The following is a 144,179-nucleotide window of genomic DNA, read 5'->3' as shown; positions in this document are numbered from 1 at the left end:
CTATTTTTGGTCACCATCTAAGCACTGTCCTCTGGCAGTTTAGTGACCACAATCACAAGCTGTGCTAGTGAGATCTTCTGCTCACCCTGACTTTTCCTGCTGCTGAAACAAGAAAAATCCATGGCTTAGGTTACCCTGGAAAGGATACAGTGCTACCCATTGAATGGGAGACTATATAGTAGTACAGCAATTGGTGCTGTTCTGGAACATCCCAGCACCCAAATCTCAGAGCACACAGTACAGTGTCATATGGCAACCTAGAAATTGTTGAAGCACTAACAAATAAAGGTACTTGATGAACTAGTAAAGAGTGGGGATGCTTCTAGAATCAAAGGCACACTGCTCATGCTTTTGTGAAGAACCATTTACCAAGCTAGATAGAATCATCATGAAGACTGCCAAGTCTGAAATCTTCCGAACAGATCAACCACCTGGAAACAGCTAAGAGTTGAAGTTGCAAGGTCAAATAGGAAATCTGTAGAGGAGCCAGAAGGGTGGGATTTTCAGGCAGAACATTCTATGTTATAATCTTAAACTAAGGCAGAATTCTTTCTTTCTCTCAAATATTTTGAAAAGCATTAAGATTTTCAAGAAAGAATAAAGTATGCAAACTACAACAAGCAAGGCAGAGTAAATCAGAAAAAAAAGAGGGTGCATCCCATTTTCAGTGATTAGCAAGCGATTTACAAGTTAGAGGTACCATCCAAATCTAATTCTGGATGATGAAAAGGAAAAAAAATCAGTCCTCCTTCTTGATCTCACTGAGAAAGTAAGATTTAGGTAAAGTTGAACTTGTAGCCTGTCCAAAGGCCACATAGCATCCCTATACTGCACAATTCTGTTTCAGGAAGGAAAGAAACAACCAAAATATGCCATCCTTAAATCTCCTTCAGGGTCAAGAAATGAAGCTTGCCATCCTTCTCATTTGGGAAGTAGCTACTCTCCTGCAGAGTATCTTTAAGTCTTTGAGCCGTCAGTAGAAATCTCTCAGCATAGCATACTTGCCACAAAACATTCCCTCTGATGGGGGACAGACTGGTCTACTGCTACACATACTGGCAAATCAGGGTAGGGGGTGGGCCTGGTGGGGGTTATTGTGGGTCGCCCCGACTAGGCTGCAGCTCCCACTGGTTATGTGAGGGCCGAGTATGTGCTGGGCCGAACCAGACTGGACTGCAACACCCATTGGTTCCAGTGCAACTCGAGACTGAAAACAGAACCAACCCAGCAACTGCAACCACCAGCTGATCGGGATGATGGATTGTGCCGGGCCCTGTGCTTGCTAGAACATACAAGAATCTGGTCTGGGAGTACATCAAGGTTTCTTTGGAGATCTCCCCAATCGAACTGCTGGGCTCAGAACTCTAACCAAGAAAAGACAGAAGACAGAACAAGTCAATCATTCATCTCAGCTATATGTTGGCAATGAAATATGGGGCAAATGGAGACTTTATGATGGACTATATCAATCAGTGAATGACCTCATCGAGCGAAACTGGCAGCGATTCATAACTGGAGAACTATTAAAACCACTTGAGCAAATATCTCAGAGCATGCCCCACATCCAGGACTTGGGGTAGGCGGGAAACCAGGTGGGGCTTCTCCCTCAATATCCCCCTTTACCTCAGATACATGATGGAAACAATATGGACATAATAGTATTACCTATTTCCCTATACCCCCTGAACCTTTTTTTTAACCACAATTAACTATGTAAAGATTGTCAACAACAACACAATAAAAAAAAAGTTAATCTTCAAAAAAAGAAAAATTCCCTCTGGTGCAGGTGCAGGTGCTGCTGACCCAATTAGCCCCAAGGCCAACTTTGAGCAGATTTCCTGCAAGGAATTGGGTCAAAGAAAGTTTTTCACCAATATGTAATTTACTTCATATTATCGAATCGCACTCCTCCTTCTCTGGGAGTGTCTTAGCTAGCAGTCTACTGCTTAGCACTGGGTGAACTTTACAGTGCAAACGTGAGAACATTCTTGGTTGCTTTGTGTAGAACAGGTTTGTCTCTGAAGGGTGTTTTGTTATTTCAGCAGCCTTCAAACGTGTAATGAATACATTTCCATTGGGGTGGCACTTCCTCTCATTTCCTGAAGGAGGGGCTGATTGTTCTGACAGCTCCCCAGAGATATTGCAGGCTCTCTCGAAATGACTTAAGTCAGTGGAATAGAAAACCCACGAAAGGTCATTTGTAATATTAGCGTTGAGGCTGGGAGGGCCTGTAATGGAATTTCTCTGAAACCAAGCAAAACATCATGTGGACTTTTCACAAAATGGTAGATGAGGCTTCACTCTGTTGAGATGCTCTTTTAGACTTTTTGCCTTGCATTATGCCACATATAGAAAAATTAAAATGCTTGATTATCTTTGAAGAGAATAATAGCACAGTGACTTCTACCACAAAATGCAAGGAGTACCGCCTGGCACAAGGACAAAAATGATAAACCAGATAAATCTTGCAAAAGATAATGGGAGATTACTGAAAGATGATTACTTCTTTTCAGTGTTATGCATTACAATTAGATTTGAGTGCATATGAAAAAGAAACAAACGGAGATACGAAAGTTGTATTGCTGCGCACTCAAAATGATTGAATGATTATGTAAAAGAAAATTCCTCAGAAGTGTGGGATACATGTAACTTGATTGTTTCCCATACTGAAATAGGAAATGCAATTTGAGAATCACTTAAATTGATATTTGTTTCAGTAATAAGGCACTGCTCATCTTGTAAATGAACCTAAAATTGCCAGTCCTAGTAATTCACCAAACTTTTCTGACATCCTAGTTTCAGGGATTTAATCTCATAATTAAGAAGTGATAAAATAGAAGCCAGAAGAAATCAAATGTAAATTATCTTGAAGGTTCAGTGGGCCTATCTAAATGGCAATATTATTGGAATTATTATTAATATGAGCTCATAAAACATTTATTTTCAGAAGTGTTCCAAATCCATGTGCTCTTTTAAATTTTCTCTGGGCAGAGAGCAGCAACAAAAGAAAAGGGCTAGAAAATGAAGAGTTTTTGTTATTCTTTTTCTGTCCCAAATCTTAAATGTTTTGGATTCAAATATTTATTACTGGTGAAACTTGTGTTTTCTTTGAAGAAATTAGTGTTATTTTATTCTTGTTGTTTTGACAATTATTTAAAGGATATTCTAGAATATTTAGAAAATCTAGAAAGATTTAAGTAAATAGTGCCTTGAAATTCTAAATACATATATCTCAAACATTAGTCTTAAAATAAGTCTTAATGATAACAACATTAAATTCTATATCAATTTATTGTATAACAGCATTGGTTCATTCTTTGCTCATTAAGCATGTTTATTTGAGTCGACTACAAAACCCCTAAAAATTAGTATTTAGTTTATTTGAATAATTCAATAAAGATTGGTTATGTAGATAGTGACAATAACAGCAGTATGCAAAAAGACACCAAGCTAAATACCTCAATGCACAAAATCTTTCATTTTTGCCTTCAGTCAGTACATGGCAGGATAAGATAAAGGAATGCATGATGGATATGAGAGGATGAGAGGAAAATGCTAAAGAGCCTGATCTTGCATCAAGTTTAATTAATCACTAACTTTACAATTTGGTAAGCTTGTACACGATAATTAATTAATGCACACTATTTCATTGCAATTCACCTCAGCAAAAATAATTAGGCAAAAGCAATGCAAGTAAGGAAATATTTCTCATGTGTCAGGCTGAAAAAAAAGGAGTTAGAATCTTACATATATTTTAAATGTCCTTTTAGATTAGTACGAAATATTATTCAGGGTAAACAAAAGTGAAAAAAAACTTAACAATATCACTCATAATTTCAGAAAACCATGATCATGAAGTATACGCAATGTATCCACTTTCATTAGCATAGAAAATTGTAGTTGATTTTTCACTCATCTTATTTGATAAGTTTAATAATAATTAGGTATGAGGTAATGGAAACTGCTTGTACAATTCCACAATTTTTGATTTGTAAACTTAAAGCTCTTTTGAAACGAGAAGTTGTTTTAAAACTTGAAAAGTCCCTTTTGAAAGTTATTTTTCTGAAGAAGTTACACCCGTTCAGCAACTTTTGCTATAGTAATGCAAACGTCATATTCAGCTTCCCTGTTTCAGTTCTGATCCATTCTCCATAACCATCTCACTCTAGAACCCTTCATCGACTTTCTAAAACCTGTTTCAGCACTGTGTCATGTTTTAACTTGTCTTTCTGCCAAGTTGTTTCATTCATTATTCCTCAGTATTGCACTCAACAGCCAAATAAGCTTCCCAGAAACAAATTTCTATTCTATAGTCTGTTGCAGAAAAAGCCAACTTAATTTAATGCCAAAAGTCAGTTGAACAGGACAATGGTAAATGCTTGAGAACTAGCTCTTTGGGAAAAAATATTTATGATTTGTAGGAATTGCAAATTTCCATGGTGCATATACTGTCATGTGGGAAAAGCATAGCCTACTGACTCTATGTTAGGAAATGCAAAGTAGGAGGAGAAATAATGCAATCCTCTCTCTTGAAGCAAGAAGAGGCAAACACAGCACCCTAGAAAAAAGAAGCTCCAGAAAGATCTAGTCAATGGCATATCATGTAGGATTTTGCCAGCCATGCTAGGAAATTTGATTTTGATCCTAAATCGATAGAAGAGTAAATACAAATATTAGAATATGGGTAAGGCATTCGTTTTGTGTAATTCTACAGCTTGGTTTTCTGCTAGAGGATAATGGAAATGTGTATCTAAAGTTTGGACTTTGGCCAGAAAGATAAAATGAGAGAAAAATAAACCTGTGTTGTCACCTGAGGTTTACTTGGATTTCTCTAAATTTTCAAGGAGCTGTTCCTTGTCCTTTGAAATTTTGCTGATGGCTCATCAGCTCTTCATTGCCCATCATCACAGAGGACTGCCTTTGCCTCTTGGTTTCCAGCTATCTAGTCGCTTTTCCACCACGGAAAATTCATATAGACTTGCTTCTGTCTAGAATCTTTATCCTTTCTGTTCATATATATGCCAGTTTACAGCTCTGAAATGTCAAATTTTATTGCTTCATAGATTTCACTTTCTTCATACCACTTTCAGAAAGTCTCCTTACATAAAATACATTATGTGCTGGTTTCTCAAATAAATAGATACGTTTCTGGATCTCTTTTGAAATCCAGAAACTGTCTTGGGATATTACACATTGCTAAATGTTAAAACAAATTCTAGATAAAAATTAAAGACTTTATTTTTTATTGCTTTCTTTCAACTTCTTGCCAAGATAGTTTATTCTTTTATATGATTCATAAGATATATATATATATATATATATATATATATATATATTACACATTGAATGAAAGTGCCATTTAGTAGGTATGCAGCATAGCATAATACAGACTGAACCACACTTAGAAAATTTACACTAACATGTATTTGATGAACCTCTCTAACACAAGGAATGTTTTCAGACATATTGAATAGCTCATATAATTTTTTTTAATGTTATACTGAAAGGAGAAAACTTAAAAAAGGATGGTTGTATGGGTACAGGAGACATGGATGGGAAATTTACAGACATGATAAAATAGAACACAATATTTTAAAACATGTTCACAACACAGTTCACTGAAGAGCACCAGCTGTTTATTCTGGTAGTAGCTGACACGGATGGGAGTTTCTTTGCTGTTGTTGCCCAGCATCACTGAAAAGGGTCCTACTACATGGGAAAAGACCAAAATTCAAAAATTCAGAGTATACTTTCTGCTGAATGCACACAGCTTTTGTATTTCTGGGGAGGTGAAAAACCATTAAGTCGAACTATTGAAAGTGAACGACCATCTAAATACGTGACGTGAGAGCATACAGGACAGAACAACCAGCTTTACTAGGAAATACTTCACACAGGAAGTAGTGTTGGTTATGACTAAAATGTCATAGTCATTGAACAACATTTGGGAAAAGAATTCACACTGTGTTATTACTAAAGGAAACTGGGTATTGCTTTCATTAAACTAATGGAGTCATTAGGTGGGAGAATTTGTAAATAAGTTGATATACAAAATCTAAAAGACTGTTTAATTCATTTGATTTTGTTGCTCTCAAAAAAACAGCATTTCTTCTTTGCGACTAGGAAGAAAAAAACATACATCTTGCTTAAATTATCCTTTTCAGTGATGCTGAAAAGTCAAAGTGCTACACACACACACACACACACACACACACACACACACACAAAGACTAGCATCAACAGTATGCAATGCCAGAAATGGAATTTTTCTCACGATTAGATTTGTGTCTGAGAATAGATAGTGAAAAAACATGTGAACTACTCTGTTACTGAAAGTACATATTCCAAAGCATATACAATTGTCACCTAGAGCTACATGTTAAGATACACTTTTAGAAAGTATGCACATTCCCTTAATATTACTCTTCCCATTTCCACTCTCAGCTTCTTCTTTAAAGTGTCAGTACATAATTACTTATGTTGTTTTATTTTTAGTTATTACATACCAAGATTGATGTTGAACTGAAGATATTACTCATACAAAGAAAAAATGGATATAACTAGAATAAAAAACTACATATTGATCACTTAGTTTTTGTTAGTTATCTTGGTCTCAAGTACATATAGCACCAAAATTTGCCTATATGAAGAGTATGACTTTTCAGGTTTCTTATACTAAATACTGAATCCCGTTACAAGGCACTGCTGTCACTATCCAAACATTTTATTTCCTGGGATCGATGTTCATTTAGTTTACAGCAGTTGTCTGTATGATGTAATAATATCCTGAGAGAGTTGCTTATGTTAAAATTATTTTCTCATCACAAATAGGAATAGTAACTGGAAGTTAAATGTGGTCAAAGTTTTGGACATGTTCATCATTCTCAGTGCACTGCTCAACATCTTTATTCTCCCAGGAGAGTTTTCTGAAGGATTTTTACCTTGATAATTGAAGTTACATAGATGATAATGATAATCACAAACTGAATCAACCATGGGAAAATTCACTTAGTTCAAGCTGATGATACAAAGGCATTCTTCATATCTTGTTTTTTTTCCTTTCCTTTCCCACAGAAAAGATGAGAAACAATGACTGCTCTGGAGTATTTGGACAAAAATGTTCTCATCTTTACATGAACTTTAGATAATTAGAATTTTATGAATAAATGCGATGGTTATACATATACAAACATATAACATAATATACATAACAGTTTATACACATGTGTCATATCTTATATACACAATTATAGAATTATATTTAATCATTTAATATATTAACGTGATAATGTATACCAACATAATGACATATATTAAATGTAACAATATACAAACATGCTTTTAATAATAATGTTATTAAAACTATATTTTACATTGAGAATTCCAAGGTAAATTCTTCTTTGAAAGATTTATGGATTGATATATTTAAAAGGCATAGTCACAGAAAGAGACAGAGTGAGAATTCTTCCACTCTCAGCTTCATTCCACAGATGGCAGCAATGGCCAGAACTGGCCCAGATCAAAACCAGGAGCCAGAAGATTGACTCAGGTCGTCCACATGGGAGCTCCCAAGTAATCCAGGCCATCTTCCACTGCTTTCCCAAGCACATTAGTAGGAAACTGGAACAGAAATGAAATTGGCAGGGCTCAAACTGGCAGTCATATGGAATGTTCCAAAATAATTTCTCATAAAGATTCTCTAACAGTGGTTTTGACCTGGGGCTAATGGTGTTTTGTAGAATCACTAATAGCGTGAATATTTCCACTTATGCCCTTGACAAAATGCCACTTAAAAATTCCAACCTTAGTACTTTAATTCAGAAAACATTCTGAAAATGACAAAATAATAAAACTCAAGAACAGGTAAGTGGTGCTTGGAGTTTCTCTGGATACAGCTAGAGGTATCAGTAGAACTGAAGAGAAGTGGATTGCAGGGTCTCCCCCACAGATTCCTCCAGCACCCCATTGCCTGCCACCCAGCCTCCTGGTGCAGGAGAGATACATAGATTTGGCAGGGGCTCTGTCTAAGCAGTTCCGGTTTATTTGGGAAATACAAACTTTTATATAGGAACAACGGAGCCTCAGGTGGAAAATTCCATGAGTTCCAGAGGAGGAGTACCAAGGGCCAATGGTAACCAAGGTCAGGAATGTCTACCTCCCATAGATGGGGGGAGGGGCAGTCTTTCTTTGAACAACTTGATCCCCGCCCTGGTTCATGCCCAGAGCTCTGCCCTTGGCTTCTATCTTGCTTGCCACATGTAACACAGTGACCTTGACTGCTAGTCATCATCTTGTTGAATCAGTAACCTATTTGCCCCTGAACCCTACAGTGGATGAGGCTGTAAATGGTAAACATGAGAGATCCTCTGGTGATGGAAATGTTCTGTATCTTGATTGTATCAGTGTTGCCATCCTAGGTGTGATACTGAAAGCAACTTTGGGAAATTTTGGTAAGGAAACGTAGGATCTCTGTGTTTTACTTCTTAGAATTGCCTGTGAATCTGTATTTGTCTGAAAAGTTTTAAATTTCATTCTAGAAAACAAATCATAATCAGTCACTACAGTTCTATTTGACTACTCTGCTAATTAAGGGATACCATTCTCTGGGTTCTGTTTACCCAAAACAGGAAGTTACTTTCTCATTTCTTTCTTTTTGTTGTTGTTGTTGTTCTTTTAAATTCTAGCTGAATCATAGGCATTAGATGTGCTTGAATGGGACTTTAAGTAGAGCCTAGATAACTTGAAAAACTCTTGCACAATCTGTTCTCAGGGATGCAAAAGAGGATTAGGACAATGGCATTTGGATTTCAGAAACAACATTAAATACGAACTCAGGTCTCTGACACCGATGTGGCATTGACGCATTTGTGAATGGCATGAAAACGCGGTACAGAGTCCATGTGAAGACAAACACATGACTTTGAAAATTGGTAACAATAATAAGCACTATGGGATATCACATGACTGGACACTTACCTTTAGGCACAGAGTGTGTATCCTTCCAGCAGTTTTGTGAGCTGCTTAGTCAGTGGTGGCCTAGAGCAGGCTCAGGTCTTCACAAGAAAGTAAGAAAAACAAAAGTACATGTTCAATTCTCCCTAAGTTTGCCATCACACATCAAATATACAGTCATCTATGGTAGGCATGGAATCTGATTCCTTTACCCAAAATGGAGTACAATTCGCAGGTAACCTGTGCAATCCTCCCTTACATTTTGAGCATCTCTGTAAGACTTCTATCATTCATTACAATGTACATGCCATGTCAGAATGTATTGTTTTGGGAATAGTGACAAGCAAAATTACATGTATGTTAAGTGCAGACATGAGTTTTCAAATATAGTTTTCAATCTATACTTGATTGACTCTGTGAATGTGGAATTCACAGATGTGGAAAGTTAATTGTATTTGGCAAATTTAAAGAAAAAAAATTTCAATCTTATTTATATTTTAGATATCTTTGAAATAAAGTAAAATCACAGAAGAATTTATATTGCATAAAGGCCACACTAGATGAACACAATGGCTTTTCCTGCTTAACAAAATCCATCTCCTCCTAAATAATCAACATGTTTCTAAAGCTTACTTAATATGTTCCATAAAAGGTTTCCATGATAAAATTCAGTTCTGTGGCTTTTCAACCGTTTATGGGACATCTGATATATGTGATACATTGCTTCCTCAAGACTCAAGACAAGAATTTCTCACGAATGTTAACAATATATCAACCACCGTAGGCCTTGTATTATTAGGTAATTTCCATGCAATTATAGATAAGATAATTATTTTGCATTTGTGTGTCTGGAGAGGTCTTATAATAAGCTGTAATTCTAACTAGAGTATAATATAAGAGAAAATTTGGTTTCTTAAATAAAATTTTCTCTTTTTTAGAATAAGAACTTATTCTAATAACAAAAAAATGAGTTTGTATTTTTTTTAAATCTTCATCACTGAATTAATTTTCCACAGCTCTAATCACTGACATTTTTGTCCTTTTTTATAAAAATGAATTGTACTATCAAATGTATCATACTGGCCAAGTTTCTGGGAAGCAAAGAGCTTAACATTTTTGCTATCTACTCTGCCGAAAAGAACTGAATAATCCTTCATGATCTAAAAATAGCATTATGAGTCAGGGTAGTATGAGTCTTAATGTTAATTATGTTTTTCTAGGGCACATTAAAATTACGCAAGAAAATTTCACTGAGAAATCAAAGTGTATAACGGTTGAGCTCACTACTTTGCCTGATAAAAAACCTTCCATGCCACCATTTAGTACTTCATTCTTTATCCTCGAAGTTTACACGTGATGATTCTTTACCAATATTTTTTTCCCATTTCTACACTTAGCAAGCCTAAGTCACTCTGAATCCCTATTTTCTTGCACATGTATATATATAGAAATATGCACAAAATACTTGCAAAATGGTGACAAAATATGACTTTTCTGCTCTATACATAAAAGCCAACAGTTACAAGTCCATCATTTTGCTATTTAAGGGTATCTTGACATTGTAGGTATAGACAACGGTACAAAGTCCAGCATCCTATTGTCAAGATACATTTAATAGTTTTATTGGGTGTCCTTTTATTCAGAAGTAGAGACACATACTGTAATGTATCTTCACTTTTTGGTGTGCCAGATGAACTTGTGACTGTTGCTGAAGGAGTTTACTTATTGTAATAATATGGGGGAAACTGAGGAGAAGGAAAAATGGGGAGTGTTGAAAGGGGAAGTCCTGAAATGTATCATGAAAAATAAAACTTAAAAAATAATTTTAAAACATTAAGATTGATCTTATCCTAGAGGAATAACAAAAATAAACATAACTGACATCCAGTTTTAAAGATTATGTAAAAAAAAGTCAACAGCTTCATGCTCCTGTGCATTCATTGGATATGCATATTGTAAAGTGGAATAATTATTTTTCAAATTAACATGGTGTTATTCAAAGGATTATAACTTGGAAAACCTCTTGAAAGTGTTATCTTTGCTTAGACCTGTTCAATTAGTATTTAAAAGAAAGAACTATGTTTTTCACTTGTAGCTTTTCTAGCTCCTACTCTGCTTTCCCCACCCACTTCTCAAATTCAGAGAACAGAAGAGGCAGGATAATCTATATTTGCTGCCCTCAGAGCAGAATTGTTAGTAGTGACACAAGGAATCTGATTAGTTTTTGTTGTTTTAGAACAGACATTTGGACCTGAAGATGGAGTCCATGCCATTTAGCAAAAAATCTTTTTCGAGTTTTAACATGTATGTGAGCACTTCAATTAATTGTGGGAAATGTGTATTCTGAAATGTACAGATTTTTTAAAAATATGAACCAAAATAAACATCATTTAATTCCATTTTTCCCTGAATTGTTTTCAATTTCCTTGTATTTGTTGAATAGTGAGAGCTGTGATTCCCTCAATGAAACAATACATAGAGAACGCATAGTAAGGGCTGTATTTCCGCTCCTCCCCACCCACCAAGCACCTATCACATTTTAGGTCCCACAGGCTGGGAAGAGAAGGCAAAGTTGGAGAGGGAAGAACAGCATCATGTTCCCTATATAAGGACTATGACTGTCCCTGGTGTAGGATGCACATTAGCTTCTAGTTAGATTACCTTTCAGCTAAAATAATGTGAAATGGAAATGGGCATTATGTTTCTTAGGGACAATCAATATGTGGGACATGGGAAAGAATGGAACGAGCATGTGCCAGCCTATTATGGTAACACAAGTACAGAGACTGCAGCCTGATTTATTGGGACAGCCTTGATTGAATTTGGTGACTCTTAAAAATCAGAATTTTTTGTATTTCATTGAGTTTTACGTTTGTGGTAACTAAGAGCTTTCATAGCTGGCCATTTTTGTTTGTTCAGCAAATACCTATGACCTCAAAATAAAGTATAGATTGGAATTACTGAATAAATGGCAAAAACGCATGCTGATTTAATTGCTTCCTTGAAGTCCCTGTACCCAAAGAACAGTCACATTTTGATGTGCGGAGCATTAGGTCTTCCACATATGAATTCTGGAGAACTAAGTTCCATAACACGAATTAAAGGAAAATAGTTGTGAATCATATCTATGATAAGGAATTAATACCCAGAGTAAATGAGTAATCCGGCAGTCAACAGCAACTGCAACCTGATGAAAATAGAGGCAAAAGATTTGAGTGGTCATTTCTTTAAGAAGACATACAAGTGGCCTACAAGATCTCACGGTCAGTATTGTTGGTTAGTGGCTTGAGCCATCACTTGTCACATCAACACCCAATAGAAGTAAGCTAATTTAATCTCATCTGCTTCATTTCCACTCCAACTTCTAGAGAATGCAACTTCTGGAGAAGGCAACTTCCAGAATGCCTTCTGGAGAAGGCAGTGGGAACATACCCCAAAATGTCCCTTCCACCTACCCGGGAGATGGGGATTGAGTTCCTGATTTCTGGTTTTATTCTGGCTCAGACATGGCTATTGTAGCCATTTGGAAAGTGAACCGGTGAGCAGAGCTCTTTCCCTCTCTCTCCCTCTCTCTCTCTCTCTCTCTCTCTCACTTCCTCTCTCTCCCTCTCTCTCTTCTCCCAAAAAAATTTTTGAAGGAGAAAAATGTGACATATGATACAATGTCAAAGAACCTTGAGGACCTGATACTGACTTAAATAAGCAATTTTACTTACATATTTTTATATCATTTAACTTACAGAGCAGGGGCTGGGGGAGGAGGAAATAGGGACTTTATTGCTTGATGCAGGTAATTTCAGTTTTGTAAGATGAAAATATTCTGAAGATACAACTTCTAACAATGTGAATATACTTAACACTATCAAACTGTACACTAACATGATAGATTTTGTGTTTTGTCTATCTTACCATCAGTTGTTGTTTTTTAAATATTTATCTAACTATTTGAAAGGCAGGACAGAGAAAAAAGGGAAGGGAGATTAATCTCCTGATGGTTTACTCCCCAAATTTCATTGTTTTTCTGAAAACTCATTCTACAACTTTTATCTATTTTTGAAGAGATTTATTCATTTTTGGGCCCAGCATGATAGCGCAGCAGTTAAAATCATCACATTGAATGCCCCAGGATCGATATGGGTGTCGGTTCTAACCACGGCAGCCCTGCTTCCCATTCAGCTCCCTGCCTGTGGCCTGGGAATATAGTCGAGGACAGCCCAAAGCTTTGGGACCCTGAACTCACATGGGAGACCCGGAAGAGGCTCCTGGCTCCTGGTTTTGGATTGGCTCAGCTCCAGCCCGTTGCGACTGCTTGGGGAGTGAGACATAAGACAGAAGATCTTCCTCTATCTCTTCTCCTCTCTGTATATCAGCCTTTCCAATAAAAATCTTCTAAAAAAGATGTATTTATATTTATTGGAAAAGCAGATTTATAGAGAAAAGGAGAGACAGAAAGATCTTGCATCCAGTGATTCAGTTCTCAAATGGTCACAACAGCCGAAGCTGAGCTGTTCTGGAGCCAGGAGCCAGTAGCGTCTTCAGGACCCCCCACACAAGTACAGCAAGTGACACCACAACTACTTAGGGCCCTGCAACATGCAGGGGAAAGCTGAAATGAGTCCAGACTCCTGGATTCAGCCTGGTCTAACCCAGGCAATCATAGCTATTTGTAGAGTGAATCAACAGATGGAAGATAGTTTTTTCTTGTCCCTTCTCTCACTCTGATATTCTGCCTTTCAAATAAATAATTATGTACATACGCATGTAAACAGTTTCAGCATATGTTATATAACTACTATGATTATGATGCCATAACAATAATTTCATTATGTTTGCTGTATATGTATATACTACGCTTCAAATTTTTAATATTATCTGCTACTATTAATATGGAATGATTAGAAAGACAAAAAAGTTGAGTTGAGGTTCACAGAACTCTTAAAATACTTGTCTGACAATTTCTTGGATGAATCTTTACCCTATCCTTTTTTATTTTAACTAAAAGTCATTGTGTTTTTGAGAGATTGAAATAAAAAGTATCAGCGTCTGAGATTGGGGAAGGATTTACATTAGGGGAGTTGGTGATCATGGGTAGAAGAGTAAAGAAAGCAAAGCAGGCCTCTGTTGTCCTCATGCACAGTGAAGGCATCAGATGGATCCGTGTGCACATCCAGCCCAGGATCGGTAGTGGTATACTCTGGGCCATCCTGTGAACAACTATGTGATGTATTACATGATTCCCCGGAAGAGGAAGTATTATTCCTATTCCCTAGTTGAGCCAGAAGTAATACTGTTTTGTGGTGCTAAAATGTATGCTAAAACTAAAAGAACTCAAATTTGCATGTGTGGAAGTGTTCTATAAGAAGTTTGTGACAGCAGCACACCAAAATCCTTGGATTAGTTCTCATGTTGTTTTTTTAAAAAAAAAATCAGAATCAGTTTCTCAAAGCATGACTCAGAAACCATGACCACAGAGGAAGCTGTATGTCTAAAATGTTCCTAAGCCTTTTTTTTTAATGTGGGTACATTCATGATTCAAATTTGAGACACGCTCTTGGATGCTCATGTTGAAAACTTCCCATTTAGTTAATCATGCCTTTGATGTCTCCCTACCCATCTGCTTCTGTCACATGGACAATTTTGAAGATGTTATCAAAAGTTGTTTTGGAAAACCTTATTTCTCTCTTGAACTGCTTCAATTTTAGAGTCTTTTCCGATTAGATTTACTCTAATAAATGCTTGAGTGTCCATTTTATGAGAATGGGAATGGAATTAATTGTAATATTTCACTTTTATTTTGACAAGTGCTTCTGTTTTACTTATGTGAAACAGAATGCTTTGTAAAATATAACTGTAAGTCTAAAGAAAGTGCTTTTTTTCTGGTAGTTACACCCATAAATTGACAAAAGGTGCAAAGCTGTAATCAGTTGCTGATTGCCCTATGTGATTTCATCTCATACTCTGTACTAGGTAGTATAATGTACACAAATATAAGAATTTCAGCTTAGAGAACTAACCAAGGGATGACATGTGAAAATACATGTCAGATTTATTTGTGTGCCTTTAAGACAGCACCTAAAGTATAGTTTATGAGATATTTCATGAGTGCTATAGCATTTTAAAGTGAATACAAAATTAAAAAGTTGAAAATATGTTACTCCAAATCTTTACAATGTTTGTCTTGTGGTGATGAAATTAAAGCGAACTGACAATTGTGTATCTGTGTTCATTATGTTTTATAATGAAGCTGTATTGTCTTTATAATCTAGTGTGAAATGAGAATAGTTTTTGACAAAATACAGCACATCAATAAATTAAGAAGGAATGAGATCTTTTATTCTAAATCGGAAAGGAGACTAGTGAAGTATAACATTGGGAAAAGTGGCAAATAGAGTTCAGAAGTCAGCAGTGGGAAATATAATACTTTTGTGGAGCATTATGAAAGCTAAGAGGATCTTGCTGTCATCTGGAAGGAAATGTTGTGAATGTTTAGATAGGCTATATGTTCAGAAATGAAGATGATTGGGTTCATAGAATCGGAAAGGTAGTGAAAAGTGGGGAAGAGAAGAATTGGTGAAGTAATTCACAGTAGGTTGCTCCCTGTAAATATTAAAAATGGGGTAACTGTCATGGTGCATCAGACTTAGCAGTCACTTGTGACTCTGGCATCCTATGTTAGGGTATCAGTTCAATTCCCGGCAGTTCTGCATTCAATCTAGAGCTGGGAGGGCAGAGGAAGATAACCTAAATGCTTGGGCCCCAACCATGCATGAGAGAGACATAAACAGAATCCATTAGACTTCCACCTAGTCCAACCCTGGTATTCTGGCCATGTGCAGAGTGAACCACTAGATAAAAAAACTTTCTCTATCTTTCCACCTTTCAAATAAAAAATACATCTTTAAAAAAAGAATCAAAGATAATGTAAGATAATGTACACAAACTGACCCAAGGCAACTTTATTAAAAGTAAAGGGAAAATTACAAAGATAAATTTGATTATACTGTATTCCAGCAAAACATTTTTTCCTGTAGACTACAGAAATAATCTCATTTACCAAGGAGTAAATATGAATAAATCAGAGCTTCCAGAACATAATATTTTCATCATTTAAACTAGTTTTAAGTAAAACCTTCACACTTTTTAAATGAAAAGTATTTTTGTGACTGGCACTTTTTAATTATAGTAATTTCACAGATGAAATGATCAAAATAACTTTCATTTACCTCTTGAGAACAACTTCAACATTTTTCTTGTATGACTTTGAAATCTAAAAAGTTATGACTTAATCTTGGAAAAATGTGAATCTAGTTTCTGAATTCACCTACATTTTCCAAGTGTTTGGAAAATTTTTCATTTATTAGGGGATAAAACTGTAAAGTTCTTTGTATTTCCAAAACACTTTCAGCTGTTTTATGCTCCCTTTCCAAAATTACATGACAGAAGCCAACTTTGTGCTTCAATGTTTCTGGAATATTTGCGGATGATTACAATTGCAAACTTTCTGGCTTGGTCTTGTTTCATTATTTTGGTAGTAGTTTTTGATTCTTGATGCATTTGAATTCATTCAAAGAAAAAAAATGCAACCTTCTCTCTCTCTCTCTCTCTCTCTCTCTCTCTCTCTCTTTGTCTTGTATGAAGAAATGTGCTAAAATGTATCATGTTTTCCTAAAGTTTTTTTTGTTTTCAATATCAGAGGAGAAAAAAACATCTGTTTTTCTTCAAGTCTCTGACTTTCCATAATCATTCCCCAGTTAAAAGAGCAACTGATCCTTAAGTGGCTGTTTTTATAGGATGCTGTCTGAAGAACAGGGATAAACTTGGGAGTATGATATTTCTAAACATAGATGATACATGTTTCCTGTTAGCAAACGGTTCTCAGCTCTGAAGAGATCATACTGCAACCCAGGCTAACTTGCTCGTTGAATTTGGTTTGTACTTATCTCACTCCCTGAAGCTGTTCCCTGAAGTCAATGGTACAAACCCTTGCATAATGTAGACTGACTCCGAAAGTAGTATTATGGTTCCATGGATTCATGTAAGACTTAGGACTTGTTTTGCCACAAGAGATAATTTTTTCTGATAATTCTTTCTGCATCTTCCTCATCCTGTCATTGATTTATTTAAAGGATCCTGGGAGAGCTACTTAGCAAAATGGAAATAAGTAAGCATTAATGAAGTCTACCTCATTTTGACTTTTCAAAAACACAGACATGTAAATATTAATAATTTGCTTTATAAGCCAATAAGAAACATGATTAAATATGATTAATAGCAGAGCTTGTGGGGTCAACATGATGACACAGCATGCTCATCTTTCTCACTGTGATGCCGGCATCCCATATAGGATCAGGTTCATGTTCTAGCTGCTCCACTTCCCATTCAGCTTCCTGCATGTGGCCCGGGAAAGCAGTGGAGGACGGCCCAAAGCCCTGCACCCACATGGGAAATAGGGAAGACGCTCCTGGCTTATGATAGGCTCAGTTCTGGGAGTTGCTGTTTTTTGAGGAGTGAACCAGTAGATGGAAGATCGATTTCTCTCTCACTATTTCTCTCCATCCCTCTGTAAATCTACCTTCCAGATTAATACAAAAAGTATATTTTTTAAAAGTAGAGTTTATTCTGAAAATGAATTGTACTAAAATTAACAGAACATTTCTAGAATTACTTACATTTGAAATAGATATTCAAGATTTATTAAAATTTTTTCTAACCCTTATCACAATTTCCCACTAAATATACATTGACTGAAATAGTCCAATTTCACAAAAAATGGTATATCCAAAATCAAGTGTAATTATTCATGTACTGATGGTTTATTTTTCCACCTCTATTTGAGTGTTAATGAAAACACATGCAGACACTTGGTATATGTTAAATAAAAGTATACTAACTAAATCCACTGAGTACCTGAAGTGATATGGGTTGAAGCAAAACACCATGCTAAAAACCCAAATGACTTTTAAATAGGGCCATTAGATTTGGGAATTCCTTTTCAATGCCTGCTGCCAATGATGTATAGTGCTTTGACATTTTTATATGTGGTAGGTTATTTAATTCTCCCATGAACTAATGTAATGTTAATTATTTCTGCCCTTTCTCTTTAAATGTAGAAGTTTACATCCAGTATGGTAAGTTGGTAGGCTCCTCAGGCCTGAAATTGTCCATGTAAATAGAAAGGAATGGAAGGAAGCTAGCAGATTTTATTCTTAGCTTTTTGTTTGTTTGTTTGTTTGTTTGCTTGCTTTTTAAGATTTATTTTTATTACAAAGTCAGATATACAGAGGAGGAGAGACAGAGAGGAAGATCTTCCTTCCGATGATTCACTCCCCAAGTGAACCGCGACGGCCGGTGCGCGCCGATCCAAAGCCAGGAACCAGGAACCTCTTCCAGGTCTCCCACGCGGGTGCAGGGTCCCAATGCTTTGGGCCGTTCTCGACTGCTTTCCCAGGCCACAAGCAGGGAGCTGGATGGAAGTGGAGCTCCTGGGACTAGAACCGGTGCCCATATGGGATCCCGGGGCTTTCAAGGCGAGGACTTTAGCCGCTAGGCCACGCCTCCAGTCCCTTATTCTTAGCTTTAATGTTGTAATTCTATTAATGATAATAACTCTGTTAGGCAGGATTCTTTCACCCTCCCATGACCAGGTATTAATATCTCTCCATTGACTAGATTATCTTACAGAGCCAAAGGGATGAGTGGGTATGAGGACTAGACATGTCACATTAAAATATGAAGTTCATATGGATAGGCCTAACCTAACCGTATGAGCCTTTTAAAATTTTCTTCAGCTTATGCCAGAAAACTGAATCAGTGAGACTCTAAACATGAGAAGTTCTATGTGAGGGAAGTAAATGGTTGCTCACCCTGATACAAAGCCAGAAACAGCAAAGTTAGTCAGACCCACAAAAGCAAGGAACTGAAACTCCCAAACAGTGTGGCACAGGTTCCTCTTTCTGCCTCCATACTGAGTCCAGGCCAGTCATCATCATGCATCCTGCCTTGTGAAACTTTGAAGAGTGTCAATCCTCAGGCCTCATAACCTGCAAGAATATAAATTCATAACATGAGCATTGTTTCAACCTGCCTCATCTCTGAAATTTTTATGCAGCAATAGAGAACCGATACATTGAGTTGATGGCCAAATGCACACTACATTTAGCTACATGTACTAGTATGATTATTGTACTTGACACAATACTTAACCATGACCTTGGTTGCCTATTGGGATAACTGGATTGATTTGTGTTGTTTAGTAGGAGAAAATCTTCTCACCTAGAATTTCTGTTCTTTATTTGAGCAGACCACATCCGAATAACAAATTGTGTTATTTTTTAGTTTTTAATCAATAGTTTCTTTTTTAAAAGGATAGAATTTGGTCTAAACTATGCCATTTTCTGTGTGTATAAGTGGATCCAGTTTTTAACGGAGATACTAAGACTGTGTAGGAGCAAGATGCTATCTGTAAATTCTTGAATCTGTGTTTGTGAACGAATAAGACAGAGAAAGTGTCTTGTGTGTTTTTAAGAATTAAAAATGCTTTGAAGCCTCTGGAATATCTGGCAACTTTGCTATAAAGTCTTGTTTTCATTAAGATGGTTTGAGCTGAACCTTTCTTTGATAATTTCAAATTCCTTTCCATTCTTCCTCCTCCTTTCTGCCTCCAACCCCCAAGCTTAAAACATCACTGGTATTTTGGCAAGTGAGGCAAACTTCAAAACAAACTACTTGATTACATTTTCTTGAGACTCTAACAACCACATAGAAACGTGTTGATGGGGTTGTTTTCTCTACACTGCTATTGTGCACATGTTTGATTTTGCCTTTGTTACTGATGAGCTGCTTACAATGCAAGTAGCTCTAAAGAATCTCATTATCCCTCATCAGGAGTTGATACCACACAGAAAGTCCAATTTGCTGAAATGGTCTAGGCACACAAACAAGAGCATTTATAGTATTGGTGCCTCTTCAACAACGTTTCTTTACCCATTTCTTTACTTTCATTTTCTTTATCTGTACTTCTTTGATTGCTAGCATTCTGTGAGAAACCACACATCCTTAATACTGTAACCATGCAACAATTCTGTTACAAACACTGAATCTCTGGGTCAGAAATTGGGAGACAATGCAACCCAGAACTGCTATGCTTGCCTTACGATGTCTGGGACCTCATCTGAGGGCTGGGATAATCCTGAGGAGCCTTCAATCAAACATTTTATATCTGGGTCACATGACTCAAAGTTTGCCAGGCTTGTTGACAAAAGCCCTTGCCTATGTTCTCCCCATATGAATTAAAAAGCTTAAAGCACAGCAACCCGATTCTTTGATGGAACATAGCAAGAGGGTGTGTTCAAAGTATGAGTGGCTCAAGCAACCCAGACTTTAATAATAGTGTGATGTGGTTGACATGCCTTGAAGCCCATCCACTATATTTTATTGGTTGAAAGAAATCCAGTCACATATAAGGAGGGTAGGCTTCTTGCTAGGGAAGAAATAGACATTTTATTTATTTATTTATTTATTTATTTATTTATTTATTTAAGGTTTATTTTTTGATCGTCACAGTTAAAAAGAGGAAAGAAGAGAAAGATAGGAGGGAGATGGATCTTCCATCTGTTGAGTTCTTCCCCAATGCTCACAGCAGTCAGGACTAGGCCAAACCCAATCCAAGAGCCTGGGTCTTGTGCATGCTGGTGGGTGCTTCAATCCGGCCTGGCATGGTCTCCAATGGCAGCTGTTGCTGGTGCTGGTAGGTTTACAGCCTAGCCCACTTGGGTGCAGCCCATACCAAGTCATTGCTCTCGTGAGCGCCAGCAGGTACTGAAGCCTTTCCTGGCCTGATCTGTCTCCAACTCTGGATCCCTTGCTCCCCAGAGGAGCTTCAGACTACTAGGGGAGTTCCCCAAAGTTCCCCGACCAGGCCTGCTCCCAGTCATGGATCTCACACATTCCAGCAGGGGCAATGTCCCTGCTTGGCAAGGTATGCCCTCAGTCCCAGCCCTTGCATGCACTTGCAACTGCTGTAGCCTGACCTTACCCAGCTTTCTCCCACTCCCAGACCCCACAAATGTCAGGCAGGTTCCTGTCAGGTGAGTTACACAGTGCAACCTGACTCAGCCAGCCATTGCTCCCAGCCCTCCACATAAGCTATTTGGTGCTACAGTCCCAGAAATGAGCCCACAATTACCCCACTGAGTCTGCCTCTAGATCCTATTCTCTCATGCTATGGCAGGTGCTATGGCCCAGGCTGATGTGGCTTACCCTAGCTCCAATGCTCATGGGTTGGTACTGTGTTCTAGTGCAGGCAGGCCCGGCCCCAGGCCCAGCTTTTGTGAGTACCAGCAGGCCTCAAGTGATGCTATCTAGCACAGCCCAGGTGTCCCATGTGGGCGGGTGCCTTGGTCTGACCCAAAAATGCTCTCAGAATGCCCCATCCAAATCACTCTCTTAGAATCATTAATGTAGGACCGAATTTTTAATACACAAGAATATGTGGGATATTTGGTATCCAAACCGATATCCAAATAATAGCACTAGGCTTTTTCAGTTATCATTGCAAACCTGATTCAGTTCTATTTTCATGTTCTCAAACTAGAGGTAGAAAATTACTTAAACATGGGGGCCAACATGGTTGCGCAGAACACTCCACTTGTATTACCAGCCTCTCATATGGGTGCCAGCTTTAGTCACTTCGATTTCTACTCTCTGTTAATTACCTGGGAAAACAGTGGAGGAAGGCTCAAATGCTTGAGGCCCTGTACTTGTGGAATACCCAGAAGAAGCTCCTGTATTCTGGATTCAGATTAGCTCAGCTTTGGCCATTGCAGTCATTTGGGGAATATACCAGCAGATGGAAGACCTTTCTCTTTCTCTGTCTCTCTTCCTTGCTGTAAATCTGTTTTTCAAATAGCAATGAATAAAATATTTTAAATAGCTTAAATCTTGAAAATTTAGAGTAAATATTATTATGCCGGAACATTATATTAATTTGGGGAAATAGATCAGGGTGGGAAATGCCAGAAAAGGCAAGCTCAGAAATTTTAAATGCGTGTGCTTACCCTAAGTTCTCAGATTAAATTTTCCATTCATAGAGAATTGTCCTCAAAGTTTTCTGGGAATAACTTTGGACCGACAAGCTTGTGATGAATAATTCTGAATTTTTTCATGTCTTTGGACATGAAGCAGCATGAGTTTATCTAGGCTCCAGCACCTTAAAGATGGCATACCAATGCCATGTTCTTTCACAGAGAAATGATTTTCCTCCCTCAACTTCCTCTGCCATTGGCTTTAATATATTAGCATTCTACTGTTTGGAAATCTTCCAATTTTTCCACTTGACACATTTGTAAAGGCATGGCTGTCACCCTTAAGGTAACATAGTTGAGGGGTTTGTGGCCAGAGACAGCTTTAAATTTTGTTGTTATTATTATTGTTGCTACTACTACTAATACTAATACTACTGCTACTACTACTGCTGCCATTATTATCATTATGGCCAATTGCAGAATGACAGGAGTTTCATGGCAGCCATAGGCCACCTGCATGTCAGCTGGGTGATTTGCTCATGCACCATATTTCCAGAAATCACCTGTAAATGTTCTTGATCCATAGGACGTCTCTCAGCAGGCATCTTGGTCTATCTTGTTTGGCATGAACAAGCTCTGCTGTAGCCATAATTTCATTTACTGGTATGTGACCCTTGAAATGCTCTTTGTGTTCTTTGCAATCAGAATTTTGTGGGCCTGAAACTGAACATTGTTTTCTGTGATTTATAACAGCATGTGAGGAAGATTAGATCTCTCACATAATTATTCAGTTTTTGGCAGATTCTTGAGCTGGATTTTAAGTGATTAAAAGGAAAAAAAGATTTTTTGAGCAAAATATTGCTTCACATACTAATTTTTAAGCATGTTTGCACTCAGGATGATTAAAATGTGTGTGAATATAGCAAAGTTGTCATTATGTCTAAGGTATTGGGAAACTTCCAAGTTTATTTGTTTGCCTTTTGAAGGAGACGTTTCCAACAGTTTGTAATTTGTTTCCTTGCCACATAAAGTGAACCCTAATACCAAATCTAAGTGCTTTCTAGTATGATTACTTTACTACTAAAAATCAATTCATGCCTTTTAGTGCTTGAAAATCTGCCTTCCTCAGAATGGCTATTAGTTCTTTTGGGAACTCCAAAAAATGTTCTTTTTTTTTTTTTAAAGATTTATTCATTTTTATTACAGCCAGATATACACAGAGGAGGAGAGACAGAGAGGAAGATCTTCCATCCGATGTTTCACTCCCCAAGTGAGCCGCAACGGGCCGATACGCGCCGATTCGAAGCCGGGAACCTGGAACCTCTTCTGGGTCTCCCATGCAGGTGCAGGGTCCCAATGCATTGGGCCGTCCTCAACTGCTTTTCCAGGCCACAAGCAGGGAGCCGGATGGGAAGTGGAGCTGTTGGGATTAGAACCGGCGCCCATATGGGATCCCGGGGCTTTCAAGGCGAGGACTTCAGCTGCTAGGCCACGCCGCAGGGCCCCCCAAAATGTTCTTAATGTAAGGAGATCACAAGTAACTTTTATTTTCCTGGTTTCCACACTGAATTTTTAGCATAACCCTTGAGGTAAGTTTAATTGGTATCTTCATGAAAGTGATTAGAACAGTCACAAAGATGAAATCATCAGCATTTTAACTTCAGAATAACTGCCTCTAGCCATTGACTTCCCATTCTCTATATTCCAAACTGGGAACAAATTTATTCAAAACTCCGTAGCATGAGCAGTCATAGCAAATTGTGTAAGGCACCTAGTAGGATGCCTACTGTATAGTAGCACTTGATTTTTTTTTAGGAGTAGTTATAAATTATCTAGTCGAGATAAAAGTTACTGAATTTGGCATTTTTCCATATTGCTTAAAATGCAAGAGCTGGTTGAATTTCTAACATATTAGACCTTGCAAAGCCAACAAAACTCTGACTCTAGAAACCCTTTAACTCAGAGTGAATACCAGCAGTATAATACCTTATTTTTCTTTATCTAATGAGTGTATGATGTCAACATGGTTGTATCTTTTTTTGAATAATCTTCAGTAATTTGCATGTCATCCTTGTGCAGGGACATGCTAATCTTCTCTGTATTGTTCCAATTTTAGTATAAGTGCTGCCGAAGCGAGCACTGTATCTTTTTTTGAGTAATCTTTTGCATAGGGTATAACTTTGTTTCCAAGAACGAAGGTTTGGTAGTCAAGAATACTTTTCCTCTGAAATTGGCTGTGAACATGATGATCTAAGCCATGTCTATTCTTTCCATTTCTTATCTTAGAGCATTTTGTCTCTAGTGTGCTAAAAAGTACTGTACGGTGTATGTAATTGAGGCTAAGAAACACTTTGGTTCTTTGAAAATTCTGACAGACAGAAGTGTTGAGACGTTCTTTCCTGTTTGCTTCTCAAGAGACGGGCAATAGCAACTCAGGTTGGGGGAGAGCAGTAAAACATGTTGGTCAAGAATAGTTTGACTTTCTGAGATCTGTGGACACCTGTAGAGAAGATCTGTATAAATCTCATATTATTGATTTGGCTCTCAAAATCTCAAAAACGGAGATGGACTCACAGGCTCAGTTTTCCTATCATAGTGCCTAGGGAAGGAAGAATTCCTCCAGGTATCTCTGTGGAAGACAGCTTCTTCCCTAACAACAATGCACTGTGGAATTTTTGTAAAGCCTGACTCTCCAATCAATCAGATTCAGTAGGCAATCTGAAAGGCAATCTGAAAGAGAGAGCAATCATTTGGAAGCTTGAATTATTTGGCTGCAAGGTCAAAGACAAAAATTGCTCAAGGTCCATAACAAAATTACTAAAAGTGAAAATTTTTTGAAAAAAGAAAACACATGAAGAATAGATTTTAGAAGTTATATGTGCAACTTATAGAAATTATAGACAAAAATTAAGCAAAGGTCAGAGACAACGAATATGAAGTAATGGTGTATTAAACATCTATTGCTGTAAAACGAATTATTCAAAAAGTAAGACGCTTAATACATTATATCATTTTGTAGTTTTTGTTTTAATGGTGATGCATCCTGTAAGACTTAGGATGTCTTATGAGAATGCAGCCAAACTATTGGCCAAGGCTGAAGTTTCTGAATTTGACTGTCATGGAATAGTCTAGTTTCAAGCTACCTCGAGTGACAGTTGCTATAAAGCTTCAAGCTTTTACCCTATGGGTTTCTTTAAGAACAACTCTCAGAATGACTTTTCCCAGAGCAAGTGATATAAGAGGTAATGAATTAAACTGAGTAAGCAAGAGTGCTCAAGACAGAGGCCAAAGTCTCCTAACCTCTTCCCAGGTGTGCCATACAATCACTGATGCAGTGTGTTGCAATGCACCAACATGGCAACAATGTTGGAGACTCTAAAAAGTGTGAGTAGCAGCAGCTGGATATCACCAGGAGCCACAGTAGAGAATGGCTAAAATGGTATTACTGAAGATGTATCTCTAGATTTGAAGTATGACATACATTTGATATATGAAGAGGCTCAAGCATTCCAGTTTAGACGCCTCAGTGGCAGCATGATGGACTTCTGAAAATTCATGAAAGACACTCATTGTTAGACTGGAGGGAGGAATGGAGGTGAGGGGAGAGAGTTTTTGGGAGTGGGAAGGGAGACCCCCAGTGCCTATTAAACTATATCATAAATTAATTTTTAAAAATAAATATTCTACGTAAAAGTCTTACAGGCTAAATATTAAAACCAAATAAGCTTTAAATTTCCTTGTCACTACAAAGTAGAATATTTATTTTATTTTAAAGATTTATTTATTTTTATTTGAAAGGCAGATTTACGGAGAGAAGGAGAGACAAAGAAAAATCTTCCATCTGCTGGCTTACTCCCCAAATGGCTACAATAGCCAGAACTGAGCTGATCTGAAGCCTGGAGCCAGAAGCTTCCTTTAGTTCTTCAACATGTGTTTTTAACCCCAAGGCTTTGGGCCATCTTCCACTGCTTTCCCAGTCCATAAGCAGGAAGCTGGATTCAAAGTGGAGCAGCTGTGCATGAGCTGGCACCCATGTGGGATGCTTGCATTAGCAGGCAGATCAGCCAGTTGAGCCATTGCTCCAGTCCCAGCAAAGAAAAATATTTCAAACTAGGTATAAAGTTTAGCTTTGTAAGATTGTAAGGCAGTGGTCAGTGGGATGGTATAATGAATCAAAATATGGCAAGTCAAGCATTTAGCAAATGTACCTAAATAAAATATAAATGAGAGTCTAAAACAGATATCATTAATTTACCTCAAGAGAAAAGCAGATATTAATCATAATCAAATCAACTGTTGCATAGAGTTCAAGATACAGAAAGATAAGACAGGGAAGTAAATTAGCATAATCATGTCCCATGCAAATTCATGAGAATAATAAAAACTTCAGAAAGTTTGTGAAAGATAGAATTAAGAGACTTGTATTTTGGTGCAAAAAGCTAAAATCCTTTTATGCTTTTTTTTCAAAATATTTCCACTAACATTTTAAAAATACTTTCTATTAACATTTTGAAAATGCTTCATACAGAATCCAAATAACAAATAGATCTCTTAAAAAGGCAAGAGTTACCGAGCTGCACATGATTAACCTGACAAATAGCCCCCAAATTTCTGTGGCTTTCTGCAACAAAAACTTCTCACTTGTTTGTAGTAATCCTCTTTACTTTGGGCAACTCTCCCAGGCAGCTGACCTTCATGAAGTCTCTCAAATTTCAACCCACTTAAATTTTGTGGTTCTACTATCTGAAGACAAATGCCTCTAGTTGATTTTAAGGGTACGGGGGCAAGCGGGAAAAGAGAAGAAAAGATAGAATTGCACAAAGGCATTTCACTGCTGCCTAGGCCCAAAAGTTACCCTACATGACTTCTTACATTTCAGGCGCCAACATCTGTTACATGGCCTCAGTGGAGTGCAAGCGCGTCAAAAACAGGAAATAAAGGAACCTTCGTATTACTAGGAACTAAGTTGTCTACAGCACTATAACATAATCTTAGCAAGCACAGAGGTAACTGAAAGGTATGTGAATTAGAGAAAGCCTATGCTATCAGTGAGGAAGAAAATGAAAGGTCAGAGAGGACAGAAATGAGGTTAGTGTAAAATTGTCATCTAATTCAACTAGGGAGAATTGTGGCTCTTATTAAAGAAAATGTTCTTTATCATGGCTTTATATAATAGAATCTCTGCATGAGTGAATGCAAAATGAAATTAGCAATGAATGGAATGGACATTTGTTATGAATTTTGTAGATCATATCACAGATTTAGGAGAGAAAAAATAATCTAAAATTAATAACAAATAAAACTCAAAATAAAATCATCATTCTAGAATATTAAAGATGAACAAATTAAACCCCGTAGAAGAAAAAATTTGCATGTTGCTTTTTAAAACATGCTTAAAATAAATATATTAAAAAACAGAGACTATTGCAAACTAAATTAAAAAAAGAGATATCAACACCAAAGAATGTAGACATTAAGATTAAAAGTATTGGTTGCAGGGAAAAGGGAACCCTACTCCACTGCTGGTGGGGCTGCAGGCTGGTACAGCCTCTATGGAAATCAGTATGGAGAACATTCAAACAACTCAAAATCAACATACCGTATGATCCAGCAATAGTACTCCTAGGAATATATCCAGAACACTTGTTTTATGAGAAACCAACATGCACTCCTATGTTCATAGCAGCACAATCAGTAATTGCAAAAACAGGGAAGCAGCCAAAATGCCCATCAGCAGAGGATTGGATAAGAAAGTTATGGTTCATCTACTCCATGGAATACTACTCAGCTATTAAAAAAAACAAAATGCAGTTCTTTGTGGCCAAATGGGCCAAACTGGAAACCATAATGCTAAGGGAAATGAGCCAATCCCAAAAGGTTAAATACCACATATTTGCCTTAATTTAAGATAATATGATATTATGTATAACATGTTATGTTATGTATGTTATATGTTGTGTATAAACTAAAATTGAAATGTCAATGAGGTGGTCACAGAAGGTGGTTAAGAACTCGTATTTACTTTTAACATATTGGTTACTCATTACTATGTCAATTAATTCCATAATGATGTAAATTTTTGCTGATGGTATGTTGGAGCTTTCAATTGACTGGGATGATACTCTGCTGGCTCTGTCTTCAGACCAGAAAGGGTATACCTAAGAAGCCGTTGAATTTGACTGGACAATAAGATGCTGGACTCTATGTTTGGTATATGCTTGCAATGGGGGAATCTCAACTGAACTTGAGCTGTGGTTATGCAACAAGGTAGAGGAATCCACCATGGTGGGAGGGTTTGGGGAGTGTTGGGGAGAATCCAAGTACCTATGAAACTGTGTCACATAATACAATGTAATTAATGAATTAAAAATAATAATAAAAAAAGATTAAAAAGTATTGAATAAAGGAAGAATACTACAAACCATTTTCACTCAAGTTTGTCTTAAAATACAATATTCTAGCGAGCAATGATATACACTTAATAATTAAGCAAGTAGTTAAAATTGTATCAATTCTCTCTGTGTGCTGATCATGTAGCGAGATTAATCTAGTAACACTTTTTAAATTTTAAATGAATTTTGAGAATCTGATAATAAATAGACTGGCATTCTGGTGGCACATTTTTAAGCTTGTGTTTGGATATAGTATTTCCAATATTTCAATGGCAGATTCCTTATGACTAATATTTTAACTTACATAATAATAAAAATATAATGAATTTCTTAGTATTTCTGATTGTGTTGCTTTTGAATTGTGGCTTAAACCAATTCATCAATCCAAAGACAAAGGCCTTATAAATCAACATGAAATAAGACCTTCCTAAGTAAGCATAGCACTGATTGTCTTTTCAGTAGTTCAGTTTTTTCATACTGTTGCTACAGCCTGGGCTGAAATCCCATTGTGACCATTTAGTTTATAATTGAGTCAGACTTTGTGTTACACATAATAGTTCTATCGTGCATGGATTGAAAACAGGAAACATTTAAATGAAACCCATTCCTTTAGTTTGAGGCAGCTAAGATTTTCTTCTCTGATATTATCACAAAAGCTAACTTCTTGAGTTTAATTGGCTATGAAGAAAACATTTCAGAGAATATGAAATTACATGGAAATGTCTCTTTTAATATAAGTACAACTATGTGGTATAAAGGTTCATGAGTTTGTGAAGGACTCAGAGCTATTATGTTTTAAGAAAGACGAGGTCAACAGGCTATAGAAAGGAAAGGCCAAAATTAGGTCAAAATTAAGATTTAGCAATCTGGCAATGGCTGTGAAGGGAAGGATCAGATTCAAAAGGAGAAAGGTGCTGTCTGAAGTACTGAAACTCTGTTTCATTTCTGATAAACTTGTGTCCAGAGTAGTAATCATGTTTCTTTGATGTAAGAGTGTAATTACTGAGCGGATTTAAATAACCTAAATGGGGTGGATAAATGAATCTTGGAATATTTTAGTCTAAGAGACACGAATTAAAATTTTGGTTAGAGATTAGAAATTGTATTTAAAATCAAGCTTGATAGTTGAACACAACTTGAAACAGTTTCCTACTAAATGAGCACACCCTCAGGCATGTATATGTAGAGAAGATTTTTCAAGATACTGCATGAAATTAGAGGGAGATAGGGTAAGAGAGAAAAATAATTTTGTGCTAAAATAACAATTGTGATAAAGTCTTTCCTTTTACATAAGACTTCTGTTCCTATTATTATATGTATGTATGATGCTGCCAGGCATAATACTTTCTTACTTAGGTACCCACAATTCAGTTTACTTCTGTTTAGAAAATGCAGTGACATTGTAATCTTAAAAGCCATTTTATGGTTCAAAGAGATCAGAGGTTACATTCTTATTCCTCTATTTTTTTAAATGCATGAGAAGTGTAAGCTTTTAACAGCCATCAATTAGTCTTCTAGAGCTACAACTTAGGGCTTGAAGGGAAGGGTGTGATTATAAGAAATGGGAAATTCTAGAAAATTATGTTTCTATTTGGTTACATATACTTAGGCAGTGTTTTCCTGCAAAATGAGTACATTTTTGAAATGTATACTTCACAATTTAGAATCTTTTAATAACACATGAGCCTAATAAGAAACCAAATTTTGCTTTTACAAGTATATGTATTAAATAAGCCACAGTTAGTGATCTCAATATATTTTCTTAATTATTTGAAACTGAGAGTTGCACACACATGCAGAGAGAGAAAGAGAGGAAAGGGGAGGGAAAGAGAAAGGGGGAGAAACAGGAAGAGAGAACTTTCATCCACTGATTCACCCTCATTCCCTAGATGGCCTCAGTGGTCTGAATTGGGCCAGGTTGAAGCCAGGAGTTTCATGCAGCCAGGTCTTGGGGCCCAAATACTTTGCTCATGTTCTGTTAATTTTCCAGGCTATTACTAGGGGCTGGTTTGGAAGTGGAGCAGTTAGGACAAAAACTAGTCTGCATACAGGATCCCAGTGTCACCAACAGTGATTTTCCCAGCTATGCCAGTACACCAACTCATCATGTCAATACTGAAATGAAGGAATGCCTATTCCCCAATGTTCTCTTAACATCATTGACTCATTGGAAAGATCCGTAACGTGTGGGAAAATTGCTCTGAAGCGTACAAACTAACACCACCTTGGAAGGACTCAGTGAAGGTATGTCAGTAAAGACTACATTTTAGGTCTAGATGACTCAACCATCAGTGTTTATGGTCAACATCAAAGGCAGCTCTTCTTCCAGGTTGCTTTGTAATCTCATTTTACTTTCAGAATTCAATTTAATTAAATGAAACTTAGAAGTATTTAAAACACTTTAAAATTGTATTTAAAAAAAAAAGCAGAGAAGCCAATATGCAATTACAAAGGCAAGGTCTTGTTCCTTGAAAGACTCATGAGTCAATGTACATCTATGTATAATATTAAATTATGTTTAAAACATGATTACATCATGCTTAATATCCACTTTAACTTTTAAATTAATCTTCCACAAGCAGTGACTTCTTATTATCTGAGACAAGAACTTGAATTTTAATAGACTTTCTTTTTTTTTTATTACATTTGATTTTATAACACAGTTTGATGGGCTCTGGGATTCCCCCAACCACTCCCCACACCCTTCCCCCATGGTGGATTTCTCCATCTTGTTGCAGTATTACAGTTCAAATCCAATCATAGTTCTGTCATTGCAAGCATGCGCTTTACATAGTGTCCAGCATCTTATAGTCCAGATAAATTCAACAGTTTCTTGGGGAGACCATCTCTGGTCTAAAGGCAATTAAAAGTCACAACATAACCTCAACATCTGTTTACAACCTTATGGAGTTAAATGACATGGTATTGAGTGACCAATACATCAGAAAATGCAAGTTCTTAACCACATCCTGTGATTGCTTCAGTGATATTTCAATTTTAGTTTATACACAACTGGCTGCTATACACCTTAAAATGGCTATAGAGTGCTATTCAGCTGTCTCATGTCTATTTTCATTTTTGTATTTAATAGTTTACAATGTTGAAGCATAATTTTTACTGAACTTGGTGGATTTGGGGATAGTCCATGTTGGCTTATAACTCTAACAAGGCATATGTCAACAGTTGAGGTGCAGAACATTTTTAGGAGGGGTGTGAAGAGAAATCTTCAATACCCTTAGTGAGGAATAACTTATGTTCGTGTCTTACGTAGTAAGGTATATGTGAGTCCAGGCTAACCATTTCCTGTTTAGTACTAAGCTTTCCTTGTTGTTCTCTGTCTATCTAATCTAATTTTTTTGGAGGGGGGAGGGCTTCAGAGTGACCCTGATGGTCATTGCAAGAGAGGGTGGGGATCCAAAGTTGGAACTAGGTAAGGACCAGAGAAAGCTCCTCTCCTGATTCCCAAAGGAAGTTTACTGTTCTTATGTTTCTGCGGACCGCTCAGGGCTCCTGGCTGTTGTTCTGATGACATTGGCTTCTGCGGGGTAGGATTTGGGTTTCTTCCATCCCAAGTGGGAGATCCAAATGGGAGTGGATGACCTCGGAGTTCTCGGCCTCTGAAGGCACTCCAATTCCCCAAGGTCTCCTTGGCAGTTGGGATATAGTCCTTGGTGCCCATGCTGATAGTGCTTGGTGGGGATCTGGGAGTCTCAAGGGTTGGGATACAAGACCCCTCATGTCCACCTGCTCCACTCTGCCCCGCCCTCCCGCTCTGTGCACATGACCTCCTATTAAGAGGTTGTCAGGGTTGCTCTTGATTCTCCCTGTACGTCTTTACAGTTTTGCTATTGTTTAATGCTGATTTGAGTCTGTTGTCTACAATTTGCCTGTTATGTTCTTGATAGGTCATACTTCATGTCTTCCTCACACACTCTAAGGAGATGGAAGATTTCTCTGCTCTCCCACCCCATTACCCAGTAGCCTAGGGTCTTCAAAGTATAATAGGTTTTACAATTCTTTGATGTAGATCATAAGCAGTCTGACTTACATTGATTGTTGGTTCATTGATTACATCACAATATCTTATTGCATGTGATAAAGGCTATTTGAGGTTGAAATAATACTATAATTTACAGGTACTATTTTTCAGATTGACATCATTTCATCTTAAATTAAGGCAAACATGTGATATCTAACCTTTTGGGATTGGCTCATTTCCTTTAGCAATAGACTTTCAAATTTAAGCTCCAAAATCAGCAGAACCTAAAAGCACATTTTATTTTTATTTCAAAATGATTGTTAAAGTACCGCATTTAAAAAAAACTTATTTTCACGTCCCCAGTTTAGGCTAGTGGAAACTGAAACACCTCCAATACTCCATACCATGCTCAGCATGTTGCTATTTCAAACGTAATGCACCCTGAAGAGTGAGCAGGATTTTGGGATAGAAGACAGATGCAGAGGTTGTCCAAATGCTGGTGTAATTCCCAAGTGCTTAAAGCAGCTGAAGCTGGGCCAGGCTCAAGCCACACAAGTAACTCAATCTGGGTCTTAGTCTTGGGAGTGAGCACTCAAGAACTCGAACCCAGCATGGGCCTTAGCAGGAAGCTGGATTTGGAGCCAGAGCTAGAACTCCAACACACGGTCTCTGATCTAGGATGCAGACAACCAGAACAAAGCTGGCACCACTGCACTACACATCCATTCCACCCACACTACCTTGGTTAAGGTCCCTCACTCACTCTCCTCACCATGACAGTGAAATTCCTATGAAAAGCACCAAGAACATATTGTTAAACTGATAATTCATTTAAAACAAAAACTGTAGGGTTGAAACAGGCAAATTAAGAAAGGAAGTGTACTTTCTTTGCCTTGAGACATACAGCAGTTGTGACCATTGGAATGAGAGAAAAAGTTGCTGTGTATCCCTTACACAGTGTGACAGTCGCCTTGAGGGATTAGGCAACTCTACTCTCTGTATTAGCAATAACTCTGAAATGACTACGGTGATATCTTCTCCTTTTCCCCCTCATTATACATTATTTGGGGATTCAAATTTCCAGAAAATACCAGACAGGAAAGTTGCAGAGATGAATGACACTCTATCTTGAAAGATGAAATCCCCTTGGCTTTCATAACTTAAGAAAATTGGATAAAAGAAAAAAATGAGAGACATTTGCTATACTTGCTCAAAATGACAAATGGTTAAAACTAAAATATCACAATCCTGATGAAAGAATTAAAACCAGATGAATTTTTTAAAAGTAGATGACCTACGAAGCAACCAATAGTGCATAAAAAATGAGAAATAATGATTCATGAAGCCAGAGCATACCCTCCCCCCACTACACAAGACACACTTCACAACTGGAAATAATCATTCAGAACTAATGATAATAACAATATATTTGGGAAGTGACTTAGGTAAAACTCAAGTTAAGTTTTAAAATAAATACTTATTGGTTTAAAGATTAAATTTGTAAATACTTTAAGGAAGTTCTAAATGTTTTACAAGATTTTTTAAAAATAAAGCAACAATTTATGTTTTGTAGCATAGATTATCTAACACATAAAGGGTTTTTAAAGAGCCACGAAACATGTAATATGGAAAAATGTACACGTTTCATTTGTTTTGCACCCAAACTAGTATTTTAAATCCACTTTCCTTTTTAAACCAATTCTACATGACCAGCACTTTAGCACATCCAATCTGCATCACGTATCAATTAATCAATTTACATTAGACAGCAGATACTATAAAATTTTTGAGTTCACCATGTCCACTGTATCCCTCCCCGTATCCTATTGAAAGGATGACCTCAACCTGCTTAGGGGCAATTATCCTTCATGAGGTTGTTTGAAGTCAAGTTTTGAGTGTGTATAGTCTGATTGTGTTTCAGCAAACGCTGCTTTCCTGCTAACCTTTCTCTACATCTCACAGTTGTATTTTTGTATAGTGGAAGACAAGAACATAGAGTAAATCTAGCTGGGATATCTGTTCAAACCCAAAGCTTTCAGCCCCCATAACCTAACTCAGGAGTCCTTACACTCATAACAATGCTTGCTTCCCAAACATTCCTTACCTGGATTCAAGTAGTCTTGCTCTTCTTCGATCATTCACCCTGATATTGCTAGCCTGGGCCATCCCCATGGACAAGGATGTGAATGCCTGTATTCTCTATTTAGCCATCTGAATCCAGTCTTTCCTCGAATATTTAGAAGTATCCTCCTACTCAAAACATGTAGGTTTGTTTTCTCCCCTGAATCAGTACACTTCTATGGAGTAAGCATCATGCTAATCCAGGAGGTTCCTGTCCTAGGAACCAAAGGGTGCTAAGTGAGATACTATTGATATTCCAATCCATCCACAAATGTCTAACAGTAAGTCAAAAGCCATTCTTGTAGAGCTGCAATAAGAGAATGGGAGATAAATCTGCTATTTAAGTGTATGTTGACAGGGCAGGTATGGACAGTGGTAGACAGTACAGTATCCTATGGTTGAGAGACATCCAACAGTTTCAATGGGATTCCGTTTTTCATTTGGAAAGAGAGATACATACTGCATTGTATCTGCACATCTACATATGACAGTCTCTATTACACAGTTACTATACATCCCCTTAAATGAGAAGCCATAATAAAAACCAACAGGAAAAAAAACCTTGAAGTTTGACAACATGCTACTGAATGACCAATTTGTCACAGCAGAAATGCAAAAGAAAATTTAAAAACCTTCCTGAAGCAAATGATGCTACTGTGTGACCTGTGAAACAGTGAAGACATTAATTTAAAAACTTTTTTGAAGAAATGAAAACAAGAGCAAAAATATTAAAATTCCTGAGATGCAGCTAAAAAAAGTACAGAAAGGGCTGTTGAGCCTGTATTTTCATGAAGGTTGCTTTGTATCAGAGAGAACATAGGATATTTATCCTGTCGGGATTGACTCATTTCACTGAGTATAATGACTCTAGTAGGGACCAATTGGTTGCAATTCATTCATTTTTTTTTAATGGCTGAGTAGTATTTCATGCAGTAGATGTACCACAGGTTTTTTTAATTTTTAAATCCACTCCTCTTTGGATGGCCATCTGGTTGTTTCTGTATCTTTGCTATTATAGATTGTGCTGCTATAAAAGATTACAGATCCCTTTCTCATAGGCAGATTTTATTTCCTTTGGCTATGTTCCCAGCGGTGGGATAGCTAGGCCATATGGCATGTTTCTTTGCGGTTCTCTTACCACTCTGCTTACTGACTTCCATTGTGGTTGCACTAGCCTATACTCCGACCAACAGTGACGGAGAGTACATTTGTCCCCACATCCACACCAGCAGGTGTTGTTAAGGGTTCTGAATGTAGGCCGATCTCATTGGAGTTAGTTGGAACCGCAATTTGGTTTTCATTTGTACCTCCCTGGTGACTAGGGAGCCTGAGCATCTTTTCATATGTCTATTAGCCATTTAAATTTGTTCTTTTGAAAAATGTCTGTTCATTTCCTTTGTCCATTTTCTTCACAGGGTTGCTTATTTTGCTGTCACTGTTTCTGAAGCTCCTTGTAAATCCTGGATGTTAGTTCCCTATTGGTTGTTTATTGTGCAAAGATTTTCTCACATTCTGTTGATTGCTTTTTCAATTTGTTGATTTGCTGTACAGAAACTTTTTAGTTTGATGCAACTCCATTTGTTTATTTTGGCTTTAACGACCTATGATTCGGTGTCTTTTCCAAGAAGTGTTTCCCAATTCCTACATTTCCTGGAGAGTGCTTCCTATGTTTTTCTCTACTAGTTTGATGGTTTCTGGGTGCAGATTTAGGTTCTTGATCCATTAAGAGCTGATTTTTTATAAAGTGATAGACGTTGGTCTTGCTTTTTGCTTCTGCAAGTTGCTGTCCAAGTGTCCCAACAGCATTTATTGAAGAGATAAAGAAACCAGGTTTTTTTTCCCTGGATTGTTTTCAGTTTTCTTGTCAAAGATTAGCTGACTATACAAGTGTGGGTACTGTTTTGGTGTCTCTATTCTGTTCCATTGGTCTTCTTCTCTGTTTCTGTACCAGTACCAGACTATTTTGATGACCCACGCCCTGTAGTATGTCTTGAGGTCCAGAATTGCTATTCCTCCAGCTTGATTTTCACTCTTCATGATAGCTTTGGCTATTCATGGTCTCTTGTGTTTCCAGATGAACTTTTTGTATCTTCTTTTCTATTTCTGACAAGAATATTGTTAGGATTTTGATTTGATCATGTTGAATTTGTCTATTACTTTTGGTAATGTGGAGATTTTGATGATGTTGATCCTGCTGCTCCAGGAACATCGTAAGTTTCTCCATCTTTTAATGTCTAGGTATTTAAGATTGCTCTCCAGTATTTTAAAGAGGGACTGTGCTTGCAATTTCTTTCTCAGCCACGGAGTTATTTGTGTATACTAGTGCCACTGGTTTGTGTTCATTAATTTTGTATCCTGATACCCTGCCGAAGTTTCTTATGAGTTCCTGTAGTCTCTTGACTGAGTCTTTTGATTCTCCTTTGATCATGCCATCTGTAGAGAGGGATAATTTCAATTTCTCATTTCCCATTTGAATTCTTTTAATTTGTCTTTCTTTCCTAATAGTTCTTTCAAGAACTCCCAATACTATATTGAATAGCAGTGGTGAAAGTGGACCTCCTTGTGTACTTCCAGATCTTAGTGGAAACGTTTCCAGTTTTCCCCATTTAGTATGATGCTGGTGTTGGGTTTTTCATATAATGCTTTGATTGTGTTATGGAATATTCATCCTATGCCCATCTTCCTTAAGATTTTCAGCATGAAGTGGTGTTGGATGTTTATCAAATGTTTTTTTCTGCATTTATTGAGACTATCATGTGATTTGTGTTTTTCAATTTGTTGATGTGGTGTATCACATTTACTAATTTGCAGATGTTAAAAAACCCTGCATGAGAGGGATGAATCCCACCTGGTTTGGATGAATGATCTGCCTGATGTACTGTTGGATTCTGTTGGCAAGTATTTTATTTTGTTGAGGACCTTTACTTCCATGTCATCAGGGATGTCAATCTGTAGCTCTCTTTTTCCATTGTATCTCTATCTGGTTTTGTTATTAAGGTGATTTTGTCTTCATAGAAGGAGTTTGGAAAGATTGCCTCCCTTTCTATTGCTTGGAAAAGCTTGTGGAGAGTTGGGGTAAGTTCTTCTTGAAACATTTGGTAGGGTTCAGCAGTGAAGCCATCTGGTTCAGGGCTTTTCTTGGTTGGGCAGACTTTAATTACTGAGTTGATCTCAGTACATGTTATAGCTCTATTTAGATTATTGATCACGTCATGATTCAATTTTGGTGGATTGTATGTGTCTAAAACCTATCCATTTCTTCTAGGTCTTCTGATTTGTTGGCACATGGTTGCTAGTAGCAGTTCCTAATAATTCTGTGTATGTCCAAGCTATCTGTTATAATTCCTTTTCCATCTCTGATGCTATTGATGTGTATTTTCTCCCTTTTTTTTGATTAGTTGGGCTAGTGGGGAATCTATTTTGTTGATTTTCTCAAATAGCCAGCTCTTTGATTCATTGATCTTATGTATTATTCTTTTGGTCTCTATTTGGCTTATTTCCTCCCTTATTTTGGTTCTTTCTTTCTTTTTTTTTCCTGCTAATCTTGGGATTGCTTTGATATTGTTTTGCTAGCTGCTTCAACTATAAGGTTAGCTCATTTACTTAGTGCTTTTCTAATTTCTTAACATAAGCATTGATTGAGATGAAGTTTTTGTCTTAACGTTGCCTTGATCATGTAGAGCAGTAATTTGGGAAAAATATAGGAACCTTTAAAATACAATCACATCCCCACCATCTTCACACAAAGTATGTCAAAGTTGAGCTGCTATGAATGAGGTGTGGAGATACAGTGTATTGCAGGAGCAAAATATTAGACTGCAGATAATTTACCTTATTTTTTAAAGAATTATTTATTCTTATTTGAAAGGCAGATTTTACAGGAAGAGAAGGGAAGACACAGAAAAGATCTCCTATCCATTGGCTTACTCCCCAAATGACCACAACATCTGGAGCTGAACAGAGTTGAAACTGGGAGCCAGGAACTTACTCCATGTCTTCCACTTAGGTGCAGTAACACAAGGTCTTCAGCCATTCTCTGTTGGTTTCCCAGGCCATAAGCAGGAAGCTGGATTGAAAGTGGAGCTACTGGATATGAACCAGTGCCCATATGGGATGCCAGCGATGTATGTGGAGGATTAGCCTGCTGTATCACTGAGCAGGACCCAAGCTGCATCTTTTCATGTCGGATTTGCCACTTGTCATATGTATATTACTAAGTAAACGTTTAACATTTTGGGACTATATAAACATTATTTGCAAAAATGAGAGGTTAACTTCTGCAATGACTAAGGATCCCTCTAGCTCTAACCCAATTCCTGGAATTATCTCAACTGCAGAGAAGAGAGTGTTCAAGTGAATTCTACAACCCCCACTGTCCATTTATATTTTTCAAGTTCTAGATTCCTGAGAGTGACAGGAATGTCAGTACCCATACAACACGAATGAAATAAGATCTCTGTTTCCCCATGCCATTACAAAGTGATGCATGAGTCATTATTTTCCAGCCAGATGCAACAGGGAAAACAAGAGTTTGTAATTTTCTCACACAAAGGACAAAACAGTCAAATAACTTGTTACAAAAAATGAAAATGAAGTACTCATTGCATTTGAAATTTCATGTAAAAACATCTGTTTTAAATCCAGATTTGAGGAAATTCTTCATTGCCGCGAGACATTCTCAAAAGAATTTTACCACTAAATCAATGATTGTGAATTATGTGGCATTTAATGTCCACATACACAAGTAAAAATTGAAATTATTTTATGCCAAATATCTTTCAGCATTTCCTCTTTTTACCATTGAAATTTCCATAAACCATCATGGTCTCAATTAGTTGAGAGAGAGAACAAGAGAGATAGGAAGAGCCAGGGAGTTATAGTTTTGCCTTTTCCATTATTATTCATAAATTATAGAAATGTTTCAATGAAATGCAGGAACTACACCTTTCCTTTCCACATAACAGGTGGATGAAAAGTTCTAAACACATTCAAAAATATATTCTATACTATAACATCAAGACATATACACCTGAAAGCATTTTTTCTTTTTAAAAGTATTTACAAGTTTTATTGTAGAATGAAGTATTTTCATTCAATTTAAAATTGCTTCCTATCCAGATATTCACTATTTAGCAGATTGTAGAGAAGCTTTTAATGGTATTGCAGTCTTTTCTATCAAATTCAACCCACCGTCATTGCTTGCATGGAAAGTCATGTCTGATGAAGTCTTCCATGCAACTAATACTGGTGGGTGAGTTCATGTGCAGCATCTGGCACTTGGACTTTTAGATTCCAGCATTGCAGGCCCAATTGCTAATAACACAATAGATCCGAATGCCTAATACTAACACTGTAAGAAAACTCTTTAAAGGCCTTTCCTAGATTAAATGAACATTGGTTCAGTCTTCATGTGCAATTACCTTTGGCATAGAGTTAACAGGAAGAAAGACACTTTAAAGTATCTAAGTTTGCTATGATTCAGAATTAGAATTGTAAGGGAAATAACTTCATATATGATCTTTATGTAAGACTTTTTAAAAGAAGTGATGAAGTTACAATCAGTTGTCTTATTTTTTTAAAGAGGTAGTATGTACTTTCCATATGGTTATAGAAGATCCCTCATGCTTTCTTTTAGTGGAGTTACCAGTTTCAACAATGAAACTTCCCTGAAACGCTTAAGAATGTTCTGGTTCCGGGCAGATGTTGTGACATGGTGTGTTAGGCTGCCACTTGGGATGCCTGCATTCCCTGTAAGAGTGCTGGGATCAAATCCTGCATCTGCTTCCAACCCAGCTTCCTGCTAATGTGTATTGTCTGTGGGGAGGTAGCAGATCATGGCTCACGTGTTGGCATCCTTGCCAGCCACATGAGAGACCAGATTGAATTCCTGGCGCCCAACGTCAGTCTACTGCACTCCTGGTTATTGCAGGCAAGTAAGAAACCAAACAGCACATGGAAGATATTTGTCTCTTTGTCTCTTTTTCATTCTGTTGCCATGCTTTTCCAATAATAAATACATAAAAATGTTCTGGTTTTCATTTCTTTTTGCGTGCAGTTCTGTGCAACTGTAATTTCAGAGCCAGAAATGCATATATAATTTTAACCCAATTTTTTCTTTTATAAATTGAAACATTCAGACTCATGGGATTTGTTGGTTTGCTCATAGTTTCCACTTAGAAAAATCAGGATTAAAATTTGGCTTATGATTTCTAATCCAGTGTTCATTCTGTTACAGTGTTTCTTTAAGCAAAGAATCATTACGCATGAAAAGGCCATATGAAACTTCGTTTCACATTTCTGTAAATTAGACGATAGTTGATTTTACTTAAAATAATTTCCAATGCACCAAAAATGCAAACAACTCATGAATAAATATACTCCATTGATAGGTAGCCTACCAATAATACAATCATAAGTAATTGTATATGTCACCAACTTTTTAAAATAATTACTTGGGTACATTGTGCTTAATTCATTCATCATATAAAACGCAGGCATCTCAATGCTTGCTCTTCTATCAAAGCAAAAGGCATTATTATTATTATTATTATTATGACTGTGTCAGTCTCAATTCAAAGGAAGAAGTTGTTAATGACTATCCTTTGAAGATTGTTTTGAGAATTCAGATCTTAGGAACAGCATAGAAAATCAGAAAGGCATGGGATAGTGGAATTTTGTTCATCTTTATCCCAGCATTACATAGACATATTTACAGGGGAACTAAGAACATTCTAAATCGACTGTTGCTACAGAAACTCTCTCACCTGTATGTCTTTTGATCACTCACTGAGTTAAATCCTTCAGATGTTCCTGGTCATATGTGGAGGGGATAGAGTTCACTATACTTTCTCCTTCCCTAAATTGCATTACCGGTACATCAGTGAATTCAGTATTACATCCATCTCTCATGTCAATGTGGAAATACAGGATTAAGGTTTATTAAAAAATTCTAACATCAGAATCTATCTTGCACAGTATTTAGTACATGTCAAAAATTTCAAAAAAATGTGGAAGCTAAATCTTATACAATGGTTTACCAAAACTATTCTTTTTTTCTTGAGTCTTTTAAATTGAATATGGCGTTACATTTCTGGACATAGTTCTGTTTACAAACTTCCCAGGATTTGGTTATGTTAACTGCTGCAGGGCTTCTCCAGTGTTTTCTTCTCAGCCTTATCCTTTAAAAGAGCTGTATTGCTATCTTGGGACTCTCAGAATTTATGAAGATGCTTACTATATTTCTTAACTTTTTGCTGACTCACATTTGCTAACATTGTTTATCTTTGTTTCTGGTTTATTTTCTTAGCTGGTTACGAACAATCACATCCATTATGATGTGTTGAAGTGGGAATTTTATGGGTCCTATTTAATTTTTTGGAAATATCTGTTGATGTTTCAGAATAGTCTATGCTACCCTTAATTTTGATAAGGATTATTATATGTCCTGTGAGAAATTAAATGTTACTTTTCTGGCATGCTTCAAGTTTTAACTTTTTGCCTAATGATTTTCTTTTTTAAATGTACTCTTTAGTGTGAAAAGCTAGTGGTCAGCACAGAATTCAGCTGGTCTTTAGTAACAGAAAAGTCACTGTATGGAGTTATCATACGCTTCAGGTGGTTTCAGGGATTCACTAAAATGTATGATATTGCTCTTTTCCTGATTAGATGAAAATATTTATTATTTATTTTAACAATTTTAATTGTGAAGCATAGGCATAATAACAGATTTGAGGGACACACACACAATCAATCTGTTGGTTCACCTTGCAATTGCCTGCAATGGCCAGGTCTGGGCCAGGCCAAAGTCAGCATCTAGGAACTCAATGTAGTCTCCCAGGAAGGTTGCCAGGACCCATCTACTAGAGTCACCATGTGTTGCCTCCCAGAGTTTACATCAGGCAGGAAACTGAAATCAGGAACTGGACCTGACACTAACGAGTATTTCGGTTGCCATCTAAACTGGAGGGAAAACACTTGCTCGATGAAATACACTTTAAAAGTATCAGATATAAAATGTTTGACAAGATTAACAGAGATTTGCTTGTCTGCTTTCATTTTTGGCTCACCCGAATGAAAAATGACTGAACTCAATCTTAGCTGAATTTCAAAAATAATGAACATTTTTATGCCCTATAAATTCTGCCTCCCCAAAAGCTGGGAAGAGGCTATTTGGATTTCAATTTTCCTCTTACAAGAATAAGTATCAGGAAATGTAGCTATTGGCAAATTTTCTTCCTCCCTCTTTTCCTACTTCTCTCTCTTTTTATTGAGTTTGTAAAGTAGCTAGACCTTAGCTAGGTCTAGTACATACAATGTAGATTGTAAATGTCTCCTTAGAGGCTTCAGAATTATCTTAAGATTTCTTAAAGGTTTATCTGTTTTTTATTGGAAAGGCAGATTTAGAGTGAATAAGAAACAGAGAGGGGGAAAAAAAAGTGTCCATAGACTGGCTTACTCCCTAAATGGTCGCAACAGCCTGAGCTGATCCAAAGTCAGGAGCGAGGAGCCTCTTTTGGGTCTTCCCTTGTTGGAGCACGGTCCCAAGCCCTTAGGCCATCCTCTGTAGCTTTCCCATGCCATATGCAGGGAGCTGGATGAGAAATGGAGTATCCGGGACGTGAACTGGTGCCCATACATGATGCTGACACTTGTAGGTGTAGGACACTGGCCCCAGAGCTATCCTTACACAATGTAAGAATATAGTCCTTAACCATCTAATGAGAGAATTTTGCAAGTCATTTTCTTTTCCTGTACATGAAAACAATCTTATTTCATAAACGAGGTGTTAATGTGTAATGGACTTAATTGGGATTCAGTAGACAGTGCCTGTTAAATCTATATTAACTGCCAGTGTTGAAAAGAGATTTTTAGGACATCAAGTCCTTATTATATTTTTTGAAAAATATTTCTTTTACAGCAAAACAAACATAAATACATATTGTGTACTTTACTATTCACCTATAGTACTTACAATGTTTCTGTATATGGCATTTGCTGCCTTCTAGAAAGTTAACGTCATGCAGCTTGTGTAGTAGCTCAGGACTAACTTTTATATGGTGTTTGGGTCACATGTGCAAATAGTTCACATGTGATCCAAGCTGTGTATTTGGTTGTATTTATGCAGGCAAAATATTTGCTTCCAGAGAAAACTGTTTTATGAGGATGCCTTTTTAAACACTGAAATAGGCACTTAAGCTGTGTGACTGAAATGTTCCCTTTTAAATTTATATAACCATTCAGATATTATTTCTAGTTTATTTTAACCTCTGGATACAGGGGCACTTTAGTTCACAAAAAATATTTTAGCTGGCTAGGAAAAAGTTGAATATTTACCAAAGATTCTTGTTGAATCTTTCTGAGAAAGTATTTTAAATTCATTTTTTAATAGACACTATAAGATCTTTATACCAAGAATTTGAAGTTCTAGTGTATGTAATAATTTTCAAATGCTTGGAAATTCTAGAAGACTATTTTACAAGTTGTTCTATGTTGATTCAGATCATTTTTGGTTCAAAAGTTATGAGGTGCTAAACTAACTGTTATAATTAAGTCAGTAGATGAATTTGAACAAAGTTCATAACATACCATTGTCCCTCTAAAAATTACATGAAATTTTATGGCAATCAAAATAAATTACATGAAATTTTATGGCAATCAAAATATGCCATTTAGTGAGGGGGAAAATGGGCGCAGGGAGTTTCTGTGTGTCAAGATACCACTCTTGAAGGTGATGAACTCAATTAACCAACTTACAATATTCATTTTATTTTAAACATATTTTGCATGATATAAAAATATTGATCACAGTGAGCTTTACCAATTGTTATTGCTATAAAAACAAATGCAGAAACAATATTTTTAGTGGAAATAAATTATATAGTCATTATTTTAAAAGGAAATCACTAGAGGGAAAAAATTAAACCTGGGCTGTTTGGTCACTGGCAGAAAACCAGTCTTTGAAAGAAGCCTTCTTTAGATCAGCTCCGGTCCTTCTCTGTAATGATAACCACTTAGGTGGTTCAGGAAACACAGACTTTGTCTTGGTGGTATGGTCCCATAGGGTCTCTATTCATAAACAGTTCTGCTGTAGCAACAACAGTTTTCCACGATAGAAAAATGGAGAACTGGGAAACAGTACAAACTAATTCATATGTGGTCTTTTCCAAAATGAAGGAACACAGCGACACACTTCTTCACTAAATGACAGTCCCTGCTCGCAATGTTTCAGTCGATTTGTACATGGTCGTCTGTAACAACTAGGGAAACACAGAGAAAAACACTTTTGTTAAATACCAAGGAGTGACTTCATCATGCAAAGCAAGTATTTTTGTGTTTTCAACATTTCAAACTGGAAAAATGTTACCAGTTTCATTTATGAGTGTTTAAAGTTTGTACTTTAATTGCAAATTCAAGAAACATGGAAAAGTGAAAAAATGTTTTGCTTGCTGATAGAATAAATGGAAAGAGGGGGTGTTTTAAGCATTATTTCTTTGGAAGTGTTTCGCTTTCTGGAAGATTATACCATAAAGCAGGAATATTTGTGTTGATTTATTGTGATAACATAAGCACAACAAAATACACAAAGGTCTGGGACTTGTTTGGAACTTAGAATTCTTTTTAAATTAATTCATTTTTTAATTTTATGACACAGATCTCTTACGGAGATTAAACCCAGTCATATTGGCAGGACTGTCGTCAGTGAGCAGCTCCAGCCTCCCTCTTGTGTCTCCACTCAGCAGCTAGCTGTGTAAGAGTGGGTACATCTCCCAGCCCCACCTGGACTTCAACTGAGACAGCGATGCCTAGGCCACCTCAAGGGGAGAGGCCATACTGACTGCGCTACATCGTCTCCTCCCCTCTTAGACTTGGTAGTGGTGAAGGGAAAAATTACCAAGCAGTAAATCTGTTGGCAGCTTGGGGGTTTTGAAGAACTGGCATTCTTTTTGAACGACCTTTTGCATGTAAGACACGGAATATGTGGATGTACACGGATGTACGTGGAAAGGTGTGAGATGACCTGAGATGCAAATCAAAAAATGCACTAGAAAAAGCCTTACACATTAGCTTTCAATTTAATTTTTTTTCTGTAGACAAAACAATATCTAGTTAACATTTCTGTACTTCCTAAATACAAATTCAAGGTTATAAGACCACTGAACTTTCCTTTACTACAATGGCACACACTTTCTAACAACTAATGAAACTGAAAGCTGCTAATTAAAACAGTGAATCAAGGAACACTTTGGAGTAGATTTTTTTTTTTTAGCAAATATTCAGACTGGTGTGTGTGTGTGTGTCTGTGTGTGTGTCTATGTGTGTGTGTGTGTGTGTGTGTGTGTGTGTATGCTCTGTAGAAAACCAGCAAACAACTGAATGATGATGTGGAAAAAAGAAGTGAATACAAACGCCCAGCACTGAGCAACTTTGAAGAGGACAGAGCTTTGTTTCCAAAATATGCTCAGCATCACAGAGGCCAATAAAACAGAAGAATTTGAAACTTGTAAATTGAAAGAAGAGTGAACTAGCATTGCAGATGCTGAAGTTACAAAGGTGACAGCATGAATGATGGAACAATGTAGAAATGTGAGATCTGGCTTTAAAAGGTCACTTTATTCTCTAAGGCTAAAGAGGAATTTAATTAGTTAATATTGAATGTTCTTGAGTCCAATACTGTTACTTTTTTTAGTGATAAAAACAAGAACAAAACCAAATTTTGAGAAATAAGTCTTTGGTAATCTTTAACAACATGTTAACTGATTTATCCAATTCCATTAAATACTTGCCATACATATTTCCTAGACATAACTGCAGAGTAAATGGTACAATTCTGTCTTTTGTAAACTTTGCATAAAATTATTTGCCCTTAAAACAGTTGTCCTAAGTTCCACATGAAGATATAAATTTTGGTAGGGGTAAGTAGAAGTATTTTATAAATCCTTCAAAATATTTATGAGTTGTACTGATCATCAGTACATTAGCCTCTCACTTAAGAATTTAGATTTTATTCTGAACTTGGACCTGGTTGGGTCCCTCATACCCTTTTTTTGACTTATCGATCTCATGAAAGTTCATTATTGGTTAGTGAAAAAAATTAGAATTTGTCTTGCAGAACTTATTAGTCACATTCTCATAATTGCTAGTCTGGGATAGGAAATCTGTTTTTCTTTGAGCACATTTTATATCCAGGTCTTGTACTCTTACCTGCATGTTTGATGCTGGAATTTCTTTCCTTTTAAAAAGCACTTTTCCCGACTTTCTGTACATTCACAGACACATTTTCCAGGATTGAGGGGTTGATTTCTTGGGCACGTTCTTTTACATACACACTGGCATGTGTTTTCATCAAATTCTCTGTTGGCTCCACATGAGCTGGGGAAAAGTTTGTTTTTGCAGACACACTGGCACGAGTTTCTGTCTAGTTCTTTGTGGGGTCCACAGCTGGAAGGCCCAAGGCCCCCTTTGCAGACACACTGGCAGGTCTCCTCATCTAGCTCCTTGTTGGGTCCACAGATGTCATGGAATCCATCAGCAGAGTCTAGACAAACACAAGTGAGAACATCTTCACTCTACCTTGCAAAGTCTGGATGTGACATGGGACAATCACAAGCATTTTAAAACAAGCATTTTATTTTTATGTTTTCCATTACATGATTATGTACAAACATGGATTTGTTCCTTAACCAAAAAAATACAAAGATAAAATTTTAAAAATGCTCTACTTTGTAGTCACTCATTTAAAGAATGATGACCTGATTGTTATACACATGGTTTTAATATTAAAGTAAGTGTTCATCAAAATATAGACTTTCAACCTTTAGTTTCAAAAATATCATTCTGCTTACCATCCTCAACGTTTGTAGAAAAAATAAAATCTTGCTGAGCCAGACATCTGCAGAGGTGATTATTCCACATGTGATTTGGGGGACATGTCTTATTTGTTGCTTCACACCTTTGAAGAAACACACTTGGTTAAAGAAGAGTGTAACTATTACATACACAAGGTCACCTCTTTTCTCTCTTATGCATTATGTATTAATGAATGCCTCTGCAAGTGTTTAAAGATGTAAGAATATGTAACATGACATGGGAAGCTGTCAAATCATTCTCTCTCACATTGCACTCAAATTCTTATCTCGTGGTAAACATTTTTCATGGTATAAACCCAAGAGATTGCAGTCTTTTTGCTTTTAGATAAATATACTAATTTTTATAATCACATAGTATTTTATTTTGAAAAAGATGCAACAAAAGCTTTTATATTGGAAATTTCTTTTTCCTCCTACTAAACATTATACTATGGGCACATTTACTATCATTTCATGATGTTTGTGTCTGTATAATTATCCATGAAAGCAAGCATGACTATCTATTATATTAATTTCTAACAACTATTTAATTGCTTCCAATTTTTTGGTTTCTTCAAACAATGATCGGTGAGTATTGTAAAACTGACCGTATGTGAATGAAATGGTCTTTTCATTTGATTTTTGCTTATACTGCTGAACTGTATTTCCATTGAAGCAGTCTTTTTACTTTATACTTGTTGAGTTCTTAGTGGCCTATTAAGCCTTTGACAATAATGTAAATAAAAATATGCTCTCTCAAAAATTGAAAATGAAAGAAAGGAAGAAGGAGGAAAGAAAAAATGAAGGAAGGAATGAATAGAAAAGAGGAAAGAAAAGCAGGAGAAAAGTGAGGAAGCAAAAAGGGATGTTGCCTTATATTAGAATTGTGTCTATCAAAAACACAAAATAATAATAATTTAAATAACTCTTGAACTCTCTGCTGAAAAAGAGAAAAGGAGCATCTATGAAAAAAGATACTGCCAAAGATTCGTGATAATTTTTTTTAAAGTTTAGTTTGGTGTAACATTTTTGAGATTTATGAAGTTTTTCATAATATGTATTTTCTATGATTTTTGTATTGCTTATATACATATCTTTACTTTGTTATGAGACATATCTCCACAGTTATAAATCCCATTTATGCAAATTTCCACTCTGTGACCACCAGACAGTTACCACAAGGCGATTTTTTGTTTTACTAATGTTATGGCTGTCCTTTTTTCTTTCTTCTCACCCATTTTTGTTTGTTAAGCTCCCTTTCACCTTCCTTTCTTACTTATCTGCATGAGCATAAGTATGAACATATGGCACAGGTTTCAATCAAGTGTGCCAAACCTTTTGTTGATGCCATCAGTCCACAACTGCCTAATGGCTAATGGATGTATGTAAGTTGGTATATATAATGGCATCAGACTTTACTTTGACATTCTCTGCTGTCTAGGATGAACAGATGTCATAAAACCAGCTTGTTCATTTTCCTGCCACACCTGGCATCAACAATTTCTTCAAGGATCCATAACTGCTTTAGTTGGAAACTGACACATAGAAGCTATCATTTGGTATCAGATATGTTCACTGCCACACTATTACACTATTTCTAGATCTTCTCAGAGGGCAGAGCTAGCAAATGTAGACTATTTCCCAAGTTTATGTTTACCCAATAAAAGGATCCTTTGGTTTTAATTACCAAATTTACAGAGTATGTCTATCCTTATCATTGCCTCATTTGTAGATTGATGCTGGTGTAAAAATTAGATGGAAATAGTGTGTCTTCGACACTGGCTACAACATCATAAGCAGCATTACTGGCAGCAAATTATCTCTACATTTCAAACTGGTAGACTATACTAGTATGTAGACATCTGGAAAAGTGCACTGAATGCTTCAGATATTCCTAAGAGATTTTTCAGTTACATTCATTCATATATACTTTTATTAAAAACAAAGCCTGACCTCACATTACATGATAGAAATGAATTTCTAAATAGCAGAATAAGCTAATCTGATTTTTTAAAAAAGCTATTTTTTTTTCTATCAGTTTGGAAATCATCCCTGAGGTTTGACTAGAACCTTCCTGTCCAGCAGTCTCTATGTCTGCTTCAAGACGCAGGTAATCTCTACTGCCTCTTTTTAACATGGCAGTTGGTTTAAAACAGTCCCCTTATCCTCCACTCCATCTCCTTCCGAAAGCTGTCAACTCTCCTTTTGTGTCCTTCAGGGGCCATGTCTCCTTCACATTAATGAAGAACAGTCTACTACAGTATTTATTTAGTTTCAATCTCTGAATAACTTCAATTACTGTATGTTATTTGCTATGCTATATGATAAACTAATAGTTTTTTCTATAGCAAACAGTTCACGGAACTATATACAAATTAACAGCTGTGTTATTAGGAGTAATGGCTAGTGAGTAGGAAGTAACATAAAAGCATTTTAGATACCATCAAGTTAAGTACCATTCTGTGAGTACTAAGGTATATAAATTTTATAAGAAATCATCTATATTTGAAAATTATATTGATTTACCATAATTTCTATTTATTTTTATTTCTTTATTTTTCTTTCTTCCTCCAAAATCTTTATTATTATTATTATTATTATTATTATTTTATTTTATGATACAGTTCCACTCCTCCGATTTCTCTTACATTATTACAATAGTATAGTTCTTCATAAACAGTCTATGCCCATCATTATGGGCATGAACAATGACAGACAGTCTAGCATCCTATTGCCAAGATATATTTAACAGTTTCATTGGGAGTCCATCTTTGATTTGGAAGTAGAGATGCATACTGCATTATACCTTCATGTCTGAATATGATAGTCTCCATTATATCCCCTTACATGAAAAGACACAAAATCTACAATGCTGTAGAGTTAAATAATATGCTACTGAATGACTAATGTGTCACTGAAGAAATGAAAAAGAAAATCCAGAACCTTCTTGAAAAAAAAAAGATGCTACTATATGACCTATTATGAATCAGTGAAGAATTTAATATGAGAAAAAAAAACATTTGAAGAAACTAGAAGCAAAACCATCAAAATGCATGAGATACAGTTTCTGTTCATCTTTGTTGGTGAGATGTGTCTCCTGTAGGCAACAAATAAATGAGTCTTGTTTTTTTGATTCAGTCTACTTATCTATGACATTTGGTTCATGTGTTAAACCATTTACTTTCATGGTTAATATGAATAGGCGGTAATTTGGTCCTGTCATTTTAGCAACGGGTTGTTCACTGTTTGATTTAGTCTCCTGTTGTTATTTTCACTGGGATGTTCTTTACATTTGCCTTTGGTTTTGGTGGGTGCTATTTTCTCTGTCAAGAGAACATCTTTAAATATCATTTGTAGGGTAGGTTTGAAAGAAGGATATTCTTTTAGCTTCTTTATTGTGGAATAATTTTATTTCATTTTCAAAGACGAAAGAAAGCTTTGTTGGGTACATTATTCTGGGCTGACAATTTTTTCCCATTAGGATCTGGAACAAGTTGCTCCATTCTCTCCTGGCCTGTAGAGTTTCCTGTGAGAAATCAGCTGTGAGTCTGATTTCCATTCCTCTATATGTCAATCGATTTTTTTCCACATGCACATTTAAGGATCTTTTCCTTATGTTTGATTTAAGAGAGCTTGAGTATCGTGTATCATGGTGAGGATCGCATTTGATCATCCTTGTTAAGAGTTCTGTGCCCTTCCTGGATGTTGTTCCCTAATTCTTTCTCCATATTAGGGAAGTTTTATTTTATTATTTCATTGAATACAACTTTAAGCTCAGTTCCTTTTCTGCACCTTCTGGAACTTCCATAACACATATTTGGCCTTTTAACAGTGTCTTTTAATTTGGCCTTTTAACAGTGTCTATTAATTCTTGAATAGTTTTTTTTTAGTTTGACCCAGCTCTGCCTCCAGCTTTTTGATTTTTTTACCTTTGTGACAAGAAACATCTTATAATTCTGAGATCCTTTCTTCTGCCTCTTTCATTCTGTTATGACTATGCACTGGATTTTTAATTTGCTTTATTGTGTTCATCATTTCCAATAATTGATCTTGTTTTTTTTTTCAGTGTTGCTATTTCCGGTGTGACATCATTCCTTAAATTCCTTGAACTCCTGTATTACATGCTTCTCATTGTTGATAAGCTTTATAACAGGTTTTCTGAATTCTGTATCCCCCATTTTCTTAATATATTCCTCAGTTAACTCTGAGGTCGGCAAAGGCTTTTGCTGCTTTGCGGGGGTGTCTTCAGCAATGTTAATTGTGCCTTTGATTCTTCTTTTGCTCTTCGTCACTGTATTTCTGGTTAGCAGATTCTTCCCCTTGGGGCAGATTTCTAAGCTCTGTCTCCCACAAGTCTACAGTTTGATTTTACTTATTTTGTTTGGCAAATGGTTCTTTGTTTGCAGGCACTTGTGCCACTCCCTCCAGTGAGTTTCATGTCTGAGCTCTTGTGTTAGGCTTCCATCATGGTCTCCGCAGCCCCAGCTCCTGGCTCCTCACAATTCACCTCCTGTGATTCCATGCTAAGGCTGCACCATTGTCTGTATAATCTTTCTCCCACTTCCAGTTCAAGCAGTTCCCAGGATTAGGGAGACACCAGGTGCCCAAAAAGTTAGGTTGTTGGTGGTGCTCATCTTTTTGGACCTGCTGGCTATTACGTCTGAGGGCAACATGAACCTATTTTGACCCATAAGATGACAAAGTCAGTATTATTTGGGACCAGTGCAATACACTGAGCTGGAAGTGAGTTCACTCCCAGCTCAGCACATGTGCACAGCTTTGCCACACTGCACAAAATGGTGCCTGATGTGACAGTAGTGGAGTTCTGGATCTGCTAGCCATTAGGTTTGGGGCTATCTGTACCTATTTTTGGTGGAACCTGTAGTATGCTACATCGGTGAGGTGCACTGAGCCAGAAACAAGGTCACTCCAAGTTCAGCACATGTGTAGTGCTGTCCCACAACCACTGCCTCCCTGCACAAAATGGCACCTGATGAGGTTCTGGTGTGGGTCTAAGCTGTGAAATCCACTCTATTTCTGCACCACCTACTTGAGGTGTACTGTTCTGCCTCTGCTCCTGGTCGAATTCAGTCTCCAGCTGCCCTTCTGCTGTTGGCCTGTCCTCTTCTATTTGTTGGAATATACCCTCTCTACTTCATCCTGGCTAATGATTTTCTGTCTGCTTAAATGTGCCATTAACATAGTTCACCACTTTGATTCTCCTCATCTTTTCCCATTTAAAACAGTAAAATTCTGATTGCTATGTGTTTTTAGGAAATAGAGATTTTATATTATTTCTAAATATAATGAAACATTACTGAGACTTAGTTTATTCTTTTGATTTGAAGGAATTCTATGAAAACCTTGGTTTTTCCCTAACAATCTTAATATAAATATTTATTTACTTTAGCCTGAACATAGTACATGATTGTGTTTTTATTTTTACTTATTGAAAATAAAAAAAAATGTGATTATTTGAATGAGGACTAATAGAAAATTGTGTATCCAAAATAGTTCATTCTGGGTGATATGTCTTGAAGGCTATTCTTCATATTCTCTTATTGGTTTGGGTCTTCAATGTTTTTTTTTTGTGGTGGGGTGGATAACAAGGTTGCATATATTTTTATTTTGCTACAAAGAAAACATCTGTTGTGTGCTCTTTTAAAACTTTTTGTTATTTAAATATTTTTACACTTTCCTTAATATTTTAAAATAACTTCAATGTAAATCTCTCATAACATATTTTGTTATTATTTCCTTGGTTATTCAGGAATGCATATTGCCCAGATAAAATGTAGACAGTATTTATATACTTTCACAAACAGTATTATTGCCTCCAGATAACATTATGTCAAACCAAATCTTACCATCCTTCCATCACATTACACCTGGTGTCTGGTGACATAACAGAATGAATTATTTCTGGTTGCATGCAATCTTCATCATTCCTTTATAAATGATGTTTAAATCATCTTGGCAACATTGCCTCACTGATGTGCTCACTGTTTTAAGTAACACATTGACTTGTTAACCTGGGGAGAATAGTACTGTAGGGCGAGAGTAGAGAGACACCTTTCTCATATATTTTTTATACTGCCAGTGTTTCTAGCAGTTGGCTGTGACCCGTTATTGAATTTTTATGTCAATTCAAATGGCTGGGAAGTGCATTTTCCTACACAGTATAATAGAATGAAATGACTGTTTTCTGAGATCCCATTTCAATTGCATATATGTGAGTGTGTATATGCATATACAAATTTTCACAGCTAATGCCCCTAACACACACACTGTTTGTCTCTTCCACATGTGTGGTTTTGTATGGCTATGTGCTTGCTTTTACCTAACGTATGTGTTTTAACATACAGTCCTACCTTTTGCAAGAAAACAGCTGCAACTAGAAACCATTATGCTTAGTGAAATAAGCCAGTCATTAAAACGGAGAAATATCTCATGTTTTCCTTTATATGTGGCAGTTAATACAGAACATAAAAAAAAATCCAGTGTATGAGGAAGAAGCTGACATCTTATGACTTGATCACTGCTTGTATCTCTTGTCTACATCTCTTGTCTATATTCCTGTAGAACAGAGGTTTATTTTTTACTTTTTGAACATTATGGTTAGTGGTGCACTGAGTTAGTGCTCATAAAATAACTGAAAGCATGCTATTGTAAAAATTAAAGGAAAAAGGGGGTAAGGGTAATGATGGATGGGAGGGAGGCAGAGAGGGAAATGATCTTCTTAGGAATGCATCTAGGGAATTCCTGAGATCTGTTATTTATATTAATATTTTAAAAATTGACAAAATACAGATCCAAGACACTTAAATAGAAAAAATATTACAGGAATCATCTTAATCTCTAGCCTATACAATATTAGTGAATGATGAAACCTTCTCTGCAGGAGTATGTATCAATTTGCCTGTGCTCAAACTTTCAATGCATACATAAAATTGTCCTGTAAATACAAAACCAAAACATATCCCATTTCATGTACCCAGAAAAAAATACATGGCTTCCTTTTCATTACTTCAGTATCTTCAAAATGCAAATTCAAATGTATTACTTGTGTGTGTAGAAATATATGCAACTATCTATTAATGGAAGTACTATATCAAACAGTTTGATTAGTTTTAAATAAGTAACTTGTTTAATCTAGCAAAACTAATTCTTGCTTCTGCAAGTTTACACTGAATAACAGCACAGACCTGAAAACCATACTCCTGTTATACCTGAAGCGTGCTTGCAAATTCAAAGTTGATGTTTCTAGCTAATCATTTTTATCAATGGGAACAACTCATAACTTTTATAATTTGAATATTATTGCAAACTTTTGGATGCATGGTATTTTTGCACCACTTTTATATTCTCCACTTTGGGTATTGAGGCACTTGGGATTTTAGTATATATGGGTATTTCTTAATACCACAATCCTACATCTATAAACTAGGATACACTATCACTTTTCATTTAGTATTTATTAGAACCAAGCTTAAGTATTATGCTTTTTCAGAAAAATTATGATTTTGTGATATGTTTTTATTAGTCACGTTAATATATTTTCCAGCATTATAAAGTATATTTGAGACAAAAATTGTCTTAAGGTGTACAAAGTGATATTTTATACTTAAGTGCATTTCAAAATGATTACACAATCAAGCTAATGAGCATATTTATCACTTCTCCTGATTACACTTATATTTTTGTAATCATTGAGATCTACTCTCTCAGAAAATTTAGCATGCAATACATTACTAGCTACATTACTCTCCAGAGTTCACACACTACTAACTACAAGTCTGTACCCTTTGACCAACACTTCCCCATCTTCCTTTGCCCCCAGCCTCTGATAACTACTCTTCCATTCGGTTTTGATAAGTTCTACTTTTGTAACTAGTTACTTAATTGAGAGGTAGAAGTAGAACGCGTGCGCAAGAGAGAGAGGAGAGAGAGAGAGAAAGAACAGAGAGGTGGAGGAAGAGGACAGAGAGAGAGAGAGAGCTAGTGTGAGCTTCCAACTACAGCTCATTCCTCCAGTGCCCCCTATGTGAGGGTAGTCTAAGCTGAAGCTGGATGAGCAGAGCAGTCCTGGTCACCCATGTACGTGGCACAAGCCCTGTTCTTTACATACAGCTACTGCATCCCATGACCTTCATTAGCAGGAAGCTGGAGTCAATTTCAGGGTCAGAAATAAAATCCAGGTAGCAATGTGGGAGGTAGCCATTTTAACCAGTGACTAAACCGCTAGGCTACACATGCCTGCTCCCAGTTCCATATTTTTGGATTCCACACATCAGTAAGGTCATGTGCAATATTTGTTTTTCTGTGTCTTGCTTATTTCTCTTAGTATAGTGTCCTTCAAGTTCATCCATTACATTGTTAACTTATAATATACCTCCAATGAAAAAAAATGAACTCCACTTTGATTGTCTTTAGTTATTGAACTGCTTTACTAAACCTCTTTAAAATATTTCATTAATCAATCAAGATGGATAACATTTCTTTAACACAGATCTAAACCATAGTATTTAATGATTATAAACTAACAAACTACTTTTATAGGTATCAATTGTGGTATTAATCATTTGCTCCAATTGGCAATTCTTTTAATAAAATGTTTTCACAATGCTACAGTCTGAACTTTCGTTACCATGTGGCACCTATTCCCAGAGAAGTTTCCTGAGTTGAGTAAAATACGGAGTGTGATTCATTAACACTCGTGAAGATTGTACCCAAAAACAAGTAGTAAGGAGCTCAACCCCCTTCAGAGGATCATCGTATCATTCAACAGTGTCCATTAAGAAGTTGTGAATTACATTAAGAAAACAGATAAGGGAAACAATAACCAAATTAATAATTTGATGTATATAAAACCCTTGATTTCCTAAATGCCAACTGATGATATTTTCTGAAGTTCAAATCAGTAATTATGTTATGAAAGGATTTAGATTCAGACCATCTTGCTCAACATTTCTGTCTGAATAACAGTTGGAAGGTCAACGACACTCTTTCACTGGCAGAGTCACAATGCCAGTGGTGAAATATCTCAATGACGTCCAAATTGTGCTCATCTTATGTCAGTTTTGCTTATATTTTTGCAATGGTGATTAACAGTGAATGGACAGCAGTTAAGTAAAATTGACCTTTATTTTACTGTTATAAAGCAACTTCTTCGAATAATATAAATAGCAACCAGAAATACATTAGATTCTTAAGAATCTATATGAATCTTGCTGATAGTATGTTGGAGCTTTTAATTGATCGGGATGATACTCTGCTGGCTCTGTCTTCAGACCAGAGAGGGTATACCTAAGAAGTCTTTGAACTTGACTAGACAATAAGATGCTGGACTCTATGTTTGGTATATGCTTGCAATGGGGGAATCTCAACTGAACTTGAACTGTGGTTATGCAACAAGGTGGAGGAATCCACCATGGTGAGAGGGTTTGGGGAGGGGTGGGGAGAATCCCAGTACCTATGAAACTGTGTCACATAATACAATGTAATTAACGAATTTAAAATAAAATAAAAAAAAAAAGAATCTATATGAATCATTTAAAATGAAAAGGTACATATTTCACAGTAAAATTCCCCCACAGAATACCTATGCCTATCTATATGCATTAGCCTATTACAAAATGAATGATATTTAAAGTATACAAAAGGGAGAGATGGTAGGTAAAAGATATTAATGAGCATACCACTGTTTCAATAAATTTTTCTGAATAAGTAGTGGATTGAAACACCAGACCTTTTTCTTTTTTGTAAGAATGGAAATGATTATATTTTAAAGCAGTAGTTCCGACACTGGCAAAAAAACTCACCCATTGTCTATAGACTGGATGTAACAGAGGAACCACCATGTCATCACCAACTGTCTTGGCACGTGACTAGCAGATTCACGAGCCAGACAGACATCAAAAATAGTGATACGAATAGAGCAAATAGAGTCAGTATTGAAGCTTATGCTTTTGTTTTATTATTTTGTTTATTTCCTGAAACACTGAGGGAAATTTGATAGACTTAAAACAATGAAAATCTAGCAATCACTGTATTTACAGTCTTGCGAGGTTTTATTTTACAAGGTGAAAGATAAAGGAATAGGCTCTTTTTGCTTCAACTTTCTCTCTTAACCTCAGATGGTACACACAGCAGTATCTTCTGACCTCAAACAGTGTATATAGCATTGTAGTTGTATGAATAATGATGAACAAGAGAGTAACACATATGAAGTATACATAGACCAGTAAAAAAATTGCTATTCATCATAGCACACTGCTTATTTCTCAACTTTGGAATATGGTTATCTGATTCATTTGTAAAATAAGGCTAATGATACTGCTGAGCTGATAGATGAATTTTGTGAGAGCTTCATGAGACAAAAATGCTAGGGAGCCTCTTAATATCTCAATAATTTTGAGTGCTATAAACTGGATATTATGGAATATATTAGCCTTTCCCACTCTCACAGTCCAGCTTCACATGCAATGGTTGCAGACTGTGACAACGCCATGCAAGGGCAAAGTATACCCAGTAATTACTGTGGATTTTCAAAAAGCAAAGGTGGCTGTGGCCTTTCACTGAGACAAATGCAGGAGAAAAGACCTTTATTTGAACTCTGACAAATAGATAGGACTTGGGAAAGTCAGAAAAGAAAGGAAACCTATTTCAAGCCAGGGCCAGAATAGAAACAAGATACCAAGCAGGAAATGAGCTCGGTGTTCAGGGAATCAGACCTTGTGATACACGGACTTGGAGAAGATTGCGAGACAAAATGAAAAAGGAAGGCTGGTACCAGCAGAGAATGAGAAATGTGTGCTCAATTCTTTAAACAGATGAAAATCACTGACTTCTTTGTGTTCAGACGAATGAAGAGATGTCTTTTAAAGCTTGCTTTGTGACATTATCCAGAGGTGGGGAAAAAGACTTCATACTGGAAAACTGGTACTGACACTAATGCATTAATCAAACATCTAGACTGAAGTGAGTGAAGGATTAAGGGGTGAAAATGAAATACAAGTTTAGGTTTGAATGTTGAAAGACACAGCCCTCTCCCAATAATTAGTCTTGTTTGCACTGGATTTAAGAAGTACAACTATGTGATTCCAAAGCCTTAAAGGATAAGAAAGGACATTGCTACTAATAATGCAGAAATAAAAGACTTAAATGTCTTTGATTCTGTACTTCTAATATAGCTATGTAAGATTGGTTCAAATACTTGCATTAGAAATCAATGCAATCAACTCAGGCTTTCAAATATCAATTTTGAATAATGAACACAAAGATAATGATTGAAGTTTTCAAAGACACACGGGGTGGAAATGTCAACAGAATTCTTAATGACTACATGAATGGAGGTGAATACAGCCTTTTCATTTACATGACAGTTGCCCTTGTATATATATACACACACACACACACACAAATATATATAAACATATATACACACATATATACATGTTCTGCATACACACACACACATACACATTCTGTCCTTTAAAATGTCCAAGGACAAACAAAGCCTCTATTTTATCTAAAACACTACAACACTATGTGGAACAGTACAAACAAATTCAGTGAGGAAGATCCGACCCGATAACTCAACTGACTAATCCTCCAGCCCCAAGTGCTGGGATCCCATATGGGTGCCAATTCGAGTCCCAGCTGCTCTACTTCCCTTCCAGATCCCTGCTTGTGGCCTGGGAGAGCAGAAGAAGAGGAAATAAAGCCTTGGGACTATGCACTTGCACGGGAGACCTAGGGTTCCTAGATCCTGTCTTCAGATCGGCTCAGTTCTGGCCATCGCTGGGATTTAGGGAGTGAAGCAACAGATGGCAGATCTCTCTCTCTCTCTCTCTCTTGTCTGTCATTCTCCCCCATAATCCTACTTTTCCAATAAAAATAAACCTTTACAAACATTCAGTGACGAAAACCTCTATTAGCATCTTATGTTTATTAGTGAGTGTTCTAAAATACAAGTTTTTTTTTTTGGTAAAATTTTGGTATTTTAAGTGTAGTATGCTTGCACATTAACTTCCTTACATTCTGTAGAAATTGCTGGAACTATTTACTTTTCATTCATATACACTGGTCCTCCTAAAGAACAAACTAGGAACACTGGTCCCTATGATGAAGCAGAGAGCTCCTGCATTGCAGATGGAAATGATCTTAATTATTCACAGGATCGGGATCCCTTCTCAATATGAGCAAATGAAGCATGTACTTTTGCATTTCAAATTTAGATATGGAGAAAATCAGAACAAAATGATTAAAATATTAACTTGTAATAACAGTGAAAGAAAATTACTTCAAATAATTACTATTTGAGTTTTCAATCTTTGTTGAAGTAAGAGAAATAATGGGCTGAAGAAAGGCAACTGAGTGATAATGGATATAAACCTATTTAGACACCAAAAGCACAGATAGTCAAAGCCAAAATAAACAAATGGATTAATTCAAACTAAAAATCTTCTGTACAGCAAAAGAAGCAATCAACAAAGTGAAGAAGAAACCAACAGAATGTGAGAAAATCTTTACGTACTAAACAACCAACAGGGAACCAACATCCAGAATTTACAAAGAGCTTCAGAAACACAGTGACAGCAAAATAAACAACTCTATGAAGAAATTGGGCAAAGAAAATGAGCAGATATTTTTAAAAAGAGCAAATTCAAACCGCTAACAGATACATGAAAAAATTCTCAGGCTCCCTAGTCATCAGGGAGATACAAACGAAAACTACATTGAGATTCCACCTAACTCAAGTGAGACTGGCCTACATTCAGAACTCTACAAACAACACCTGCTGGTATGGAAGTGGGAAGAAAGGTACCCTCCTTCATTGTTGTTGCGAGTGTAGGCTAGCACAACCACTATGGAAGTCAGTTTGGAGAGTGCTTAGAAAACTGCAAATAAACCTGATATGACCCAGCTATCCCACCACTGGAATGTATCCAAAGGAAATGAGATCTGCCTGTGAGTAAGGGATCTGTATTCCTGTATCTACAGCAGGACAATCTACATTAGCAAAAATATTGAAACAACCCAGATGGCCACCAAAAGATTGGTGCATAAAAAAACTGTGGCATGTCTACTCCATGAAATACTACTCAGCCATTAAAAAGAACGAAGCTGCTCATTTTGCAGCCAAATGGTCCCAACTAGAGACCATTATGCTCAGTGAAATAAGTCAATCCCTGTTATGGAGTGCAGCCAATGATTGCTCCTTCACCTCTCCTTGTACACTCTTCCCCCCGCCCAGGTCCTAATTCGGCCGGGATGTTGGATGCAGATGAGTCCAATTAGTCTTTTTAGCTACATGCCCAGTTCCTGTTACTGCCCATCCCACTGAGCGCCAATTAACTCCTTAACTCACAACACTTAGGTATTGGCTCCTGCCCACCTGTGACTCACCTATCAATGAGAGGGGATGGTACTGCATTGTTGTGTAACCACTCCCCTCACAAGCCCCTTTAAAAAGCCCATGAAGCGGGTGCTCACTCTCTCTCTCTCTGGTTAGGTGTTTCCGTAACTCTGGCAGCTTGACTCTTGGCTGATCCAGGACAGGTAATCCCCTGAGCATGGTCCCTGTGTACTGCCTAGATGGGACGATGGATGTAGTAATGTTGTTTCTGGTTTGTGTACTAGCATGTCTCTTAGGATAACATATATTGTTGGGGAAGCTGGGACATAGGTCTTCAGCTTAACAGATGGACTTAAGGGTAATGACCATTTGTTCCCCTTTGGATTATGTTTGGTTGGATTATGATTGGTTGGGTTGCCATATGGACTTGTGATCTGCTATTTCTAGTATGTTCTATTATCACTAAGCTTGGTTAATAAAGACTCCTTAATAAAACCTGAGACATGTCTGGTGTGATCTCGCTCGCACCCTGTAACATCCCAAAAGGACAAATATCCTATGTTCTCTCTGATACAAGGCAAGCTCCTTGCAAAATACAAGATCAATAAGCTCAACAGCCGTTTTAATACTGTTTTGTCACAGTTTATGGGTTTTGCTATTTTAGTTTTCATTTTCATTTCTACAACATACTTTCTTTTCTCTTATTAAATTCTTCACTGATTCATAGATCACATAGTAGCACCATTTTGTCCAAGAAGGTTTTTGATTTTCTTTTGCATTTCTACTGTGACATTGATTATTCAGTAGCACGTATTTAACTTCATGGCATTGTAAATTTTTTTAAACTTTATTCATGTTGTTGATTTGTTTTGTGGCTTTTCATTTAAGGAGATGTATAGGAACTGTGTATTGGAGACTATCTTTTCCAAATGTGAAGGTATAATGCAGTATGCATCCTTATTTCCAAATCAAAGATGGACTCTGAATGAAACTGTTAAATATATCTTGACAATAGGATACTGGAATGTCTGCCATTGTGTGTACCTGCAATGTCAGGATACACTTAAATAACAGAATGATGAACTTATGACTTCTTATGAAGGACTATATTATTATAATAATAATGGGGGAAATCAGTTGGGGAGAGGGTATTTGGGGAGGGTGCAGAAGAAATCCCAGAGTCTGTGGAATTATATCATTAAAAATGTTTTATAAAATTATATTTAGCCACTTTTTTGATTCAAGTATTATCAAGGAATAAATGTTTTGAATTTTAACATCATTTTGTGTGAGCATATCCTCTTTCATAAAGGTAGCAAATTATCCTATTTTCTAATGTTTTTTACATTGATTGGGGCCATGTTATTCAGTGGAAATACTTCTCTTATATTGTGAAGTACACTGCCTATGAAATGGGATTCCCTCTTTCAAATTTTTTTTTTTTAGGAAACGCTATAAAAATTTTTATCTTTGTTTTCAAACGCTTCAAGTGACAATAAAACAAATTTAACAAAAGTTGTTAAAATAATTATGTGTTTACTTGTAAATGATTTTATGCTAGTAGAGGATGCAGAAAAAATAGATTTGATTCATACTCACTGTGACAGTGTTGCTGGCAGGGAACGTCTAATAATTGAATGAACTTGTCTGTAAACATCCAGCTTAGACATGCATCGGCAGGAAGTGTGATTGGCAAAACTGATTGTTACTGGTTTGGGGCCTTGAGAGAGAGGCACTGTAATTTCAAACAACTACAAAGAAGGGACAAAAAAGAAAAAAAATTATGCAGATGCTATAAAGCACTTTTAATGCTGGAGTTCAAAAAACAGTGAGATTACCTCCTTATGTTATCAAACAGATGCAGGGCACTACTGTTTCTCATAACTAACATAAAAATTATTTCTCTTAAGTATATATGTCATTTGAATAATAAGTAGTGCAGAGGCTTATGTCTCCTTCCTAGCTATAAATCACATCAGAATTATGGTAAGCAAGTAATGATTACAGAGCAGAAAGGAAACAAAATAATATATTCAAGGAAATAACTGCTCCAAAATCCCCAGATTTTCTTGTATGAAACTTAAAATATTACAGGGAGTTAAAAAGTGGCAGAGTTGTAAACATAATATGTAATTTAAAAGCAAAGTTATTGGGCGTACAATCTAGAAAACTTTGTTCAAGACCTATGCTAGTTTACTTAATGCACAGACATAAAAGATGTGAAATCAGCTTTCATTTAAAATTAAACTTCTACCTAACATAATTTTATAGTTTTCAAATATTTTTTGAATTTAGCATGTCTGAAAGAAAAATGTAAATATTAATTATGTAATAGGAAAAGTTTTTTCCTGCTATCTTGTCAGATTTTGTGAATAAAAAAAGCTTGAATTAGAGTACTAAAATTTACTTTTAAAGAATCAAATGCCTTACTTATGAAGCACTTCTGTTGTTCTGTTCTTCCTCTGAGAACAACAATTTAAAGTGAATATAAAAATTACTTAATAAAACTAAATTAATTTAAATTTCTAAGGTTCTTAAACTCTACTTTGATAAACACTGTAACAGTAAAATCCTATTCAGTAACTGTTGGATATGGTCAATTTTTGACAATTTCAAAATAGTTGACACACCGGACACTTGACACCCTTGTAGTCATGTCATCTTTTTTAAAAACAAAAAAATGGCATATGTGACAGTCTTCTGACACAGTCACTTAATACAATTTTATGTTATCAGTTGACAATCATTGAGATTATTTGATTATTTAGGAGGAAGAATTAGTTGTCTATAATTGTAATTAAGTTTGAAAAAGTAGATAGTTCAAAGTTATGAAATGCACAACTTTTCCACTCAAAATTTATATATCAATTTGAAATTATCTTATTAGATAGTATAAGGACAATGAACTGTGGGAGAAATGGGTCTGGGATTATACCAAGTCAGAATACTTCTGTTATCTGCTTACTTGGAAGTTGTGTGAATTTGGGAAAGTCATTTAACTTCTCCAGGTAGTACTTTACAATAATAAGTAAAGACTATATGTGCTAATGCATACTGATGTGGCCTATTTGTGCTCATCATAAACATGTGAGTTATTATAATTTTTAGGTTCTCATGATCCTATATATTCTCCAGAGTAAGCCCACATAAATAACCTCAACATTTGACTGCACCGTACACTAACATGATTTAGATGAATTTCATGTACAAATTCACAATTATTTATGGAGAGTGGATGAAACCTGTTGTAATATGGGGTGGAGCAATGATAGACATGTTCTGTATTACATATAAACTGTTTCAAGAGAGAATTCCACAATGTCCACATAGGTTACACTTTTTCTATTTCTTAGGGCCTATATGAATTCTACATCAAGACACAGCATCACACAAGTTAGATAAAGTGGCTTAGAAGATAAACAACTATGAATAAATCTACAAATCACTTGCTTTTTATATTTATACACTTTATAATCTGCTTAAACTCACACAGTTAAGCAAATAAAATAAATTCATGTCTAATAGACAGATGCGCATGTCTAGAGCTGAAAAGAAGTACATGTAAACCACCAATGTTTGAGTTGTAACTGATGACTTGAACTCTAATGAGATATTTGGTGTAAGCCTTTGGAATGAAGAGAAATGTCTAACGTGAAGGTGGAGGGCAGGATGGGATACTGTTAAAGCAGAGGAAGGTAGAGAGGAGCTTCCAAAAGGTGCCAGTTGGTAGGTATTTGGCATGGCGGTTCAGGCACTAGTAGGAATCCTCACATTCCTGTATCAGTGCTTGGGTTTGTATCTTAGCGTGGCTCCTGAATCCAACTTCCTGTAGATGGGCCTGCTGTGATCTCGCAGCAGGTGATTTCTCAAGTGCTTGGGTTTCTGCCATTTACATGAGATACCCACACTGGGTTATAGTTGTCCTGTGCTGGCCTGGTCCAGATATTTTTGCACCAGTCTAGGGAGTTAATCGGTAGATAAGAGTTCTCTTTAGGCCATTCTCTGTTTCACTCTTATTTGCCTGCCTTTCAAGTAAATGGGGGGAGGGGGGAGGGACTTATGGTTACAGGGTTAAATAGCTCTAGGAATCTTCAGGAAGTCAAAAAGTGTAAGAACTGAATGGAAACAATTAGTAGCAGAAGCGTTTGTAGGGTCTTCATCCAAGGGACTACAAAGGAGAAACAGGCGTGGGAACAGAGAAACAAGAAGAAACACCCCTCTCCCCGCTAGATTGGAGGGAAAGGGTTCATGCGGCTTACAATACCAGTAACATTTTGCTCAATGAATACTTCAAATGCTGCAGAATAAGTCATTACCTCAAGTGACACAAACCAAGACACAGCCTGATAGTGAAGGATAAGACACTATCTAATGTAACACATATAGTAGCTGAGGTGATGTTTTCCCATTCTTAAAGCTTTGAAGCATCAGTTCTGTTACCAACTACACCTGCTATCCCACCTCAGCCAACCATTCAAAGAAAGAGGTCACAATGATCAGTATCTGTGATTGTGCAGAGGTATCATCCATCCCTAGATAGATAATCTCCACAAACAGGATCTGTTCACACAAAAAGGGACTTGAAGAATGTTCTAGTGAAATGTAGAACAGTGAAATGCATGTTGAGTTGACAACATCCTAAAAAGATGAGCCTGGCTCTAAGCATTGCAAGGCTGGAGGAAATCTGTGATAGTGCATACAGTGACTAAAAGAATAAGCAGTTTATTTAAGGGTTACTAAAAATAAATCATTTACTTAGATTTATTGCATTTCCTTTAAGTTGTTGAAATTTTATAGCCACTAAAACTACAATAAGTCACTTTATAATAACAAAGAAAAATTATTTGTATTTTGCTACTATGCTAGAATTAACATCAAATAGTTCATAAGAACTATTTAGTGAGGAAGAATTTGCTAACTCCCTTATCAATTTTGCTGTTGCCAGCTTATCAAAATCTGAACTAATACAGCAGCAGTAAATTGCTCTCAAAAAGTCATAATCTTTAAAAACTTGTGCTTAAAAGAAAAATGATTATTTTATACAGTAATGAAATATGAATCCTAATTCTGTTATCTATTTCTAATTTAAAAAGGTGACCAACAGCCTTTTGTTCTGTGTTTACATTCATAAGAGTACAAAATTTGTGTATTATATTTTGCATGAGCAAATAATTCTACATATATTATATTTACTCTGTAAATACTAATCGATGATGCAATTTGACAATGTGATTATCATTAGTTATGTTGAAAATGACTTTCCTAAAATTGTTTCATGATATAAAGTGAATTACTCTTGAATAGATAATGCTAACTTGCATCTAATTTAAGATTTAATTAGTAACAATAAACTTCTGTATTGAGACGGATGTTATATATTTTTGAAATAGGCATATATTGATAGTTGTTTGCATACAATTTTTTCAGTTTTGAAAATGACCAGAAAGACATGAACGAAGGAGATATTAAGTCATGCTGGAAATCTGAAAAGAGCCCGTGTATTCTGAAGAACATAATCAACAAGGGAAAAGGGAAGTCTTTCCAAGTGAGAAGTTTATGATTACTAACAACTGGAATTCTTTAATAAGAATATATAATAGTCAATTCTCATCACAAGAGTGGACCTAAAATAAAGCCACAGTATAAAACAATAGGTTGCTTACTACAGTGTAGCAACCATGGTAAAGCAACAATTAATTCTTACTTATGTCACAGGCCATTTATGCAAGTGGCATAGAATTTCAACATCCTAGCTTATGGCTTAGTTTTAAGTTATAAAGGATAGCTGTGTTCACTTGGATACAAAGATGATCTCAAAGTAAAATTTCTTGACATCTAAAATATACTCAGATTCTTCCCAGATCATAATATCTAATATAATAATTTAGATTTAAGTATTCTAATTTTAAATTCATTAACAAAAGGATTTTGTAGCCCCTAGAGTATACAATTAATGATTGTTAAAATTCAGGTTTAAGCACCATACAATTTAAAAAAATCTTTTGGGTCAGGCTGAAGTCAAGACCCAGGAATTTTTCCCATATGCCCAATTTTAGTTAGCTTTATGTCCGTGTCAGAATCAGAAAAAGAGGAGTTCTTTTTTTTTTTTTTTTTAAAGATTTATTATTATTGGAAAGCCGGATATACAGAGAAAGAGCAGGATCTTCCATCCGATGTTTCACTCCCCAAGTGAACTGCAAAGGGCCGGTGCGCGCCGATCCGATGCCGGGAACCAGGAGCTTCTCCAGGTCTCCCACGCGGGTGCAAGGTCCCAATGCATTGGGCCATCCTCGACTGCTTTCCCAGGCCACAAGCAGGGAGCTGGATGGGAAGTGGAGCTGCCGGGATTAGAACCGGCGCCCATATGGGATCCCGGTGCGTTCAAGGCGAGGACTTTAGCCGCTAGGCCACGCCACCGGGCCCAAGACGAGTTCTTAAAAAGGGCATAAGATACTTGCCTCTGCCCAAGAAGGTGCTTTTAGCAAGACAAAAGTTCCACTTCTTCCTTCTGGTTTGTTGTTCTATCATGAGAATGGGAACAAATTACCCATCATACCCCTCTGATGACTTTTTGTTTTATGAACAGCAAGCAAGACAGGTTTACACTTCTAGCCTTCTGATGGGTTTTGTCCCCTCCTTGTTGTTGATTGTTAACTGTCATTCATCTCACCTGAATTGTGCTGACCCAGCACTGACCATTGAAGCCATCTGGGAAATGAACTAGAAGATGGAGGATTCGTTTCTCCATCTCTCCCTCCCTCTGTAACTAATGTTCAAACAAATAAATATTTTAAAAATATCTCTATTTATACCCAAATACATCTGTAAATACATTCTTACTATACTTAATTTTTGAAATAATTTCAGCTCTAATAATCTTCTAATTCTGTATCTGTACCTATTGTTCCTCACAATTGTCCAAAATAAACGCCTTATAATAAATTTATATGATTAACAGTGTTTTCGAAGCAATTTTTACCTAGGACTTTTAAAAGTATGTAATTAATAATATAATAATTATCACTATCAAAAAATAATCTTTTGAAAATGGCAAAAGATTGGGCAAGTGTCCCAGCACAGCAGGTAAAGTGTTGCAGCACAGAGGTGCAGCTATGACCTGTGACTCTGTACCCTGATGGGTGCCCATTTGTGCCTTTGCTGCTTTACCTCTGGTCCAACTCCCTCTTAATGGCCTAAAAAAGCAGCATAAGATGGCCAAGAGCTGGATTCCTGCCACCCATTTAGGAGAACTGGTTGAAGCTCATGGGTTCAGCCCAACACAGCTCTAAACCTTGTAGCCATCTGGGGAGTGAAGGAGCAGATGAAAGGTTTCTATCTCTCTCTCTCTCTGTAATACTGACTTTCAGATAAAACAAATAAACCTTAGAAAAATTTTTGAAATAGTAGAGAAAGTGTTACTTGGTGTTTTATCAAGTATTTCTACTACATACACTGTCATTAACAGTCTATGTATCTTTCCTTGAATTTGAGAAAAACTGTATAGATAATAATTCTAACAGACTCACAACTGGTACTGAATTCATTTTAACATACTGTTATGAATAAAACTTTCAGAGTGCTATAAAATTATCACAAAATCAAAAGCGTTAGAAACATTGAATAAAATTTGTTAATAATATCAGGACCTTAAGTTGGAAAAAAAGAGATATTTTTCATTGATGACTTAATTATTTTCTCAAGGCAAGTGTTATTCATTAAAACAAACGGTATTGGAGCATTTGGTTGCACATCAGGAAAAAATCTAATTTCAGCAATGTGCTTGCCAAATAATTTGCTAAAGATACAATACAAATCATGAATACATATGAAAGCAATAAAATTACTATGACAGTAATAAATTAATGATTGAGACTGCCACAACATTCTGTTTAATTAATGGAAGAAAGAGTTATGTCTCTGTAAAGAAAAAAATCCTTTAAGTTTCATTATAAAGTTATATATTTACTGAGATACATTTTTCTGTAAAATTTTATGAAACATTCAACTTAAGTCAAATATCATTTGGAATTCCATTGATAATATATATATTTCTTATTTCATTATAAAATAATTAAAAACAGAAATAGTGGCTACTTTTTAAGATGGGCATACACTCTTGGATAATACTGGTATATGGCAGAAATAGCTCATAGGGCCTTAGCTCCCAGACTCCTGGCAGGAACAAATGAAATATGTAAAGACACTCTAATTTCTTCAGTTCTAGCGGTACACTTTCAATTAAGTCCCAAGAAGTTAATAATATTCACTTATTCATTCTTATCATCATTAAAATACTTAAAGTAAATATTGACATCTAAATGCATTTTAATCCACATCTGTGGCTTGAAAGGAGATGACTTTCCCCTCCTTTACTATTTCTATCACATAATTTACCTTCCATAAAATTCACTTTCGACTTTTTAGCTGTGTCTCTTATATATACCGTTTCTCACAAGAAAATACATTCTAAAGCATGTGTTTATGAAAGAGTTCAAAAAGACATTCACTCCCTAACTTTTCAAAGCCACTTAGATATTGGTTGTGGAGGACTTTGAAAGAGTTGTTATTGATTACTTCACTTTGGAATGCCTAAGCGCATATGGTTTTACTTTTCAACGAATGGCTGGCTTCCTCACACATTCTGATAACCTGCCCTCACTGAGTTCCACAAAAATATTTCTAAGAAGTTTCTGTAAAAACCTTACTTACAGTATATTGTTCTTACAATTTATGCAATTCTAATTGATAACTTTGGTTGCTAAGACACGTGTCTTGAACCCTTTCCACTAAATGACATTCTTTCTCTTTATTTAGCTTTAAAAAATTCAAAAACTTCTGTTTATATTCTAATGAAATTATCACCCATTCCCATTTAAATTGCATTGATAACATAATAAATCAAATAAATTCAGGAAAAGGTGCTGTTCAAACATAAGCTTTTGCAAATGTAAACCCAGTATGAATGTAAACAGCACCCTGCTGCCTGCAGAGGAGCAGCATGTCTGTAAGCCTTTTTGTACAAAGGATTACCAAAATCTTTGTACTTCCTCAAAACAGCTCTGCTACTTTTATTCACTTGAAACACATGGAAATCTCCATTAAGGTAGGATTTGTAGAGTGCTGCATACCAGTTACATAGTTTGGAGTACCACACAATAGGTAATCAATAAAAACTTGTTTCATTACATTCAAATTTAAATTACTTTTTTCAATACAAAAGAAAACTCATCATTGGGCAGGATAAATACACAACATTACAAAATCAGAGAAAAAAATGGATTGGAAAATACATGATGACTTTTGGTTTACCCTTGACCTGGCTGTTTCTTTTCTGTTGTAAAAATTCTCTAAAGATTAGCAACCGTTCCAAATTTTATTTTTTTAATATCTATATTTTTTATTAATTACTTTGCATCATGTGACACAGTTTCATAGGCCCTGGGAATCCCCCAACCCCTCCCTGAACCCTCCCACCATGGTGGATTCCTCCACCTTGTTGCAGTATTACAGATCAAATTCAGTCAAGATTCTTTCATTGCAAGAGTATACCAAGCATAGAGTCCAGCATCTTATTGTTCAGGTAAATTCAACAGTTTCTTGGGGAGAACATCTCTGGTCTGAAGGCAGAGCTGGCAGAATATCATCCCGATCAATTAAAAGCCACAACATAACATCAACAACATTTTACAACATTATGGAATTAATTGACATGGTATTGAGTAATCAATATGTTAAAAAAATGCAAGTTCTTAACCACCTCCTGTGACTACTTCACTGACATTTCAATTTTAGTTTATACACAGAACCGGCTGCTATACACCTCCATTCCAAATTTTAAACATTTACTACTATGAATAGGTTCTCAAGTCTGTATCAAAAGACTCATTTAGTTTTCTAAAATTTCAATTATATGTTCAATCTTCTACTAGTATTTCTTCTACTGAAATAGTATTCAGACTCCTCAAAATCAGCACATACAAAACAGTACAGTTAACACAAAAGTGTTTTTCTTTTCAAGTATTCATTCTATTCAGTTCCAAGCACTTGCTATGTACAAACATGCAGCAACCAAATATCATAACCAAATGTCATAACCAAATATCATCTTTGCTTCAGAGGCATTTAGAGCCTAGAGAATAAAACCTTACAAACAAGTGTAGCAATAATGCTCAGAATGGATGCTCTCAGACTATAACGCAGGATGTGACAGACATCTAAGATTTAAGATGAGTAGAAATTCACTCCTTATGTAGGAATATGGGAATCATTTACGAGATGTTTCAAACATAGATTATAGCATTATAATGATCTAGAAGAGGCAAGCATAGTTGATTCAATATTTATAGAAGAAAGTAACCACTGTTAATGCATGCTAAATAGACTGGAGGGTATAAGTGTTTAGGTGTAAGACCAGTTTCTAGGCTACTCCAAGTGTAATAGTCCAGGTAATAAAAAAAATTAATATTAGAAGAATGAAGATGCTAGATTTGGCAGATAAATAGAGAATTAGAACTAGTGACTGGTCTTTCTGAGAAAGGAAGAATAAATGGATGAATGAAGAAAATCCTAGAAAGAGAAAAGGACTCTTATCTCTTTGCTTCATTAAATAAACTGATATTTTTAAAAGACTAAACTAAATGTACAGCATAAATAAAGGATCTCATTGCTTTCTATGGAAAAAGAATTTATCTTCAAGGTAACAGTTTTGCAGCTTATCCCAACAAATACGTGTTAGCAAATGTCAGAGAACCAACTCCCTGAAACGGGGAAAAAACACTGTGAATGTTTCTATGCTGCATTTGCCTTGGGGAGGACAGTTTTGCCTGGAACTAAACAGGCCTTTGCATTAGCTGTGTAGCATGTAGAGGTATAATCTGTGAACAAAACAGATTTTTTTTTTGGCCTTTATGGAGGAGACAGATACACATACCATAATAATTAATATATGATTGTATACTAGGCTCATACGAATCTATGATTATATACTATGAGCTACAAGTGCAAAAGAAGAAAAATATGAGAACTATAAAGAATTAAGTCAAAATATTCTATTTAATCTACAGAGGTTAGAGAAATTTTGCCCAAGGACTTCCTTGAGCAACTTGACTGTTGAGCTAAAACTGAAGAATTGAACCTTAACAAAGAGAATACTTAGGTTACATCAGGTTGACTTAAAGATATGTGTAAACCAATGGAGGCAGAAGGAAATGGTGGTTCCCAAGAATGAAAGATACACTAGAACATCGTATATACAAAACAGAAGTTCCAGAGATGGTTACATTAGATGATGTTGAAGAGGAAATCATTAGCCAAATAATCAAGGATGTGATAAAACATTCAGTTATAAGTTTAAGAGCAATGGGAAATTGCGTACATGTCTATATGATGGGGGCTGACAACATCAGATCTATGCCTTCAAAAAATGCAATCAGAACGAAATCAGAGGAGAGGAAGAATAGGGAAAATGGATGTGGGGAGAGTTGAGAAGATGCTGTTTCGTAAGAAAGAGCATCACAGGCATGCTGAATTGTGATACTGGTATGCACAAACATTCAAGATACTTGAAAGGGTTATTTTATTTGGCAGCAGATTGAATTTCTGAAAACAAAAACACAAACAAAAAACATGAGTAGAGGCGAAGTCACCCAGTGAGAGAGGGAGAAGAATTAGAACCATACGTAGAAGACCACAGTGTTTTTGTAGTGCAGATACTGCTTTTGGGATGAGGTAGTGAAATCTAGCAGAACCTGTTAAATTGGTATAATTTTATTCAAAAATGTACAATATAACCTACACAACTATTTTGTTCTTGTGAACCAAGGTTTGACTATCATTCAGTAAAGATTCAGGGACAGAAATGAACCAAAGATAAGTGCTGTCATGCTTTAACTGTCTATATGTTAGTGTGTTAAAATATTGAAAACTTTTAGGCACTAAAATGTAATTATGTTCTCACAATCATAGATTTTACTAATAGCTTCAAAACACCTCAATATGTTTAGAACCACAATGTTTGTCTTGCTGATACGTGTTAGAATAAGCTCTATATTAGTTGCCTTACTTTTAAGAAACAGAAACTAAATTATGCCCCTACTTAATACGACAACAATAATATAAGCCCAGAAAGTATCATGTTTTAATATATTTTAATCTTTAGGATTGAGACAGAGGGAGAGTGATAGAAAATTCAGCTTCATATATTTTTTTGTTTCTTCCTACAAATATTTATGTCAGTAATAGTTTATTTTTTCATTAAAATTAGGGACTGTGGCTGCCTTTGCGTTTTAGCAGTTAAAGCCATGGCCTGAGATGTTGGCATCCAATTGCAGGTGCTGGTCTGTGTCCTGGCTCCTGTACTTCTCATCCAGCTCCCTGTTAATAGCATAGGAAAGACAGTAGAATACATTTCAAGAGTTTAGGCCACTGTCACCCAAGTGGGAGTTGTGGACGTTGCTCCTGGCTTCTCCCTGGCCCAACAATAGTTGTGGTGACCATTTGAGGAGTGAACCAGGGAATGGAAGATGTCTCCCTCTCCCCCTCTCTGTCTATAACCCTGACTTTCAAAATAAATAAAGTCCTCGAAAGAAACACAAAAACTAACAAATGAAAAACTCAGAGACCAAATAATCTTTATAGGAAACACTTAATAAATCTTCAAAGTATGGGAAAATGCAGTTAAATAATTACACATTCACTTTCATTTTTATTTAAATTTCATTGAGAGTATTTTTGGTTAGTAGCAGTCAAATACATCAGCTAATGCTTATATGAAATTAAAATGTTACATTACTATCATTTCATCCTGAAAAATCAAAGTGAACATCAAACAACTTTCCAAAGGTCAAGAGGATAGCTCTGAATATAACCAGATTGTTTTATTAGTCCAACTCTCAGTCTTTAGGTCTACAGTAACCAAGGTCTTGTCTTTTAGAAAGAAGCAGTGTAACAGCCTACCCACAGTACTGGACTTCTCCAGATGGCATCCAGGATTTTTCAGTACACTCCAACACTCTCATAGTTATCATCAGCAAATATTCATCACCCATAAGAACCAACCTTTCTTTCATGAAAGACCTACAACATTTGTGTGTGCATATCTGCTATGAAAATCTCTGACTGTCACTGAAATTTGAGAACAACTCCTTAGCTCTATGCTACACTTTGTTCAAGGTATCTGATACTTAAGGTTGGGGTTATTTTGCTTTTGAATGCAGCAAAATGCATTTGTTTGGTAGAATGGTTTATTTCAATACTACACACCATTCCACAGAACATGTGCATGTAATTATGTATTCTGAATATGTAATCTATGCTGTACCTCTATCTCCAGAAAACGGAACAATTTAAAAGGTTTTTTTTCTGCCAGAGGAAACACTTATTTTTGAAAAATAACACATGAATGTTGATATATATGTACAGCATATGTGCATATGTGTGTTATTTTCTTCACTAAGCTCTGATCCTATCATATGAACACAGCTAATGAAGCCTCAATTACTCTCTTGTGTCATCAGAAACAAAAAGCGTTGTTTTATGATTCAGGCATGGCTAAAATGAGAAACACCTACCGTTTTGCTGAGGTAGCTTGTGCTGGTGTTCATGCACTGTTGCCCCTCACTGTTGCAGCAGCCCCCACATCTGTAGACGGACACACATGGAGGTTTAAAGAAGGTGTTTGTTGCTGCTCCAAATTCCTTCCCCACATCTATACACACCTCACGTGGCATGCATTGAGTCTTTCTCCACTCATTATCAATACCTGTCGAGTCATAGGAAGTTCGTAAGTCATATAGAAACCACCAGAGGAGAAAAAAGCCCACAGCAACTGGATGCCACTCACATTTGATTTCAGATTTTCAAATTTTCAATTAAGAAGAAATTTAGACAAATACTTGGCAGCATCCTAAATTGCTCTGTGACTGGGTTTATAACAATACTTAACAGAACAACTGAGGCTATTTTAAGAAAATCATTTCTACAGCTATGTAATAAGCTAAATTAGGATTATACTCTTAAAATTACACTAATATTCCATAACACTGGTGTTTGGTTTTTTGTGCTTAAGAAAGTGGGAATTTAGTATATGCATGTTTACAGCTTGTGCAGAAATGGAGCAATGTCATTTGCTAAAGAAGTGTTATATTCATGTGGTCTCAAAGCAAATGTAAAAACTTGATTTCATTTTCACTTCAGTATAAATGAGAATATAGTTATGGCTTTGGACTTCATTCAAAAATCTTTAAGGCAGGCTATTTGACAACATTAGCTCATTTAATGACAATAACTATGTGAAATGTAAGGCTATTTTCCATCAGCCCAGACTTCTATCCTATATTAACCTTCGTCAGGAAAATCAAATAATCAAATTTTCCTGCCCCCTTCATGGTCACTTGGAATTCTTTCTCCAACAAGTGAGTGGCTTACCTATAATACTGTTGACTCTTTACTGCATTACAAATGATGTACTTCCTAAGTGTTCTAGTTTATTTCTCCCATATTTCCCCTAAAATAAAATTTTCGGAAAAAAAAAGGACATAAACTCTTGGTTATTCAACCATGAAGCCATTGTGTTTGCTTGATTTTGTTCTCAAAATATTTTGAAATAGCAAACTTTTACAGTGATTAGTATCTAACAACTGAAGGGATTTGTTCTTTTTTTTTTTTTTTTTTTTTTTTTTTAAAGATTTATTTTATTTTTATTACAAAGTCAGATATACTGAGAGGAGGAGAGATAGAGAGAAAGTGGAGCTGCCGGGATCAGAACCAGCAGCCATATGGGATCAAGGCGAGGACCTTAGCCACCAGGCCATGCTGCCGAGCCCGAAGGGATTTGTTCTTGAAAATTAGCCCACAAATTGCTTACAATGGCACTGTAGGCAATACGGACTAGACACCTCATCCGCCTTACAAAAGTGCAGCACTAAGTAAGATTTCTATGAAGCAGAAAGGCAACAAGTGGAATTTTCATTGGTTTCTGAGCTTGTTTTGAGAGAAACAAAGCATTTCTAAGCATAAATCCAGAGAAAAAAAATTATGCTTAATTATTTTGCAAGACAAGAAAGCTTAAATGATTAAATTAACGTGTGTAGGGAGGATTTATAACTAAATTTCTACCATGGGGTTAACACATGAATGTGTGTTGATACATACATACTTTTCTATCTACATGTGCATTTCAACAAATCATCTTAAACACTCAATTGTGTGATCATTAAATGCTGTATTTTAAAAATGATTGTTTATTTTATTTATTTTCAGCCCTAAATGTAGAAAAATGTTGAAATTAGAGGACAAGGCTGATTTTCATTAATTCGATATCTGAGAATTTTATTAGACATATTGTTTACCATACTTACTTTTTAAGATCTCTGCATTATAATGTGCTGCAGCAAATTTTATCGTCTCTTCTGTCCTTGTCTTGAGGTTGGGCTGTTCTTTATTATGCTGCCAGCCTCCTTTCCTCAGCTGACACTTGTACATTTTCCAGTATTCTGGGTAGAGTACAGTCATGAGCTCATCCACACTGGACACAGATCGCAACTGTTCCTCCAGATCTTTGCCTAAATAAGCCTGTCAAAGAAAAATGCAAGATCACTTAACTTTATTAAGAGTTTTGGAAAGAGGTACACTAAAAAGTCTTTAGACTTAAAGTTGCATAGACTATATTCCCTAATTGATTACTCATGAATCACTTAACTCTTCTTAGCAAAATTATACTCTGATTTATAGTTTTAGGAATTAACATGAGGTTATTTTAAAAAAGCTCACAGAAATGAATTAAAGCATGCTTATTTTGGTGCAAAAATTAAGAAATCCAAGTTAAATTTTGTTCCTTATATGCAATTTCCATGAATTTTGAAAATTCATGCAAAATTTTAAAAAGAATTTAAATCCCCTGTATCAGTGTATTTTGAAACTTTTTAACAGCAAAATAAACTGACCTTTTATACTGAATTACCCATATACTTTTTGAAGTTTAATTCACAGTATTAAAATTTACATTGTTTTAAAGGCAAAATTATAATGATAAATAACTTCAAAAATAATTTTTACAAGTAGCTTTTATTTTATATAACTGATGAATTTGTAAGTTTGAAAATTTGTTTAATTTATAATTACTCTCAGGTAAGTAAAATTAACTGAAAATTTCTCTACTGATTTTCAGTTGTTGGGCTGATGTTTGTAATTTAGAATTGTACTTTCACAGAGATATTTTAGAATAAATTATTACACAATGGTAGAGTTCAGTAACAGCAATAAATTAAGGTATGTATTGTGGCAGAATTGCCCAATAATATTTTAAAAATTAATTATCCAGTTTTTTTATGAAGAAGATATGAAATAGTTCAGAGAACACTAAGCTGATAATTACAAAAGTTAACCATTTCTGTAATTACACCCAGTTGTGTAGAATATTTCAAGATATGTGCCAGTAGTTACAACATCTAAGAAATTTTTTTCAATTTCACTCAGAAGTTAGGAAAAATGGCTTTTTAAACTTATTTATGGGCGATGTGCTGCAACTTTTATTCTATATAGCTATGACTATTCTTGACTTAAAAACCAAATGCATAATATATGCAATACTTTAAACACTGGTTTTCAAAGTTCAGTGTGCATGGAAATCAACTGGAAAACTGGTACAATCAGCAGTGACTGGCCCCTGCCCTCCTCCCTACGTATTCTTGAACAAAGATAAACAGTTTACATTCATTCTACAATTCGTAGTTTTTCCTTTCTAATACTTGAAATTCAAAATGAACAAAATTGCCTTTATATGCAAATATTAATTAATTAAAACTCTCATTTTTTAATAATCTAAATTATGCTGCTATTGGTAATTTTGTATTGTATGCTGACAAAGATAGTCTAATGAAATTTTCTTGCATTAGTATGCTCTCCTGAAAAAAGAAGCAATAAATTATATAAACTATTCTTTCCTATTAGACAACCATATTTTGTATAAATGTTGGAGTCCCCATTTCTCATTTGGTAACTCTGTAATATGAACACATCATTCAATCATGTTAGGTCCATGTTATAAAAAAATTTTTATATAATTCAACTGTCTTCTAGAATATGCAAGGTGAATTTTGATACACACCTATATAAAACAAAATTCTGTTGAATAAGTGAAGGGACAGATGAAGAGATCTTATTTTAAATGGAAATGACAGGTTACCTTCTCATGTTTATGGATTATACACTTTTGAAATAAGAGCCTAATAAAACCACATATTAGACCAAATTCAAGAATTCAAAGTGCTTAAGAATCTCAAAGAGTTATCAATGGATAAAATGTTACAAAATTAAAACTGATTCTAAAAATCCCATAGGGGGATTTGTGAATGTTCAAGGAATATATGAATGTCAAACTTGTTCACAGTTTGTATGTACATCAAAGCATAGCATAAACTTTAAGAATGCATGTTTTGCCAATTATAGCCCAGTAAAACTGCAAGCACTACATAGGCATATCTATGCTCACTGCTACCTGGAGAAAATATCATCAACAGGTCTTTGCTATCCATAGTTTATTGAGCATCGCTAGAATACATGATGCAGCAAGGAACATTTTAAATCCCTGGTGCTATTTACCCCACAGTTCAGCAAAGATTAAAGTCAAGTTCTGATCTATGCTAGTGAAACTAAGTTCAGAAACAAGCTTGAATTCTTCCACCATTAGAGAACTCAATACAGCACTGTTCTACAAGGCAATGGATGTCATACACAAAACATTAAGAAGAGGTGCTTTCAGAGAATGTTACTTAAAGATCTAAGCCAAGTGAAAGAGTTTTGTACTTTAAAATACAGAAATTGATAATCACTATTATAACATTTATTTCTGTAAAAAAAAATAGACTCTCCACAACACACAAATCAAAGAGAGAACAGCATAAGCATGTAATTCACAATGGAGAAAACAACATAAAAAATGAGATACCAGTAGCAGATAAAATTATTACATTTGTAGTGTATTCTTCGGCTGAAAAAAAAGCCTTGTGAAGAAACATTGAAATACAGAATAATTATTTGTGTGGTAGAAAACATTGTAGACAAAAGACAAGAACACAGGAAATTATTTTTTAGTATATATGACAGATGAAAAAGACTAATAAAGAACATAAAAGTTATGAAATCATAATGTGCATAGCACTTCAACTTGAAGGATTCTGATATAGCTCTGATACAGAACTAATTTGTGGTTGTTGAAACTTCTTCAGAGACCTCAAAATAAAAAAGTGAACATGAATGTTGAATGGTTAGACTGTAGTGTGTATATCTAAGATGTTGATTACCTGAATATTTTCACTCAAAGCATTTCTTTGAATATTATTTCTTTCTTTAAATTTCCAAAGATATGGATGCCTTTTCTATTAGCAACTGACTTGTAAATGGATACACAATTACAATACAAATTTTAAGCCATCTAAAAATAAATCAAACTTTACATTCCAACTTGGGTGAGTCAGTTAGGTGATCACAAAAGTTACTTTTGTGGGGAGCACTGTGGCTTAGCACAGTGCTATATGGAATAGTTCAGAGAACACTGAATCTGCCCTGTGAGTACTGGTTTGTGTTACAACTGCTCCACTCCTAAGCTAGCTGACTGCTAATGGCATCGGAAAAGGAGCAGAGTATGCTCTAAGTACTTGGGCCATTGCCACCAATGTGAGAGACCTGGATGAATCTCCTGGTTTCTACCGGCCCATCGCTGGCCATTGTGAGCATTTTTGACAATGAACTAAATGATCAAAGACATCTCTTTCTGTCTGTCTCTCTCTTTCTCCAATTCTGATTTTCAAAAAAAAAGTACATTTGAAGGTTACCTTCTTGTGCTTGTTAGAAAGAAGGCACAAACGCATTTCAACTTTCCAATCTGGAACATCCCAGTCAGTGTTACACACTGAACAAGACCTGGTTCCCCAAACTCATGCATATGTTCAAGCCTCAAAGTTCTCCATTAACAAATCATGGGTTAAGATTAATAGTTGACATGGTTAGGACTGGTGAATTGATCTAATTATGTGGCTAAGAATAGGGTCATGGGGATGTGTTCAGGTCTTGGACACTTGTCCCTAGAAAGAAGATCTTGTAAGAGAATTGGTTATTTGGGCTGAGCTCTGCCTGGGTTCTCTCTGGGATTATTTCCCCACTAGCAGGATACTGTATGACAGCAGCTCCATCAAAGGTGGACTCAGGGGTTCCTCTGCTTCCTCACACTTGTGCTTGGTAAATCTGTAGACTGTGATTTTACGAAGGCACTTTTAAAAGTGTGTGAGAAATGCACATTATCAGGCCAGGTGTGATAGCCTCATGGCTAAAGTCCTTGCCTTGCAGGTTCCAGGATCCCATATGGGTGCCAGTTCCCGTCCCTCAGTTCCACTTTTCATCCAGCTCCCTGTTTGTGACCTGGGAGCAGCAGAAGATGGCCCAAAACCTTGGAACCCTGCACCCATGTGTGAGAACTGGAAGATGCTCCTGGCTCCTGGCTTCGGATTGGCTCAGCCCTGGCCATTGTGGTCATTTAGGGAGTGAACCAGCAGATGGAAGATCTTTCTCTGTGTGTCACCTCTCTGCAAATCTGACTCTTCAATAAAAATAAGTAAATCTTTTTTTAAAAAATGCATGTTATCTTTTAAATAGAGTTTTCCACAAATGTTCTGAAATACTCTTAAAACTGAGTTTTTAAAAATAAAAGTTAAGCCAAATATTGGATTAGGTGGCAGACTAGAAAACATGTTAACTGTTGGAAATCATACGTATGTGAGAAAATTGGTGTCACATCCTTGTAAGGAGTTTAAAACTGTTATGTTTCATATGACCTTAACAAACGACTTTACCTAAGGTTCAGTGAAAGTGTCACAGTCAGGATTCTTTACCCCTTAGGCCGCCCACATCCATGTCTACACCAACTTGTCAGGCCACCCTGACATAACCATGGAAGCAGATATATCAATTGCAATTTAACACTGGAAGTTTTTGCTTCAGATGTTCTACTGCCAATGTTGAAAATAATGACATAACCGAAAAAAGACCTCTTTATATCTATTGTTCAAATTATTATTTATGAAATAAAAATAAAGTAACTTCTTAGTTTGTCATGTGTTTGAATTTAGTAAAAATTATATATTTATTTTACTGAATTCTCAATAATGGTGGGTCTTACAAAAATACTTTCACTATTCATTTTTTTATTACGTTACTTTAGAAGAAACTTAAGTCAATGTTAAAATAAACAAATTGTCAGTCATCTTTATACTCAATGTAACACTTGAGCACTTATCTGACTTTTATTCTAGAAAAGAGCTCACAGGGAATCATTGGACAATGACAAAATGATCTCATGAAAATCAACTTTCTTTCAAATACGATTTAAATTGCATTTTAAAAAATAGCACTAAGCAGGTAAGGCAAAAAGTAACAACAAAGCAATAACAAGACACTGTTATACGGAATACTAAAGAAACACAAATGGACTGAAACTTATTAACACTGCAGTCTGGATATCTGTAGAATACTGGCTCTTCAGTGGGGCTGTGGCCTCTCTATTCCAGTGAAACTTGGTAACGTATAGATACATCTTTGGTGTTGCAAACTCTAAGGGTGCTACTGCTGCTGGCAACTAGTTAGCAGCCACCAGGAATGCTGTTAAACACTCTATGATGCACAGGATGAACTCTTATAAGAAAAATATCATCCAGGCTTAAGTATTATTGCTGCTTCTGAGGACGTACAAGAGCAAAAACTGGCCTTAAGAGTGGATCAGAACTTGAACCCAGTACCATGATATAGGATGGGCTTGTCAAGCAGTCTTCACTGCTAGGACAAATGCAGCCCCCTTCTTTGCTATTTTAAGAACCAACAGATGTTAATTATATTTAGAACTGGAAGCTAGTATTAGTAATTCTGTTTGTCAGAAAACAGTGAAAAATATTCACCAAGAACCTGAACAAAGCATAAACACAATTAGATGAATTTTGGACAAGCTGAATAAACTCCTGTAATCATAGCCAGATCAATATGCAGAGAAATGATCACATCCCTAGCATTTTGTTTATTCTCCTTCTCAGTTATAACTAAGCATTGCTCTGACTTCTAGCAACAAAGGTAGTTTATTTTGAATTTACACAAGGTTCGAAATCTTTAGTGGTGAGCTCCTGTTCTATACCTTGTTTGTCAGGTTCATCCTTATCAAGTGAAGCAGATGCTTTCACTGCTGTTTGGTTTTTCATATTATGAGCTACTACAATTTGTTTATCTTCCCAACGCTTAACATGTCTTTTGATGAACACAGCACGAATTTGGGGAAAGAGTCAGCTTTATATATATGGCCTTAAACATTTTTCCAGGGTCTAGTGCCAATTACAGGGCTGTATGTGGGTTCCCTTGTTCCATGTCCTTTTCCAACAATCAGTGTATTGTGTTGGTTTTAAATCTGCAGTCATTCTGGGGGCTGTGATAGAATCGCACTGTCCTTTTAATATTCAGTCCTAGAGGACTGATGATATTCAACATTCTTTCATGTGCTAATTTGATCTTGGTTTGCATCTCTCTCTTTTTTTAAAAGATTTAATTATTTTTATGGTAAAGGCAGATCAGATTTACAGAGAGGAGAGACAGCTCTTTCACCATCTGCTGGTTCAATTCCCAAATGGTCACAATGGCCAGGGCTGAGCCAATCCGAAGCCAGGAACCTGGAGCATCTTCCAGTTCTCACCCATGGGTGCAGGGTCCCAAGGTTTTGGGGCATTCTCCACTGCTTTCCAGGCCACAAGCAGGGAGCTGGATGGGAAGGGAGTAGCAAGGACAGGAACAGGCACCCATGTGGGATCTCTGCACTTGCAAAGTGAGGAGTTAGCCACTGAGCCATCATGCTGGGCCTGGTTTCCATCTCTTAAAAAAAAGTGTCAACTCTAAGCTTTCTGTTCACTTATGGTGGTTGTATTATTTGTTATTGATTACTAAGTGTTCTTAAATTTGTGGGCATATGATTTTTTTTTTCAAATACAAGTATGTATGATGCAAACATCTTATCCCACTATCTAATGTGTATTTCCACTCTTTTTATAGTGGTTTGATGAACAAAAGTATTTTTTGGTAAAGACACTTTCTCTTACGGCTAGTGCTTTGGATGTATTCTTTTACAAATATTTGTTGACTCCAAGATCATGAAAATTTTTATCCTCTTGTATTTTTTTAGAAGCTTTTAGTTTCACTTTTCCCCTTTGTGACTACCAGGGACTGACAATTGAATTTTTAGAATAGTGAGAGATAAAGATCAAGATTCTATTATTTCTCATATGTAACTGATCCAGCACCAGATATTGAAAATCCCACTCTGTTACCACTTGTCCCTTTTCTGTGAATCATGTGACTACGGACTCTGGCTCCATCTGCAAGCTCTTTGGTTTGTTTCAGTGATTGTCCACTTTATGGCAGTATCATAGCTTTCACATCAATTCAATATCAAACATAATTTTGGCTTATACCTGTGGTGTCCCAAATTGCACTCATATCATTAATATGTAAATATTTTAAAAATTTCATTTCCTTTGCGCTTACAATTAATTTTAAATATGGCTTTAGAAAACATTTGAGGTTGTTAATGGAATTACAGAATATATCTTCAGTGCACACCTACATATTTACAGATAGCTCTAGACAGGAATATCATTGATAATGGTAACAGTAAACATGTGGTTAGTAATTATATGGAGATATTCATTAAACTCTATTAATTTCATTAACAGGTTAAATTCTTAAACCATATGTTAGCATTGGTTTTCCATCTCTGTATTTCTTATGAAATCTTGATTTCTACAACTATCTGTAAATGTTACTTGAGGTAAGTTTCTAACAAAATGTCTTGTGGAATTCTGTGTTTCCAGCACATATTAACCTTAGAGAATAGTATAGCATCATAGCAGTAGCATGTGTTTTGGGTATAGATAACACTTGTGTTTAAATCTTAGATTCTTCAGTGACTTGTGTGAACTTTGAGGCTCGTTTCCTCAACTGAAATATTGGGATTTACCACAACAATTAAACTAGCTACAATGAACCCAATATGCAAATAACACATCGCAGTAAGCAATTCTGAATAACTGCCTTTACTTTCCGATAAATTTGCATTTTATTGCCATTTTATTTTTTGATTAAGCATGGGATGAGCTGATTAAGCTTATACATTTTTGAGATAGGTAACATTTTCTTCATCAGAGGTCTCCAAATACAATGAAACATTTTAATTTTGCATTCTGTTCGTTTATTTCATTATGCCTCTTTATGCATAGAAGCTAATAATAAATATCTATATTCTATAAAGTTCATATGAAAGATCCATAAAAGGTAAAACATGTGCCTTTTCTCAAATGGGTGAGATGTGTGTAAAGGCAAGGTAATTCAACAGAAAGTTATCGGTTTCCTTATTACTACTCCAAAGGATTACTACATGAGGGCTGAAAGCCTGAGTAATCAGGGTCCATTAAGTTGATGAAAATATGCAGGAAGACAGAGAGTAGAGGAAGAGACAAAGATGGTTATCAGGGAGAAAAGCATATCAGATAAAAAGAATTCTAGCTTCTCAAGGAACCAGGGTTAAGAGCAAATATTCCTGAAACCCAAATTGGAGCTTGGTACATTTATGAATTCTAAAACTGGATTCTGTAAGCAAGGTGTTGTGCTGCTCCAAGAATTCAACAGAATTTTTTTTTTGACCTTTTTCATTTTGCAAGATGCTAGCCACATTCAGAGTTGAGACATTCTTAAGAATCCTACAGTCAAGAGTACTCAACGCATTAACATACTCTTTTCTTGAAACAAGACAGGAATACAATTCCACACATTTTAACAGAAGCTGAAGAAAACACGAGAACGTGGGTCAGGAGTTTTTGAGGACATACACTGATAATAATGTAGTTACAATGGGAGGCAAGATCAAAGTAAGAGCTCATAAAAACTGAAGTAAATGACAATAAGGAATGAAATTAGTACACTAGTCATGCTCCCCTTTTTCTGTACCATCTGCTATTACTCCAGAAGTTCATGCTTTAACAACTTTGTTGTGGAAAATCACAGGTGGCATCTAATTATTTTCACCACCTCCTTTCTCCTGTCTCTCAATGCATCCTTTACACACCAGTGGATGCCTTCCTAAAGCACAATTCTGATCTGTTAATATATTCTGGAAAGATGCCTTTTGTTGTCTCACTAGCTAATGGACAAAGCCAATATACATTCCAGTAGTCCTAAAAATTTTTATAGGTAGGGATAAAGATAATAATAAGAAACACCCTCAAGATTATAAGATTTATAAGTTGTAGATAATAGAAGTGCTGGAATGGGGCTGTACATGTAAGTACAAAGTAGAGTACAAAGAAATAAACTGAGTAGACACCTGACTCTAATAAAGTATTTTAAACAAGTAGCAAAGAAAGGAAATTACAATTTTATAATTTTTATGACTACTATAAGCCAAGGAATGTATTAGGCATGTCAATTGTAATGAAGGTCTTTCCTTATATGGAGTTACAAACTAGCAATATTAATGCTTCTCTTTTAAAATAATCTGTAAATTTTAAGACATACCTGTCAGTAAACAATGTATGCTGCAATTAGTTCCAGATTAATTTCATGTTGCTTATGTGCTTCTATATCTAAGGGATTCCAGATTACTTGCTAAAGTGACAAGAAGAAGAAGAATCTGTTGCTATGAAACAATGTTGAGCAAAACAAAACTGAATTATTTAACCAGAAGAACTGAGTCTGAAAATAAAGCAAAACAAAAAAATTCATCTGACATTCTTACTAACACTTGAGCTATTAAATTTCTTTCAGCTATTAAAAGCTACCTATGAATCTATTTCAAAGAAGTAAAAATACATATGCCTTTCTTTATTTCTTTTTCCATCTACTTATAATTCATAGCATTGATTTGGGGCCATAATTTTCTCCAAAACCCCTCCCTCCTGGGCCTGTGTTTGTGTATGTGCTGTAGGTGATGGATGGTTGCAGTATGATGAGGATGTATACTTAGTAAGCAAGCTGGAAAAAATGTCCAATAGTTACCATCACTTTAATTCATCATCAAGGATTTGGAAAGTTTTTCTGAGATTAATATCATTTAGTTTTAGAGACCTCACTTAGTTTGAAGGAAGCCACAGACATATCCACACCAAGGTAGGTACTGCTAGATCTTAACTGTTTTAGGAACAACTTTGCTTGGCACTTATCCAGCATCAAGGCTGGTTTATGGACATACTGGCCTACAATATATTTCTCATTTTTGTGCTATTCATATTTCTAAATTAACACTATTTTTCACTATGAAACTTAACTTCTGTGATATTTTCAACAGATAAATTTACAAATGATGTATTAATGACAGAATGAGACTTAGGAAGAAAAGTTCCTTATAAAAAGAGGAACTTTTAAAAAATTACAATGGCTTGAGGTTACAAATATTTGCTTCAACTATCCTGGTTTCAACAAACCAGAGTTTAGACAAGTAAATACAATGTTGAAGACTCAGGTCATGTTTCTCTGCAAATACTTCTTACCTACTTATTTGGAGGAGTATGTGGGTTAAAAAAAAAAGTCCACATTGAGTAAGAGAAGAAAATGTCATTCATATCACATTGATGGCATAGTAAAGTGGTCTTCATGATTTAAACCTAAGATTTATGTTTATGAAAAGAAAAACTATCAGAGGAATTTATAACCCAAGTTTAAGTTCTAACTACTTAAAATCCAATTTGAAGTTAGAAATTTACATTATAGCGCCATGTAAAAATCTGATTCTTTTCTATTTATGACTACAATTAGCTTCTTTTCCTTAAAATATGACTTAAACATTAGCCAGATAAGCTTCACAGTTAAGTCACTGGCGATAAAATCCACTGTTGCATACCTAACAATATTTTCCAAGGGCATTTATTTATGACAAGTATATCAAAATTACTGATTTTAAGACATTTTAAGACAAACAGAAACAATACCCTTTACATGTCCCCTCCACACAAAAATCCCTAAAAATGTAGATTTCATTCATCCTCTAAAGATCCATGAAAAAAAATTACTTTTTCTTAATGGACTGTTATCACATAAAAAGAATCAAAATTGGAAATGGATATAAATTTATACACTGTCATACATAATAAAGCCCAGGTTGGGCCAGCATTGTGGTGCAGAGGGTTAAGCCACAGCCAGTCATGGCTGCTCCACTTCCCATCCGGCTTACTACTAAATGCTACTTGGAAAGCAAGAGAAGATGGTACAAGTACTTGACCACCTGCCAACCATATGAAAAACCTGAATGTGGCTTCCGTCGTAACTTTGCCTTGGCCATCCCAGGCCATTGTGGTCATTTGTAGAGAGAACCTGTGAATGAAACAGCTCTTTCCATTTTGCGTTAAAATGAATAAATGAATCTTTTTTTAAAAAAACTGCAGGTCACAGAATAGAAATATTCTTCAGAACTTAGTAGACTTCACAAAAAGAGCCTCTTCAAAGAGCCTCCTCTGAATGCCACCACTGAAAGCAATGCCACTTTTAAAACTCCCAAGCACTTTCCCACTTTTTATTTGGGGTACCTGTCTTCCTGTGTTTTACACATGTCTTATCTTCCTCTTACATGCAGTTAAAGTTAAATTTAACTATGATGGCATCCATGATTTTTCTCCCCCACTGAAATATTCAATAAATATTCATTGTATTCATGAATAAATATAATTGGCTTGCCTTTCCACTTGAAAACTATCTTACTCTCTCCTCCCCCCACTATCTGTGTGTGTTTTTAGAAAGATACAAATAAAAATATCAACTAGAAGTCTCTTTAAGTGTATATGCTTTTTCTCTTTGTCTATATGCTATATGCTATTTAAGTCTATATGACAACATCCCAGACTCTTTAAGTCTATATACTATTACCATTTTCTGCTCTCTTAGATCTTACATGTTTGGAATAATTGTCTACATCTTCACTATTCTCTACTTCCTAGACTCCAGTTTGGTTTCTGTTCTTGCTACTTCAGTGAAACTAAAACCTAACAACTTCCATGTGGGCTACATGTGCTGTTATACTGTACCTCCACAGAAATTATAGTCTATTATTCCCTACCCCTTTGCGACTTCTCATGTAATTCCAAATGCTTGAATTCTCAGGTTTCAGCAATAGTTCTCCTTTCTTTCTAAAACTCCTTTCTTATTACTCACATCTATTCCTAACTCTCCCCACATCACTACAGACTAAAATGTTTAAATCCAGCCCAATTTTTTGTCAAACATACACACTATTGGCTTTCCCATAATCTCATTCTTACCATATATAAAGTGAAACTTATGATTTTCCTCTACAAATCCCCCATTTTTATCATTTATTAAATGATATTAATAGTTTCTCATTTATTAATCTAGGATTTAAACTTACTATTTATCCCTTACTTCAGAACAGAATCTATCAGCAAGACCTAATCATCTTACCACTTAAACACAAGTTTTTATTTTCGACTTGTCATCTGCAAACCATTTGGCTTACACTAGCATACATATATCTAATTGACTGCTTTAACTTTTCATTTGCTCTATTGATTCCTTCAGAAATCACAGGAATCGTTGATAAGCAATCACTGAATGATGCTTCTCACCCATTTAATTGGCTTCACTGATTTGCCATTATTCTACAAAGTCCTGAATGATCAAGCACCTTGAAGAATCTGACTCCTCTTACTTCTATTCTCTCCAAATTACACCATTCATGCCCTTATTCATAAAACTTCACCATCTCCAAAACTACACACTATTTAAGTTTTAAAAATTAGGAAAATCTGTTTCCTTTCTTAGAATTATATTACCTCAGCAGTATACAAGGCTGGTGCCTTCTCTTCACTGAGTTTTCATCATAAATGCCAAATAATCACAGTAGTTTTCTATGTATTGTAACACATATCTTGACTCACATTATGTTATTAGCACCTTATTTGCTTCCTTCATATAATTTCAAACATTGTACGTGCTACATTATATATTCTTTTTTAAATTTTTAATTTGATTTTTACATTCATTTTTGATGATATTTACATAGTTGATCTGGATGGGAAGGATTGAAGGTTAGGGGAAAGTGGATGAGAACACTGTTTTCCAATTTTTTTTTCCTTCCTCCTCTATCTGGGAGAAGGGGGGAGGAGAAGGGGAGAAGCTGCACCCAGCCTCCTAAGCGCCTCATCACCTGGGGATGGGGAATGGTCACCTGGTATCATACCAGGGTCCCCAGTATGGAGCATGCTCTGAGAGTTCTATTCAAGTGGTTTTGATAGTTCTGCAATGTTGTCGATCTCACCACTCCAAAGATGAGGAAATCCTTTCAAGGTCCGTTGGCTGAAAAAGTCTACCTTAGAGTCTCCATTGGCCCAGATATTTGTTGCCAATGCTTGGCTGGGGTAGTTGTCCAACTTGTTCTGCTCTCTACTATGGTACCAGATATCCTTTGCAGGACCCAATGGACTGCCATATCTTACATGTGTTTCTGGGTATGCCATCCACTGCTCCATCTTAGCCACTGAAAAGGCCCAGTTCTGACAAATGCATTCTATGGTCAACCATGGATCCTGCACTTCTCCTTAAGGTTAGAGTTCTTTAGCTTATTTACTCTTATTAACACTATTTGTTCATTTTGCTGTTTCTTTGTGCTCTCCTCTCTTCTAGCATATTATGTATATGAGAGTGAAAGGCTAAATGAAGTAATCGAACATGCATAGAAAATCCCCTTCATCCTTGTGAAATAACTATAAACATAATAATTTAATAACATAAAGTAAAATGTTTTAAAAGTTTAAAAGTAATTCACATCCAATCCCATTAAAATTGCTAAGAAACAAATTGATTACAATGATCTCATTTTCTTAAGCTGTCTAAGAAAAACGAGGTCAGAGGAAAGAAAGGAATGGAAGAAGATTCTATTAGTATGAATACAAACTCATGAACACTATATTAACAGAGACCCTGATTTATCACATATTTCAAAGGGAATTTACAAAAATCTCAACTGCATTTTTCTTCCTCTAGGTAACACAAGATAATTACAATGGTTGGTCCCAGTAATATATACTAAAAATGAATTGTTAAATATATGGATAGGAAGCCATTGTATTGCAACTGAAACATAGTAACTATAATTCCTTTTGTCCTCATATGATATAAAGGTAATCAAATTTGCTTACCAATCGCAAAACCTAATATACACAATGCCTACCTTGCAAATTATTCCCAGCAAAACAGCAGGAAATAGTCCAGCAACATACACACACACACATCTACAAAGGATTTATTCAGAAATGCGAGGTTGTCTTGACTCCTGAAATTGAATCTAAACCACAAACCATATTAACAGAATAAAGAAAGCTATCATTTAAGCATCCCCACAAAAGCACATGAGAACTATTTAACAAAATTACACATCCAATCCTAATAAAAATGATGCAAATCCTAAATAGAACAAAGCTTTCTAAATCATATAAAGATCATCTGTAACAACCTCACAGCTAGCATACTTCTAGAGTATGCTTTCCCCTCATAATAGGAAACAAAGTAAGGATGTCAACTAAGTACAAAACTTTACAACAAATGTAGTTTCTTCTTATGATCCTGCTCTAGGGTGAATTTTTATTAGCATGAAATCAGAAACACAATTTATAAAATAAAAAGTGCCAGGTTGGGCTTCATCCAAAAATGAAAATCTTCATTCTGTTAGTAAAGAAACCATTAAGAAAGTAAAAAACAAGGCAAAATATGTATAAAACATTTGCTAATCATATCTAAGAAATGAGTCCCATCTAGGATATGAGGGTCTCTTCCAATTACATGACAACCCAAGGGAAAATAGTGCAAAATATTTGAATGTTCAATTAAATATTTCTCTAAATATTATATTCAAATGGCTAATAGGCAGATGAAAAAAAGGCTCAGCATTGTTAGTTCTTAGTCCAAATTTTGCCAGTTTGAACTATAAAGAACTATCATTACTCATACTTAGTGGAAAGGATGGAACCCATAGAATGTAATAGAGGATATGGGTAAGGATGTGTTAGAAGCAGACCTCTCATGATCTGCTGATAGAATCTGAAATATAAACCCATTAATAAGTTAGTCTAACAAGTTCTTAAAAATGAACAAATGCTTATCAAAAGACTTGATAAATCTGGATAGTTAGACACCCACAGAAAACAAAAATATGGCCATGAAATGACTTGGACATGAATATTCAGATTACTCACACTAGCTCTAAATTGGAATAGCTTTAAAAATTGCACCAACCGGCTAAGAGCTTAGCATAACAGGGTGTATGTATGTAAGATAATGCTATTTGGCAAATAAAAAAAAATAATCTGTTGATACATATTAGAACATGGAAAAACCTCAAAAACATGTTGAGTGAAAAACACCAGACACAAAAGGCCATGCTTTGAATAGTCTTATTCATAAGAAATTTCTGAAAAATTCAAAACTATGGGAAATGAATGCAGACAGATGCCTGGGGCTAGGGATGGAAGCAGATTGCCTGCATGATTACCGGAGATCCTTCTTGGGTAACAAGCGATTGTGAAACTACAGTGTGGTGACTGCTGCATATCTATGAATTATTATCCACTAGCACAGAGTGAATTGTATGATATATAAATCACACTGAGAAAAAACAGTATTTTAATGATAAATGATAAAGTAAGCTAAGAGAGAAATATATAACACAAAAAAAATCAATGTTCTAACACTGGAAAGAGCTGTGTGTAGCCTTCGAAATTATCTTGTTATTTGTGGCAGGAAGAGAAGTTTCCAGAAAAAAAGAAAGGAAGAAAACTGAATTGTTACAGTAACAGATATGTTTTGTTGCCTTCTTTCAGTGCAATTTTACCATTATTTTGGAATTTCTGAGGAAAATTAGTGGGTGGAAAAGCAAACAAAATAAGGCATTAATTCAAAAAGAATGCTGAGGTCTGGCATGGCAGCCTAGTGGCAAAGTCCTCCTCTCGTTTGCACGAAGAACCCATGTGTGAGATCCGGAAGAAGCTCCTGGCTTTGCATTAGCTCAGCTCCAGCTGTTCGGGTCACTTAGGGAGTGAACCAGCAGATGGAAGATATTTCTCTTTGTCTCTCCTTCTCTCTGTAAATCTGCCTTTCCAATAAAAATAATTCAATCTTTTAAAAAAAAAGGAATGCTGAATATTTGTACAAAAGTTACTCAAGAATAAATAATACACTGTTACAATAAAACAAATATCAAATGTTTATAAACAAAAATAAACAAGCACAAATAAACATATACAATGTACACAAATTTCAATATACTATATCCCCTTTAAGATGAAGGATGGATATATGAGAAATGAATACAGCGTGTTGGAGAAGCAAGAGTGGTGACAGAAGAATATGAACGAGAATATGTATGAGTGAGGGCACAAGGTAAAAGGCCAGATCCACATCTTCCATAATAAAGAGCCAAGTTTAAATGAAAAAAAGAAAGGTCAAAAATGCATGTTGGAAGTTCAGTGTTTACAAGTATGGAGAGAGAGCTAACCACGGCAATGAGATGAAAAGATCTGAAACGCATTGTCTCTGGAGAACTGAACTTACAGCAAAAGGTGTGGCACAGAACAGTTCCTTCATCAGTCGCCCAGTGATACAATGGAAAATCTTGCTCTCTCCCCTCTCTCTTTCTACCTGCCATTCAAATAGACAACTCCTTAAAAATAAATAAATACTATGAAAAATAAAGACAAAAAAATTTTTGGTTTTGCTTAAGTTTCCATCTATGCCTGTTGATGTAATCAACTCTTGTTTTGAAAGACAGAATCCCCTTCAAGAGGCTGTCTGTCATGGAACGTTCCTGTTCGTTCTGTATACATCCGGAAGCTCACTCCTATTTTTATTTCCCTTGATGACAACGGAAATTACTCCACCTTCTCCTGAAGCTCCTCTTTATGTCATTTTCTGACTGTAAGGTAAGCCAAACATAATTTTTGAATCATCAATTTCCATAATAATTTCTCAGTCATTCAGGCATAATTGTAAAAGTGTTAGGTTAGTTCATGACTTCAGCTATATTTAAAACTTCTTTCTCCTTTACTTAGCATTTTTGTGAAGTATTTTTACCTGCACATAGAGAAAAAAAAAGCTTTATTTTACTTTTTTTTTTTTGAAAGGGCAGATTTACAGAGAGAAAGAAGGAGAGATGGAAATATCTTGAATTTGTTGGTTCCCTCCCCAAATGGCTGCAATGGCCAGAGTGGGCCAATCTGAAGTCAGGAACCAGGAGCTTCCTCCATGTCTCCAACATGGGTGCAGGGTCCCAAGGAGTGGGGCTATCATCCACTGATTTCCCAAGCCATAACCAAAAAATTGGATGTGAAGTGGAGTAGCAAGGACATGAACCTGCACCCCTATGGGATACTCGCACTTGCAGGCCAAGGATTAACTTATTGAGCCATTGTACTGCTTCTTTACCTGTACTCACAAAATGAATATTTTGCTCCTTATTTTTTGACCATGGTGAAGATACTACTGACTGTTCTTATTTTAACAATTTAAATTTGAAAACTAAAGTAACTTACTGCTCAGAAAGATGTAACTTGGTTTGACATTTCAGATCTGAAACGATAGCATAAGCCTTGCAACCAGTTAAATTCATTACTTGAGACACACCCACAACCACATCTTCTTGTTTCAGCACTGGATGTTTTGGACAGAGGTTCTTGTAGAAATTTATCCCAGACATTATATTTCAAATTTTGTCAATTTGGATTCAGAGGTCAACTGCAATGGACTAAGAAATTATGAAACATAAACACTTACAAGCATAGGCTACTGAACAGGGACGACCTGAACAGAACACTATAAGGTTGAACCCTCAGTTCTGGAGAACATGACCCGATCTTAAAAGCATGAGGGGACATTGGGCCAAACAGCAACATGAATAATGCCATAAAGAAATGCTAGCCATTTGGGCTACTTTCAAAGTTATCATCAAAAAGAACCAAGAACAGCTGCTAATATCTTGTGGCAGGGTGAGTTTGGGAGGGGTTCGGGCCTTGGGATTCGGGGGCAAGTGCCGCTCCTCACAGTGTGGCGGCTGTGGGGGGTGCCCCTGCTGGGTCGGACCGAATGCTGGGGGCTCACGTCAAAGATGCTGCCGCAAGGCAGTGAACGAGTCCTTGGCCTCCCCCAGGGCAGTCAGTGCACCATGTGGTGCCAGGCTCTGCCTGCTGGCCACCCGGCCAGGGAGCTCTGGGGTATTGGTTGTCTGAATCGCTGCTTAGGTAGCTAGTTGAGTCAAGGACGCTAAGCCACACTGTCTAAGGCAGAGGCCAGGACAAGTGAGGGACTGAGATAAGCTGAGTCAGAGCAACCACTGGCAGGCGCATGATCTACGGCTAGGAACAGGCCCAGTTGGGGAGGCATGGGGACACCTTAACTGGGTTGAGGTTCCCACCAAGGCATGCGTGTGCTGGAATGGGGGCTGCATTCTATCTAGGAAACAGTTGTAGTCACCCAAGGCACTAGTGTGGGCTGGGATTGGATGCACCAGGCCAGTTCAGATCCTAACACCATCTGGTGTCATTAAGAACCAGAGGGTAGATGTGGGACTGATTAGGCTGGGTCCCAATCCCCTCTTGAGCCATGCGTGAGCTGTATGTGGGTATGGACGAGCCATGGCCGGGCTGAAACATCCAACAACAAGAACCAGAATGGGGTGAAAGCCAGCCAGGAAAAGCCACTGTTCCTGTTAGGACAGGTGAACTGGGTAGGGTTGGCTCACGGACCCCCTGGCATGCGCAAAATCTGGCATTGGGAGGGGTTCTGATGGAGGAGCCTGGGCAACTCCTCTGGCAGGACACAGTCCCTGCAGGTTAGCGCAAGAAGCATAATAGGAAACAGCCCAGAATAGGCCATGGAAAGTTTCCCACTGGCACACATTCAGCATGGGTCAGGGGGAGACCAGGCTGAATCAGTTCATGTCACCCACTGGCAAATCTGATCACCAGAACAGAGTGTGGGATGAGCCGGGTTTGGTCGCGACAAAACAAGTACACATTATGGAATGCCAGGGCGTGGTTGCCTGTGCTGGATATGAATGCAGCATCCAACCAGCACACGGGAGATCCAGGAAGGGAGGGGCAGAACCAGCAGGGGGATTAAGGGGCTGGTCCCCTCGCTGGACAGCTACTCCCACTGGAGAGCGTGGGCTGGGATAGAGACAGACCAGATTAAGCAAGGCTACATCACCTGTGCGCTGCATGTGGATTAGACCAGGGAAAAGCCAGGCTGGGCTGATTATTCCTGCTGGTGCAAGCATAAATTAGAGTGGGTGAGGGATGTATGGGCATAGCCGCAGAAGCTGGCACTGGGGACTAATTCTGTCAAGTCAAATCACAGAACCACCTAAAGAGTGCATAAACCGGGACAGAGAGACCTGGGAGGTAAAAAGTGGGTTCCCCCTTCTTGGGTCACTATTCCCGTGGGAGGGCATGAAAACTAGGACAGGAGCTGGGATGGCTAGATACAGAGGCACTCAACAACACCCGTGAGGGCTGGATGGTTGAGTTGGTTAGATAGAACTAAGCCTTAATACCCATTGACAAGTACAAGAGCCAAATGGGATGGGGGACAGACTGGTCTTCTGCTACATATACTGGCAAACCAGGGTAGGGGGCGGGCCTGGTGGGGGTCATTGTGGGTCTCCCCAACTAGGTTGCAGCTCCCACTGGTTGATGTAAGGGCCAAACCAGACTGGACTGCAACACCCATTGGTTCCAGTGCAACTCGGGACCGAGAACAGAACCAACCCAGCAATTGAAACCACCAGCTGATCGGGATGATGGACTGTGCCGGGCCCTGTGCTTGCTAGAACATACAAGAAACTAGTCTGGGAATACCTCAAAGTTTCTTTGGAGATCTCCCTAATCGAACTGCTGGACTCAGAACTCTAACCAAGAAAAGACAGAAGACAGAGCAGATCAATCATCCATCTCAGCTATATGTTGGCAGCGAAATATGGGGCAAATGGAGACTTTATAATGAACCATATCAATCAGTGGACGACCTCATCAAGCGAAACTGGCAACGATTCATAACCGGAGAACTATTAACACCATTCGAGCACATATCTCAGAGCATGACCCACATCCGGGACTCGGAGTGGGCGGGAAACCGGGTGGGGCTTCTCCCTCAATATCCCCCTTTACCTCAGATACATGATGGAAACAATATGGACATAATAGTATTACCCACTTCCCTATCCCCCCGAACCTTTTTTTTTCTTTTCTTTTTCTTTCTTTAACTGTAATTAACTCTGTAAAGATTGTCAACAATACAATAAAATAGATTAAAAAAAAAAAGAACCAAGAAGCTAATACATTTATGGGGATGCTTCAAACAGTTCATGGAAAAGTGTAATTAAAAAAAAAAATCTATTTCAATGAAAAAAAACATTTTGAAATACAAAGTTTTGTTTCCATAATATATACTTCTACAAACTTTTTGAGAATCTCCCATACATGTTTATTTGAAAAATGGAACTTCCATGCTTGAGAAAAGGTACTCTCTTTACCTTGGTACATTATGAGGCTATCTTGGATATAAAAACTAATTTCAATTAGGATATTTCTAGTAGTGAGTTTATAAACGTCTTTCTTGTAAAATAATTGCTTATTTTTCATATTTCTAAATACAGTTCAGCTAAATAAATGGAGTGGAATAAAACTATAGCCTAATATTTATATTGAGCTGCATAATTTTATTTTTAAGGAAACATTTTTAAATAAAGACCATTCTACTTCAGCAAATAACAATTTTTAAGTATCCTTAAGCAAAACATCTGATGTATCAGTGTATATGTGTTAAGCACTCATACAAAATATTCACTATTTACAAAACTAAGTCATAATGTTAACTAAAAGACCACCCACTTTATCATTATAATAAATATTCTATTCAAAAGTCAGTCAACACTGAAAAGGAAACACAACATATGAGTCCATTAATTGAAGATAAAATTATTATAAAAGAAGCTTGAATGAAAATACTCAGTACCAATTTAACACAGAAATGTTACATTTGAGATGTTCTTCAGATAAACAAAAGTGATTTATCCAGAATCTATTCAATATATCTAAAACATAATTTACCTTTTAGTGTTCATGCAGGTAAGGTCAAATTCATCATAAAAAATTAAATAATATTTGAATATAAAGTTCATTCACAAAAATCCCTACATGCCATCACAAATTCTGGTAAAAAGAATAATGTTAAAAATAGTTATTCATCTAAATTTTATAAGTACCTTTTATTTTTCCCATTACAATATTCCATGTAAAATCCAACCAAGTCTTCAAAATTTGTTTGACCATATTGTATTTACTATTATCTACCTGAAAACTATCCAAATTTTCAATTCCTATTATATAAATACCAAGCATGATTAAAATAAACTTATGTGCCTTTAAAACTGCAGATGCAGAAAACATAAAATAAGCAGACTGTTTTGTAAGCTTTGAGAGACAGTGTGCCACATTCTTTGCCAGATGTTTATTGGTTACTATGATGAGAATATATTAAACAAAAGTCTACCTGATGTCGACCTGATGCTAGACACGAGCAAAAGTTTTGAATAAATTGCATCTTGAAATCATGAGAGGAAGGTTTTGAATGCTTTTGACAACTAAAATAAGGTAAGCAATTAGTTGATACTTAAGTTTTAAGGTACTGTGCATTAGAGAAAAAAAATCAAGCAGAAACTTAACAGATAAACTTGGCAATAATGTTTACAGAAACTCCATTCCGAGACACTAGTTGAAATTCAACTTAGAAGAATGTAAAATCACTTTGTGGGTCACCTTATAAAACATAATAGACATAGAAACTTCAGTGAACATCATATTTAAATTAAGTAATGGGTAGGCCAGGCATGATACCGTAGTGGCTAAAGTCCTCGCGTTGAATGCGCAGGGTTCCCATAGGGGCGCCGGTTCTAATCCCAGCAGCCCTGCTTCCTATCCAGCTAACTGCTTGTAGCCTGGGAAGAAGACGGCCTAATGCCTTGGGACCCTGCATCCGTGTGGGAAACCCAGAAGAAGCTCCTGGCTCCTGGCTTTGGATTGGCTCAGCTCCAGCCGTTGCAGCCGCTTAGAGAGTGGATCATTAGACAGAAGATCTTTCTATCTCTCCTCCTCTCTGTATATCAGCCTTTCCAATAAAAATAAATCTTTTTTTTTTTTTTTTAATAAGTATTGGGCTGCCATTAAGGCTCAGCACTTTAAGCCTCTGCTTGCAAAACAAGCATCCTATAATGGAGTACTCGTGGGAGTACTGACTGCTTCACTTTAGATAGTTTTCTGCAAATCCACCTAGTGAAACAGACGACCCAAGTGCTGGGTCCCTACAACCCACAGGGAATTGTTGGCTCCTGGATTGGGCCTGACGCATACCAGAACAGACTTTTAGAACGATTTGGGGAGTAAACTAGCAGAGGAAAGATTCTGTCTTTCTCTCTCTCTTTTGCCTTCCAAAGTGAAAAAAAAAAAAATCCTAATTACAAGTTAAAAATTAATTAGTGACCTGGCAGTTTTGACACTGATTTGTATCAATCGAATTTGGATATGGCTTGACCACGGTAAGGCTGTTACTGAAAGAAATCAGCCTCACATCTTACTTATTTAGAATAGGAAAAATGGAAATGAACTCTGGTGTTTTTCAGTAGAGTTGCTTGAGAATTTTGTCTCCAGAGTTGTGAGGATAGGCTGGGAACATGCCATCTCACAAGCTTGAAATTGTTTTCTGAATCCGAAAAAAAAATCATATTAATATTTTACAGTTACATAGACAATTTGTTCAAAGCTAGCTCTCTCTAGTAATTGGAATATTCACATTATTTATAAGACTTGATTCCAATGACTGGCTGTTTTCACATTTAGCAACACTCCTATTATTCGAAACAAAAACTGCTGAAAAAAAATCTTCATTTTCAAAAGTAAGTATTCCTAAAATGTCTTCAGCAATGCTATAAATTCATATGTGTCCTGAGTTCAGGTAATTTATACTTTCATTGCACTTTAAACAACTCTTATCACAGAACCTCAGTGAATAATTTACAAATTGAAAGAAGTGGTCAAGGAATGAAAAGAAAGTGCTTAACAAATATTATGGCATGTAGTTATTAATCCATTAATTAACAAGGATGATAAGGACACTCTGAAATCAAGAGATAAACTCAAAAAACACGAAAGATACAGAAAAATAATTCACTCTGCATTGTTAATTTACCAATTACATTGTCCACTATCTCTGATACCTGTATTTTGTCAGAGAGGAAAGCACAAATAACTTATTTAGAATCACTTTCTATTTTCATATTTTTTCCATAAAATAACCATATATAATAACTTGGAAATTTCTAAAACACAAGGAAGATTATGTTTGTTTGATGCAAGTCCTAACACTGTAGCATGCTAACATTTAGAATATGTGGAACAGAAAAAATACTTGTGATAATTCCAGCTGATTTAATTGTTGGAATAATGACTTGGCTTATTTAAATTACTTTAGTGCCCAAGGTTGTGCCAGCTGAACTATCAACACTGATGAGATATCCACAGGCATATTAAAACCTGAGGAAGTCAAGCCAGAGAGTCCACTTTGGGGCTTGATTTATCTGGTGTGGTTATCTTCAGTATCATAGCAATTGTGAAGCTGCCAAATAGCTACAGAATTATGCTGATGTGTTTATGTCTTAGACCTCTGGAATCCTAATTTTCAACTAAGAGTACATGGTGTTCTACATGTTCTAAAACACATTATGACGTGGATAATTTTTAAACGAAGTTGAAAAAATATTTAGTGTTTACTATATATTGAAATGTTTGGCACAACTAGCAAAGATTCATTAAAAAACAATAAATCTGAAATGCAACCAAAATCTACACAAGGGAAAGGTGAACAAGGAAGATTCACATTATACAGATTCTTAGCATGTAACCATAATTAGCAAGAAAGCTAGAAATAAAACAATGTTAAGTTAATCCTCTCATTCAGTTAAGGTTTCTTCTTCATACAGGCATACGCATGTCTTAAGAGCAAGTCTATGAGTTTAAGATCACATAAGCCTTAGTGCAAAAGCTAGTTCCCATGATTCTGTTTTGATTTAAATTCAAATAACTAGGAATAATTATTCTGAGTCTCAGCTTTATGATGTTTAGATGTGTTTCATAATAACCCTTGAGGATTTTTCTTAAGATTAAAGTGCTCAATGTGTTGAATGGCACATGACTATCTTCATGAGTTTTGTTAGTATTGTTATGTTGTAAAATTCTAAAAAAAATACAAATCTTATTCAGTTTTGTCCAAATCACTTCATGGCTAATGAAGTAAGTCTTACTTACAGTGTTGTTAAAGACCAAACATTAACTTTATTCCCATGAATAATTATTTGGTAAGAACTGGTCCAGACGTTAGGAGATAGCAGGTGGATAATGTTTCCTAATTTGAGATTGTAGGGATGCTGCTTGGGGAAACAACTGAGGTCAGTTAGCCACAGAAGGAAGTCAACCTAGGTCCTGGACCTGAGAAAGAGGAAGAAGCAGATATTACAGGGCCTATGTATTAACAAAACCCTGGCAACCCTGGGGAACTGCTGAAATAAGTTAAAATAGATTAAAACAAAAGAGTCAAAAGGTGGACACGGGTCACCCAGGGTTCCCAAAGTAAACCCAGCTGGTAATTCTCCCCTCAGTTTCCCAACATTATGGTGTTCCTGGAAGGACCAATTGCATTCAGAGGGTTCAAGAATAGAGATTAGAGTAGGTGCTTGTTTTCAAAATATTTGTTGTCATGTTAATAAGTAAAAATGTTGAAATTCTTGGGACAAAGAGTCTTAAAACAGTATGTTATTTTAATGCTGTTTATTAATAAAAATGAAGATGATGCCTAGTAAAAATATAGAATAGAATAAGTGTAAGTGATTTAAAGTCTAACTATTACAACAGATTAGTGACAAGTCATATAAAATGTAATTATGCAATATTGTAGTGACAAGTCATATAAAATGTAATTATGCAATATACATAATACAATTATGTAGTCATAATTGTTGGCTCATCTTTGCAAATCTGGCTAAAAATTTGTTTTACTCATCTTTAAAAAATGGCTCTTCTTTTTTAGTTTAAATCCAATTTAATTTTTTAGCTTAAATTCAATTAGTTTTGCTTTCAATTCCATTTTTTTTGCTGTGATTTTTATCATTTATCTTTTTCTTTATACTAAGTCCTTGACATGTGCTATTAGATCATTTCTTTGAGATATCTCGATTTTTTGTAAGCACCTGATGTTAATAACATCCCTTACAAACTGCTTGCTACACCTCAGGGGGTTTGATAATTTTAAAATTTCCATTTCTTCAAAATAATTTTTTTCTTATTAATTACTTCAGTGACACACAGGTCATACAATAGCATCATTTTCTTCAAGAAGTTTTGATTTTCTTTTTCATGTCTTCAGCAGCACATCAGTCATCCAGTAATATGTTGTTTAACTTTGTAACATTGTAAATTTCTATTTTTCTTCCTCTCATTGATTTTGTGTTATGGGATTTCATTTAAGGGGTCATATAGTAACTGTAATATGGACTATTATATCCAGATATGAAGATATGATACAGTATGCATCTCTACATCCAAATCAAAGATAGACTCTGAATGAAACTGTTAAATATATTTTGATAATAGGATGCTGGACTCTCTGCCACTGCCCATACTTACAACATCAGGATACACTTAAAAAGCAGAATGGGGCCTGGCGGTGTGGCCTAGCGGCTAAAGTCCTCGCCTTCAACACCCCGGGATCCCATATGGTCGGTGGTTCTAATCCCGGCAGCTCCATTTCCCATCCAGCTCACCTGCATGGAAGACCTGGAAGAGGTCCCTGGCTTTGGATCAGCACAGCACCGGCCGTTGCGCTCACTTGGGGAGTGAATCATTGGATGGAAGATCTTCCTCTCTGTCTCTCCTCCTCTCTGTATATCTGACTTTGTAATAAAATAAATAAATCTTTAAAAAAAAAAAGCAGAATGATGGACTTATGACTATTTACGAAGGACTACACTATTGTAATAAAATAGGGCAAAATCACAGGAAGGAAGAGATTTGTGGAGGGGAGACAGGAAATCCCAGAGCCTGTGGAACTGTATCAAAATTACATTGAAAAAATGTAATTATGTAGCCATTATATAAAAATAATGTTCAGTGTATGTCGAATAAGAGATTATAATTTTATAAAACAGCAATTATTTATTCATATGCCACATAAATTATTGCATAACAATAGTCTATACAGATTTAATATGAGTGTCTGATGCTCTAGACTCATGAATATTGAGTGTAAATCTCTCTAGCAGCAATAAAATATTATTTTACATGTACAGTGTTTCATTCATATGAATGACAACTGTGTGTAGATGTTTACTAATACATGTTGACTGATTTTATTTTGTTTATCTGCAAGGCAGAGACACACACAAGACAGACAGACAGGCAGGCAGGCAGGCAGGGAAACAAGCAGAGAGAGATTTATTATCCACTGATCAATTCTCCAAATGCCTTCAAAGACCAGGGCTAGGACACCCCAAAAACTGGGAGCTGAGTACTCAATCCTAGCCTCTTAACCTCTACAGCAGGAAATCAATCACCTACTTCTACCATTGTGCACATTCGCAAGAAGCTGCAGTCAGGAACAGAGCTAAAACTTGAACTCAGATATGGGCTGTGGTTGTTTTAAAAGGCCATGATGAGTGAGCTATTTTAAAACATTTGTTCTGCAAGCCAAACAAATATCACCCTTCTAAACTTCACAGTATCTCAAAAACATAGCCACAGAACAAACAAGATATCTGGCCTTAAAGACAGAAATTTTGGGACAAGTGTTGTGGTTTTAGCCTGGCCAAACCCTGGCTGATGCTGCCATCTGAGAACTGAAATTTTTTGAGGATTTGCTTATTTGAAAAGCAGAGTTACAGAGAGAGGGTGACAGACATTCCTTCTGTGCCTCCCCATGTCTGCCTGTCCTGCCCTTACCCCTGCCCACAGTCTACTCAAATGATAGGGCTTGATGAGGCCAAAGCCAGTAGCTAGGAGCTACATTAAGGGCCCCCCACATGGATGGCAGGCGCCCAGACACTTAGACCAATTTCCAGTGCTTTTCCCCAGGCCCTTATCAGGAAACTGGATAAGAGACAGAGTAGCTGGGACACAAACCAGTGCACGTATAGAATGCCAGCATCCCAGGCTGTGGCTTTATCTGCTATGCCACAAAACAGACCCAGTAAAGGTCATTTATAAAGAGTCCAGGTCAACAAGAAAGAATCAAATCTATTTTCCTATGAATTTCACACTGTATTACTAAATGTAGAATGTCCAAACTTTTTATAATTGTAGTATCTCTAGCTATAGTATTCTCGATAATTCGGTGCCAACCTTACTCCTTCTGTCTGAATCCTTCACTTGACAACCAGCTTTTTTTTTTTTTGAGAGGCAAAATAAAGAGACTAAGTAATAGCTACTCTGACAGCTTTAAGTCAAACTCTGTCACTTATCGTTAGAGATTTCCAAATGTCATGTTTTACTCAAGATTCTTAGGAAGCTTTATCAGTTCGGTTTTGAGTCCACAAGTTACTAATTATTTGTCTGAATATCCACTGCTGCCACACTAACTATATTACTGATTCAAAAAACTTCATTTAAAAGAGGAAATTCAAAAGTCAAGAAATAAAAGAAAAACACTCAACATCACTAACAGGGAAATCCAAACCAAAACTACAAGTCCAGTCTTCGAAACTGATCAATTAGAGTATCAGTATGAGGCAGACAAAGAATAAGAGAAAAGAGTAAGGGAGGTAGAGCGAACCTGGAGGGAAAGTTGAGAGAGAGAGGAGGGAGAAAAGGATGAAGATTAAACATCCATTAAAGCACAAGAGGGAGAGAAGAGTAAACTTTAATTGCTGAGATCCACATCCTTTTAACTGAGTTCTCTGCCAGTTTTTAAGGGAAAAGAAATCCTTTTAAACTTAGCTTAGTGGTAGAGTCAAAGTCTCTTATTTGCTGAATAACACTATTGAAAATCTGTCTCTCCTCTTGACAATCCTTATATTTTATTGACTTTTCTCTCTTGGTGCCTCTATTTTGGAAAGTTGTGAAAGTTAGAATGATATTATGATTACCAATATGGGCAAAGCAACCATGAAGAAGTTGGTTGCATATAAATTTATGAACAGGATGTGAAGAAACTGGTGTTTTGTCTTAAAGCTTGGAACATCTGCATTCCATATCAAAATGCTGGTTTAGTTATGGCTGCTCTATTTCTGATTTAACTTCCCAATAATGTGCCTGGGAAGGCAGCAGATGACAACACAAGTGCTTGGAGCTCAAGCCAACAAATTGGCACAGCAGATTAAGCAATCACCTGTGACACCAACATCCCATGTGCTGCTCGCACCTTGGCTGCTCCACTTCCAACACAGCCCCCAGCTTGGGAAAAGCAGCAGAAGATGGGCTAAGTGCCTAGCAGGAAAGGATTGAATTCCTGACCCCTGGCTGCAGTGTGGCACAATCCCAGCAACTGTGGTCATTTGGGGAGTGAACCAGATGTGCCAGTGCCAGCAACAGTTAGAATCCCATATGCTCAGCTTCCACATCAGCTTCCTGCTCATGTACTGGGACATCAGTGGGTCACCGTCAAAATTTTGGGGTCCCTATTACGCACATGGGAAACCCCGACTGGAGATGATGGTGTCTGGCTTTAGCTAGGCTTCTCCTGGTCCATTGTGGATATCTGAGGAGTGAAGTGGTTCATAGAAGATCTGTCTCTGTCACTTCTATCTGTGACTCTGCCTTTCAAATATGTAAATAAATCTTATAAAAAACACCAAAATGTAGTAACTTGATCCTGATTTTTAATCAGTTAAATATTAATGCAAAAAAGAAAACTGCCTTTAATAACAATTTCCCATATAAGAAACAGATATGTAGATCCTATATAGTGAGAAGGGTGCTTCTGACTCATAATTAAGAATCAAGACTTCCATAAAAGAAGTTCAATCCATTTTTAGAAAGGGGGAAAGAAGAGATTATAACAACCCAGACTTTCAAGTCTCTGGGTTCCAACACTTCAGTAATGAGATTTGTAATTTTCTGAAGTCTTACTTCCAACATCTGTAAAATGACAAAGATAATAATTATATTCATGTTACTTTAAGGACCACAGTTCATAGTAATTAATAATTGTTATGATCTATTGATGGAAGGTGGGATCTGCACAGAAATTCAAACCAGCTAGTTGATATTGACAACAATTAGAAATGAACTAACATTCATTTCCTCTCCTTGCCTGCCTCTCTCTTCTGCCTCCAACCTAATCCTGCTGTAATATTGATAGGCTGCAGCTGTGGCATTCTGAAGGGTTGTTTGAAGATAGTGCTGTCTAGAAATCAAACAGCCAATAGTTTATTATTGTTTTGCTTTGGGCTTATTTTTGGCAGGGCAAGAGATGGCAAAGTCAGACAACGATAGAGGCTACAGGATCAAAACACACACACACACACACACACACACACACACACACACACCCATCACCATCAACAAGTTGAGTACCAATGCTTTAAAATGACTACTTGAGAAGACAAGTCACCTTAAGGAATTCATTAGTTAGTGGATTCCTCACCCAGGAGCCTATGGCATTCTGCAGTGTTGCTACAAAGCATCTCAGCAGGCAGTTTTCTCTCTCAATAACAGCCAGAATGACCCTTTCATCAGAGGGTCTGTTTTTTTCTGTGGCCCACAAGAGTCTCTGCTAATGTTAACACAGATGCAAAGGGAAGAAGACACAGAGTGTTATTCCATCAAAGTTTTAAGGCAGCTAAAATTACAACAGTTTCATAACTCCTCTAAGATTCAAAGTTCAACTTTGGTGAAGTACTTTTATCCACACATAAATTACCTATAAATATTTCTATGAAACACACAGAGAATGAAATTGTAAAATACGTGGCGAAAAATAACAATGAAACATTTCACTCTCAGTAAATAATCAACTTGGCAACACAGAGTTATGTAAGTTGGTTATTACACTATGGATTTGGTAGCTTAACTGAGAAATATTCAGAAATTGACAATATAGTACTACAATTACATTTTAGTTTATGTCTTTTGAACATGCTGTTTTTGAAATTATCTTTTTCTAAACATTTATTTTTCTGAAAGACAGAGAGGAAAAAAAAAGAAAGAAATAGAGCTGCCACTTGCTGTTTAGTCCTCAAATGTAAATTTTTTTTAACTCACAGGAGAGAAGTTAATGATTTAGACATCTTTCCATTAGGGTGAGAATATTTTTTTTAATTACAAATAAGTAATTGGAAGGAAAGACAAATTGGCTACCCGTAGCAAATAATATTCTACCATATATTCGTGGGATCAATTTGGAGGAAAAATATGTTTAACTACTCAATTTTTCTCAATAAAGTTTATTCATAGTTATTCTGTGGTTTGCCTCACTGAAGTTCTCTTGCTGATCTACCAAATGAGTATCCAGAAGTTTAAACTATTTTCCAGTAGTAATTTGTATTTAGATGAACAAGTATGATGCATCAATCATCACAGACACTTCATGGAGGTAGGGTATGCACATCCTTTTGGTCCTGGCAGCTGGTACCAGCAAATTTCCCTCTGACTTGTAAAGCTGAGATAACTGTGATAATCAATCTTGATCCATGTCAGGGAAGAAACAGGTACATTAATAACCAGCTTCCTAAATCAACCTCATTCTGCATCGGCTGATTTTCTTGCTCTGAGTAACTTATAGACAAGAAAAGAGCTCTTCTTTCCATCCAAATTATTTGTGACTGCAGTTTCACACCTTATTCACGCAAAGTGACCAAGTATGACACCCTTCCACAATGTTCACCTCACTGAAATGCCCTACATTATGAGACCTTACTTGTATCTAAGCTACTAATCTGTTTTCTTCTTGGCTGCTCAAGTTGGAACCCTTTTCTACATTCACACATCACAGGATCATTTCAATAACAGAACCCTGGTTTCTTAAATGTGTTTCATCCTGGCCGATATCAGCTCAATTCCATATTGGTTTCCTCAGCTACACCCATCATTGTTCATATGCAGTGAAAACAGTGCCAAGATCACTCATCTGAGAGTACTCTTAGTGAATTGTCTTTTAAATGCCCTAAGACAATTTTCTGAATTGGAAGAATTCAGACATTTTGAAAAGCTAAGAAATGCCCTCTAGAACTGAGCTCACAAAAATAATTTACCTTCTGGGCCCAACATGATAGCCTAGTGGCTAAAGTCCTCACCTTGTATGCGCCAGGATCCCATATGAGTGCTAGTTTGTATCCTGGATGCTCCAGTTCCCGCCCAACTTGTGGCCTGGAGATGCAATAGAGGATGGCCCAAAGTCTTAGAACTCTGTACCCACAGTGGGAGACCCGGAAGAAACTCCTCTGCCTCCAGGCTTCAGATCAGCTCAGCTCTGGCCATTGTGGCCACTTGGGGAGTAAACCAGTAGATGGAAGATATTTCTCCTGTCTTTCCTGCTCTCTGTATATCTGCCTTTCCAATAAAAATAAACAATTTCTTTAAAAATAATCATTTATCTTCTTAAATAAAAATAAGATATACTGTAGAAGAACCATTTAAAGAATGAATATTGATAATGTCAATAATTCAAGGTTCATCAACCACTGAAGGTAGAATGTCAAATATACATAAGCTAAAATACACATAATATATTTTAAAACATATTAAGCTAAAATATATATAAATATATAAACATATGTTTATATTGTAATTAACATTTCACATTCAAGGATAGTAATATCTTTGCACAACGTTAAAAGGAAAAATGACCCAAAAAATCATTCAAAAACACTTGAAAAACAAGGTAAATAACTAAATAAAATTTTATCTTCAAATTTCATTTCCATAATAATAACAAAAGAAATGAATATTTACTGAGTTTGTTGCTGTTGAAAATGGGCAGAAGGAAAGAGGTAAAATGGGAAATATTCTATATAACAAATTTTACTATGAATTATTTTACACATCCTGATGTGTAAGTATTCACAAATAAAATATTTTGAAACATTTGTTTCAAAAGCATTATGAATTTAACTCAAAAACTAGTCTAATGATAAAACCCTTTAAATAACTGATAGTAAGCCCAGAAACCATTGCACATCCAATGCATGTCACAATGGATGTAATTGTGCTTGGTTGTTAAAAACTGGTATATAGAAATTATATGGGAATGGGCCCGGCGGCGTGGTCTAGGGGCTAAAGTCCTCGCCTTGAAAGCCCCGGGATCCCATATGGGCGCTGGTTCTAATCCCGGCGGCTCCACTTCCCATCCAGCTCCCTGCTTGTGGCCTGGGAAAGCAGTTGAGGACGGCCCAATGCTTTGGGACACTGCACCCGCGTGGGAGACCTGGAAGAGGTTCCAGGTTCCCGGCATCGGATCGGCGCGCACCGGCCCGTTGCGGCTCACTTGGGGAGTGAATCATCGGATGGAAGATCTTCCTCTCTGTCTCTCCTCCTCTGTGTATATCTGGCTGTAATAAAATGAATAAATCTTTAAAAAAAAAAAAGAAATTATATGGGAATAACACATAATTTAAATTACACGGGCATGTGTATGTTAACTGTATGCAAAAATGTGGTTGTGAAACCTTATTAATGTTTTTCAAGAGGATGATTTAAAAGCAAACTATGATCATTCGATTAAAATAAGCTTACTCACAAATATAATCATTGAAACTGTAAAACTACTAGAAAAATAAGCTTCTTGGCATTAGACTTGGTAATGAATTTCTGGGTAGCATTTCAAAAGCAGAGACAAGAAAAACAAAAATAGCCCAAGCGATTGCGAAAAACTAAAATGCTTCTTGTAGCAAAGCAAGCAATCAACAAAATGCAAAGACCACCTACAAATCATAGAACTGATATTTGCGAAACATAGAAGTGATAAGGTGCTAATATCTAAAATACAAAAAAACTCAAGTCAATATATAAAATCCAAGCACTGTAATGAAAAACAATGGACAAAGGACTTGAATACACAGTTATTCAAACGTTTTTTTTTTTTTTACTGGTGTATGCAAAGATGCTGGAAGTCACTAATCATTAGGGAAATGTAAATTCAAACCAAAATGAGATATTTCCTCACACCTGGAAGAATGTCTTTCAAGAAAAAGACAAAAATAACAAATATAGAGAAAAAGGAGTTATTGTGGATTGTTGATGGGACTGTAATTTACAAGACATTATGTAAAGAAATATGCTCTCTCTGTGTTGCTTACTCAGTGGCACATTATTTTAGCAGGGTGCTACAATTTGTTGTTGATGTTGTTGTTGTTGTTGTTATTGTGATCGATGTGGCTGTTATGAAATGATGTCAATCTGAAAAACAGTAATATTATCTCAACCCCAAACAGCCTGTATCTCATGCAATAAGATATTGTGAAGTAACCAATGATATGAGGCAGATTGCTTATGATCTACATAAAAGAATTGTAAAACCTAATGTACTTGTAAGACCCCATGATACTTGGAAATGGGGAGGGAGAGCAGAGAAATTTTACATCACCCTAGAAGGTGTGAGGAAGACGGGAAATATAACCTATCAGGATCATAACTGGTAACTCATAGACAACAGACTCGAATTAACGTTAGACAATAGCAAAACTACAAAGGCAAATGGGGGAATCAGGAGTAATCCTAACAACCTCTTAACAGGAGGTCATGCGCATAGAGCAGGGAGGGGTCCCCAGAGTGGAGCAGGCGGACAGGAGGAGGCTTTTATCCCAAACCTGAAGACTCCTAGATCCTCACCAAGGACTATCAGTATGAGCACTGAGGACTACATCTCTACTGCCAAGGAGACCACGGGGAAATGGAGTGCCTTCGGAGACCAAGAACTCAGAGGTCACCCACCCCCAATTGGATCTACCACATTGGATGGAAGAAGCCCAAATCCTGCCTTGCAGGATCCAAGGTCATTGGAACAACCAGGATCCCTGAGCGGTCCGCAGAAACAGAAGAACAGTAAACTTCCTTCAGGACTAGGGAGAGGAGCTTTCTCTGGTCCTTGTCTGCTTCCAATTTTGGGTCCCCACCCCCTCTCATAATAACCATCAGGAGCGCTCCAGAAACCCCTCAAAACAAACAAACAAACAAACAAACAGACAAACAAACAAAACTAGAATAGAGAACAACAAGGAAAGCTTAGAACAAGACAGGAAACAGTCAGCGGGGATGCACTTATAACTCACTGGGTGGGACACAAAGATTAGCTACTCCTCACTGGGGTATGGAATATTTCTCTGCACACCCCTCCTAAACATGCTCACCTAAACTGTTGACATATATCCTGTTAGAATTATAGAGTTAGACCACCTGAAAAACAGCCAGGTTCAGCGAAAACATGCTTTAATGCTATAAACTGCTAAAGACTAAAATTAAAATAGGCATGAGACAGCTGAATAGCAATCTAAGCCATTTTAAGGTGTATAGAACATGGTTGAATATAAACCAAAATTGAAATGTCTATGAAGAAGTCACAGGTTGTGGTTGAGAACCTGCATTTTCCTATTAACATACTGGTTAATCAATACCATGTCAATTAATGCCAAAATGTTGTAAATGGTTGGAAATATTATGTTGGGGCTTTTAATTGATTGGGATGATACTCTGCCGGCTCTACGTTCAGACTAGAGATGGTCTCACCAAGAAACCATTGAACTTACCAGGACAATAAAATGCTGGACTTCATGCTTGTTAAATATCTTCAATGAAAGAATGTCAACTGAATTTGAACTATGGAAATGCAACAAGGTGGAGTAATCCGCTGTGGGGGGAAGTTGTGGGGAGGGGCGGGGGGAATCCCAGTGCATAATAAATGTATCACATAATGCAATGTAATTAATGAAAAAAATGAAATGCAAAAAAGAGAAATATGCTTTCTCAGAAAATTAAATTGGTACTATCACATAATCTAGTAATTCCACTTCTAGGTTCATCTAAAGGAAATGAAATCAATATGTCAAAGAGACATATGCACATCCATGTTCACTCCAGTATTATTCAACATAGCCAGTCTCCCCCCCCCCCCCCGCCTCAGTCACACACACTCATGGGGAGGAGGCAGTGAATAAGGGATGGGAGGAATGAAATGCCATTCAACCTTTAAAAAGAAGGAAATCCCATCATTTGCAAAATGATGAATGAAGGTTGGCTTTTAGCCCAGTAGTTTAAAAACCTGCCTCCATGTCAGAGTACCTGGGTTCAACTGCTGAAGATTCCAGTTTCTTGTGAACATAAATCCTGGATGGTGGCAGGAGATGGCACAAGTGGCCAGCCACATGGGAGACCTGTTTTAAGTTGCTGGCCCAGCCCTGGGCTTTGTGGGATACCCACAAAGGGGGGAAACCAGTGGACTGGAACTCTTGCTGTCTCTTTCAGCTGCTCAAACAATTTTCTAAAAAAAAGATAACTGAACTGAAGCCAGTAATCTAAGACAGTAAAGACCATTAAGGCACATACTACATGACCACACTAATATAGAAAATGAACAAAATAACAAGACACAAAAAGCAAAACAAAAAGGTCCCTAGATTTATAATAATAAAAGAGTTCAGGTGGAAGCTTCCAGGGACTAAGGATTGGTTAGTGGAGAACAAGATGTTGGATACGGGGTACAAAGTTTCAGTTGCACATGAAGAATCATCTCTGCTAATTTTTCCTTTAAAAAATTTAAGAGATGTTTTATTTATTTGAAAAGCTAGGCTATAGAGAGAGGAAGAGGCAGAAAAAGAATTTCCCAAATGGCAGAAAGGGCAGAACTGGATCAGGCCAGAGCCAAGAGTCAAGAACTTCATCTGGACTTCCCATTTGGGTACAGGGGCCAAAGCACTTGTACCATCAACCACTAATTTCCCAGGCACAGTTGGACTGGAAGTGGCACAGCCAGGACCAGAACAGAGCTCCATAGGGGAGGCTGACACTGCAGATGTTGGTTTAAATTAATATTCCATAGCACTGGTCCCTGGAGGTCTTTTATGAGTCATGGTATCTACAGTAAATAAGAACTAAGAGTGTAGTTTTGTTATGTCAAAAATGGTAAGTATGTGAGGTGATAAATATTTTAATCAACTTACATAACCATCTCACAACCCATGCGTAAATATCGAGTTGAACACCATACATCAGGATATCTAAAAAAATTCATGGAAAATGGATTCAAATAGCAAGCTGGTTAAATTTGTTCTGGCAAAAGCCGTGCAATTTTTTTTTCATAATATCCATTTTCTCTGAAGACCTCTCATCTGCATAAAATTCTAAAGGTTTATTTTTGCATCTAAATAAACTTGTCTTTTAATTCCTTTTTTCACAAACTTTTTTGAAATACTTTATTATCTATAAATTAACACTTATGGATTAAAAACTTGCAAAGTAAAATTTAACAGTGAAATAAAAAAAGGTTTTGAACTCCAATTATATCACTTTAATTAGAAATGTTTTATGAGGAGGGGTGAGGCAGTCACTTTATATCTTCTTTCCAGTGAAATAAACTTAATTATAGAAATTGAGGAAAAAGTTTTACAATATGTTAATAAAGAAGGTGAACATGAAAATCACTGAAGACACATCTTGTAGTTATTAGAGGAAATATGTAAACAAATATATATTGTTACAAACAAAAAATAAGCAAAATTAGGCAACGCAGTCATTAAAATCATAAGCTTAGGGGACTTTTAATGGCATAAAAATAGGTCATCTTTTCAAACCTGACTGTGAACTAATATTTTGAGAATGAATTTAATTTCTCTGAACAATTCTTGAAGAAATATAGAGCAAGGTATTTTACTAATCTCTGGCAGCAATATTTTAGTTATACATTTTAATATATTTTGACAATTTAAAAATTACCTACAAAGATCTGAATTTTTCTCATCAAAAGTAATTCAAATAAACACCAATTCTTTTTTTTTAATTGTGTCTATTTGAACACCAGAGTTACAGAGAAGGAGAGACAGAGAGAGAGAAAACTTTTTTCTGTTGGTTCACACAAAAGATGGCTGCAAAGTCCAGAGGGGCCAGGCCAAAGTCAGCATCTGAACTAGGTCCCCCACACAGATGGAAGGGGTCCAAAGTCTGTGGCCATAATCCCCTGCCTTGCCAGGCCACTCGCAGGGAGCTGGATCATAAGTGAAGCAGTGGGGACAGAGACATATGCATGGGGACCTCAGGCTTGACCCTCCACACCACAATGCTAGTCATTCTGATTGAATTTTATGTAAGTAGGTCACTAAGCAATTGGCTTTTCCCCAATCACTGCCCCCAGAGAATGAAGAGTTTATCAAAACCATCTTTTTAGCAATCAATCTTGTTAATCTGACTCAGTTGAGCCTCGTTAAAATGTCTTTAGTTGTTTTAAAACCATTATATTGTGTCTGCATATTTTTTAATAAAGTTGTTGGTCAACTAATTGAATAGTAGTAGGTAAGAAGCAAGCATAGCAATAATTCTACTCCATAACAAGCTTTTACTCTTTTTCTTTCTTATCCAATATTCTCTCTCACAAGCCTGTTCCAGAACTTTTTTTGCATATAAACTAAAGCTGCTCTGTGAGAATTAACATATTCTCTGGTTTTTCCTTGCATGTGCACATCATTCATTCATAATCTAATCACAAAACAAAGATTTTTTTTTTTATTCATGAGTTAAACAAACACTAAATTGAGGTAGTTTCAAACAGCACTGACCACATTTAGGATGTTTGCTAAGTTTATCATTACTCATTCATGGCACCGACAGTTGTTTTGCACATGGTAAAATCATGAAAATTACTTCAAAGAATTTCGGCATATTGCAAACCTGATGCAATGAAGAAGAGTCAGAGATCCTATGACTTTCATTTTTTTTTTCTTGAAGTGAAAAGTTCTGTATTTTTCTTGCTATTGACCTAACAAAAGCAAGTGACATTTCAAAAAATAAGCTGACTAATGTATGATTGTTGTGTTTATTTTGAGTTGTTATGAAATGCAAGAGAATTAGGTAGTACAATTGTTAAAAACATTTATCTTTTCTGGCTGTATCATTCATCTCTCAAATACATTGAGAGATGAGTCTAAAGTAACAGCTAGGGTTTACCTAAATTCTAATGAGTCCAGAGCCCAGGATCAATGAACGCAAAAACAGTGATACATACACTGTCTAGCAATATAACTTACACATGCATGCAGGTTTTCTAAGGAGTAAGCTCAGTTTTTATAAATACACCATGACATAAGCAAATAACAAAAACACAAGCTGAACTATGTTAACAGCAGTCGGTAAGGTGGAACACAGCATCAAGCATAGTACATGCATGTGGGTCTGTGAGGGTGCTGCTCTCTGTTTAAACTATCAGCTGGCCAGCTCTCTCTCTCCACACACATGCCTTTGTAGGCCCAAGAAAAGTACACATTTACTCAGCACTTGCATTAGTGTTATCTTATGGGTCATAAAAATAACAGGAAAGGAAGTGTGCAGGCAGGCAGATGGAGGGAAACAGAGAGAGGAAGGCATCACATACAACATGGAACAATAGAGTATACTGAATACCGGGAGAACTGGAAGAAGCCAACAACTGGGAAGAAAGTCAAGAAAAGAAAAGTCACGGAGAGTAAGCTCAGGTCTCTGACCTGCAGATCCTTGTTTTAATAAGAATAAATTTATTGCCCCTGACTAAGCACATTCCCATTCTCCTGTGACAGGTAAATACGGGCAGGAAGTGAAACTCTTCTGTTTATCTCCTGGACCCACTAGCAAAGAGGCTCACAAGGGACAGTTGGCCCCACTGCCGCTGATGTCGGATGCAGACTGGTAAAGGGAGTCTTTAAAGTCACAGGGTCGAAAGGACAATCTAACATTTTTTAAAAAAATGTTATTTCTAGTTGTGGCTTAAGATGTTTGTTCTAGGGCCTGGAGCGGTACCCTAGTGACTAAAGTCCTTGCTTTGCCTGAGCTGTGATCCCTTGTGGGTGCTAGTTCCTGTCCCTGAGACCCTTCTTCCCATCCAGCTCCCTGCTTGTGACCAGGGAAAGCAGTGGAGGATGGCCCAAAGCCTTGGGACCCTGAACCCACAGTGGAGACCCGGAAGAAGCTCCTGGCTCCTGGTTTCAGATTGGCTCAGCATGGGACATTAAGGTCACTTGGGAAGTGAATCAGCGGAGGGAAGGTCTTCTCTGTCTTTCCTCTTCTCTGTATATCTGACTTTCCAATAAAACTAAATAAATCTTTTTTTAAAGACATTTGTTCTATCCAAAAGACCACATTAACTTGAGCTGTCACTCTAACAGTATTAGAAGTGAGGCTGTAAGAGGCCAGCAGGACACTAACACTCCCCTTACAGGTAGGATTCATGCTTCCGACAGAAGGCTTTCAGGAATAGGTTCTCGCTCTGCTGTTCTGCCACGTGAGCAGAACTCTACTCCAGACAGCATAGTTTCAAATCTTTATCTTGGAAATGGAAACACACACCAAACCTGCTAGCACCTGAATCTCCCAGCTTTCAAAACATAAGAAATACAGATCTGTTGCTTACAAATTACCCAATCTTCGGTATTCTGTAGTAGCAAAATGGACTGTGGCATCTATTTCTAAGCTCTGGTAGAAGAAATACTGCATATATGTGTTATCTCATGTCTATTCACTTGGAACCATAGGCACGTACATGTATGTCTCTGCACATAGGGTGAACATTTAGGAAAACAGATCCCAAGGAGGAAAAAAAAAGAAGCAGCAGCAAAAGAGATTTTGGAATTTAATCACTCCGAAGGTTTTGTCTGGCGAACTTTGAAGTTAGAGTATCACAGAAGGTAAAAACTTCTCTAGGTAAAAAGTCAACATAAGATCCCTAAATTAAGCACAAACCTTCAAAATCTACAGTGCTCTCTAAATATTAAGGATATCATAGAAAAATAAGGAGACAAGGAAACTTTCCTTCTCAGTGAAAGGAGGGAAGAATATACTCCTTGTGACATAATTACAGGAAATCATTCATTCTTGCTTAGGTTCTTACTGTGAAATTCAAGTTGCCTTCATACAAAAATTCCTCTGAAAGTGGTCTGTATTTTTAGTGGCTGCAGGTGTCTAGCCCAAGTGATCACGTATTCCCTTAGAGAAACTCACCTATAACTAATTCTTGACACACTTCAAGGATCCAAAGTGAAAATGAAACAGCACACCCATTTTCAATTCTCAGGAACTTTATTTGGAGACTATTTTATACTACAGTCTGACTACATTGAACATCAGTAAAATATGGGCATTTGGCCAAATGTTCAAGACCCTGTCTGAGAAACCTGTGAACCCTATAAGTGAAGCTGAGTTCAGTAGCTGGCTTAAGCTCACAATTCCAGTTTTCTGAAAATAAGACAGTGGCGACAGCTCAAGTAGTTTGGTCCCTGCAATACACTTGGGAGATCCAGACTGAATTCCATGCTCCTGGCTTTGGTCTTGCCAATCCAGCCTAAGTCATGGAGGGCAGCTGAATAAAACAGCAAATAAGAGGTCTCTCTGTCTGCCTTTCAAATAAATACATTATAAAAAGTATTTCATAGATTTATTGGAAAGGCAGCTATACAGAGAGGAGAGACAGAGAGAATGATCTTTCATCTGCTGATTCACTCCCCAAATCGCTGCAACTTATCTGAAGCCACGAGCCCTTTCCAGGTCTCCCATGTAAGGTCTCAGGGCTTTGGCCATTTGCAACTGCTTTCCCAGGCCACAAGCAGTGAGCTGGATGGGAAGCAGAGCAGCCGGGATACAAACTGGCGCCCATATGGGATTCTGGCAGATTCAAGGTAAGAATTTAGCCACTAGGCAATGACGCTGGGCCCAAAAATATTTTAAAAAGAAAATGGGGGAAATGAAAAAATGAATGACAGCAAGAAATATCAAAGGAATGAGTCACAGATTTGCTGTTAAATGAAGAAAGCCAATTGCAAAACATACATCACATTTCAATGAACTCCAAATCTCCAATGTTATGAAAGTAAAATTCAACAGATACATGAAAATGTGTATAAGTATAAAATCGTCAGCATCTCACATAGTAGTAAAGATGCTACTAGAGAAACACATCTCATCAGAGTGACTGGGTTTGAGGACCAGCTATGCTTCCAATTCTTGGTAACTCACACAGCACAGCTATTGTGAATGCATTACTGCCAATACAAAATGGTTCTATTTACCTCATGCCCCTAGCACCAGGTGAGAACATAGCAACAAGGCAAAGTCCATGAGGTAATAGTCCTCCTGAAACACTGGACTTCCTCAGAAATATGAACAATCAAGGCTGGTCATTTGTAACTGATTCAATCGAAGGCATATTGTCATGGCAACCTGAAAAGACTAAGACACTTTCACCAACTCCCTGTGGCGTGTGGCAATCCCCTCCCTAGGACCTGGGAGCAAAGTAACCTTTGCTTCTTTGCACTTCTCCTGTGTATCCTGTTGTGGCATCCCCCAACTGATGGCCCCTCAAAAAACACAGAACAGAAACATTCTAAGAATTGTATGCCAGTGACTTTCCACATTGGTAAGCTTGATCAACCACAGATTAAAAATTTCTTTTAAAAAACTGCACCTATACTGGACATAACAAAGCAGAAACTCAACTATTTACCATTTTCACTAGATTGAGAATAATCTAGAATGCAGAAGAGTGTACATTGGTTATATATGGCCTTTAGGTTAGAGACTGGGGCATCACAGATCTAGATACCCTAAATGCTCCTGGAACTAATCTCCTGTGGTTACCACACTGACTTTAGAAACATGGAAGTCACTGGAATATTAAAGAGAACAATATGAGATTTACACAAATAAGCATATATTTAGCTAGAATGTTTTCATTAATAAATAGATATTTAGATGAATTTTAGCAAATTTGTGGCGTATTAATTACAAAATCTCAGTTAAGGACTCTGATGGCAAGATAGAGTTAACCACTTGACAGTTCCTGGAGAGGAAACGAATGAGCAAATGGTAGTTAACATGAATAATGATTTAAATGACCTCTTTCAACATGAAAGTTATACTCTATTTTGCCCCAGCTTATAAGACAGGACAGTCTGCAGGGCCTAAGGTCTTACAGCTCCTAAGGTGATGTAATACATTCAAATCTAGGCACTAAATTCAAAATCTGTTTCAACTATCTTATGCTCTCTAACAACAATACAAAATTGAATGATTGACGCAGGTACACTTAAATTATCTGAGAATTAAATCTGTGCCTCTGTATTCCTGTAAAATACTTATCATACTACAAAAAAAATCAATGAAACATATTCTTACAAGGCTGGGAAGAAATATATACATATATACATATATTCGCTTGAAAAAAAAGTCCTCAGCAATTGGTTACCATTTACAGTGCTTGACTATATTCCAGTTGAACTATTGGTCTTTTTAATTTTTAGTTTCTGACATATTTATTTGGTGGAAAATTAAGCCCTGATTATGCAATAAAGTAAAAATGTCATCTCAAAAAATGTTTAATGGCAACTTAAAAATATAATAATCTTATGATTTTAAAAACAGTAATTTTGCACAATAAATTTGACTATATTAGATTTTCATACATTCAATTGTGGCTAAACCTTATATTTCACCTCCCAGGACTGAAAATATTTAGAAATGTCACAATGGCAAATAAACAGGCTCACTTGCCTATCTAGTACCTAACGAGAGTGGTCTGTATTACTGCTTTAGAAAATTGATCTGCCATATGATCTACCTATCCCACTTATGGGAATATAGCCAAAGAAAACAAAATGTATATATGAGAAAGTGATCTGCAATCCCATATTTACAGCAGCGCAATCTACAATAGCAAAAACGTGGAAACAACCCAGATCTCATTGACAGAGGAGCAGATGAAGAGACTGGAACGGCTATTCCATGGAATGCTACTTAGCCATTATTAAAAACAGTGAAATTGTACCATTTGCAACAAAATGATCCCATCTGCAGATCATTATGTTCAGTGAAATAAGCCAATCAAAAAAGGAAAAATGGCATACGTTTTCTCTGATATAAGGCAAATTTTCTGCAAAATACAAGATTAACAGATATGCACATAGGGCTATGTATTCATCCAGAGAACCTGTATATGAAGTCGAGACACATGGCAGTATGCATCTCCACTTTTGAAAAAGAGGGACTCTCAACAAAACTGTTAAATATATCTTGACACTAGAATGCTGGGCATTATATAATTGTCTATACCTACAATGTCAGGATATACTTAAACAGCAGAATGATGGACTTGTGACGACTGATGAGGAATAAAATATTATGGGAAATGTGGAAATTTACTGTTTCTGGTCACACAGAGGAGTGGAGTCAAGGAAAAAACATCATCAGTATGTTAGACAGTTTAATCTTTCACTTCATTTGATATTATCTATTCTCTATCTTCTATTAAAATCCCCAGCTGCTCCATGTCTCATCCAACTGCCTGCAAACGTGCCTCGGAAAGTAGCAGAGCATGGCCCGGGTGTTCGGTGCCTGCACCTATATGACAGACCCATCAGGAAGAGGCTCCCAATGTGTCAGGGTGGCCGAGCGGTCTAAGGAAGAGGCTCCCAGCTCCTGGTTTTGAATTGGCCCAGCTCAAGCAATTTGGGGAGTAAACCAGCTGATGGAAGATCCATCTGTGTCTGTGTCTCTCTCTGCAAATCTGCCTTTCAAATAAATAAATAAATCTTTTAAAAATTGCTAATATTCAGGAATCCAAATCACCAGTCATGAAGACAATCTAACTTCTTTAGAAAACTGAATAATGAACTTAATGCCTATTCTCTATTATAAAATGTACTTGTTTCAAGTGTAGTCAGCGTAAGGTTTCAATAGAAAATAAATTGCATACCAAATAAAATTAAAATTGATATTGTTACTAAACTCAGCAATAATTACAAAAATTAACTTTCTGTGTCAGCTTTTAAATAGAGACAATGTAATAAGTAATGTAGTCAGGGCCCGACACGATAGTGTAGCGGTTAAGGTCCTCCCCTTGAACGTGCCAGGATCCCATATGGGCTCCAGTTCTAATCCCGGCAGTCCCGCTTCCCATCTAAATCCCTGCCTGTGGCCTGGAAATGCAGTCAAGGATGGCCCAAGACTTTGCGACCCTGCACCCGCGAGGGAGACCTGGAGGAGGATCCTGGCTTCAGATTGGCTCAGCTCGAGCCATTGCAGCCACTTGGGGAGTGAACCATCAGACAGAAGATCTTCCTCTCTGTCTCTCCTTTCTGTATATCCGCATTCCCAATAATAATAAATAAATCTTTAAAAAAAACAAGTAATGTAGTTAATAAATTCAGAAGCCGCAAAATCAAATGACAGAAACATTTTTGGTACCAAGTAACTAGTTAGTTATGCCAATTAGTTTCCATGTGTGAAGTCTGCTAAATGTGTATTTTTGTGGCAAAGACCTTTGCACAGATAAAATGTGGAAAACTTGTAAAGTATGATATAAAATTTAAAATATAAGAAATAAGGAAACAAAGAAATATAATCTAAAATTTAAATAGACTTAATAAGTAAATTTTTAAGTAAAAAATGCTCTTCATGGCCCACACTATGCCTTGAAAGAATACACTGGAATACATACTTTACTATTGTTTCCTGAATTTGACGTGTCTTCCACCTCTATTGTCAGATAAGAATACCCAGAAGTCATTTCAACCAGCCTCAAGCTTCAGCACAAATGATTACATCTTGAAAGCTGTTATGATCAAAGCTCCTTGAGAAAACAAGGATAGTAAGCAAATATTGCTGAATCACATACATGCCTACAAATGGGAAATAATGTGGCACTTTTTTTCACTCTTTTACCTTGGGAGAATGATAATAAATCCACAGCTTCCAAGGGGAAGGGACACCCTCCAAGCAGAAGTCTTGTTAACTATAAAAGCTTTAATCATTTTAGATACATTAAAATTTGGCTTATGAATTACAGTTCCAAAAAAATTTTTTTTAAGATTTATTTGTATTGGAAAGTCAGATATACAACGAGGAGGACAGACAGAGCAGAAGATCTTCTGTGCGATCATTCACTCCCCAAGTAGCCACAATGGTTGGTGCGGCACAGATTCGAAGCCAGGAGCCAGGAGCCTCTTCTGAGTTTCCTATGTGGGTGCAGGGTCCCAAGGCTTTGGGTTGTACTGGACTGATTTTCCCAGGCCACAAGCAGGGAGCTGGATGGGAAGTGGCGTGGCCAGGATGAGAACCGGTGCCCATATGGGATCCTGGTGCGCTCAAGGCAAGGACTTTAGCCACTAGACTACCGCGCCAGGCCCTAAATGTTACAACTGAGAAAGATATCTAGATGAAAGACAAATGTTCTTTTGTTTATAAACATGTAATTAGTTAGCAAAGATTAATTGAAGCAAGCATTATCTAGCCCTTATTTGATGTTGTTTTTTCCAAAATGATAATTTGAATCCATTAATCAATTTATATTATCTATTATATACTTAAAATCGTGTTGGACAGAGCATTTCTTAAGAATGAGTACCCTATAAAATCAGCCAATCACATTTTTAATCACTTCTAAACATTCTACTTAGCTTTATAGTTATGGTTAAAATGGTTCATGTGACATCTGTATGCAGTTCCTCACAGATGAAAAGATAAGCCATGTACTGTATTCCCAACTGTTTTAAATTTAAAATAACAATGTTTCCTAATTTCCCATCTTGCTGATTATGATAACAAATTTATCTCTGCAAAGACATAGAATCAATCATGAGGTTTGAGTTGTCCAGGCGTTTCATTATTAGACTGAATGAAGCATATGAAAAAATCTCACTCGCACTTTGTCCTGCCAGTTCTAAGACATCTCATCCACTTTTCTCACTCTCTAAATCCTATGAAAATTCATCCTATGCTCGCCCTTTTCTCTCTCTGTTTATGTTTTACTCTATTTCTCTCCTTCTATCCCTTCCTAGTTAGCATTCCCCAAACAATAAGAAATGATCTGAGACCATTAACATCCTATTGAGAACAAAACTTTATTTCTAGAAATGTGCTTATTGAACAAGCCTTTTAAAGGCATGTATGAATTATAAATATTACTTGCTAACAGAATCCATCCCCCAGGCAAAGAATGTAGGATTACAAAGATACAAATGATTTGAACTCTAAAGGTCAACAGATTAAGGTCATAATAGTACAACTTAGAAAGCAATTTCAAAGTCAAAGACTGACATTAATAAGAATTTTAAAAGTCCTGGTCCATACGTCCAAAGGTGTTCTTTTGCTAAACAAAATGTAAACTTTCAAAATTATCACACATTTTATAATTCTTAGGGAAGAAAATAAGAGAGCAGAAAAAAAGGCAATGTCTTAGCAGAAAGGCACAAGTTTTCCCATAAATACTTACTAGACATTTAAAATTATACTTTATTATGATTTATTTTATAATAGACTTATTTATATAATTTATTCTATTAAAATAATTCATAAAATTTATATAAAATATAATTCATAAAAATTATAATTTATTGGCCTAGAACTATACCATGGCAGCATTAACTGCAAAGAAGCTTGAAAGATGCAAGGGTTTTGTTTTGTTTTGTTTTGTTTTGTTTTAACCAGGCGATACACAGCCTCAAACACAATTTGATCTTACTAACTGAACATTTCTAATCAACACTTTGAATTGCACTAAGAAAATGAATAGGAGTCCACACAGCCAAGGCATAATACACAACACATGACCAAGTCTGTGACGAGAAAAAGCAGTACATCTGTGCACTGTGATTCTTCACAGGTGTTGCCAAAGCCTGCAACAGACCAACTTTACAAGATGGCTGAAGCAAATGGGTGGGGGTTGGGGAGGACGTAGAAGGTCAGACAGGGATCATCATCTCCTGATGCTGACACATGGAGAAATAAACCAGAGCCCAACTGTCTTTCATTAAGGAAAGTATGATGGCATAGAGCAACAATTATGGCAAAATGGGAAATTATTACAAGTTTTTAAATTTGGTTTTGCTTTTTTTTTCTCTCCTTGTATATACCCCCAAAAATGTTAAATGTGTTAAGTTACAAAAGTTTCCTGATACTATTAATATTTGTAGTTCTTAAGTGTTTATGTTTTTAGATTATGGATAAGTTTTTCTGTATTTTTCCATTTTCTCATAGGATGGCACTTCTTTTTCTTGGGGGGGCATAACTACATAGTATATCTTCATCAAATTTTAAAACATATCATATGGTTTTTGTAGATGGACACACAACTATTTTGTGCCACATCTAAGTTCTTGCTTATACCTGTGTCCCACAAAAAATAACTATCATATATACATATAAATAAAACAGTGAAATATGTAAAACTACACATTTTGGAATCTTATAGACTATCTTCTTCAAATTTTATTGCATATCTGGACAATAAGTAGCTGGACTCTATGCTTGGTATATGTTTGCAATGAAAGAATCTTGATTGAATTTGAACTGTAATACTGCATCAAGGTGGAGGAATCCACCGGGGGGAGGGGAGGGGGAGGGATGGGGGAATTCCCAGAGCCTATGAAACTGTCACATAATGCAAAATAATTAACAATTAAAAAAATTAAAAAAAAAAATTTATTGCATATCCAAATTCTGGCACACAGCAGATTGCAAGTAGAACAGGAGATGTTGTGACTTCAATGCTCTCAACCCAGCTGTGACAAATGCAATTTTCTCAAGAAAGATCTTCACAAGGTTTACAACAAAATCACATTATCTTTTAACTCTATTTGCCTATGAAATTTTTGAAGACTCATATTTTCTGGTAAACCTTGGTGTACTAAAATCTGCTGGAAGTTACAAAACATTTCTATCACTATCCGTTTATGATTGTAACTGGAAGCACAAAAGGCAATGTCAAAGGTTAAGAAAAAAGTGCATTTCAGGAAAAAACTAAGTAAATATTAGAACTCTTTGCTAAACAAGAATGATATTAGAGGGGAAGTTATTCCTTATCATGCCTTAAGTAAAAGTAAAGATTCTCCAAAAGTTTGAGGCCTAAAGTTTCCAAATTATTTAGCAGGATAAACAACTGTTCAATCAAGTAGAGAAAGTCCTGGTTCTTCACACTAAATGTACAATGCACATGCCAAGCACATACAATGTAAACTTTTGTGTTTATGGATACAGATTGTACACAAGCTTCCAAGTCATGAAATAAATGCTACATACAGCCAAAGGTACCCTAAAGGAACAGTATTATCTATGAATCCATACAGCAGAGAGAGGTTTGTATAATAATTAAAGTGAAAAGACAACAGAATTTCTGAAACCTGACCTCACAAAAGAGTTTACATTCAAAATGAAATTTGCCCTAAGAAAATCTAGTCTCAATAAAAATGTTAATATTCTTCCTGCAAGGACATTTATGTATTGTAATGCAATGTGGTATGCACAAATGAGTCATTTCTGGCAGTGTTATACATAGTTATTTCGTAACTTATGAAAAGCAGTTTGGAGTAGTTTGGGTGCTGTGGCTTGGAGGATAAAGCCACCGCCTATAGTGCTGGCATCCATTTTGGTGCAGGTTGGAATCCTGGCTGGTTGACTTCTGACCCAGCTCCTGTTGCTAATATGCTTGGGACAGCAGCAGCAGGTGGGCTCAACTGCTTGGGCCCCTTGACACCTTTCAGTGACTCGTAACAAGCTCCTGGTTCCTGGCTTTGGACTGGCACAGCTCCAGTGGGAGTGAACCAGCTGATGGAAAATCTCCTTGTGTGTCTCTCCATCACTCTGTTACTCTGTCTTTTGCATAAATAAATAAACACATAATTTGTAATGTAGTTCTGTGTTCTTCAAAATAATTACCTGTGAATAGCATGTTAAATAAAAGATGCTATAAAAATTAAAATTTACAAAGATTTGTATGATGTACACTTGAAATTTTCATTTTATAAAAGTGTTACTATCTATAAGCACCTGGAGATAAATTATCAAATCAGACTGTTTGCTCTGGGGTGAAACAGTAATTTTTATTTACAGCCTTTTTAACCTTCAAGGAGGACCACAATCCTAAAATCGCAGCACATTTTTCTGGCTGAATATAGGAAAAGCTCCCAGTTCAAAAGCAAAACACTTAGACAGAAAAATGCATCTCCCTATGGATTTAATTAAGAAGATCACAACTTAATCTTACAAAACCAGAAACTGTTCGGGAAATGGCTGAGCCTAAACATGGATGACAACAATGTTCCAAAGTACTACAGGCAAAATCATGCATCTTGAAGTGTTTGTGTGCCGTTAAGTTGAAACAAAGCCCATAATAACACATATCAAAATCCATGTTAATATTTTTTAAGAATGATTTTTAAACACATCTTTAGCTAGAAACTGTTAAAGATCAGATTAAGGGCAACTGAGTCACATTTAACAGAGGTATGTTAAAATCAACATCTAACTCATTCAGTAAGCAAGTATAGTACTTAATACTTGGAACATACAGTGCACATAGTACAGCATATAGTTTATGTTAACATCGGTTTTAATTTTAGCACAGGCATCTTGATAAAGAATGCCATCAAAATAGTTTGTTTCTATTAGTGATAATATTCCAAGTCAATCTTGAAAACTCACATAGACTTCCTAGGAGATAAAATGCTATTATCTAAGGAAATTTGGGCACAACCTTCTCTCTCACCACAATGTAACATTTTACAGGCATGAAGTAAAGTTAACATTAACAGAAAGGGTACTGCTAATAATAATAATAATAATAATAATAATAACGCACACTGGGGCAAAATTTGAACATAGAAGGCACCCAGAGGAAGTTTGAGGGTCCTCTAGGTTTGTTCTCTTTGTGACAGAAGCAGTCACAGCAACCCTGTCTTAATGTAAGACTGTAGATCATGAGCTGTCAATTAAACACGGCACCAGAAAACAACATTCATTTTAAATTATCTTACCTTTCATTCTTCAAGTTATGTGTCCCTGTTATGTTAAATTATGATAATAAATGGCTATGCTGTGCTTTGTGGCCATCCCAAGAAAGTGCATTTTTCTGTCATAAACCATTTTGGTCTCCAAAAGGGCAAGACTCACTGCTACTACTATTAAGGAAGGAAAGAAACTCTTACATTAAGATTTATGCTATCATTAGCTACTTAGTCTGTATATCTAGAGTAGCTTAAAATGCTCAGTTTTAAGTGTGATGGTCATGACTCATAAATACTTTTGGTTTTCATAAAATTCTAATTTGCCATGGATGGACATAAAATGAAAAGAAACACCAAAGACTCAAAGAGAACAAACACTGAATCACTACCATCTCAAAAACTACAATTTGGCTCTGACACATACACAAGCACTAGTCTGTGTTTTAGGGAAGTTATAAATGTCATGACCCATAAGCAAACCTGAATCTAAATAAGCGATCTATTTTTCAAAACATAAACTTGGAGAGGATGTTAAAAAGGATAAAGTAACTAAATACACACAACAGAAAAGCAAACAAAAAAAAGAATTAAAAATATTTCATGTAGGCAATGAAATTGTGGTAGAATAAACCACAGGACTTTAAAACAGCTCCACATCTGGCATTTGATATTAATTGGCTGCTTGCAAGCAACTGTAAATTAATGGAAATAATAACCCCTTTTACAGATTATAAGAATTCGATTATAGGATTTATGGTAGCTGTATAGTAAATCCAATTAAAATGAAATGAAGTTTTTTTTTTATTTTTTAATATATCAGGGCAATTTATTTTGCCGAATTTTCAAAGGGCAGAGAGGGATACACACTGTCTACTTTATCAAAAAAAATTAAAAGTTTTGAAGCAGGATAATTTTATGAGGAAATAAAGTTATTCCTAATAACTCACAATTCTAGGAGTTGAAAGCACAAGAGCAGGCAGGTTTGACCTCTGATTGAGGGCTTAACATCAATCAGATGTTAACTACATCACAAGAGCAAGAATGTGGATCTGGAAACCGGAAGCCAGCAAGCCACAGACAGGCTGGGCAGCAACATCCCTTCTGAGCGCACACTCATAAATGACCTGGGCCCTCCTATCAGGCCCCACTCCTTAAAGGCACCAACACCCCACACTGCCACACTGAAGACCAACCTTCCAACTTGCGAACCTTTACAGCTCATATTTAAATCACAGCCAAGCCATACCTGGCGAAGTTTTGAGTTGGGGGTGATAGTGAGGCAAGGAAAGTATAGCAATTTCATAATATAAATAAAGAGAAAATGAGCTATCCTTTTGATGAAAGACACTAAGGTCATTATCAACAGTTTTTTTAAAGATTTATTTATTTGTATTGGAAAGTCAGATATACAGAGAGAAGGAGAAACAGAAACAAAGATCTGTCCAGTGGTTCACTCCGCAAGCAGTTGCAAGGGTCAGAACCAAGCCAATCCGAAGCCAGGCGCCAGGAGCTTCTTCCAAGTCTCTCACATAAGTGGCCGGGTCTCAAGGCTTTTGGCCACCCTCTCCTGCTTTCCCAGGCCACCAGCAGGGAACTGGATGGGAAGTGGAGCATCTGGGAGAGGAACCAGGGCCCATGCAAGGTGAGGATTTAGCTACTAGACTATTGTGCCAGGCCCAACATGTGTTTTGAGTAAGATAATCATGCTTGCCATTTCAGAAAAAGGCTTAAACCTTGGAATATCATTTGGCTGGGGAAATAGAGATGTAGGCGGATTCCTATATTCCCACACAGTTTCCAGGAAGAAGTTTCCTCATTTCAGAGAGGCATATAGTCTCACGTATGAATCTTTCTCATTAATTACATCAAAGTCTGCAATTTTTTATAACTGAAAAAAATGTTCTAGTATTTATGCAAGTTAAACCCAAAGCATATTAATCCATGGTGTTTATTCTACATATACAGGAATATTAAATAAGCAATGTAATTTTACCGTTTCTGATGTTAAAGAGCTTATCACCTTTTATTAGAAAAAGAAGTTAACATAAAAAGAAAAATTGCTGTGAAAAATGTATATAGTTCAAATATGAACACAATACTTGGGGAAATACAACAGCACCAAAAATAGACCTACATTTTATATGACATATTCAGTTATGATCTTGAACTAAAAATATAGACATTACTTTATTTAAAAACATCATCCAAGTATCTACATGTAGATGTCTACTGATAATACTCTCTATTTTTTAATTGACTTACATATTACCTAAGTGTTTATTTTGTGTTTAGTCCCTTCTCCCAGATTCAGTCAGTAAAAAATCCTCTGTTTAGACATACTTGCATGGTATCTGGTCAAAGTTCCTAAAATACTCCAACATCTGTACTGGAATTCTAAGGAAGTGAATATTTTCAAGATGTTACAGGATTAAAGAGAAATATGCTGTCAGCTCTTCAAGAGCTGGAAAATGCATGCAACACTTATTTTTAATTCCCTTTTCCTGTCTGCTCACATGTCTCCAATACCCCTTCATGGCCAAATGTTGAACACGCAGTGACCATGCAATTCGTGAAAGTTACTGAGTGACAAACTGAACCTTCAACAAAACCAGCTACAGTATTTTGAATCAATTAGAGTACCCACAAGACCAGATCTACCCCTGGAAAGGAAATCGTCTACTCCATGATTCATCTCAATGACCACTCAGATGACACACACTTTGCTGGTTGCCATTCAGGAAGTGGGTAAAGCATTACAATTGTATTTTTCTGAACAAATTCAGGCAAGTTTAACGCTTGTTTATAATGTGCTACCATAATATTTTCTCTACATTTTCTTCAGTGAAAGTATATTTTATATGTAAATATTATCAGATGTATTTCCTGAAAATTTTCAGTATCTGCTTATACATTTCTTTTGTTAGAATAAAAAAAACTGAGATGTTTACACATTAAATTAGCAACCTTAGCATGTTTCATTTATAGAATTTAAAGTTGAAAGTGGTTAAACTGTTGATGTGCTATGAATGAGTACAAAGGAAAATAGGAAATTACAAGGTACTGGAAAAAGCCGTGTATGCCAAAGACTTTTATACCCAATAATCAGTGTTAGAGCACTTTAGGGAAAGAGCATCATATTTGATTCTGCGGAGGGTGATCTATGGACTAGAGCTGCCAGCCTCCAAGGCAGGCATAAACCAAGGCACCAAGGAGAGCTGGAAATGTATTATAAGCGGAACTGCAATGTGTACATAGTCTTCATATGCAGAATGATTAAATGCCTTGTATCTTTCCCAACTTTCTGAAAATAAAATATACACATTGCATCCTCTTGCCATAGTTTATAAACTGGGAATAATGTTGGTCAGCTTACCATAAAAACATGTAATGAATTAGTTGCAAGTTGCTGGACACTCGGTTACAGCATATGCCTAGAAAATATTTAAAGGTTCTGTTTTCTTTCTGGTTACAAAGCTTGTGGATTTAATAAATGTTTACAGAATGCCTACAATGCATCAGCCACAATTCCAAGGGGTGATGATTTTAAGTTAAAATGAAGTAGAAATAAATGTCTAACACCACAGTAACTCTAGAAGTTGCCAACCACAACTTTCTGATCAATCCTACAATATTCATATCCTTCCCACCTATCAAAATGAGAACAGCGTGAAGCTGAACTCATTGAAATCCCTGCCTTTAAACTTTCCATTATTAATCCAGTATTAACTTGAAAGAGTTATGGAGAAAGGGAGTGAAGATGAGAGACAGAGATAGATGGAGAGAGTGAGAGAGAGAGAGAGAGAGAGAGAGAGAGAGAGAGAGTCTTCCATCCACTGATTCACTCCAGAAATGGCCACAGTTATTGTGCTGGGCCAAGCCAAAGCCACATGTCCAGAACTTCATTACAATCTCCCATGTGGGTGGTTGGGACCCATCTACCAAAACACTAGGGCCAGTCTTCCGGTGCTTTCCCAAGCACCTTGGCAGGGAGCTGAAACAGAAGTGAAGCACTGGGATTAAAAACTGATGCTCATATGGATGTGGACAACCCAGGCCATAGTTTAACACCCTGCACCACACCATTGCTCCTTCTCCTTTATTTTATTAGCCAGCTGACCAACAAATAAGTGTAGAAACTACAGAAAATCAATCTCATACATTCCTGATTTTTTTATGTCCTACTTTCAAGTACCTAAAAATAGCTGACCAAACAAAAATAATAATATTCAAAAAGTCTTTGAAAAGTTCATCTTTTCTACAAATCTACAAATCTCAAAAAAAAATGCTCTGCACCAAAAGAAACTTTTTGAAATCTTCTAAATCACACTGGCACTTTGAAGAACTACATAGGAAGAAGGGTGTTTGTGTGTGTGTGTAGGTGTGTGTGTATCTAAGCATGACCTCTGTTTGCACTGCTTTTTCAGTAAGGAATGAAAATCTTAATAACAAAGATGTCTGTTGTTAATATATCTTCTAAATGTATCCGGACAGCACAGTGATGAGTGCGTGTGTAAAGCCATCGTCAGGCAAGAGCACACAGAGCTCACAAAACCACAGCAGACAGCCAGCAGCATGAGCGGCACAACCGCTGCCAGGCCCTTCAAAAAAAACCATGTAGTTGAAAATGGTTTCAGAGAAGCTTCTGACCAGCTTCTAGTCGGCTTCCTTACACACATCAGGGTCATGGTGACCGAAAACGACTACTTCCAAGCTGGAGATTTAGGGATCTGCAGTCACTTCATCCACTTCTGCTCGCATGCACAAATTGCTCTTTGACATCAAAGTTTGATACCATGTTAGCCTGTGTTTCCCTCAAAGCTCTGGACCTTCCAGTCACAGGATACTGCCCACAGGACCCCAAACACTCCTGAACATTAACACCTCTGTATTTCAATGCAAGTCTTCAATATTCCTCTCTTGTGCTCATTTTTAATTTAATTTTAATTTTTCATGATACAGTTTCACAGGCACAGAGGTTTTCCCTTTCACTCCTCATCCACTCCCTCTCTCCATTTTCCCCTGTAGTATTAACATCTACCGATTGCTCATTGCCCTCATCCGTAAATCCCATCTTTCCCAGGCCTACCACACCACTTTTAGAAGTCTATCCAATAGCTGCTGATATAGCATGAGGATTTGCCATAAAAGCTTCTATACTATCTGAATTTAAATTTCAACTCATTTCTGTTATTTTTAAATTAATATTTTCTGTTTGTTTCTCGAAAATGAGTTTAAACTTGTTAGAGACAAGAATCTGTTACTCTATACTGTTTGGATCATATACTACACTGCCATTTTCTGCTTAGAATGGAAACTGCTGGGCCTGGTACAATGGCTCATTGGCTAATTCTTTACTTCCAAGCACTGGGATGTTCACATGGGTGCTAATTTGTGTCTCTATTGCTTCACTTCCCATCCAGTTCCCTGCTGGTGGCCTGGAAAAGCAGCAGAAGATGGCTCAAAGCATTGGAACCCTGAACCCATGTGAGAGACCCGCAAGGAGCTCCTGGTTCCAGCAGTTGTGGCTATTTAGAGATTGAACCAGTGGGTGGAAGATCTTTGTCTTTCTCTCTGTAAATCTGCTTTTCCAATAACAATAAATAAATCTTTAGAAAAAAAAAAAGAAAGAATGGAAACAACCACTAGTGAGAATTGATTAAAATGTCTCAATGAAGCAAATTCATATATAGGAATTTGGATTAACAAATATATGAACCTGGTATTAGCAAGTGAAGTGCATTGAGCAATATCCACAAAATTCTTGTGGAGTCCCTCATCTTCTTTTCCTTTCTTGTGCCTGAGGCAGTAAAGCCACCTAGGAAGGCATTTTGAGAACAGCACAATGCAATCACTTACCTTGGACCCTCTGAGTGCATGAGTCTCTGTCCCTGGAATGTTTCATGAAGCTGAGTATGCACACATTTCAATACCTACTACCCTCTCACACATCACATCTTAAGCAAGGACTTTGGCAGCATCTTATAAATAAAGAGGTTATAATTTCTTCAATGAAGAAATCAATGAAGATTCCAACTTAGAGGATACATAATGGCTACAGATACCACACGTATTGGTTCAAATAAGTTATAGCACCAAATAATTTATGCAAGTGAGCTTTTGGATTTCAGAAGTTAAGAAAAAGGATCATTGGTCTCTTTTAACACTGAATGCCAGAAGGCCTGTACCAGTAAAAGAGAATAGCCACAATCCATCAGAAAAATGATTAAGGGGCTGGCATTGTGGCAGTTAAATGCCATATGGGTGTGACTTCCTATCCTGGCTGCAAAGATTCTATTCAGCTTCCTGCTTATGATCTGCCAAAAGCAGGGAAGGATGGCACATGCCAGGAGGATGGATGAAGCTCTTGGCTCCTGGCTTCACCCTGGCTCAGTCCATTAGGGAGTGAACAAGCAGATGGATACAAATGGATAATCATATTCTCTCTCTCTTTCTCCTTCGTTTTCCCCCTTTCTCTGTAATACTGACTTTCAAACACACAATATATATTAAAACCATTATGTGCAACTCTTCTAGTTCAAAGATCTCTGCTACATTTGTTTTTGCCCAGTTATTAAACTGATGATTTCTAATCCATAATTTCTACAAGCTTAACTTAGCAAATATGTGCTTGTAAATGGTGCTTATACACTATCTACTAAATATAATTACTGTTGGAAGGTGAAAAAATCTCTGCTCAGAAGTTAAGGAAGTATATAATGTCTTTGTCTGCTCAAGTTTGTCTTTTCCACTTACTTGTGAAGAGCTATTTGACAAAGGTAAGATCTCATTCTTCCACGGAAGTGGAAAGATTAACACAACCTAGAAAGACTGCCTAATAATGTGAGGAATTCTTGTCTGGTTCCTGTTTAAGCAACCATTCCTACAATACTATTATGGATGAAGACATGTGTGATCCATCTTCAATCAATTGGGCATCATGTAGGACAGCCTCAAAGAAAATCCACATTTATTCAGAATGTCCTATTCTGAGGAATTAGAACTAAAATCAGTGCAACAAGCTGGCCCTAACTGCAGAGTACTACACTCTCTGCTTCTCGCCTTCTGAAATGTTCAGGAAGAGGGGCCAAAACAAGTGTGGATCTCTGTCTGTCATAAATTTTAAAGATCCAAACTCACTTTAACTTTTCAAGGATGTAAAGTCTTCCACAAATAGAAAAAAAGGAAAGGGGAAAAATGCAACCCTCTTCTTATGATGGGGTTAAATCTGTAAACCTTAGATTCATTATCATAATGAAACGCAACAACATCTTATGAAGGTGCGGTGAAAAGCAAAATGTCAAACAGAACTTGAGAAACAGCATGACACAAATAGATGCTTAGGACATAATGATTAATCTATTCACTTGCTCTCAATATGCAAAGGTATGATGATTTGAATCTGGAAGATCCCTGGAGCTACTAAAGGCAAAAGCAGTACTGGAAGCATAGGCAACCATTCTTTTCACATCAGCTCCTGCACACCCTCCTCCTCAAGCCACAGTAAAAGCTAAGTAACAGCATCTCAGAGCGGTCTGGTGGAGGTAACGAAGCAAAGACTTCCCTCTCAGTAGCCAGGAAAGTTCAAATAGAAATCTCCCCAGTCCATCTCCCTTTACCCTCTTAAATTCACTTTAAAGGACACAAATAGAAACTGACTTTAATGATACACCAATGAGGGACCTGGCATTAGGCCTGAAAATAAGATACCACTTAAGACACCGATGACCTATTATCAGCCTGTTTGAATTCAAGTTCTGGCTTTCCCCCAGTTTCCAGTCTTTCTGATACAGAACCTGGGAGGCAATAAGCTGACCTGTGTTAGCTCTAAAATCCTGGTTCAGGGTTCGGTCCACCACAGTCTATTGTAGGCACCTGAGGGGCACCAATCAGGAAAGAGGAGCTGTCTAACACTGTTCTTCTATCTCTCTCAAATACCCTGAAATAAAAGTTATGTCACTGATCAGAGTTCATTACTTCCTTAAAGAGTTTTGATGATGACTATCTCATGAATAAATAATGACCAATCAGGTATCCATAAGTCAGAAGAAAGAGTACAGAGGAGTAAAAATCAAAATGAAAGATGAACTGATATCATTATTATGAAAGCCATGTCACCAGCATTACTCAATAAAATCAGATATTCCTTTTAACAGGCTTTCAAACAACCTAAGGAAAAGCCAGCATAACAATTGATGACTTGCCATTAAAGAATCAGATAATTGGGGCCCGGCGGCGTGGCCTAGCGCCTTGAACGCCCCGGGATCCCATATGGGAGCCGGTTCTTACCCCCCCCCCCCCGGTAGCTCCACTTCCCATCCAGCTCCCTGCTTGTGGCCTGGGAAAGCAGTCGAGGACGGCCCAAAGCTTTGGGACCCTGTACCCGCGTGGGAGACCTGGAAGAGGTTCCTGGTTCCCAGCATTGGATTGACGCAGCACCGATCGTTGTGGTCATTTGGGCAGTGAATCAACAGATGGAAGATCTTCCTCTCTGTCTCTTCTCCTCCTTTCTGTATATCTGACTTTGTAATAAAAATAAATAAATCTTTTTAAAAAAATAAGATAATTGGGCAAAGGGGGCAAGGGTCTAATCCTTCACTTTCACATTCTTTTGCTTCCTAAGAAAGAGATTCTGAGGAAGTCAAACACTGAGGCTCTACATAAATTGATGCAGGGTATGGTGAAGGGAGTTCAAAGGTTTCTACTTCTAAACATCAAACATTTCCCTAATCTTAAAAATCCTTTCTAAAGATTTATTGGGCGGTAGGGAGTTCCTACTAGGAAGTATGGATACAAATGAAGCACCAAGAAGCCTTCAAATAAATGACTGAAATTTACAGCCACATTCATGACCTACTGTATCTGAATAAAATTCACTTCACTTTTAATACAGGATAATAGGAGATACAGGATTTTAATGTCCCCATGGTGAGTGTAATAGCATCTGAAATGTTCAATACTTGGTAGGTATATTACACAGCTTAATTTCCATTGACCTGAAGCAATTAATTCCCTTTAATGCAATGGGATTTTTTAAAGCTGATTTTGTTTCCACAAAGGTTTCCAAAGTCAGTTAAATCTTAAGTGATCCATACTATAATGCTGAAATCCACTATCCATACATAAACGCCATTTTCTTCTCTGAAACACCCCAGTCCTGCAAGAGGGATCAACATTTTCCTATCATTAAAACACTGATGCCAGGATTAATTCCCCCCAGTCATTTAACTTTACCAGTAACCAGCGGTCAGATCTGGGGCTCTTCCTCTGTAACAGCACCCTCTTCTGTTCCCAAGGCCACAACTCTGCTTGCTCTGTTCATTCACCACTCAAGACTGCTTCTGTAGCTTGATCACTAAACCATCCCCCTCTTATAAAATCCTCTGACTAATCAATCTCATTCCATGTCTATGTCATTTTGCTGCTTGATGTAGGAATAATCCTCCATGACCCACATCATGGAAGTTTACAATCCCTTGACTGGCTCAGACCACATTAATATGGTCATAACTATCACTCTATGAGTATTCACTGTTACCCTACATTACCCTTTAATTTTAGTCCAAGTACTACACCTCCTCACCTTCTCAAACTACCCAAGATACTAAGTGGATTCCTGTGCTTGATGGATTCATTTGCTGGAATTAGCCACCAAGACACAACTCAAGCTCTGTTCCTTTGTCAAGTCCCTCAAATCATTTAAGGCCATACTGATGAGTCGTTCTCCTAAGTTTCAGAATATTAGTGCACTGGTCCTAATTCATTGATAACAATAATGTGACATTTCTCAGCAGTTTTGCTCGTAAGCCTTTATTTTTTTTTAATTTGACTTGTAAATTCCTTGGAGAGAGGAAAAATGGATTTCATCTTTTAAGATGTCCCATGCCTACCTACTTTCCAGTAACACAAGGGTGATATAGGGAATGAAATCAGTCATTATTCTATACAATGGTTAGTAAATTTAAAACTTTCAGTGCATGTAAGATGATAGTTTAAAAAGCAAGCATATTACTTCATCCAAGCCCAGAGATCTGGCTTTCAGGTAAGGGGAAAAAATAAGAATTTCCAGGGAATTCTGATGCACTTGGCACACAGACAGTATTCTGAGAAATACTGTCACTGATTAAGTTGAAATTGTAAAAAAAAAAAAAAAGTAAAACAAGTCCGAAGATATGCATAGTTATAAAGAATATAGAAAGAAAATCTAACATATTTCAAACTAGCTGCCATTACAAGGATGTTATTTTTTATATTCACCACAAACTCTATGCACATTTACTATGCTACCTTTGGGAAGTTATTTACATTAAAGCAATCAGTATTGAGTGAATATACTTATTTTTTACTGAAACTGTTAATATAGGCATATTTAAACTCACTAATGTGAAACAAAATAAGTCACTAATATTTCATCTAGTCTATTCAGTTAATGGACACAAGAGAAAAATGAGCCTACTAAGTACAAATATAAGTCAATGAACAGGAAAATCTTGACTCTAAGCATGATTTCATCTCTGGAGATGGCTTAATATGTCCTCAAGCACAAGGTGAATGAGCAATTTAACTTTAGTTCATAGTTTTTAAATGCTTTAGAATATTTGGAATATTAAAAAAGATCCAAATTATCAACTTATAAACTACCAACAATTTGCATATCATTGATATTATGTATATTTAGTGACTTCCATTTGTATTTTGCGATAACCTTTACGGTTTTACATAATCTACAGGAAATCAGTAAACCATTCCTTCCTACTTCTTTTCAGGAGACACTGATACAGGCCACTAGAGAGAGACACAGAGCAACTGGATCAGCCTGGTGAGCTGCATGTCAACACAGCAAGGACACAGTGGCTTCACTCAAAGCATAATGACACATGCCCTGTCAAAACTCCATTCACCCACTGGGAGCACTTCCCAACAGCGATCATGCAATACCTGTGGTTTCTGGCACTCTCAGACTTAAAACCATGTTCCTTCAGGGGGAAAAACAACCCATAACACAATTCATAAACACTGCAAACTCCAAGTTACAGGTAAAACAGGATAGCAAACTTCGCAAACAAAATAACACTGAAATGTTCATATCACATCAGAAAATCTGATATGATGAGTCAAGACAATTTTAATAATTTTTACAATTAAAAACAAATTAACTTTTTATCCTCCAATTCTACGTGAATACATGATATGAACTTAAGCACACGCACACTCACTGGGGCACATTCCTTCAGGATTGATCCAGCAGTGAGTGACTCTCAGACACGTTATTGGATTATCAGGAAGTGCTTCTCATTTTACTTCTTACTTCACACTTCCTTATTGTAAACCAAAGTAGTAACTATAGGCAACAGAACAGTGTTGCCTTACTAAGTCACACTTCTGTTAGTTTGACTTTGCAAAAAGAGAAAGTGAATAGGTATCAAAAAATCAAGATCTCAAATTACAGGAAGTGTTACTGGATCTGACACTGCATTCTGCACCCTTGAAGGACAGAAAGATATTATCATTGCAGTTACAGCAACGTCAGTACTTGCAATTGGTCAAAAGAACTCTGTTTTGAAACTTAACAGGTATGTCCATTTCTCACTCAAAGGTTTCTCTTGACTTATTTTGAATTACAAATCCCAATGTTTTCATTTCTCCCCAAATTTAAACGACAGAGGCAACTTGATGATAAAAAAAAGTCATCTCAATCTTAAAGTGTATTCCAAAACATATCTGTTAAGACAACTTAATCTCCACAAAGTTCAGTTAGTACATGTTAATGAAGTACACTGAAAGTTGACAGTAATACACCACTGGCATTTCTTCAGTTACCACGAGTGGATATCAACCGCCATAGTCTAGATCTAGCCAGGGGTATTACAAGTGTTTGAACTCAGACAATTCATACTGCGGCCAATCTAAAACTTTCCCAAGAGCTCAAAAACTTCATTAACCAATCCTTACATCCTATGTCAGATACGAACTTTTGGTGGTGTTGGTGCTACAGTGGTGAGCAGAGCTGCCTTCTAGGCATGAACTTTTTGGGTAAAGATTCTTCCAGTCAGTAAGAAGCAGGTACAAATACAGCTGATTTTTGATATCCCAAAAGTGTCCTAGCAACATCTTAAGGGAAAGGACTAAATACTCCTTATTTAAACAAACACAGTCCTAAGAAACTCACTTTTTAGTATGCCATCACCAGTTTTGGAGATGTAGTGTCCTCAAGGTTGAAAAAAGAGGGAAAAAACTGGTTTCATTATGAGCTAAATCACGCCAATCTTCTCTTACATCTGCAGCTTGACCAACTTCAAGTGGACTCGTCAGTCTGAAGCCCTCAAGCAAGGTTACTAAATTTTCATCTACTTTTTTCTAAAATTGTTTCCAACGCCTGGAGCGCCGCGTCCTAGACACACTCATGGAAAACAAGCCTCCTGGGCTGGGTAGTCATCCTCGTCCCAGGAGCTGTGAGAAGTCCCAGTAAAGCAGCTAAGGAAAGAAAAGCGCGTTTGATGACCAGAAATGAACTCACGTTGTCTTGGAGCCCCACTAACCGAGTAGGGTTCAAGATCCCCCTAGTCACCAACGGAGACCACTCACAAGCCGACTTCAGGCTCTCGGTCGCAAGGCACCCCCTCAGTGCCCTTCAAAGCCTGTGACTTGCCTGCCTATTTAGCATCAACTTTTCCTTGGAAAAAGTAAAGTTTGCTCTAAGGCGGCGTGCGCCGAGCTCCAACGCACCCAAGGTTAAATAAGTACACACAAGTTTTTCTCCTCAGGACCTCAACGCTGTAATGCCCACGTCTGTCCACAGCCTGGTCCCGGTCCCGAAATCCACGGGATTCGCGCACCTACCTTGGCCTCGTCGGCGTCCGGCTCCGCGTCCGAGAAGCCCAGTCCCGACTCGAAGGCGGCGGCGGCGGGCGCCTGGCGCGGACCCGGCAGCAGCGCAGCGGCGAGCAGGGAACACGCCAGAGACAAGAAGCCCAGCAAGTGCATGGTGGAAGGACCGGGAGTGGGGAGGCCGGTCCGCTGGCGGGGGCAGGGGTGGGGCGTGGGCGCCCCTGCGAAGCTGAGGTCCCCTCCTGGTCCTTTTCTCCGAATCTCCTACCAGTGACCCCCACCCTGGACGAGCCTGAGTTGGCGGGGAACGAATCTGGGGCTGTGCGATCCCAACTTTGCCAGCCGCTCTCCCCACCAGTGCTGGGGAAGGGCGACGGGTGTCAGGTAAAAGCCTCACAGGAAACCGGACATCCGAGCTCCCCTCATTCGGAGCCCGCCGCGAGGTGAAGCCGGGGCGAGGGCGAGGGCGGCCGGCTCCGCGCTCCGCGTGTTTGTTTTTGCTTGTTAGAAAGGGAGGGGGGAGCGAAAACACGCCGCGATGCTCACCCCCTCTGAACCCACCAGGGCCCTCGTCCCCCTCCTCCTCGTCCTCCTCCTCCTCCCCTTCCCCCGAAGTGAGAGAAGTCGGGTAGAGGCGGCGGCGGCGCTGCCGGGGGCGGGAGCAGGGCGGCGGGGCGCCCGGCGGCGGTGGCGGCGGCGAGGGCCGGCAGCGCCGCGGCGCAGGAGCCTCCAGAGCGCGCGGGGCTGAGCGCAGGCGGCGGCGGCAGCGGGCGCAGGGGCAGGGCATGACTGATGCGCCCTCTGCCTGCGCTTATGTGAGAGAAAGCGGCCGAGGGAGGGAGCGTGCCGAGCCCGCGCCCTCCCCTCTCACTTTCCCTCAAAAGCTGTCTCTCTCCAGCTCTCCGGCGCTCGGCGTCCCTCGCCTCCTCCCCAGCGGCCCCACCTCCCCGCAACCCCTTCCCTCTGCCTTTCTACTCCTCCCCTCCCTGGAGCCGCAGTTGGAGGTGTATAGTGAGCGACCTTCCGGACGACCTGGACGAGTTGGAGCAGTGGGGACAGCGGGAACAGACGGAGGGGAGGAGAAAGTAGACCCTTTGTCCTTTGCAGCTCTGGGCCTCCTCCAGGCTCTTCTCACAGCCCTCAGAGCCCCGCTCAAAACGTGGGAACAGCTCCAGGAGTTCTGGGAGTTCCTAGAGAAAGTTATGGAGGGAGACCTTGAAGGATCCTTGGAGCGGAGAGAAATCCCCTCTTTCTCTCCCTTTGGGTGACCAAAGTTGGCTGGGGCAGCAGGAACTACAGGAGTTAATCTGCATGTGTTGTAGGCTATTGGGACAGAAACTATCCCTTCCGATAGTAAGCTTGGGGGGTGGGGGGCGATGAGGGGCATCAGAATTCAAGGACAGGGATGGAAGAAAAGAGGCATAGGGTCAGTTTCTGCCAAAAGGTGGGTTAATTAATAAGAGAAAAGGGTTGAGAGACACGTGTGGAACACATGACAGGAAGGACATGACAGTTGGCAAAGAGAACACATTTTCCTAGTTGGCAAAACATCCAGGGATTGCCTTTCGTCCTGCTAGCCTTGACTGTCTCCCTCCTTGGAGAAGAATGAGCAGATAAGAGCTCCAACAGTGTCTATAGATGTTCTACAGAACTTCAACTGTCTCTGATCTACTCCCATTACCTTGAAATATGCTAATCTTAAAGGTCCATGCAATCTTAGATGGGGAAACGACTATCTCGGAGAGCTGAAACTCTCCAGAGACAGGGAACTCTGTGTGGGTTCTGTCCATTTCTTTTTCAAATAGCCCACATTGCTGCAAAGTGTTCTTCCTTTCATTTGCCCATTGCTTTTGACTTCCGGAGTTTTTGCACGATAAATGTAACCTAACTTCCTCACGTTCGGTTTGTCAGATATTTGAAAATATCTGCCATGTTCTCCTTACAGAAGCTGTCCTCCCATCTAAATATTCCCCTTTCCCCCTTTTGACAGCCCCAACTTTCCTCATCGATCATACTGCATGCTTTCCTTGTTCATACAGAGTGCTGTTCAGAGCATGGCTCAGCACTTAAAGTGTCCCAGTGAGCACACAGAAGAGGGTCCAGACAATGCGCTTTTGTTGATGCAGTTTCAGATCAAGTTTAGTTTCTGGCAGCCAAGTCACAGTGATGACTCGCACTACACTTGAAGTCAACTAAGTTCCCCAAGAATTCATGTGTACTGCTCTTTAGTCACGTCCACCTTGCCCTGTGTCTTGCGTAGCTGTACCCAAACAAGATTTGAGCTTTGATTTATGAAATTCTATCCTGTTCAAATTCTATCCGGTTTGCTCAATAGCCACAGCTTGTTGGGATCCTGACACAGTCAGTAGATTACTTCTGTATTCCTGCTATGTGTATGTTTGATCAATTTGCTATATTTACCTCCAAACATTGATAAAGTCGTGAACACAGAAGTGCTAAGGGCAAGTTGGTGTTGATTTAAATCATAGAGTTTATCTTTTAATCGTCCTGTAGCAATGGCCCTCAACTTTGCACCTGGAATCACAAAAGGCAATTTCATCAGCACAGAATATTTAGTGCCTCATTAGAGATTCTACTTGGAATCATCCAGGATAAGTTTGGCACATTAGGATCCTAACAGGAAACTTACATTGAAAAGCCCAAGCATTACCATCACCTTGGGAAGCCAGCATTGTGTGATGACTACAAAATCAATAAACTCAAGATGCATCATATTTACTTCAGGATTATTTATGTTCATCACTAATCAAATTTTTTCCTCTCAAAAAGATTATTTTTTGTTACTACTATTTTGAGTCAAGAAAATGATGACAGAAGATAAAGTTGAGTGACTCTGAATTAGTGGTTAAAGGATATCCTGAAAGTGGAAAGAGAGTTGTTCAGGACTTTTTATTCCTCCCTTACCCCTTGGAGAATACCTGTGCCACCAGCTGATTTTACAGGTCTTACAAAAACCTTCCTTGTAGGTTTGTTAGTTCATCACCAGTTCCATGCAAGACTTATCTTCCAATAGGACTTCTTAATGTCTGTTTCCAAGAACACATTCCAGAGCTACTGTTTTTAGTTTCTGATGGTAGTTCTTTTAGTTTTAAACATAATTTGGTGCTATATCATGTTGATACAATTTATTTTCTAGTATAGTTAATTTTTTAAACTTCTAATTATTTGAAAATCTATATTTTCTGATATTAAAATTATGAACATTGAGAATTGAGATAATCTGGGAACACAGTTTAGATGAAACTGTAGGTTACTGAAGTCAACACAGCTTAGCTGTTTCTGCTGGGAAGCTTTAGTCAGGACAGAACAGGTTGAAAACCAGTTCTTAAATTAACTGCTTCAGGAAATGTTGGTAAATCATATAGTGAAATAGTAAATCAGTATAGTGAAGATCATAATATTTCCACTCTGGCAAACAGCCTCTTATCAATAACATTTTACTGATCAAAAGTCTCATTTACTTGTATCTACCAATCATAAACTGTTATATTATGAACTTTGCCCATTCATTTGTAATTCTACCCTTTGAAAGGTACACCTTAAACTACTTCAGTTTATATCCCCAAGTCCTTGAATTATTCTACTTTTTTGTTTTGTTTGTTCCTTTAAGATTTATTTTTATTGGAAAGTTGGATTTACAGAGAGAAGAAGAGACAGAAAGATCTTCTGTCTGCTGATTCACTCCCCAAGTGCCACAATGGTCAGAGCTGAGCCAATCTGAAGCCAGGAGCCAGTAATTTCTTCTGGGTCTCCCACGCAGGTGCAAGGTCCCAAGGCTTTGGGCCATCCTAGACTGCTTTCCTGGGCCACAAGCAGGGAGCCTGAAGGCAGGATGTGAACCAGCACCCATATGTGATTGGTATATGCAAAGTGAGGACTTTAGCCTCTAGGCTACTTGGCTGGGCCCAAATTATTCTACTTATAATTGTTTCAGACACTACTGTCAGTCGGATGTCCTCTTTTAATAAGTTCTATTAAAATCAGTTTTAAAAGGGTTTCCGCTGATATTTTTGCAAATTCAGAATTTTAAAGACCCTCTCACCTGCCATGATCTTATTAATACTTCCCTTGATGCTCAAGCCCAAAACCCTGGTGTAAGAAACAATGCAAACCACAGAGGAATCTTGAGTTCTGTTGTTTGGGCTCTCTTTGATTGCAATGATGGGATAAATCTCTCATCAGAGTTTAGTCTCAATTTTGTTTTTACCAAGGTATCAAATGCTTACTATGTTTTATCATCTAAGATGCCCTCTCAGCAATCATAGGTTAACTGGTCATATTGAAAACAATTCTTCTTGACAGAAACCTGCTCTATTGACAACATGATTTTTGTCATTGCTTTCTTCATTACTCTGTTCATGGGATTGATAAGACATAGGCCCTATGAAGTCAATTCATTGGGCCAATCCTGGAAGTGCGATACTCAGAAGATGTTCAGACTGTCATCCACAGAACAAGCTTTGCCTTATCAAAAGTGTATAAAACTTTCTTCAGTTTTGGCTTCTTTCATCTATTAAACATTGAATTTGAATGAGATGTCTTGTCCAATGTTTTCATCTTTTAAGAATTGCATGTGTATCAGCATTGCTGGGGAACCCAGGACTTGAGATGCACAACTTGTTTGATCATTGCCGGGCTTACATGTGTTTGTCTTAAGTTTACCTAAGTTCATGTACTTAAAGCCATATTCTTGCCTTTCATCCACTTATACTAAAACTAACACATCATTGTCTATTAGATGACAATTTTCAAGAGCAATTTACAATTTCAGAAGCCAAGAAGAGAAACCTTTCACAAGAATAAAGATATTTATTTGAGAGTGTCTCACAAAGGAAAGAGAATGAAATTCCACATATTCAATAATCTTTATTTTCTTATTGGGGTAAGAAAGCTTACAACAGACTATCCCACGATTACTCCAGAACATATTCAGAATTCTTCTGAGGTGAGTAAAAAAAAAAATGTGAAAGATAATCTGTCTTTTAGACCTGCGCAATCACAGCTTGAACCTAACAACCCAATGTCAGAATTCCTCTTCTTTCAACCTGTGGCTCTCCATTGTACTGATTCATTCTAACTAGCTTCCCTTTCCTTCTATGTAACCAGAAGCCCTGGATGTTGAAGTGGTTGTTTAAATTAGTCAGATCAAAATAATTGCCTTATGGTGGATTTTTAGTCCTGGTTAGGATCTGTGATGGAAATTATTTTCAAAGATTCTCCAAATTGCATGCAGTGTAGGCCTACATTTTGAAATCAATTTGCAGTAGTTCTAAGAATATGTAAAACAGAGTTCCTAAATCTCTATCAATTTCTTATGTGACAAGGAAACTTAAATGTAATAAAAAGGGATAGAAAAGGCTATATAGGGGTAGCATTGTGGAATGTTAAGTCACTGCCTGTAATACCTGTATCCCATATAGCTGCAGGCTCAAGACCAGCTGCTCCATTTCTGATCTAGCTTCTTGCTAATGTACCTGGGAGAGCAGCAGGAAATGGCCCAAGTGTTTGGGCCCTTGAACTTGTGTGAGGGACTGGAAAGAAACTCTTGATTCCTGGTTTTGGCATGGGAAAGCCCTGGCCATTGCAGCAATTTAAGAAATGAATTAGTGAATGGAAAG

The 144,179-nt window shown here is 36.9% G+C and overlaps 1 protein-coding gene and 1 non-coding gene across 2 annotated transcripts; both read right to left on the bottom strand.

Annotated features, from left to right (window-relative positions):
- Window positions 1–24,008: 24,008 nt before the first annotated feature.
- LOC118760036 (U6 spliceosomal RNA) lies at window positions 24,009–24,114 on the bottom strand. The gene has a single exon (XR_004996533.1). It is a non-coding gene; the product is annotated as a U6 spliceosomal RNA (small nuclear RNA).
- A 20,102-nt stretch (window positions 24,115–44,216) lies between these two features.
- Window positions 44,217–139,348, bottom strand: VEGFC (vascular endothelial growth factor C). The gene is made up of 7 exons (XM_004579028.4): window positions 138,553–139,348; window positions 76,028–76,241; window positions 74,240–74,430; window positions 62,271–62,422; window positions 47,309–47,415; window positions 46,668–47,001; window positions 44,217–44,722 (listed from the first exon to the last, which is right to left on the bottom strand). The coding sequence occupies exons 1-7, from the start codon at window positions 138,694–138,696 to the stop codon at window positions 44,608–44,610; spliced, it is 1,257 nt and encodes a 418-aa protein (XP_004579085.2). The 5' UTR covers window positions 138,697–139,348; the 3' UTR covers window positions 44,217–44,607.
- Between the last annotated feature and the right edge of the window lie 4,831 nt (window positions 139,349–144,179).

This window comes from Ochotona princeps, chromosome 11 (assembly GCF_030435755.1).
Source record: "Ochotona princeps isolate mOchPri1 chromosome 11, mOchPri1.hap1, whole genome shotgun sequence".
NCBI classification, from domain to species: domain Eukaryota; kingdom Metazoa; phylum Chordata; class Mammalia; order Lagomorpha; family Ochotonidae; genus Ochotona; species Ochotona princeps.
This window is presented reverse-complemented; position numbering and strand designations above follow the sequence as displayed.

Coding starts and splice junctions, on each gene's coding strand:
- VEGFC (XM_004579028.4), bottom strand. CDS start 138,696: ATGCACTTGCTGGGCTTCTTGTCTCTGGCGTGTTCCCTGCTCGCCGCT. Junction 76,242..138,552: donor CGGACGCCGACGAGGCCAAG/GTAGGTGCGCGA, acceptor TTTCTTTGACAG/GCTTATTTAGGCAAAGATCT. Junction 47,416..62,270: donor CTGCCAGCAACACTGTCACA/GTGAGTATGAAT, acceptor GTTTCTTCAAAG/GTGTGAAGCAACAAATAAGA.